General features: G+C 38.8%; 2 protein-coding genes and 1 pseudogene across 3 annotated transcripts in view; 1 reads left to right on the top strand and 2 right to left on the bottom strand.

Moving 5' to 3' along the window:
• LOC136400112 (cytochrome P450 4A11-like) overlaps window positions 1-317 on the top strand; it is a 14,960-nt gene extending 14,643 nt beyond the window's left edge. The window contains exon 12 of the mRNA XM_066376206.1: window positions 26-317. Coding sequence (XP_066232303.1) covers window positions 26-194 — 169 coding nt within the window. The 3' untranslated portion in view covers window positions 195-317. The remainder of the gene's footprint in view (window positions 1-25) is intronic.
• A 12,134-nt stretch (window positions 318-12,451) lies between these two features.
• Window positions 12,452-85,183, bottom strand: LOC136400107 (cytochrome P450 4X1-like). Of its 2 annotated transcripts, XM_066376203.1 has the most exons (12): window positions 84,996-85,183; window positions 61,909-62,050; window positions 51,516-51,560; window positions 49,433-49,560; window positions 47,311-47,438; window positions 47,073-47,227; window positions 22,447-22,553; window positions 21,707-21,897; window positions 17,729-17,862; window positions 15,156-15,220; window positions 13,408-13,490; window positions 12,452-12,641 (listed from the first exon to the last, which is right to left on the bottom strand). In XM_066376203.1, exons 1-12 carry the CDS (start codon window positions 85,170-85,172, stop codon window positions 12,473-12,475), a joined length of 1,524 nt encoding a protein of 507 aa, XP_066232300.1. In that variant the 5' UTR covers window positions 85,173-85,183; the 3' UTR covers window positions 12,452-12,472. The 2 variants fall into 2 exon arrangements, with proteins under 2 accessions (XP_066232300.1, XP_066232301.1); XM_066376204.1 differs by lacking the exon at window positions 51,516-51,560.
• On the bottom strand, window positions 30,015-30,383 carry LOC136400110 (GTP-binding nuclear protein Ran-like; annotated as a pseudogene).
• Window positions 85,184-134,093: the final 48,910 nt, after the last annotated feature.

Below are 134,093 nucleotides of genomic sequence, written 5' to 3'. Positions count from 1 at the left end.
TTATGTCATTTCCTCCCTGGCCCAGGAACTGCATCGGGAAGCAATTTGCCATGAACGAGCTGAAGGTGGCCGTGGCCTTGACCCTGCTTCGCTTTGAGCTGGTAGCGGATCCTTTCAGAGTCCCCATCCCTATACCAGAAATTGTGTTGAAGTCTAAGAATGGAATCCACCTGCAGCTCAGGAAGCTCCTCTAACCCTTGATGACACAAGGACAAGCTCTGAGGAACTCCTTCCTGCCTTCCTGTTACCCACTCCCATCCCCTGTCTCTCTTATCAATTCCTGCCTTCCATCTGTGCGCCTGCCAATCTCCCTGATCTTTTCTTCTGGTCCTCCATCTGTATGCCCCTCTCTCTGTTTTTTTTTCCACTTTCTGCCTGCCTTTCTGTCCTTGTATTAGTTTCCTTTAGCTGCTATAATAATTTACCACAGCCTCAGTGACTTAAAACACCACAAATGTTTTTTCTTAGAGACTGTAGTCAGAAGTCTGTAATGTGTTAAACTAGATTGGCAGAGCCCTCACATCCTGGGCTCTGGGAGAGAATCCCTGTCATTGTCTCTCTAGCATCTAGAGCTGCATTGCTACTTTCCTTGCCTCCTGCAGCTTTCCTCCATCTTCAAATCCAGCAGCACCTTTAAATGTTTCTATGCCTCTCTTTACATTTCTTTCTCTTTTATGAGGACATTGTGATTGCATGGGCCCACTCAGCTCTGACAAGACATAGTCATACCTTGCAGGGATTAACCAGGGGCATCCTGGGAGACACTATTCAGCCTAATAGGTCCTTATGTGACGACCATCTGTCTCTGTTCTTGGATACTTTCTGTGTGTTATATCTACACATTTGTCATTCCCACATCTTCTTTCTTCCTCCCTGAAATAAAGTTCACAATGTTAAATGTCTGTCTTCTCTTGGGATGTGATGGATGAAGATAAAAGACAGAGAAGTGGAAGGAAGACAGAGAAGAAAAGGAAGGAAGATAATACCTGCTCTGTAGTGCCAGGGTCCATCACCTCAGAGGCTAAGGGCTGTGCAGCTGTCCAGGAAGGACTTGGAGGAGTCCAAGTGAGGAAACAGATGTGGCCAGTGAGAGAGGATGTCAGGAAAGGCTGGTGGTTTCTACCCCACAGGACCAGTTCTTGGCAGTCCCATGCATCTCTCGCCAGCTACCCTAAGGGCAAAAAGGCTTCTTCAACCCTGCTACATGTGACGACTATGTGGGGTGGGGGCTGTGCTGTTTGTCCTCCTATACTAGTCTCTCTCAACCCAGGTCTGTACTCTTGACAGTTCTGGACACAGGTCCTTCTGCTGTCCATCACCTTCCATTCTTAGGCCAGGTTCTGTGGTACCATAGACAGACTTCCTAACACTCCTCTGCCTGTGGTGGAATGCCTCAGTCTGCTCCATGAAAAGCTTCTCCCCAAACCAGTACTGGCATCCAGGTTCTACCTCCTAGTCCCCTGGCCTTCTCGGACACTAGTCCTGTTCAAGCCTGCTCTAAGAAGGGGCAGGGTGGACACTCAGTGCTTGACTGAGACATAGAACAGGAAAGTGATCTGGGAGCATCTTGATCAGGAAGTTTAGCATGTCCCTTGATATCAGGTGGTGCAGAAGGTATCAATAACCATGTTCAGTAAGCACAGAATAATGGGAACTTGGAATTCTGGGTGGTCAGCTATGCTCACATGTTCTAACCACCTGATTCCATGTAGGTGAGGAGAAGGACAAAGAAGTGACCCTGCTGGCTTCAGGCAATGGGGAAAACCCAGACAGAGTTCATGCTCACACGCTCACCTGCATGACACATACACAGAGTCATTTGTGTGCAGCCACACCTGTATGTACCCCTCGTACACCACACTCTAGCCACACATGCATGTACACATGTGTACACCAGTGCCTGGGATCAGATGAGGCAGCAGGTAGTATGTTAGAGCTGTAAAGAGGAAGTAAAATTCATCTCTGGTATTCTCAGCCTCTGTCCTCCCCTCCCACATGGAGCCTCCCCTTTCCCTCTGGCTCCAGAGTGCTCACTCTATATGTCACCAACATGTGTCCTCAGAGAAGTCAATGCTGCCTATGGAATCTTCTTGGTCATAGGAGCCCAGAATCAGAAGGCTTGGCTCAAGTTCCTCCCTGATGAGCATCTTGGCAGATTCCTCCCCTTAACAGTGAAGTGGTCCTGGTAGTCCAAAGACAAGAAAAGGAGACACGTTTAAACTTGCTCAATATCCATGGGCCATAGGAGGTATGACCACTGGGCTTGGTTCCTAGGTGACAGCTATTGAAATCACAATTTCACTTGTGCAGTCTGTCCAGGACCAGGAGAGTGGGCAATGTTGGTGGTACGGTTAACATTCTGGGTAAGTTTTTGGTATCCAGTCTTAGGTGCACAAAAAGGTCTACATCTTAACAGGGTCTTATAAAATTGAGAAGGTACCCATGGTCAAACTTCCAAGGCTGTGGCTTTCTTCTGAGAGGGAGAACATTGATATCAAGAAGGATGTTTCTAGATGGTCCATCCCCTGGGCAACACAGAAATATCCCTATGTGCCAGGAACAGAATTCATCTCCCTTCCTTCTGCCCAATGTTAGGTGCCCTCTCTTCTATACCTGTCTAATTTTTGGATTGCAACTCACTAATGGCTTTAGATCTTGAAACCTAGAGGTATATGTAGCCATCAGGCAGTTGCTGCAAGGACAACTGGGGGAAGATTCACCATGCAGTAGCAGCCTGATGTTCTCCCCAAAAGTCCTTCTTTGCACCTCATACCTCACCCTGCTTCAAGGCCTGGTTAAAGCATTGTCTCTTCAAAATATCTTTTCTCTTATATTATTCTATCATCTTTCCTTGCCAAAGCTCAAACACCCAGATCACCAGGTAACTGTGACACAGATGTTGACTATGGCAGAGCTGTTACAGAGAGCTATCTGAGGAAGGCAGAAGACATACCTGTGAAATCATATTCCATATTCCTTGACCTTGGCTGTGGGTACCTGGGTATTTGCATTAGAAATTTATTTTTCTGTACATTTTTGCTTTAGGTAAAATTTTCTTATGCTATTTTCCAAATGCACACACAAAGTTAAACAAAGACACCCATCTCAGTGAAGTGGCAGCTCTGTAACTATCCCCATACCATGTGGAGTGGGTTGAGTTCAGGATCATAATCATGAATCCTAAGCACAGCTTCCATTGTATTCACTGTATCAATCAGGTTGGAATGTAAGTTTCTGCTACGATAGAAAGATTGCCTCTAATCGGAGAAAAAGGAAGATTCTAGAAGCAAGTAGGTGCTTATCATGTTTCTTGGATGAATGAGTCAGCTCTAGAACACATGCACAGTAAGCATTTATACACAGCATGTTTCCATGGCACCACCCTCAAGGTGGCTATGTGCTACCTACTCCCCTTCTCTAGTACAAACCTCCCAAAGACAGGGAGCCATGGTTGCTTGACAATCCAGCCTGGAAGGGGTGGTGTTCTGGGAGCTAATTCCCAGAACGTGGGCCCCGTGGTTTCAGGTGGAAGTATATGTCATCCATGGAGCACAGAACCAGCTGGAGCAACTGGATGGGTGGTCACAAGGGGTCTAGAGAGAACTCAAAATAGAGCAAGCTGAGGGCTTGTTTCACCCAAGAAAAATGATGACTTCAGTATTGGAGAATGATTTAGTACAGGGGTCTTGATCAGTGGTCCCCAACCCCCGGGCCGCAGACCGGTACCGGTCCGTGGGCCATTTGGTACCAGTCCGCAGAGAAAGAATAAATAACTTACATTATTTCCGTTTTATTTATATTTAAGTCTGAACGATGTTTTATTTTTAAAAAATGACCAGATTCCCTCTGTTACATCCATCTAAGACTCACTCTTGACGCTTGTCTCAGTCACGTGATACATTTATCCGTCCCACCCTAAAGGCCGGTCCATGAAAATATTTTCTGATATTAAACAGGTCCGTGGCCCAAAAAATGTTGGGGACCACTGGTCTTGATGGCTGCTCTACCACCGTGTCTCTCCCCAATCCACCAATTTCAGATCTCCTCATGTGAATCTAATCCTCTCAGCCCTCCCTCCGCTGAATTCCAGGGTAAGTGCTGTGAGTGAATAAGATTTTCTGTGTTTGTCTTTTAAGAGGGTGACTTGTAAGCATATTTTTAAAACCTCAAAATGTAAATTTAAAAAAAATTGCTAAACTACAAAGACATATCAAAATCCATAATTTTGGTGAGACCTCTCAATGCACTTGCTCAAATATTAATCAACTTATGATATTAATTTTTTAATAAATTTATATAAGATTCAATCTAACATAAATAACAGTTTCAAGTTAATGAATATATAGAACTCAGCATCCAAAAATTAGAAAGAATTTGTATTGATGAATATACAATAAACATTTACAAAAATTTAGCACATACAACACTATATAGCAATTCTTTTATTTCAATAATTTAATTATATGTAAATCATTTTCTCAGACAACAATGCAATTTAGTCATAAATCAATAGTAAAAGGTAAAACATGTCTAGCCTCTATTTTTCAGTGCAGCTGCAGTGCTAAATAAAGTACAATGAACAAGCCTAACAACCAGGCTTGTTAGCAGCATTCTTGGATTAGGACTCTCTATATGGTAACCCCCACTAGACCTTCATTTATCTCCAAAGGACAGATATTTTCAATTAATATTTCACAGAGCTTCACTGAGGATCAAAAGAGAAAATGAAAAAAAAGGAAAATGTAAATCTACCTTTGACACATACAAAATGTACATTTAGTAATTATCCTAAGAGTACCTCACACCCATTGATATGACTACTATAAATTAATCAAACAGAAAGAAACAAGTGTTGATGAGGATACGGGAAAGCTGGAACCTTGTGCACTAGTGGTGAGAATGTAAGACTGTGCAGCTACTATGGAAAAAAGCATGGTGTGTCCTCAAAAAAATTAAAATATAATTACCATACTATGCAGCAATCCCACTTATGAGTAAATATCCAAAAGAATTGAAAGTAGAGTCTTGGGGAGATATTTGCAGATCAATATTCATACTAGCACTAGTCACAATGGCTAAAAGGTGCAAGCAACCCCAATGTCCACTGATAGATGAATGGATAAATGAAATGTAGTATACACATATACCAGGTATATTACATGGAATGACTTGTGCAATAATGGGGTAGAGTTGGAGACATCGGTATGAACTCATGTTTAGTCTAATATAGACACAGATGGTTACATGTAAACATATTTATAGATATATGTCTATATTCAGCTTAACTTACAGACATATATATCTTTGCTCTGTTAGCTAAGAGGGCCTAGAAGAAATGATACCCCAGTAAAAATGACCACACTTATAACTCACATCTTGGTTTTCAAAACCCTTCCACAATAAAAGGAACCAGGGATCCCTGGAGAAATAGTTGACTCTAGAACTGGGTCAGAAAACGTTCAAGATGAGCCTGGAATATCTTGTAATGACAGAAAGTCAGTTAAACCAAACAGAACAAAACACTGATGCGTTCATGTCAAAGAAGCACAGGAGCCAGCCGAAAGAGCTCTCAATAGCTGAAGCCAGAACAATCTGAACAAGATGAACAAGGTAGGATTGCATTATAATCCAAAGTACAAAATAAATTTTCATGAGTCCATACTGATACAGATTCAATAATAAGTAATTGAATAAATTAATACATAAGGGAAAGAGACAGATCTCCCATGAAGACAAATACAATACATTTAAGTCTTTTATCCATTTTGAGTGTATTCTTGTTTATGGTGTAATTTGGTGGTTTACTTTAATTTTTTTTTTTTTTTTTTACATATACCTGCCTAGTTTTCCCAATACCGTTTATTGAGGAGATTGTCTTTATTATATTGTATGCTTTTGCCTCCGTTGTCAAATATTAATTGACCATAAAAGGGTGGGTTTATTTCTGGGTTTTCTGTTCTGTTCTATTGATCTGTATGCCTGTTCTTATGGCAATACCATGCTGTTTTGATTACAATATTCTTGTAGTATAACTTGAAATCAGGTAGTGTGATACCTCCCACTTTGTTCTTTACACTTCAAATTGCTGAGCATATTTGTGTTCTTTTTTGGTTCCATATTTTTTGGAATATTTGTTCTAGATCTGTGAAGTATGCCATTGTTATCTTGATAGAAATTGAATTGAATATGTAGATTGTTTGGGGTAGTATGGACATTTTAGTGATGTTAATTATTCTAATCTATGAACATGGTATGTGCTTCCATTTGTTTGTATCTTTCTAATTTTTTTATTGCCTTATAATTTTCCAACTTCAACTCTTTACCTCCTTAGTTAAATTTATTCCCATGTACTTCATTTTTGTCACAATAGTACGTGAGATTGTTTGTTAATTTCTCTTTCTGATTGTTTATTATTGTATATTAAAATGTCATTGGTTTCTGAATATGAATTTTGTACCATTACTTTGCTGAATTAATTTACTAAATCTAGTATTTTTCTGGTGTATTCTTTAGGGTTTTCTATGTACAATATGTTATCAGCAAATAATGACAATTTTACTTCCTCCTTTTAAATTTGGATGCCTTTTATTTCTTCTTTTTGTCTGATTGTTGTGGTTAGAACTTCTAATACTATGTTGAATAAAAGTAATGAAAATGAACATCCTTGTCTTATTCCTGATTTTATGGGAAATGCTTGTAGTTTTTCCCCATTGAGTGTGATGGTGGCTGTAGGTTTGTCATGTATGGCCTTTATTATGGTGAGTTACGGTTTTTCTATTCTCACTTTGCTGAGAGTTTTTACCTAAATGAGTGCTAGATTGTGTCAAATACTTTTTCTGGATCTATTTTTCTGGATTTATTGATTTTCCTGGATTTATTGTTCATTTTCTTTATGTTGACATATCACATTTATTGATTTGCAAATATTGTACAAACTGATATCCCCAAAATAAATCCCACTTGATCATGGTATATAATCTTTTTAATGTATTGTTGGATCTGGTTTGCTAATATTTTGTTGAGAATTTTATCATCCATGTTCATCAGAGGTATTGGCCTTTAGTTTTTCTTTGGAGTATATTAACCTGGTTTTGGAAGTAGGATAATTCTTGACTCGTAAAATGAGCTTGGAAGTCTTCCTTTCTGCTGAAATTTTTGGAATAGTTTGAGAAGGATAGGTGTTAGTTCTTCTTTGAATGTTTGATAAAATTTGCCTGTTAATCCATCTGGTCCAGGATTTTTGTTTACTGGGAGTTTTATTGATGACTGCTTCAATTTCATTGATTGTAACTTGTCTGTTCAGGTTTTCTGATTCTTTCAGACTCAGTTTTGGAAGATTGTATGTTTCTGCAGAAAGACTATAGAGTGGGCCCAGAGTGGTCTCACCCCAAAAACCTTTCCACAGGTCAGGAGTGCAGTACTATCAGGGTCAGGACAGGGCTAATGGGCTCCCAACTTGGGGGTTACAAGTGGTCAGTACTCCGGAGCCAAATCCCTTATTCACTGTTGGAGACTACAACTCTATTTCCCCCAGGAGGGGGTGAGCTTCAGGTTCGGGTTGGGTAGGGTTGGTAGTCTTTTCTGCAGGAGTACTTTCAGCTGAGGAGCCACTGGTCTCAGGGAGGCAAACTGAAAATGTCTCTTACTGGAATTGATTATGGCCCAGCACACATAAGGGCATTATGCTCTTCATCAGAGTTTCTGAGCTTCAAGGGACTCACATTTTGAATGATTAAACTCTAAGCCTCTCTCCCTTCTCTCCACCAAACTAACCCAGGTAGTGCAGGTAATCTGACCTGGCAGGGCTAATCCAAATAGCCTCCTCTTAGGGGTGGTTCCTTCAATCCTTTAGAAAGGAGTTAGGCACTTCTTCCCCTTACCGGGGTAACTCAGCTGAGCTTGCAAGAAAGGTATGAGGTCCCCCTCATCACTGCAAAATATTCTCACACTCCAACACATGTCCACCTGGCTTACCTGGGATGACAGGCTCAGAAAGTCCTGGCTCTCTGCACAGCACTCTACTCTCTCAGCACTCTGTGCACTCTCATGGGAAAGCCTGGACCTAAAGTCCTGACTATCTATGCAGCACTCAGCTCTCCCAGTGCACCATGTTTTTTCCAAGGTCCCACCAACATTCCCCTTTTGGGGATGGTGCAGCAAACCTGTAGAAGAGGAAGGGGGAACTCTTCCCCTTCCTGGGGGCAAGGGCTGCACTCACTGGGGATATAGTTGTTGCCCCCCACCCATCCACAATGCCTCCACACACTCCATCTCCTTCCCAACTAGTTCTCAGACAAAAGCTTCTCTGGAGATAGCTGTGCCCTGAAGGTAGGGGTGGCTGGCCCTCCTTTCAAGGTCAGTTTAGTCACTGTCTGGGTCTCCTCCAAAAGCCTCCCGGGAAAAAGGATGCCACAAAAAACACTGCTACAACTGAGAACAGCAGAGTGGCTCCACTGGTAGTCGAAAACAGGCTGTGCACTCTCCTGGCTTGTTCTGTGATACTTGGGAGTCCTGGTACTTGAGAAGGTGATGTCTGGGTCTCTGATTTTCACCACAAGATGCTATGTGGGCTTCTCTTCCTGTCCCTGTTGTTCTGGGTTGGAGATACTTGTGTGGATTTGAAACCCCACTCCCTGTGGGAGCTCCATGTCTGAGATATCCCTCTGGCTTTTCAGCTTCTGCACTTGAGTGCATAGGCTAGCCCAGTGGTAGTCAACCTGGTCCCTACTGCCCACTACTGGGCGTTCCAGCTTTCATGGTGGGCAGAAGCAGAGCAACCAAAGTATAAATAAGAAGATAGATTTAACTATAGTAAGTTGTTTTATAAAGATTATTCTGCCAAACTTAGCGAAAATCTGACATAAAGTACTTGGTAAGTAATTATTATTATATGCTTTAACTTGCTGTAAATCTGCTTTACAAATTTTATAAAGTAAAGTTGCTTTCCTACTTTATAAATCACCAACCATTATTGTGGAATTGGTGGGTGGATAGAAAATTTTACGACTAACAGAGATACAAAAGTGGGCGGTAGGTATAAAAAGGCTGACTACCCCTGGCTAGCCCTTTCCATACCTTTGCCCTTCTTACCAGTCTCTGTGTGGCTGCTTCTCTAAATCCTTGGTTAGAATATTTCAATTCAGCTACCCTTCACTGGGTTATTTAGGTTGATTTCTCTACATTTTACCTATATATCTAGTTTGGGGCTGGGAGCAAATAAGAGTAGCATTCACCGATTCTGTAGCCACCATTAAAGAAAGATAAATATTTGGGGACACTTGATTAAATGACAATATAAACACAATATTGCTGATTCCTTGTCTTAAGTTATTTTTTGTGTTGAGAGGAGGGAAGTATGCTTGGTCTGCCATGGGAGTATAGCGGAGACCAATCTGTATAACTTTCATTTCATATTCTTGTATTGAAGATTTAGGGGAGGGCCCTCATAAACTTGAATTTAGAATTTCTACTTCTAACATTTATCTTACAGAACATCCAAACAAGTTTACAAAGATATTTGTTGAAAATATTCATAGCAGCATTGAGTGTGACATTATTAGTGACTTGGTTACACTTTTACCACCTCAGGTCTTTCTCTTGGGTTTTCATTGCCTTCTAAACATCTGTTCTGTTGAGACCAGCCAGGCAGCTGCCATGCAATATGTGCAAAATGGAATCACCGACCCCCTGCTTCCTAGTTCATTTCTCCCTCTTAGATAGGTAGCAGTGACACATGGCTTCACCCCTGCTCTTTCAAAGTATCATAATTTTGCTTCTTCAAGGCCCATGAGAAATAGCTGGGGTAGCTTCCATTAGCATTTTTCAGGTCTCATCTTATACAGTGTGTCCATAAAGTCATGGTCACAGAAATTTAACAAAAGACGACAGAAATGTGAAATCTGCACCAAATAAAAGAAAAATGCTCCCAGTTTCTGTAGGATGATGTGGCAGCATGTGCGCATGCGCAGATGATGATGTAACACTGCGTATACAGCAGAGCAGCCCACAGCCATGCCAGTCGAGATGTGGACGGTACAGAGGAAAGTTCAGTGTGTTTCGTGGCTTGCTAAATTCAAATCCGTGACCAAAGTGCAACATGAATATCAGCGCATTTATAATGAAGCGCCACCACATAGGAATAACATTACTCGGTGGGATAAGCAGTTGAAGGAAACCGGCAGTTTGGTGGAGAAACCCCATTCTGGTAGGCCATCAGTCAGTGACGAGTCTGTAGAAGCTATACGGGATAGCTACTTAAGGAGCCCTAAAAAATCTGTACATGAGCCCACATTGAACTGCACTGAATAGGTATGAAACTGGGAGAGAGTTTTCCTTTTATTTGGTGTAGATTTCACATTTTTATCGTCTTTTGTTGCTTTCCTATGACTGGTCAAAAGTGCACCATGACTTTACGGACACAATGTATATCACCTTCTTGTAAAGAGTTTTCTAGATAACTGAATTCAAAGTAGGTCCCTTGATTACTGTCCAGCTCACCCCACTCATTTCATTTGTAGCATTTCCATAATTTGTAACTATTATTACCCATCTTCCACTTCACAATAACTCTTCCATGAGGACAGGGATCATGTCTATTAATCTACTGAATCTCTAATGCTTATCAAGATATCTGATATGTAGTAATCATTTAACTATCGAATGAGTGATGAATCTGAAAATCATTAAGAAATTCCCATGCAGGCTTCACAAGACTTGTTAGCACCAGGAAAGTATGTAAAATTATCTTTTTTTTTAAATTTTTTTTAAATTCATTTTAGAGAGGAGAGAGAAAGGGAGAGAGAGAGAGAGAGGAGAGAGAGAGACAGAGAGAGAAGGTGGGGAGGAGCTGGAAGCATCAACTCCCATATGTGCTTTGACCAGGCAAGCCCAGGGTTTCGAACCAGTGGCCTCAGCAATTCCAGGTTGATGCTTTATCCACTGCGCCACCACAGGTCAGGCTGTAAAATTATCTTGATAACATTCCACAAATATGAAGGCTTTGTTAGCCAAGACTCATAGTAGTTGCTTCTCATATGTGTCTTGACTGGGCAAGCCCAGGGTTTTGTACCAGCGACCTCAGTGTTCCAGGTCAACGCTTTATCCACTGCGCCATCACAGGTCAGGCCTGTTAGCCAAGACCCAAAGCCCAAAACCACAAAAAAAGTTTATATATCTGCTTCATAAAAATTTAGAAGTTCTATATTCTATATGGTAACTGACATCATAAGTACTGTTTTGAAAAGGAAAAAAATGGGAAAATTACAAAAATGGTTAGAATAAAAAATTATAATCTACAGTATATAAAAATTCATATGAACCAATAAGAGAAAGACAAGCAACTTTATAGAAAAAGAAACATAGATAATGTAGAAAGCATACAGAACAAAACAAAAATAAACACAAATGGTCCATAAGCATGCTTTTTAAAAACACAAATAAGTTCCAATCATAAGAATAAGTTAATTGAATTGTGGTACACCCATATTAGAAAATATGAGCCAGAATTAGGAATGAGATGTAGTTTTATTAAGTGAAAAAAGAGCAAGAACAATAAGGACATGATGTGATCTATAAAAATACATACATACATACATACAGGCCCTGGCCGGTTGGCTTAGTGGTAGAGCATCGGCCTGGCATGCAGAAGTCCCAGGTTTGATTCCCGGCCAGGGCACACAGGAGAAGCGCCCATCTGCTTCTCCCCCTCCTTCCTCGCTGTCTCTCTCTTCCCATCCCGCAGCCGAGGCTCCATTGGAGCAAAGATGGCCCGGGCGTTGGGGATGGCTCCTCGGCCTCTGCCCCAGGCGCTAGAGTGGCTCTGGTCGCAATAGAGCGACGCCCCGGAGGGGCAGAGCATCACCCCCTGGTGGGCGTGCCGGGTGGATCCCGGTCGGGCGCATGCGGGAGTCTGTCTGACTGTCTCTCCCCGTTTCTAGCTTCAGAAAAATACAAAAAAAAAATACATACATACATAAAAACATATGAAATGTTTGAAAAAAGTCTGAAAGAATGACCACCAAACTTTTGTTTTTAGGAAAAGCACTAGGATTGGTCAGAACAGGGAGGGGTGTGTTATGTAAAATGAAATTTATACTTTTAACTCTACTTGCTTTTTCTAGTGTTAAATATCTTTTATACTGAGAATACATTCACCCATTACTGTATAAGTCTGAAAATTATTTAAAAAAAACAGCAAAACATATATGGAAGTCATCTAGCACACTTCATTATATATAGCATTAATAGTAGCCAAAATCAAACAGAAAAGATCTAAAAATCTCCCAAGTCATGCAAAAACAGATCTAGGTGATACCTGGTGTCACCTAGAAATGTTTCTGGATAACATGCAGCTCCACAAAGACACCCACCCCACTTGTCCATACTTTGATTCCTCTCTATGTTCGTGGACCATTAGTAGTAATTTAACTTTGAAACAAAAAAATCTGTAATCATTGTACCCTGGGCTCTAACATTAGTAAATTTTTTTCAGGTATAAATTGATCCCATTCTTGGATGTGAGGATAATCTGGTTTGAAAGAGAAGGAGGCCTGGCAGGGTCTGGAGTCACCTTGAAGCGGAGCAGAATCAAGGCAATGGCCACCTTTAGCTCAAGCATGGCGAAGTGCTGCCCGATGCAGTTCCTGTCGACACAAGAGAAAATCAGATACTTGAAGAAATGGTGTTTCTCCTGACTCCTCAATAAGATACTAGAATAACAAGTCTGATTAACCAAAGTAAAGAAACATTTTCATTGTTAATGCCATGCAAACTTTTGTGCTTTGGGTTTACATTGTCTCCTGCAAGAAGGTGAGCTGGGAGGTCCCACTATTCCCCCCCCCCCCGCCCACCAAAACAAGGTGGCACTTGGAGTTGCTCATAGAATTCTTTCTCCTGGGAGAATCTGAAGTAAAACACGGTGACTATAGTTGATAAAATTATATTATATATATATTTGTAATTTTCTAAGAAGGTAAATTGCAACTTTACAATAGTATATATTTCACACACAACATACACGAAAGATAAATATGTGAAGTGAAGGATGTGTCAATTAACTAGATAGGGAGGAATCTTTTCTCAATGTATATGTATATGAAATAATCATGATGTATGCTTCAAAGATCTTACCATTTTATATGTCAGTTGTACCTCAGCACAACTATAATTTTTAGAAAATTTTTTTCCATTTTTAGAAAAAATAAATGCAGCCCATGTGCATTGAGGGCAAACTGCACTGAGCCTATGAGTCAACAGCTTATCACTAGGCAGCTCTGAGGCACGGCTACATAGGACGTGATAGAGAAGGGCATTGTCCTTCTTGAAACTAACAGGCCCGCTCAGAAGCTCAACTAGGTTTACACTGAGATCTCCTCCTGTATATTTTCAAGAGCATCAAGTTGTCCTCACCTTGGTCCAGCTGAGAATGGCAGGAAGGAGTGGGAGTGTCTCTTATCAGAATCCTCCTGAGAGAACCTCAAGGGGTCAAAGACCTGAAATGAGAGGGCACCCCAACAGCATTAACACATTTCTTACATATATATAAGAATAAAATTATAACACATATAATTTCAAATGTTCTAGCAGTCACATTTTTAAAGGGTAACATAAATTTTAATAATAGAATTTATTTAACAGAAATTATTATCATTCCAACATCTACCCAGCATAAATAATTATTAAGAAAACATTTCACATTTTGGGGGCACAGGTTCAAGATCCAGTGTGAATTTTTTCCAGCACATCTCAGCTTCGACTCATCACATTTCAAGGGCTCAGTAGCCACATGCACTAATGGCTACACCCTACAGGGGTCCCCAAACTTTTTACACAGAGGGCCAGTTCACTGTCCCTCAGACCGTTGGAGGGCCGCCACATACAGTGCTCCTCTCACTGACCACCAATGAAAGAGGTGGCCCTTCCAGAAGTGCGGTGGGGGGCCGGATAAATGGCCTCAGGGGGTTGCATGCGGCCCGCGGGCCATAGTTTGGGGACGCCTGCTTACAACTCCAGACCTATGTGACCTTGTCTGGCTTCCTAATTGATGGGTCTGTTACCCAGACTAAGTAAGGCAAGGCAGAACCACTATGGCAAGTATATTATTTTCAGTTAGAAGTCAAGTCAAAATGATTATATAATTAGTTGTTAATGAGATCTGTAGCCCAACTTCTCATTACCTGTAACCAACCCTTAACCCCACCAGCTTTTGTAAAAAGAAGCATTCATACATGTTGTGTTTAAAGTTTTGAGAACACTGAATCAGGAACTCGTGTAGGCTACACATCTTTTTGCTTCTCCAACTCCTCTGTCCTCCCTGCTCTGGGCTCTAAGAAGCTGGCCCACATGTTGTCCTGTTGGGTTTCACCAAAATAATCATTGATAGGGGCAGAGTTGGATTTAACGGCGGGGGCATGGAGCCCTGCAAAACTCCAACTTTACATTTTTTTCTAATGTAAGGGGCCCAATATTTTCTTCTGCACCTGGGGCCTCAACCAACCTTAATCCGCCTCTGGATAGGAGATCTGGAGGGTGGGAGGAGAGCACTCGGGGTATTTATTCCCTGGCCCCTCCCTACAGGCTGTCTCGGGTTGGCTGCATGCTCTCCTGACACATGCCTGGATGATGGCCTTTCCCAGGAGCCCTCTTTCTCCAGGTGTGTAACCCTCGCTCCCGTAGCTCATCAGGCCTACAGGTGGTAAGCAGTTTGGTAGTTATTGGCTCCTTTTTGCTTTTCCTAAACCCTGACCCCATACCTTTATCAATAGTTCCTTCATAAAACTCTCCTCAAATATCTCAACTTGAGGGAATCATTGCTTTCTTTCCATAATCCTGATTGTTACATCCAGCAAAAGGGGTTTGAGTTACCTGAATTACTACTGACCACTGATCTCTCAACAAGTGCCTGGTAGAGCCTGTTAAGTAATGGCTGTGGCAATTTAGAGCAGCCCATGTGACATTGTGCCAATTTGTTCATTCAAGCCAAGATAAAGTAGGAACAGAGGGAAAAGACAAGTTTCTTTTAGTGGAAAAGATTTACGTTTTTTATTTTTCTCTGTATTGGTGTTTGTTGTATTGTTTGCCACTTCTATGCACATCTAACAAAAAGTGAATCGCATAGCATTAGTTCTTTGAAGTATTTATGTGTAAAACAGGCACACCTTCGGGTTTTCCCAGATGGCAGGGTTGCGGTGAAGGCCCCAAATACTGAGAACCACGGTTATTCCTGAGAAAGGAGGGAGATAATAGAGATTGTAAGAGAAAGAGTAAGCAGTGCGCTACTGTCATACCACTCCTCAGTAAGACTTTTCTTCTAGATGAGAAGAACTTGCTCCTGGCAGAGCTCTGTGTGCTGTAGCTAATGCCAGCAGTGATGGAACCATGGGAAGATGAGGCTTGGTGGCACCTTAGTTTTTACTATTTATTTTATTTTATTTTTTCTGAAGTGAGAAGCGGGGAGGTAGTCAGACAGACTCCCTCATGTGCCCAACTGGGATCCACCTGGCATGCCCACTGGGGGCAATGCTCTGCCCATCTAGGGCATTGCTCCATTGCAACTGGAGCCATTCTAGTGCCTGAGGCAGAGGCCATGCAGCCACCCTCAGTGCCTGGGCCAGCTTTGCTCCAATGGAGCCTTGGTTGTGAGAGGGGAAGAGAGAGACAGAGAGGAAGGGGAGGGAGAAGGATGGAGAAGCAGATGGGCACTCTTTCTGTGTGTCCTGGCTGGGATTTGAACCTGAGACTTCCACATGCCAGGCCAATGCTCTACCACTGAGCCAGCCAGCCAGGGCTGCACCTTAGTTTTTAGAGCAATGACCTACTTAATACATGATTCTGTCTTTAAGAGCTGTTGGTATCGTGTCAAAACATGCTTATGTTTTCTGCACCTCTGGAAATCACTTGTATTATAGTCTCTCTGATCCATAATGACATGTATTCCAAGACCTCCAGTAAAACCTTGAAACTGTAAATAGTACCAAACCCTATATATACTATGTTCTTACCTATACATACATACCTATGATGGTTTTATTTATAAATTAAGCAGAGTAAGAGATTAACAACTAATAATGAAGACAATTATAGCAATATATTAAAATAAAAGTTATATGAATGTGATTTCTCTCACATAAAATATCCACAAAAAGTACTCTCATTTTTTGTGATGATGTGAGATAATAAAAGGCCAAACTTAGTCTTCAATTTCTTAATCACTTGCAGGAAAGGTTTGGGTGTCACTCATTTCATAGCACACCTGGCTGAAGTCTTCATATAGGCTTAGTGCTTTCTGGCACAACATGCTGTCCATCAGAACATATTTTCTGTTCATGTCTTTCAGCCAAAAATTTAATGCCCTATTTATCTTAACTAGACACTGATCATACACTGTGGCTAAAACTTTTGCAGTTTGAGGTGCAACAGAACAACTAGCACAAATTTATTTTTCCTTCTTAACAATTTCATAAATAGAATATTCATTTTTACCCTAGATCACAGCAAACACAGTGCATAAGAACACTCGACTTTTCTCTTTAAAGAGAACACTTTATAGCTTCTTTTTGGTATATTCGTATTGCCAGCATCACCACTCTTGTGCTTTGAGACCATTATTAAGGAAAATAAGGGTTTCAGACCCCAGGTGACTGCAGGTAACAGAACCAGGGTAAATGAAACCATGGATAAGGAGGGACTACCATATGTCCATTAATGAACTCACTATAAAGCACCTACTGGAGACAGTTTGGGGACATAAGAACAGAACCGTAATTCCATCATGCAAATCCAATAACAAATTTCTGTTGATGCTGTTCCTATACAGATGGTGAGAAATTTTGTCAAATATCTGCATAGTTTGGGGATTTAAAAAAAAGACAGAGGGGAGAGTATTTGGAATTATTTGCTAACCAGAAATAATTCTGATAAGTTCATTCTTGATCTTTCAAAAATGTCACAGTGAGTGACAAGTTGTTGGTATTTCCCACAAACAATTCTGTTGGCTTGTTTCCAAGGGCAAGAATAAATAGATCACTGAAGCAGCTACATGAAGGGTGTCTCTTGTGATCCCTCTGCCTCCTACTCACTCTGCTAAGAAACCTGTGCTGTTCTGAAGAGCTCTGGGCTCTGGGCATGAGGCCTCTATGTGAGTTCTAGCTCTGCTCATTGCATGCTGGGGCCCCCCAGTGGGTTTTGGCTACACCAAAAGTATTTGAAAATGCCTTTAAACTGCAAAGCACCATAGAAGTGTTCGTTAAGATCATGTTCCAAGGCAAAATATGAGATAAAATGCTTGACGATTCTATGTAGAATATTCAGTGTTGCTCACTTATTAGGGTGATATTATGATGATGAAGCTGAGAACTTTCCTTGAGTCTTCGAGGTAAAGATAATGGTGTTCATCTCCCATAAAGTCTCACCTGGGTCTCAAACTCATCCAAACAAGGATTATCTAAAAACAATGTCTTACAGTGAATAACCCCTTGAGTTAAAATTCTGGACACAGGTTCGGAGCATAGCTTTGCTGCAAATTGTTATAAGCTTTGGGGAAGCCTCTAAAACCAACATCTGATTAAGGCAATGCCCACTGAGCTGTTACTTAATAGGTGCCTGACCTTAAGCTGGGTGTCTTTAGGACTGTCTTTTGACTTCTCCAAAAGTTGAGAAACCACTGGTCTGTTACTGTGGTCCCTGATATCCCACAGACTCTAGGAACTGCCTAGGAAAAGAATGCAAAGACCTGCAGGCAAGGAGCGTCCATCTGGGAAGGTAATGGGCTTGCTGAGTTCTCTGGAGATGGATACGATTGTAGGGGTCAATCGAAGAGACTCCTTGATACACATTGTTGTGTATGACATCTCACCCAGCTGGTCCCTGTGAATACAATGGAAGGAGGAAAAAGGACTCAGACACCATGTCCAGTTTGTAAATACTGATTTTTTTCTACTTGATGTTTGTTCCTGGTAAATATCATCCTCAGGTTAATGCTATTTTTTAATTGGTTATGTAACACCATGTTAAAATGGGACTCCTCTCATAAGGTCAGCTGAGGTCCCAGATGAAGAAGAACCAAACAGGTGCCAAATATTCTTATTATAAAGTGAGGTGCTAAGACTGGCAAAGGATTTGCTAAGGAGATTTCTGAAAACATGTAGTGCTACTCTTAGCTCATCATAAGAACCAAGAGTATATGAAACAGCTAAGGACTGAAGCAAGGAGGCTTAAGAGTTTTGATAGAAAAAGTTTTTGAAAGAAAAAGAAAAGAAACATTCTTTAAAGAAAATATTAATTGGGATGCTGGAGAGCTGAGAAAAATGGAGGAGGGTGTTCCCCCCCCCCCACCTCATGTTAACCAAAGGGGGTTTCTAGAAGGTCAGTTAAGAGATCTGATATGTGTTCCCTGGAGTTTGTGGAGCATAAGACTGATAGGAAAAGCCATGATTCAGAACAGACAGAGAAGCAGGGGAGAGTATCAGGAAAAGCGAGGATGCTAGTGAGTGTCCTATGGAACAACAAACTGGCCAGAGGGAGAGCTCTGGAGCCAGCGTGAAGGGAACTTTAAAGATAAGAATTCCCTTGCCCCCTGAATCGCTATTGCAAAGTCCCAGTAAGAGAATCTCCAAGAAACCCACAGATGCACCCATCTAGAACAAAAGGAAGCATTTGAATATCCACCGAGATCAGATGGCAAGATCACAATAGTAGCAACTGCTTTCTCCTTATCCTCTTTCCTTCTTGGGACCATTTCTGAAAGGGTCAGTAACAGCAGACTAGGTGAGGAGCTGGTCAGTAAGAAGCCAACCATAAGCTTCTTATCCACTGTAGGCTACCAGCCAAAGATGTACTGAGCTGGGATAAAGAGATGCTCCAAGCGGATAAGAATTTGGTTTTTGATATTACAGTGGATCAGACACCTTAATCAGTGAAATGAGACTCCTCTTTTTCTTTTAATTTTATTTAGAAAATTAAATTTCCTAGCGTGCAGAGGACCCGGGTTCGATTCCTGGCCAGGGCACACAGGAGAAGCGCCCATTTGCTTCTCCACACCTCCGCCGTGCTTTCCTCTCTGTCTCTCTCTTCCCCTCCCGCAGCCAAGGCTCCACTGGAGCAAAGATGGCCCGGGCGCTGGGGATGGCTCTGTGGCCTCTGCCTCAGGCGCTAGAGTGGCTCTGGTTGCAACATGGCAACGCCCAGGATGGGCAGAGCATCGCCCCCTGGTGGGCAGAGTGTCGCCCCATGGTGGGCGTGCCGGGTGGATCCCGGTCGGGCGCATGCGGGAGTCTGTCTGACTGTCTCTCCCTGTTTCCAGCTTCAGAAAAAAAAAAATTAAATTTCAAGGGGTGACATTCATCAATAAGAGTTTATCATTTTCAGGTAAACATTTCTATAGCATTTGAACTGTTGATTATGTTGTGTACCCATCACCCAAAATCAAATCATTTTCCATCACCGCACATTTGTCCCTGTTTACTCCCCTGTTCTTTGATTTATTATTTATTATTTTTTCTTTTTTGAAAGAGGCAGGGAGAAAGAAAGAGACAGAAACATCAAGCTGCTCTTGTATGTGACCTGACTGGGGAATCAAACTGGCATCCTCTGCGCTCCAGGATGACGATCCAACCAAACGAGCCATCCAGCCAGGGCTCCCTGCTCTTTGATTTAAATAAATTGGAATATGTGAGATTTACTCCAGACTACACACCAGAAAAATCTGCTTCAAACAGCAAGTTTAAGTGTTGGCAGAAGAAGAATAGTTTTTAAAATGCACCCTAGCTAGTCAGATTGATTCAACAAAATAATTGCACATAGTATTTAAGTCTACTTGCTGTTCTAATTATTTGTTTTGAATGAAGGGAATAGCCTTCAGTGATGTAAAATTTTAATTTTGACCACTTTCAACCTTGAGCCCAGAATAAAAAGTCATATTCTTAGTCTGGAACTTTGCATATTTAAGAAAAAACAACCGTGTCTACCTCAGCCATAGTGCAGAAAGAAGAGAGGAATTTTAGCCCAAAAAAGAAATGGGCTGACTGACATGGAGCCAAAGAGAGATACTGATCAACTTTTCAGCTTTCCCAAAAACTGCTTTTTGTAGTGTGGTTTTTTTTTTTTTAAGTTTATTCATTTTAGAGAGGAGAGAGAGAGGAGAGACAGAGAGAGAGAAGGGGGGAGAGGAGCTGGAAGCATCAACTCCCATATGTGCCTTGACCAGGCAAGCCCAGGGTTTCGAACTGGCGACCTCAGCATTTCCAGGTCGACGCTTTACCCACTGCGCCACCACAGGTCAGGCCGTAGTGTGGTTTTGTTATCTGTCTAAAAGAATTATCAATTCACATAATGCTATGTACAAATTTCATTAAATGTAACTATAGGGCCATATTATAGAATAAGACATTTTATTTCCCCTGGCCTTTATTTTCTGACCTGGCTAAGATTTTTTTTTTTTTGCCTTCACATTTTACATAAGGTAAACAAGAATGAGAAAGATTACTATTTGAGTTATTCAAGGTTAAAATATCTAATTAATGTTGGGAGATAGTATACAGTGTTTCTAAATTCAGTGAAGGAATAAGAAGTGACTAATCAACAATGCATTTTGTGCTATACAGATTAGACCTTTAATTTACATTATGACATGTCTATTTTTTAAAACAAAAAGTGATATCTCTACTATACCCACACAAATTCAAATTTTCCTTTATAAATATTCTTATTAAGCTGATCTTTGCATTGGAAATAAGGTGCTTTCTGTTTAACCATGGGTTGCCCTTAGCATTTTTATTTTTCTGCCCTTTTGACTTAGAAAACAATGATGTGTGAAATATCTAGCTAGGTTGAACAGTATGGTCTATATCAGGAATATATGTGCTCTTTGCAAACAGCATGTTCAAGGGGAAAATTCATAACTTGGACATAATTAACAGCAAGATATGCTCAAAGTTGAGTAAATGGAGTTGAAGTTTTGTACCTGCTTACTCCTATCCAACTTATAAAAGGCACCTTAAGAATCAGATCTCCCAGAAAGTCTCCTTCAGAACCCCACACCAGCTTGGGAAACTGTCTTCTAAATCTCTGTGACAGCCAGGACATACTTCTCACCATTACCATGCTATTTTGAAATGATTTATATAGGGGTGCCTGTCTCCTGTATTAGGGTGTGAGCTCATTGAGGGTAAGACCTATACCAAATCTTGCCAGTAGTTTTAGTGCCTCAGTACATAAAATGTCCTCAGTCCATATTTGCTAAAGTCAACTTTAGTGTGTATCATTTAGTACTATGTTCAAATTCCAAAGCTAATCCTGAAGCATAAACAAGGAGATGGAAGACAATGTCTACAATATGCTTAGATGACACAGATGTTTACTAAGGTCTCTCAGAAGAAGAGCCCCACTGAGTCCTACCATTCAAGCTCTAAATGCAAGTCTAGGGATCAAGTCCACATTTCAAATGAAACAGAGACTGGGAGAAATAAAGAAATAATACATTTTATACATCACTAATTAGAAAAACAATGAAATAGATAACATATACATGCATAAACCTCTTTTGCAAAGGCAAAAGGATAACTTTGGAACCTCTAGAAAATGAGCATGGCAACCTGCCTCTTCTACTTCCACATATTTTGAAGCACTACAGCCACCAAGTTGCCAGAGGAAAGAATAAAGCAAAATCCCAGGAGGAAAACTAGGATAAAATGTATAGGGATGCAGATCTTACCAGGTGATAGAAGACCCATCTCCCAGGATGCCCCTGATCTCCTCCCGGCACCTCTCCTGATGCTCAGGGTTCTGAGCCAAGTGGTAGAGGAGCCAGGCAAGTCCCCCTCCTACGGTGTCTTGCCCTGCCACCATGAATGTGTTCACCTCAGACTGCAGGTCAGCATCTGAGAAGCTGTCACCATTTGCAGCCTAGAAAGCACAATAGAAATATTTTTATGCAATTTCAGTTTATAGATGTTTGGATCACCAATCAAAATAATGGATTTAAGGAAAAAATAGTCTTTCCAATGTGTTTCAATTTTAATTCAGTTCAACAAAAATATAGTATGAGCCACACATTATCCAGAGCATAAAGAAGAACCAAACTTAGAGGAGGAAAACAGGCCTTTCAAAAAGCTCCTTCAATCATCCTGCCAAATTTTCTAGCACCTCATTTCCAACCTTATCTCACTTTAAACTGTGACCCACTATCTTGTTTTCCTAAACTATAATGTAACTTTATGTTAAGACACCCAATTCTATCAATTCAGCAAAAAATTTAGCTTTATTTGACTTTTTCTAATGACAAAGTTGCAGAATTATATCTTTACTTCAAATTGTATGAAGCCAACCCATCTATTCAAAAGTATTTTTAAATTTAGTTGTCAGCTTTGCTTTTGTCTCGTCTACTTCGACTCATTCACCTATCCTCACAATTATCTACATATACGAGCAGGCTCAGAAATTTAAAAGATTTACCTGAGCAGAAAGGACAACATCCAGAAAATCGTGATACTTCCTCTTCGGAGTGTTTTCCAGATTCTTCTCATCCTTGAGAGATTTCCTTCTTTCTTGGATTACCTGCTCTGTGGTAGATTAATAATCCCCATTACTAAAGTGAGAGCAAAGTAAATCAAAGTAATATAAATTATAAAGCAAACCATGGCCTATAAATAGCTTCAGATCTTGCCTAATAACTTGAGGTCAGAATGGGTACAACCTTTTAAAAAGATTTAATTTTTGCAGATGTTTATTTTCCCATCAAATGACAATTATTGATCAAAGCTCAAAGACATAGGCTTCAAGTCAATATGGGAGAGTAAGTAAATGTTATGCTCACCTCTTCCCATGACCACCTCAAAAGTACAACTAGCCTGACCAGGCAGTGGTGCAGTGGATAGAGCATTGGACTGGGATGGAAAAGACCCAGGTTTGGGACCCCGAGGTTGCCAGCTTGAGTGAAGGCTCATCTGGTTTGAGCAAAAACTCACCAGCTTGGACCCAAGGTCACTGGCTTGAGCAAGGGGTTACTAGGTCTGCTAAAGGCCCATGGTCAAGGCACATATGAGAAAGCAATCAATGAACAACTAAGGTGTCGCAACAAAAAACTGATGATTGATGCTTCTCATCTCTCTCCATTCCTGTTTGTCTGTCCCTGTCTATCCCTGTCTCTGACACTCTCTCAGTCTCTGTTAATAAAAAAAAGTACAACTAAATTGTAGAAGAAGGTCCCTTCAGGACCACCTGAACACTAGCTGAACAGAACTATAACCAAGGATATGAAAAAGAAGCCACATTGAGACTGGTTGTAGTGGTGGAGAAGCAAAATGAGCTGGTCCTACACCCAGAGCATCAGGAGGGACACAGATGGGCCAACAGTAACCAAGACTCAATGACAACATGAGGGCTCACATAACCCACACAAGAGATAGTGGTGGAGCACCTAGCTCACATAATCATGATGAGTGTGCCACTGGGCTCCACAAGATAACCACTACATAAAACCATGATAACAACATTGAAGGACATAGCAGATCTACATAATACACACAGACAAACACAAAATGGAAAAGTAGGAGACAGAGAAACATGCCCTAAATTAAAGAACAAGAGATTCCCTCAAATGAAATGAAATTGAGGCAAACAAGCTAGGGAATGTTTCAAAATGAATATGAAGCAATAAAAAAAAAACACTTTTTTTTTTTATTAAACAAGAACATCACACAATAAAAGAGAAGAAAACAAATAAATCAAGACTCCAAAGTGGCTTTTCTAGAAAAGCCAAATCTCACAGTAGATTACAAATAACAGCTGATGCCAACCCAAGAAGACCTAGAAATAACACAACTGAAAAAGGAAGCAGACAAACCAAGCCCAGACTCAAACACACAGACATAATGAGAAGACAGAGAAGTGCAATCCAAATGAAACCACAAGAGAAACCTCCAGGAAATAAACTGAGTGATATGGAAATAACCAAACTTCCAGATGAAGAGTTTAAAATAATGATTGTTAGGATGCTTAGGGATCTTAGAACAACAATGGATGGTAATTACGAACACCTAAATAATGAAATAGCAAGTATTAAAAAAAAACATTAAAATATTAAAAAAGAATCAATCGGAGATGACAAATATTATTCAATATCAGAAATGAAGACCACAATGGAAGGAATTAAAAACAGAATAAATACAGCTGAGGATCAAATCAGCGAGTTGGAGGGCAACTGGAATGAAGGCATGAAAGCAGAGAAGAAAAAAGAAAAGAGACTCAAAAAGTCTGAGGAAACTCTTAGAGAGCTCTGTGACAACATGAAGAGAAATAACATCCGCATCATAGGGGTTCCTGAAGAAGAAGAAAAAGAACAAGGGATAGAGACTTTGTTCAATCATATCATAGCTGAAAACTTCCCTAAATGAATGCAGGAGAAACTCTCACAAGCTCAAGAAGCACAGAGGACTCCACTAAAGAGAAACTCAAAGAAACCTACAACAAGACACATTATAATTAAAATACCAAAGCTAAGCGATAAAGAGAAAATATTAAAAGCTGCAAGAGAAAAAAAAAGCTATCACCTACAAAGGAGTCTCCATAAGGATGACATCTGACTTCTCAACAGAAACACTTGAGGCAAGAAGGGAATGGCAAGAAATATTCAAAGTAATGCAGAACAAGAACCTACAACCAAGACTACTTTGTCCAGCAAGGCTATCGTTTAAAATTGAAGAAGAAATAAAAAGCTTCCTAGACAAAAAACAACTCAAGGAATTTATTACAACCAAACCAATGCTGCAGGAAATGTTGAGGGGCCCATTGTAAACAGATCAAAGTGGGAAAGGAATATAGCAAAAGAGCAATACAGCTTTAAAGAATAAAATGGCAATAAACAGCTACATATCAATAATAACCTTAAATGTAAATGGATTAAATGATCCAATCAAAAGACATACAGTAGCTGCGTGGATAAGAAAACAGGACCCGTACATATGCTGTCTACAAGAGACACACCTTAGAACAAAAGATACACATAGAATGAAGGTAAAAGGATGGAAAAAAACATTTCATGCAAATGGAAATGAAAAAAAAAAGCTGGGGTAGCAATACTTATATCAGACAAATTGGACTTTAAAACAAAGGATATAGTAAGAGATAAAGAAGGCCATACCATAATGATAAAGGGATTAATCCAACAGGAAGATATAACTATTATAAATATCTATGCACCTAATATAGGAGCACCTAAATATATAAAGCAGACTTTGGTGGATATAAAGGGCGAGATCAACAGCATACTATAATAGTATACTAACATCACTAGATAGATCCTCAAGAAAGAAAATTAACAAAGAAACAGCAGAATTAAAGGACACACTAGATCAACTCGATTTAATAGATATCTTCAGAACCTTTCACCCTAAAGCAGCAGAATATACATTCTTTTCAAGTGCTCATAGTACATTCTCTAGGATAGACCACATGTTACGGCACAAAAGTGGTCTCAACAAATTTAAGAAGATTGAAATCATATCAAGCACTTTTTCCGATCACAATGGCATGAAACTAGAAATGAACCACAACAGAAAAGCTCCAAAATTCTCAAACACATGGAAACTAAATAGCAGGTTGTTAAATAATGAATGGATTAAGAATGAGATCAAAGAAGAAATTTAAAAATTCCTAGAAACAAATGACAATGAGCATACAACAACTCAAAACTTTTGGGACACAGTAAAAGCAGTACTGAGAGGGAAGTTCATAGCACGACAGGCACACTTTCAGAGCTAGAAAAAGCTCAAATAAACAACTTAACCCTGCATCTAAAAGTACTAGAAAAAGAACAGCAAGTAAAGCCCAAATGTAGTAGAAGGAAGGAAATAATAAAGATCAGAGCAGAAATAAATGACATAGAGGCTAAAGAAACAATACAGAGGATCAAGGAAACTAGGAGCTGATTTCTTGAAAAGGTTAACAAGATTGATGAACCTTGGACTAGACTCACCAAGAAAAAGAGAGAGAGGACTCAAATAAATAAAATTAGAAATGAGAGTGGAGAAATAACAACTGACACAACAGAAATACAAAGGATTGTAAGAAAATACTATGAAGAACTGTATGCCAAAAAACTAGACAACCTAGATGAAATGGACAAATTCCTTGAAACATAAAATCTTCCAAAAATCAATCTGGAAGAATCAGAAAACCTAAACAGACCGATTACAATGAATGAGATCGAAACAGTTATAAAAAAACTCCCAACAAAGAAAAGTCCTGGGCCAGATGGCTTCACAACGGAATTCTACCAAATATTCAAAGAAGAACTAACTCCTATCCTTCTCAAACTATTTTAAAAAATTCAAGAGGAAGGAAGACTTCCAAACTGCTTTTATGAGGCGAGCATAATTCTGATTCCAAAACCAGGCAAAGACAACACAAAGAAAGAAAATTATAGGCCAATATCTCGGATGAATATAGATGCTAAAATCCTCAACAAAATATTAGCAAACCGGATCCAACAATATATGGAAAAAATTATACAACATGATCAAGTGGGATTTATTCTGGGGAGGCAAGACTGGTACGATATTTGCAAATCTATCAATGTTATTCATCACATTAACAAAAGGAAGGAGAAAAACCACATGATAATTTCAATAGATGCAGAAAAAGCATTTGATAAAATCCAGCACCCATTCATGATCAAAACTCTCAACAAAGTGGGAATACAGGGAACATACCTCAACATGATAAAAGCCATCTGTGACAAACCCACAGCCTACATCATACTCAATGGGAAAAAATTAAAAACAATCCCCTTAAGATCAGGAACAAGGCAGGGGTGCTCCCTTTCACCACTCTTATTCAACATAGTCCTGGAAGTCCTAGTCACAGCAATCAGACAAGAAGAAGGAATAAAAGGCATTCAAGTTGGAAAAGAAGAAGTAAAGCTATCATTATTTGCAGATGATATGATATTGTCTATAGAAAATCCTAAAGTCTCAGTCATAAAACTACTGGACCTGATAAGAGAATTCAGCAAGGTGGCAGGATATAAAATTAATACTCAGTAATCAGAGGCATTTTTATACACCAACAATGAACAGTCAGAAAGAGAAATTAAGGAAACAATCCCCTTCACTATTAAAACCAAAAAAATAGAGTACCTAGGAGTACATTTAACCAAGGAGACTAAACACTTGTACTCGGAAAATTATAAAACATTGATAAAAGAAATCAAGGAAGATACAAACAAGTGGAAGTATATACTATGCTCATGGTTAGGAAGAATAAACATCATTAAAATGTCTATAATACCCAAAGTAATTTATAAATTCAATGCAATACCAATTAAAATACCAATGACATACTTCAAAGATATAGAACACATATTCCAAAAATTTATATGGAACCAGAAAAGAACATGAATAGCCTCAGCAATCTTGAAAAGGAAGAATAAAGCAGGAGGTATCACACTTCCCGTTATCAAGTTATACTACAAGGCCATTGTACTCAAAACAGCCTGGTACTAGCATAAGAACAGGCATATAGATCAGTGGAACAGAACAGAGAACCCAGAAATAAACTCACACCTTGATGAACAATTGATATTTGACAGAGGCAGTAAGAGCACACAATGGAGTAAAGACAGCCTCTTTAATAAATGGTGTTGGGAAAATTGGACAGCTACCTGCAAAAAAATGAAACTAGACCATCAACTTACACCATTGACAAAAATAAACTCAAAATGGATAAAAGACTTAAATGGAAGCCATGAAACCATAAGCACCTTAAAAGAAAACATAGGCAGTAAGCTCTCCAACATCTCTCGCAGCACTATTATATTATATTTGCTGATTTATCTCCACTGGCAAGTGAAATAAAAGACAGGATAAACAAATGGGACTATATCAAACTCAAAAGCTTTTGCACAGCCAAAGACAACAAGAACAGAATAAAAAGACAAATTACACAATGGGAGAACATATTTGACAATACGTCTGATAAGGGGTTAATAACCAAAATTTATAAAGAACTTGTAAATCTCAACACCAGGAAGACAAATAATCCAATCAACAAGTGGGCAAAATAAATGAATAGATACTTCTCCAAAGAGGACATACAGATGGCCAATAGGCATATGAAAAAATGCTCAATATCACTAATCATTAGAAAAATGCAAATTAAAACCACAATGAGTTATTATCTCATACCAATCAGAATAACACTCATCAACAAAACAACACAGAGTAAGTGCTGGTGAGGATGTGAAGAAAAGGGAACCCTCCTATACTGCTGGTGGGAATGCAGACTGGTGCAGCCACTGTGGAAAACAGTATGAAGATTCTTCAAAAAATTAAAAACCAAACTGCCCTTTGATCCAGCTATCCCACTTTTAGAAATATACCCCAAGAACACCATAGCACCGTTCCAAAAGGAGCAATGCACTCTCATATTTATAGCAGCATTGTTCACAATAGTGAAGATCTGGAAACAGTTCAAGTGTCCATTAGTGGATGAGTGGATTAAAAAGCTTTGGTACATATATACAATGGAATACTACTCAGCCATAAGAAATGATGACATCGGATCATTTACAATAACATGGATGGACCTTGATAACATTATACTGAGTGTAAATAAGTAAATCAGAAAAAACTAAGAATTATATGATTCCATACATAGATTTGACATAAAAACAAGACTCAGAGACATGCACAAGAGTGTGATGGTTACCAGGGGATGGGGGGAGAACGAGAAGGAGGGGGTGGGTGGAGAGGAAGGGCACAAAGAAAATCAGATAGAAGGTGATGGAAGACAATTTGACTTTGGGTTAGATGTATGCAACATAGTCAAATGTCAAAATAATATGGAGATGTTTTCTCTGAACATATGTACCCTTATTTATCAATGTCACCCCATTAAAATTTAAATACAAAGAATATATTATAAAAGCAAATGATAAGTCAAAGAAAGTTGTTTGATTATGCAAAACCAACTTTTATTTCATTGGTGAAAATGCACTATACAAAAGGCTGAAAGTACTGGAGTATCTGCATGTTCCCAGATCCCCTAATTTTTGTGAGCAGTGTAGAGGCAGAGTTAAAAACAATTGTTATAAGGATGCTCAAGAAATTTAGGAGAAGAATGGAGGACCTTAGTGAGAAATGAAATGTAGAGAGAGTAAGCCAGAAAAAGGACATAGAAAATACAACAAGAACTAGACAGAAATGAAAAATACAGTATCTGAAAGGAAGAATACACTAGGAAGAATCAATAGCAGGTTAGATGAAGCAGAGGACTGCATATGCAAATTAGAAGACAAGGTAACAGAAAACACTGAGGCAGAGCAACAAAAAGGAAAAAATAATTCTTAAATGAGAAAATCCTAAGGGAACTCTGTGACAACATCAAGCATAACAACATTCACATCATGGGGGTATTAGATGGATAAGAGAGAGCAATGAATCCAGAACCTATTTGAAGAAATAATTGCTGAAAACTCCTTTAACCTAGTTAAGGGAAAAGACACATCTGTCTATGAAGCAGAGTTCCAATTAAGGTGAACCCAAAATGGCCCACTCCAAGACACATCACAATTAAAATGGCAAAAGTTAAAGACAAAGAATCTCAAGAGCAGCAAGAGAAAGTCTGTTAGTAAGGGAGCCTCCATAAGGCTGTCAGCTGATTTCTTTTCTTCTTCTTTCTTTTTACAATATTTTAAATAAAAATTTTCTGATTCTAAACAAAAAGTAATGGGAATGACAGAACAAACAAGTTTTCACCACTGAATATTGTTATGCAACTGCAGCAGTCTTATATATGAAATTCATTAAGTAAACAACTGCATTCCAAAACAGCCCAAATATAAAGATTTTTTTTTTAACTTCCATATTCTTTCTGAGGCCTATTTACCTTTCTAAGCTTCCCAAAGATCAAGCACTGGGTCTTCTTAGCTATATAATAAAGTGGTAAACAGCCTGACCTTCTGATATCACAGAACAGTTGCCTATAAAACTAGACTTCTGATGATGGGCCACAGCTTCCTTTTCTCAGAGGCCATCATTCTCATCTGGAAAAGTGGTGGCCTGAGCATCCTTTATATTCTGCTCATACTGTGATTCCAAAGCTGGGTCCATGACAACTTCTCATTGGGCAAGAGCAGGCATGGAGACAAACTCCAAGTTAGGGTCTCCAATTAGTTTTCTAGCAAGTCAGAGGAAGGCTTTACAAGGTTGTAGTTACTTTGGTCTGTTAGTAATGTCATAATACTGAAGATTCCTTTTTCAGTGGGAGACAATTAATTTTGCCTCAATGTTCCTGTCCTTCATACCCACACAACATGATGAGGAAGTTTTTACACACTCGTACCAGATCTTTATGCCAATTTTGTATGTAACTCTTGAAGTTACACTGAACATATAACGGCAAACTGCACATGGATGTAATGCTGTCTCTCAGTTTGCCAAACTTCTCCTGGCCTGCTGTACCTCACATATTGAACTTAATAGGTCCTCTGTTGGAGTGGAACATGAGGGGATAAACCCCAACATGTAGGGCGGTTATGTTCTTTTTCTCAAATTCACCAGGCAGCCTGACCAGGCTGTGGCGCAGTGGATAGAGCATCGGACTGGGATGCGGAGGACCCAGGTTTGAGACCCTGAGGTCACCAGCTAGAGTGCGGGCTTATCTAGTTTGATCAAGGCTCACCAGCTTGAGCCCAAGGTCCCTGGCTCGAGCAAGGGGTCACTCAGTCTGCTGTAGCCCCCTGGTCAAGGCACATATGAGAAAGCAATTAGTGAGCAACTAAGGTACTGCAACGAAGAATTGATGTTTCTCATCTCTCTCCCTTTCTGTCTGTCTGTCCCTATCTGTCCCTCTCTCTGACTTAAAACAAAAAGAAAAAAAATTCACCAGGCAGATGATGTTTCACAAACATAGTTTTCCCAGTTCTACCACCACCACCCAATACAAGTTTGAAGTGAACTTGGGGTTCTCCTCAGTGGCCATGATGATGTTATTTCCAGAGGCATCTCTGCATTTTTCTAAATGAACAGCTGTCATAAAAACACTTCAGGGCAGAAGGGACTGGCATGAAATATTCAAAATGATGAAAACCAAGGATCTAAAACCAAGACTACTCTACTCAGTAAAGCTATCATTTAAAATTGAAGGAAAAGAACTTCCCAGACAAGAATAATCTAAAGTGGTTTATTACCACTAAACCAGTATTACAAGAAATGTTAAAGTGTCTTCATTATGATGGAAGAAAGAAAGAAATGAAAACATAATTATAAAGAATAACATGGCAATAACTATATACTTATCAATAATTACTCTAAATATAGATGGATTAAATGCTCCAATCAAAATACATAGCGTAACTGACTGAATAAGCAACAAAACCCATATATATGCCACCTACAAATGATGCACTTCAGATAAAAAAACACACACAGTCTGAAAGTAAAGGGATGGAAAAAGATATTTCATGAAAAAAAAAAAAGCTGAGATAGCAATACTTATACCAGACAAAATAAAATTTAAAACAAAGGCTATAACAATAGATAAAGAAGAATGTTTCACAATGATGAAGGATCAATCCAACAAGAAGATATAGCCCTAGTAAATATTTATGTACTTTACTCAGGAGCAAGTAAATGTAAAGCAAATAGTGACAGCTCTAAAGGGAGGAATCAACAGTAATACAATTATATAAATAGTAAGGGATTTGAACACCCCATTGACATAAATGGATAGGTCATCTGGACAGAAATTCAAGAGAAAACAGTAGCCTTAAATAACACATTAGACCAGATGGATTTAACTGATATATTCAGAACATTTTATACAAAGCAGCAGAATATACATTCTTTTTAAGCACACATAGTATATTTTCCAGGATAAACCATATGTGACACCTCAAAACAAATCCCAATAAATTTAAGGAGGCTGAAGTCAAATTAATCATTTTCTCTGATCACAATGGTATGAAACTAGAAATCAATTACAAGCAGAAAATTAAAACATACAAAGATGTGAAGGCTAAATAACACGCTACTAAACAATGAATGTATTAAAAACAAGAATAAGGGTGAAATCAAAAGATACCTTGAAACAAATGATAATGAAATCACAATGAACCCAAACCTATGTGACACAGTAAAAGCAATTCTAAGAGGGATATTCATAGCAATAAAAGCTTTCCTCAAGAAATTTTTTAAAAAATCTCAAATAAACAATCTAACCTTACACTTAAGGAAACTAGAAAGAAAAATACAAAAAATGCCCAAAATGAGCAGAAGGAAGGAAATAAGGGAAGTCAGAGTGGAAACAGACTAGAGTCTAGAAAAACAATACAAAGATAAATAAAATCAAGAGCTGATTTATTGACAAGATAAACAAAATTTATAAATGTTTAACCAGACTCATCAAGAAAAGAAAAGAACCCAAACAAATAAAATTAAAAATGAAAGATGAGAAGTGAAAACTGACACCACAGAAACACAAAGGGTTATAAAAATATTATGAAGAATTATAAACTAACAGATTGGACAGCTTGGAAGAAATGAATAAATTCTTAACACATATAATCCTTTAAGACTGAAGCAAGAAGATAATCTGATTAGACAAATTACAACTAATCAAATTAAAGCAGTAATCATAAAACTCCCCCCCAAAAAGACATTGATCAAAATTCTACCAAACATTCAAAGAACTAACACCTATCCTTCCTGAAATATTCCAAAAAACTGAGGAGGAGGGAAGGACCTTATGCTCCTTTTACAAGGCCAGCATTACCCTGATTCCAAAACCAAGTGAAGACCTTACAAAAGAGAAAACTATAGGCCACTAGGCCACTAACCCCTATGAACAAAGATGCAAAAATCTTCAACATAATATTAGCAAACAATTCAGCAACACATTAAAAAGATCATATACATCATATACCATGATCAAGTGGGATTTACAAGGTCAGTTTGATATTCACAAACAATTATTGTGATATGCCACATAAACAAAATAATTGATAAAAATGATATGATTGTATCAATAGATGCAGCAAAAGCATTTGACCAAATTCAGCATCTACTTATGACAAAAACTTGCAGCAAAGGTGGGAATAGAGGAAACATATCTTAACACAGTAAAGGCTGTCTATGACAAACTCAGAGTTAACATCAGTGAAAAACTATAAGTGTTTCCCTTAAGATTAGCAACAAGACAAGTATGTCTGCTTTCACCACTCTTATTCAACATAGTACTGGAGATCCTAGCCACAGAAATCAAAGCAGAGGAAGAAATAAAAGTCATAAAAATTGGAAAGGAAAAAGTAAAACTGTCATTATTTGAAGATGACATAATATATAAAAATCCTAAATAGTCCATGAAAAATCTATTAGAACTGATAAATAAATTCTGCAAAGTAACAGGATAAAAATTGGTTGCATTTTTATATACCAATAATGAACAATTAGAAAGATAAATTAAGAAGATAATTCCATTTCAAATTGCATCAAAAAATAAAATAACTAAGAATAAATTTAAGCAAGAAGATAAAATACCTATACTACAAAAATGATAAAATATGGAAGAAAGAAATTGAAGAAAATATAAATTAATGGAAGTATATACCATCCTCAGGGATAGGAAGGATTAATATCATTAAAATGTCCATACTACCCAAAGCATTCTACAGATTCAATACAATCCTTATCAAAACACCAATAGTATTTTTATTTTACAAAAGTAGAACAAATAATCCAAAAATTTATATAGAACCACAAAGACACAAAATAGTCATGGCAATTTTAAGAAAGAACAAAGTTGGAAGTATCATACTACTTGATGCCAAGCTATAATGCAAGGATATGGTGATCAAAACAGCATGATTCTGGCATAAAAACAGACACATAGATCAATGGAACAAAATAGAAAGCCCCCAAATAAACCAATGCCTATATCATCAATTAATCAATGACAAAGAAGTCAAGAATATACAATGGGGTAAAGACAGTCTATTCAAGAAATGGTTTTGGAAAAATTAGAGAGATCAAAACAAAAAAATGAAACTAGATCACCTTTTTGAAATGAATTAAAGACTTAAATGAAAGACCTGAAATTATAAAACTCTTGGAAGAAAACACTCTCTGACATTGCTCTTACTAATATTTTTTCTGATCTATCTTTTTGGGCAAAAGAAACAAAAGAAAAATGTAACAAATGGAACTATATCAAACTAAAAGTTTGCGCACAACAAATAAAACCATCAATAAAATGAAAAGATGATCTAATGAATGGAAGAAGATATTCACCAATGATACATTCAAGAAAGGGTTATAATTCAAAATTTATAATGAACTCATAGAACTCAACATCAAAAAAATAAATAATCCAATCAAAATGAGCAAGGACTTGAACAGAAATTTCTGCAAAGAGGACATACAGAAGACCATAGACATATGAAAAGATGCTCAATGTCATCAATTATAAGAAAAATGCAAATTAAAATCACAATATCATCTCATGCCTGTCAAAATGGCTATCCTCAATAAATAAACAAACAACAAGTACTGGTGAGGTTGTGGAGAAAAGAGGACACTTGTGCACTGTTAGTGAGATTGCAAATTGGTGCAGTCACTATGGATAATAGTATGGAGGTTCCTCAAAAAACTAAAAATAGAAACACCATCTGTGTTGCCACTCCAAAATCTGTGTTACCTCCCCAAAATTCAAAACATTAATTTGAAAAGATATATGCATCCCTATTATCACTGCAGCATTATTTACAATAGCCAAGACATGGAAGCTACCTAAGTGTCCATCAATAGACATTTGAATAAAGAGGAGGTGGTACACACATAAAATGAAATATTACTTGGTCATAAAAAATTAAATCTCTCCATTTGTGACAATATGGATAGACCTAGAGGATATAATGCTAAGTGGTGTAAGTCAGATAGGGAAAGAAAAATTTTATTGATTTTACATATATGGAGTATAAAAAAACAAAGAAAATAAAGCAGTAACGGACTCATAGATGCATACAGCACTGCTGGTTGCCAGATTGGAGGGGGTTTGGGAGGCTTGGTAAAAAAGATGAAGGGATTAAGAATTACAAATTAGAAGTTACAAAATAGTCACAGGATGTTAAATTCAGCATAAGGAAGACAGTCAATAATAATGTAATAACTATGTATGGTGTTATGTAGTTACTAGACATATAAGGGGGATTACTATGTAAATTATATAAATGTGTAACCACTATGTTGTACACCTGAAACTAACATAATAGTAAATGTTAACTATAATTGAAAATACATTTTAATTCAAAATTTAATATTTTCTTAATACTTTGTACTTTATCATAATTATTTAATATAAAGAAAATGTAAAGAATTTTTTCACCAAGTCCTATGAAGATGCCAAAAAATCCACTCCTGTTTACTCCAGTGAGGCATACAAATAGTACATTTTCTGTGTGTGCAATGCTGGGAATAGGTTGGAGAGCTACAGCTAAGTATAATGCCTATTTGTGTCTTATATTGTTTCTAATCTGTTTATTTGTGTCCTAATAATATCTATGTTCATGTGTGTATGTATGTTTGTGAGTGTGCATATGTAGGAGTATCTTGAAAATTTCCTAGGGGAAAATATATTTTATATTTAACATTTATTCAATTCTAGGAACTGTCCAAAGTGTTATACATATATTAACATATTTAATCATCACCACAAACCTATGAGTTAGGTGCTTTTTTCCCTCATTTTACAGATAAAAGTGAGACAAAACAGTAAGCAACTTGCTGTATATTACACCACTAGCTAGTAAGTGGTGGAGCTAAAAAAGGATTAATTACCTGGTTGATAAATATTCTGTATTATGGTGTTCATTAAAAGTAGTGTTGAAGGTGCTTAGAAACTTTAATCTATTTCAACTTTCATATTTATGTTTTGTTAGAACTATTTATTTTTGAATCAAGTTTTATATATATATTTTTTTTATTCAGGTAAGAACACTTAGCCTGAGATTTACCCACTTAACACTTAACACAATTTTTTTTGCTTTTTAAAAAATCCTTGATAACATTATATGAGTGAAATAAGTATAATAAATCAGAAAAAACTAAGAACTATATGATTCCATACATAGGTGGGACATAAAAATGACTCAGGGACATGGACAAGAGTGTGGTGGTTATGGGTGGGGAGGGGAGGAAAGAGAGAGATGGGGTGAGGGGAAAGGAGGGGCACAAAGAAAACCAGATAGAAGGTGACGAAAGACAATTTGACTTTGGGTGATGGGTATGCAACATAATCACATGTGAAAATAACCTGGAAATGTTTTCTCTAAACTTATGTACCCTGATTGATCAATTTCACCCCATTAAAATTAATTAAAAAAATTTATTTAAAAAATTAAATTTGGTCAGAGTAATGGCAGGGTAGGAAGCGATACCGATAAATCTCCCCCAAAACTCAACAAGATCTTCAACCAGAAACAGAAAAACCTATCCTTGGAGCCTCCAGATGTTTCGCAATACACCCAAAGGTATGGTTGAGCGAAAAATTGGCTAAATATATAACAAAACCCCAAAGGAAATAGGGAGTAAGAAATGCTCCGCCTTCCTCACTAACCTAAACAGGGCGGCTTTCTCTGGGATCTGTGAATATAGAAACTGAGGTGGGCAAAGGGGGTGAATAGATCCAGGCCGTGGCACAAACGGCCGAACCAGGCTGTGGCATGGAGATCCAAGCCGAGGAAAAACTGTTCCTGTGGCAAACCGGGCAATACAAGCTAACACTCGCGCCAAACCCAGACAAAGAAAGACAAGTGGGGCAGCCATTTTACCCGATCTCCTGGTCGGCGCGTGCAGATAGTGGGCAAGAGATTTCTTCCAAAGCCCCGGGAGTAGGTGCCCGTGTTACCCCACAGAGAGGCAGAGTCAGAGGCCTTTGTGTGGGCTGAAAGCGGAATCTCTGGGCAGCCACAGCACCCTGGGAAAGCCGCACAAGGGAGGGAGCGAGAACTAATTCCAATGGTGGAACTTTTCCATGCTGGTAGGGGATTTACTCAGAGGGAAACGCGGCCGGCCTGATATCCTGGTCTGCGCGTGCAGATAGCGAGAGATTCTTCCGAGTGCCTCGGCAGTACGCGCCCATGTTATCGCACAGAGGGGCAGAGTCAGGGGCCTTTGTGTGGACCAAAGCGGAATCTCAGGCCGCCACAGCGCCTTGCAAAAGCCGCGCATGGGGACGGAGCGAGAGCCAATTCCAATGCTGGAACTTTTCCATGCGGTTGGGGGTTTCCAGAGCGTGAGACTGCTGGCCAGATATCCTGGTCTGCGCACACAGATAGTGAGCGAGAGTTTCCTCCAAAGGCCCCGGAAGTGGGCGCCCACCTGTGTTACTGGACAGAGTGGCAAAGCCAGAGGTCTTTGAGTGGGTAGAAACCCCACCTGATTATGCTAGCAGCTCTGACTGACTGAGCCTTACCCAGAGCCCTGTGCTGAGTGGGAATAGAGTGGGGAGTGGCCAGCTCTTTGAGCCTCTTACTATCCAGGCAGAGGCAGCAGCAACCCCATAGCTGGATTATCAGGCTACTAATTGAGGAAGGAAAGACTAGGAGAAAGGCTCCAGGAACACGGATTCTCTCACTGTCGGAGCCTATAAATGCTAATGAGCCTCGACTGCCAACGAGACTAAAGCACAATACATGACATCGCCATAGAGACTTATCAACTGCAAACCTCTACCTGAGCGTGCCAAAGGGGCAGAAGTCACCGACCAGGAAGAGGGAGAGAAAAGAAAAAGCAAGAAGATAACCTCTCAAAATCAAGAATAATCTGCAGACTTTATAACCTATCCCATTTTATTATATTTGTTCGTTTGTTTCTCTTATCTTCATTCTTGATTTTTTTTTTTCCTCCTCCAATTTGGCCGATTAACTTTCTGCCCGTCTTACTCTCTCCTCTCCTTGAGCTACACTACCCATAAGTGTTACATCTCCCATTATCTTTTCTTTCCTCTTCCTTTCTCTCTATGAGGGTTGCACTCCAAAACCCTTAACTCTCTCTCTCTCTCTCTCCTCTTTTTTCTTTTTTCGTCTTTTAGTGGTTCCCTCTTTTTTCTCTCTCTCTCTCTCTTTCTTTTCTCCCTCTATATTAGTTTCTTCCTTTCTCCTTTACATCTCCTCTCATTCAAACCTCAATAACAAACAAATTATCTTATCTGGGACTCAAACTTATTTTTGTGGCATTTTGGGGGGTTTTTACTTCACCTTTTTAACTCACTAGCAGTGCTCTCATCCCTGGCTCTCCATTTTATCTAGTTCTGCTCCACTAAATACAACAGTAATTTTTTAATTTGTCCCCCCATTTTTCTGTTTCCCTCTTATTCCTCTCATCATAACTCTTAGTCTACCAACACCTAAAAGCAAATCATTTTATTCTTGACCCAAATTTTTTCCTGATTTGCTTTTTGTGGGTCCATACCCCCTCCTTTTTTTTTTCTTCATTTTTTGCTTCGTTATTACTTTTCCCCAATTCAGACCCTCCATTACAGGAATTGTTTGTTATAATTCACAGTTCACCACAAGATTTTTTCAAAAAAGAGGAGAGAGGAGAGGAGAGGAAAAAAGGAGGGGGGGGGAATAATTTCCTTTTTTTTAATTTTTATTTTATTTTATTTTTCTTTATTTCATTATTAATTTTTTTTATAAAAACCAACTCTTTTCGATTTTTTATTTTTTTAACTTTTTATTCTTTATTAAATCTCATTAATACTATCAACAAAACCACCCTCAGATACCATTAAGGAAGAGAAAATCGAATATCATGGATACAAAAGAAAGAGAGGTAACACAGCTAGATGAGGAAAAATCTATGGAGAAAAAATTTAATATATTGGAAACCTTGGAGCTAAATGACAGAGAATTCAAGATAGAAATCCTAAAAATCCTCCGAGATATACAAGAAAACACAAAAAGGCAATTTAGGGAGCTCAGAAAACAACTCAATGAACACAAAGAATATATGTCTAAGGAAATTGAAACTATAAAAACAAATCAAACAGAGATGAAAAACTCAATTCACGAGCTGAAAAACGAAGTAACAAGCTTAGCTAATAGAACAGGTCAGATAGAAGAGAGGATTAGTGAAATAGAAGACAAGCAACTTGAGGCACAACAGAGAGAAGAAGAAAGAGACTCAAAAATTTAAAAAAATGTGATAGCCCTACAAGAATTATCTGACTCCATCAAAAAGAATAACATAAGAATAATAGGTATATCAGAGGGAGAAGAGAGAGAAAATGGAATGGAGAACATACTCAAACAAATAATAGATGAGAACTTCCCAAGCCTGTGGAAAGAACTAAAGCCTCAAGTTCAAGAAGCAAACAGAACTCCGAGTTTACTTAACCCCAACAAACCTACTCCAAGGCATATCATAATGAAATTGGCACAAACCAACAGCAAAGAAAAAATTCTCAAGGCAGCCAGGGAAAAGAAGAATACAACATATAAAGGAAGGCCCATTAGATTATCATCAGATTTCTCAGCAGAAACTCTACAAGCTAGAAGAGAGTGGACCCCAATATTTAAAGTCCTGAAAGAGAGGAACTTTCAGCCATGAATACTATACCCATCAAAGCTATCCTTCAAATATGAAGGAGAAATAAAAACATTCACAGATACAGAAAAGATGAGGGAATTTATTATCAGAAAACCCCCACTTCAGGAATAACTAAAGGGGGTTCTCCAATCAGATACAAAGAAAAAAAAAAAACAGAGCCACAAGTAAAAGCTCCAAGAAGAACACAAAACCAAATTTAAACTGTGACAACAACAAAAAGAAAAGGAGGGGGAGAAGATGGAGATTAACAGTAGCAAAGGACGATGGAGTGCAAAAGTACTCACAAAATAGTTCGCTACAATGAACAGGGTAGGAACCCCTTTTCATTACTCAAAGGTAGCCACCATTGAAAAAACCACCACAGAAGCACATGAGATAAAAAAGATAGCAACAGAGGAAAGATGTATGGAATACAACCAAATAAAAACAGAAGATAGAAAAACGAAAGAGAAAGATCAAACAAGACACAAAACTAACAGAAAGCAAGATATAAAATGGCAATAGGGAACTCACAAGTGTCAATAATTACACTAAATGTAAATGGTTTAAACTCACCAATAAAAAGGCACAGAGAAGCAGAATGGATTAAAAAAGAAAATCCAACTGTATGCTGCCTAAAGGAAACTCATCTAAGCAACAAGGATAAAAACAAATTCAAAGTGAAAGTCTGGAAAACAATATTCCAAGCAAATAACATCCAAAAAAAAGCAGGCGTAGCAATGCTCATATCTGATCATGCTGACTACAAGACAGCAAAAGTACTCAGAGACAAAAATGGCCATTTCATAATGGCTAAGGGGACACTGAATCAAGAAGACATAACAATCCTTAATATATATGCACCAAACCAAGGAGCACCAAAATATATAAGACAGCTACTTATTGACCTTAAAACAAAAACTGACAAAAATACAATCATACTTGGAGACCTCAATACACCGCTGATGGCTCTTGATCAGTCATCCAAACAGAGAATCAACAAAGACATAGTGGCCTTAAACAAAACACTAGAGCAACTGGATATGATAGTCATCTACAGGACATTTCATCCCAAAGTGACTGAGTATACATTTTTCTCCAGTGTACATGGATCATTCTCAAGAATTGACCATATGTTGGGCCACAAAAACAACATCGGCAAATTCAGAAAAATCGAAGTTGTACCAAGCATATTTTCTGATCAGAAAGCCTTGAAACTAGAATTCAACTGCAAAAAAGAGGAAAAAAATCCCACAAAAATGTGGAAACTAAACAACATACTTCTAAAAAATGAATGGGTCAAAGAAGAAATAAGCGCAGAGATCAAAAGATATATACAGACTAATGAAAATGACAATACGACATATCAGAATCTATGGGATGCAGCAAAAGCAGTGATAAAAGGGAAGTTCATATCACTTCAGGCATATATGAACAAACAAGAGAGAGCCCAAGTAAACCACTTAACTTCCCATCTTAAGGAACTAGAAAAAGAAGAACAAAGACAACCCAAAACCAGCTGAAGAAAGGAGATAATAAAAATCAGAGCAGAAATAAATGAATTAGAGAACAGAAAAACTATAGAAAATATTAATAGAACAAGGAGCTGGTTCTTTGAAAAGATCAACAAAATTGACAAACCCTTGGCAAGACTTACCAAGGAAAAAGAGAAAGAACTCATATAAACAAAATCAAAAATGAAAGAGGAGAAATCACCACGGACACCGTAGATATACAAAGAATTATTGTAGAATACTATGAAAAACTTTATGCCACTAAATTCAACAACCTAGAAGAAATGGATAAATTCCTAGAACTAAACAACCTTCCTAGACTGAGACAAGAAGAAGTAGAAAGCCTAAACAGACCAATTAGCAGGGAAGAAATAGAAAAAACTATTAAAAACCTCCTCCAAAATAAAAGTCCAGGCCCAGACTGTTATACTAGTGAATTCTATCAAACATTCAAAGAAGACTTGGTTCCTATTCTACTCAAAGCCTTCCAAAAATTGAAAAAGCAATACTTTCAAATACATTTTATAAGGCCAACATAACCCTCATACTGAAACCTGACAAGGACAGCACAAATAAAACTACAGACCAATATCTCTAATGAATACAGATGCTAAAATACTAAACAAAATAATAGCAAATCAAATACAACAACATATTAAAAAAATAATACATCATGATCAAGTGGGATTCATCCCAGAATCTCAAGGATGGTTCAACATACGTAAAACGGTTAACGTAATACACCATATCAACAAAACAAAGAACAAAAACCACATGATCTTATCAATAGACGCAGAAAAGGCTTTTGATAAAATACAACACAATTTTATGTTTAAGACTCTCAACAAAATGGGTATAGAAGGAAAATATCTCAACATGATAAAGGCCATATATGATAAACCATCAGCTAACATCATATTAAATGGCACTAAACTGAAGGCTTTCCCCCTTAAATCAGGAACAAGACAGGGTTGTCCACTCTCTCCACTCTTATTTAATGTGGTACTAGAGGTTCTAGCCAGAGCAATCAGACAAGACAAAGAAATAAAAGGCATCCATATCGGAAAAGAAGAAGTAAAGGTATCACTTTTTGCAGATGATATGATCCTATACATCGAAAACCCCAAAGAATCCACAAAAAGACTACTAGAAACAATAAGCCAATACAGTAAGGTCGCAGGATACAAAATTAACATATAGAAGTCAATAGCCTTTCTATATGCCAACAATGAAACAATTGAGAACGAACTCAAAAGAATAATCCCCTTCACGATTGCAACAACAAAAAAATACTTAGGAGTAAACATAACAATGAATGTAAAGGACTTATATAATGAAAACTATAAACCATTGTTAAGGGAAATCGAAAAGATATAATGAGATGGAAGAATATACCTTGTTCTTGGCTAGGAAGAATAAATATAATCAAGATGGCTATATTACCCTAAGCAATATACAAATTTAATACAATTCCTATCAAACTTCCAATGACATTTTTTAAAGAAATAGAGCAAAAGATCATCAGATTTATATGGAACTATAAAAAACCCTGAATAGCCAAAGCAATCCTAAAGAAAAAGAATGAAGCTGGGGGCATTACAATACCTGACTTCAAACTCTATTATAGGGCCATGACAATCAAAACACCATGGTATTGGCAGAAAAATAGACACTCAGACCAATGGAACAGAATAGAAAGTCCAGAAATAAAACCACATATATATAGTCAAATAATTTTTGATAAAGGGACCAACAACACACAATGGAGAAAACAAAGCCTCTTCAATAAATGGTGCTGGGAAAACTGGAAAGCCACATGCAAAAGAATGAAACTGGACTACAGTTTGTCCCCCTGTACTAAAATTAACTCAAAATGGATTAAAGATCTAAACATAAGACCTGAAACAATTAAGTACATAGAAGAAGACATAGGTACTCAACTCATGGACCTGGGTTTTAAAGAGCATTTTATGAATTTGACTCCACAGGCAAGAGAAGTGAAGGCAAAAATTAATGAATGGGACTACATCAGACTAAGAAGTTTTTGCTCAGCAAGAGAAACTGATAACAAAATAAACAGAAAGCCAACTAAATGGGAAATGATATTTTCAAACAACAGCTCAGATAAGGGCCTAATATCCAAAATATACAAAGAACTCATAAAACTCAACAACAAACAAACAAACAATCCAATAAAAAAATGGGAAGAGGATATGAACAGACACTTCTCCCAGAAAGAAATACAAATGGCCAACAGATATATGAAAAGATGCTCATCTTCTTTAGCTATTAGAGAAATGCAAATCAAAACTGCAATGAGATACCACCTCACACCTGTTCGATTAGCTATTATTAGCAAGTCAGGTAACAGCAAATGTTGGAGAGGCTGTGGAGAAAAAGGAACCCTCATCCACTGTTGGTGGGAATGTAAAGTAGTACAACCATTATGGAAGAAAGTATGGTGGTTCCTCAAAAAACTGAAAATAGAACTACCTTATGACCCAGCAATCCCTCTACTGGGTATATACCCCAAAACCTCAGAAACATTTATACGTAAAGACACATGCAGCCCCATGTTTATTGCAGCATTGTTCACAGTGGCCAGGACATGGAAACAACCAAAAAGTCCATCAATAGATGCCTGGATAAAGAAGATGTGGCACATATACACTATGGAATACTACTCAGCCATAAGAAATGATGACATCGGAACATTTACAGCAAAATGGTGGGATCTTGATAACATGATACGAAGCGAAATAAGTAAATCAGAAAAAAACAGGAACTGCATTATTCCATACGTAGGTGGGACATAAAAGTGAAACTAAGAGACATTGGTAAGAGTGTGGTGGTTAGGGGGGGAGGGGGAAAGGGTGAGGGAAAGGGGGAGGGGGAGGGGCACAAAGAAAACTAGATAAAAGGTGACAGAGGACAATCTGACTTTGGGTGATGGGTATGCAACATAATTGAACGACAAGATAACCTGGACTTGTTATCTTTGAATATATGTATCCTGATTTATTGATGTCACCCCAATAAAAAAAAATAAAATTATTAAAAAAAAAACAATAAAAAATAAAAAAAATAAAAAATTAAATTCAAGGGGGTGACATTGATCAATAAGAATACATAGGTTTCAGGTACACATTTCTATAGCATTTGAACTATTGATTACATATGTTGTGTACCCATCACCCAAAATCAACTCATTTTGTATCACCTTATATTTGTCCCTCTGTGCTCCCCTCCCCTCACCTTCCTGCCCCACAACCTCCTCCCCCCTAGTAACCACTTCACTGTAATCTATGTCCATGAGTCTCAGTATTTATATCCCACCAATGAGTGAAATCATATAGTTCTTAGCTTTTTCTGATTTACCTATTTGACTCAGTATAATGTTCTCAAGGTCCATCGATGTTGTTGTAAAAGGCAATATATCATCATTTCTTATGGCTGAGTAGTATTCCATTGTATATATATATGCCACATCTTCTTTATCTAATTCTCTATCAAAGGACACTGGTTGTTTCCATGTCTTGGCCACTGAACAATGTTGTGATGAACTTGAGTGTACATGTATCTTTATGTACCAATGTTTTCAAGCTTTTTGGGTAGATACTTAGTAGAGGGATTGCTAGGTCATACAGTAGTACTATTTTTAATTTTTTTGAGGAATCATACTTGCTTCCATAATGATTGTACTAATTTGCCTTCCCACCATTAGTAAATGAGGGTTTCTTTTTCTCCACAGCCTCTCCAACACTTGTTATTACCTGTCTTGGCGATAATAGCCAATCTAACAGGTGTGAAGTGGTATCTCATTGTAGTTTTGGTTTGCATTTCTCTAATAGCAAAGATGAGCATCTTTTCACATATCTGTTGGCCTTTAGTTTTTTTGTTTGTCTGTTTGTTAGTTTTCAAATGAGGAGGGCAGACAGAGAGATAGACTCCCGCATGTGCCCCAACCTGAATCCACCTCGCAAACCCCACCTGAACCCCATCTGAGGCTGATGCTTGAACCAATCAAGCTATTAACTGTAAGAGGATAAGAGAGAGAAAAGGTGGAGAGGGAGGGGAAAAGAAGCAAATGGTCGCTACTCATGTGTGCTTTGACCAGGGATTGAACCAGGGACATCCACATGCTGGGCTGATGCTCTATCCACTAAGCCAGCCAGCAGGGCCTCTGTTGGCCGTTAGTATGTCTTCTTGGGAGAGGTGTCTGTTCAGGTTCTCTCCACTTTTTTTAATTGGATTGTTTGCTTGTTTGTTGCTGAGCTTTGTGAGTTCTTTATATATTTTGGATATTAAACCTCTTATCAGGCCTGACCTGTGGTGGCGCAGTGGATAAAGCGTCGACCTGGAAATGCTGAGGTTGCTGGTTCGAAACCCTGGGCTTGCCTGGTCAAGGCACATATGGGAGTTGATGCTTCCAGCTCCTTCCTCCCTCCTTCTCTCTCTCTGTTTCTCTCTCTTCCTCTCTCTCTCCTCTCTAAAAATGAATAAATAAAATAAAAAAACCAAAAACTTAAAACTTTAAAAAAAAAATCAAAAAAAAAACCTCTTATCAGAGTTGTTTATAAATATCATCTCCCATTTGGTTGGCTGTATATTGTTTTGTTGTTGTTGTTATGCAGAAGCTACTGAGTTTGATATAGTCTCAGTCATTTATTTTTGCCTTTACTTAACCCTTACCTTTGGTGTCAATTTCATAAATTGTTCAATATGGCCAAGGTCTATGAGTTTAGTACTTATGTAGTACTTATGTTTTCTTCTATGTAATTTATTGTTTCTGATCTTATGTTTAGGTTTTTGATCCATTTTAAATTAATTTTTGTGCAGGGGATAAACTATAAATGAGTTTCATTCTTTTGCATGTGGCTTTCCAGTTTTCCCAGCACCATTTATTGAGGAGGCTTTCTTTTCTCCATTGTGTATTTTTGGCTCCTTTGTTGAAAACTATTTGTCCATACATATGTGGTTTTATTTCTGGGCTCGCAATTCTGTTCCATTGTTTCATGATCTATTTTTCTGCCAATAACATACTGGGTTTTTTTTGTTTTTGTTTTGTTTGTTTGTTTTACAGAGACAGAGAGAGAGTCAGAGAGAGGGATAGACAGGGACAGACAGACAGGAACGGAGAGAGATGAGAAACATCAATTAGTTTTTCGCTGCGCGTTGCCACTTCTTAGTTGTTCATTGATTGCTTTCTCATATGTGCCTTGACCACGGGCCTTCAGCAGACTGAGTAACCCCTTGCTGGAGCCAGTGACTCTGGGTCCAAGCTGGTGAGCTTTTTGCTCAAGTCAGATGAGCCTGCGCTCATGCTGGCGACCTCAGGGTCTCGAACCTGGGTCCTTCCACATCCCAGTCCAACGCTCTATCCACTGCGCCACCACCTGGTCAGGTAACACACTGTTTTGATTATCATGCTTCTGTAGTATAATTTGAAATCAGGTAGTATGATACTGTACACGTAACACAACTTTAAATGTATAATACATTATTGGTAATTTCAGGCACTATGTTGTAGAGTAGCTCTCTAGAACTTATTCATCTTCCATAACTAAAACTTTATACCCATTTCCCCCTTCTTTTGAGTGTATGTCCACATTTATTCTGTTCCTCTACTCATTCCTATGCTGCATCAATATTTTTCATTTTTTGTTATTACTGCAATCACACTGTAAAAAGCGAAATGGAATTTATGCTTTGAAATATTAAGTGCTCACTTACGTTATGTTTGTGTTAATAATAATTATGCATAATAAAAATTATATAATATGTTGAAAACTTCTTATAAGACCACTACTACGAATGTAGCAAACTCTTCTAAAGGACTTGTATTTCATCTACCAGCATCCATATAAAAGCTCCATTAAGAACAAGAGTTTGTTCTCTTTTCACACTGAGCCCTACTCCAATATACAGACATAATACGGTTATGACAATGTATGCATTTGGGCAACCCAAACCCAAGAAATACCTGTATACTGATTCAGATTGTTGCTTATCTTCTGGGAGCAGCATCCCGCAGGGCTGAATTTGAAAATTATGTCATGGTGAAATAAGAAACTGCACAAGCGGGAAATGATGATCTTTCGGGCTTCAGATATCGATTTTACATAATGATCATGGGTGCTAGAGAGAAAGTGGGGATAATAGTTCAATAAGTGACTTAGGTAATGGTAAGCAAATGTCCTTATTGCCCTCCTGTCACCGACCTGTTTATCTGGCAGTTGGTCTCCCGACTGAAAGTACATTTCATGAGTGTGTCCAGGCTCATCAAGATGATGTCCTCAAAGACCTCCACAGGTGTATCCTGAGTACCACAAATCTTCTCCCATTTACCCTGCACAGGAAGTCAAGATCAACAACGTCACCATCAACTGCTTTTAATAACGTCTTCTCCCTGACCCTGCCCTTATGATGTTGGGGAGACAACCCTGATTTAGCAGGAGAAAAAAGTCACACAAGCAAATAAGCTTAATGTTTACTTGGCACCCAGCTAGGTGACAAAGAGCATGGAACAAACCAGGTATCCAGTAAATGACTGAATTAAGTATTGTTGACCTTTTAGTTATTACCATAACTCTACTTTAAAACAGGTCAGAGTTCCAGTAAAACAGATAATCTGATACGAGACCCATAATTACTAGGTGTCTTTTCAGGGCTTCCTGCATCTTCAGTCCCTAAACTGTTAGACACCCTACCCCATCACTACCCTCAAACACCACAACCACACTTAAGGTAAACTTGGATTAAAATAAAAATCCAAATAAACCCAAGTATTTAAGTTTGGATCACTGACATTTGTTGAGCACCTCTGCCTATATAGCTAAGTGCTAAGGATTTGGAGGCTGTAAATAAAAAATCAGAAGATATTTTTAAAGTGTCAACCGTTTAGTCAATTGCTTTCGCCCTAAATTATGTAAGTTTTACTGAGTACAAAAGTGAGTTTAGAAGAAATGAGAGCAAAAGGGAAGCTCAAAGCCGCAGGCACATTGGCATAACTCATCAGAAGAAAGAGCTATGAGAGGAATTTCAGGGAAATGTGGGACCGAGAAGTGAGGGAGACAGAAATGGTTTATTGACATGATGATAAACTCAAATACCACCACTGGCTGATAGGCAACCGTCTGTAAAGCTAAACAGCTCCAGAATCAGAAGATCACGCCCCCTTTCACTCTAACCTGCACCGCAAGCTCTCTGCCTCCATGACTCGCACCAGTACTTACTTTCACCGGAGGCCCAGCGGACTTGAGGTTAAATTTACCTCTGTGAGCCTGGCTGAGAACCCAGCCAGTCAGTGGTTTTCTCTTGGGGAACAGGATAGGCTTGCAGATGAAGTTGGAAAAAAACCCTGGCTTCATTTGTTGTGTTAGAAGTGTTTATGATGAACCTGTATTAATGCATTACTTGTCTGATTTTTAAATAAGTGCAATTTAAAATTTTATCATATACAAGTGTATTTTTGGAATAGAACTCATATATAAATCAGGGAGTACCCCTAGGAACATTCCTCTGCAACATCCTGCTGTACCTTTGAAAAGGTGCAGATAAATTCCTAACGATATTTCACTCCTTCATTATCCACAAGAGGAAACACGCATCTGTGACTTTAATGTAGATACTTCTCGGCCTGACCTGTGGTGGCGCAGTGGATAAAGCGTCGACCTGGAAATGCTGAGGTCGCCGGTTCAAAACCCTGGGCTTGCCTGGTCAAGGCACATATGGGAGTTGATGCTTCCAGCTCCTCCCCTCTTCTCTCTCTCTGTCTCTCTCTCCTCTCTCTCTCTCCCTCTCTCTCTCCTCTCTAAAAATGAATAAATAAAATAAAAATTTAAAAAAATAATGTAGATACTTCTCATTTGTCAGATTACTTATGGCCATCAGGCAAAGCCATTTCACTCCCAAACCTTTGTTCATGCTAACTCACTCTGCCTAAATTCCCTCCTCCATATTATCCACATATTCAAGTCCAGCCCAGATTTCATGATAATTTTGAGTCTTCTCTAAATCTGAAGCTATGATAGCTGCTCCAGGTTTCCTTGCCCCACATACAATATTTACGATTTGAATCTTACTACTTTTATTTATTGCCATAGAATCTCACAATATATCTAAGACAGAAACCCGATCTATATATGTATATAATTTTTTTATCATCCCCCAAAACATAGCAAAGGCTTAAATAGACACTTATGCTTAGTGGGTACTTGTACATTGGTCAGTTTCTAGAAATCATCCCCCTTTGACTTTTACTATCCACTAAACATATGTCTAATACATTCCCTGTTGGAAGTATTTTGCAACATATCAGAACACTTTTATCCCTTCACTTACCAGCATTACATTCACAGACTGGGCCATTACATTGATGTAGGATTTCAAGATATTAAAATGGAACACAGGAGTTATTAGGCGTCGGTGCTGGAACCACTTGGGTCCATTTAGACTCAGTAGTCCTTCTCCTTGAAAAATAAGAGGCCCAAAAGCATTTGATTATATGAGATGATGAAAGAGAGGTGAGAAACAGACACCCTGGGGTGACCACGACAGTCATGACATAGGGGAATAACAAAGTAGTGTTCATATATTAAGATCAAGGAGATCTCGTTTTGATGCTTACATCTGGGATAAATGTATTTAGCATTGATAGAAAAATTCTATTTTAGAAAGTATAATAATTGAGTAGGTCTCTTAAACTTCCTGAGGCTTGGTTTTCTTTCTTCTTCCTTTTTTTTTATTGAGAAAAGGGGAGACAAAGACAGAGACAAACTCCCATGTGTGCCCTGACCAGGATCCACCCAGCAAACCCACTAGGGCAGGCATCCCCAAACTACGGCCAGTGGGCCGCATGTGGCCCCGAGGCCATTTATCCGGCCCCGCCGCACTTCCAGAAGGGGTATCTCTTTCATTGGTGGTCAATGAGAGGAGCACTGTATGTGGCGGCCCTCCAACGATCTGAGGGACAGTGAACTGGCCCCCTGTGTAAAAAGTTTGGGGACCTCTGCTAGGGGGTGAATCTGGGGCCCTTGCTCTGTAGCAATCAGGGTCATTTTTTAGCACCTTAGGCAGAGGCGATGGAGCCATCCTCAATGCCTGGAGCCAACTCGCTCAAATAGAGCCCTGGCTGCGGGAGGGGAGAAGGAGAGCTAGAGATAGAGGAGAGAGAAGTAAGAGGGGGAGGGGTGCAGAAGCAGATAGTGATTTCTCCTGTGTGCCCTGGCTGGGAATCGAACCCATAACATTCATACACCGGGTCAATGCTCTACCACGGAGCCAACCAGCCAGGGTCGAGGTTTGGTTTTGTCAATGATTAAGTGTGATAATAAATATCTACTTCACTGTGTTGCTGTGCTGATTAAATGAAGGTGTATGTAAAAGGCTCCTAACTTGGTCTCTAGCTGACAGTAGAAATACAGCAAATATTAATCTTACCTCATTCCAAACCAATCCATGATCTATATTGTGAACACAGAATTCACAAGGAACTGGACAAGAATATCTACTATGTCTCCAGATATCTCCTCCTTGAGCCTTAGTCTGTGCTTCACACCCACAAATGATATAAACTGGAAACACTCATCAAAGCTAATACCGCAAAATCTTCTGTTACTGAGGATGCCATAAAATATTTTGTTTTAAAAGAACCTTAAAGCTTATCAATATATAATTATCATCAATCATGAATGGCTTCCAACACACTGGTCTTGCAACACATGGCTGAACACTGGTACAGTGATAGCCATTGCACTCAGTGCCGAAAATCCATCTTTCATTTAATCTTCATAACAGTCTGTAGATATAACTGTCTTCCTCATTTCAAAGATGAGGAAACAGAAGTTTAGAGAGATTAATTGACTTCCCCAAGACCACATTCAACTAGTCAGGCAGGGGCACAATTTAAATCCAAGTAGCTCTAAATCCAAAACTTATATTGTTTCACTTAATTCCTTTCTTGTCTAACATAAATATCAATTATATGATTAACAGTCTTAATATATCTGCTCATGGAATATTTTCAAACTGTACTTTGGAGCTAAAGTTTACTGGTTTGCATATGAAAATAAAGAAACTCCAAAAAGAAAGGGAAGGAGCAAGAAAACAAGAGAGAAGAAGGATAAAATAAAGGCTATGGATGGTGAGGCTGCAATTTTAAAGACGAAAACAGGATAGATACATACATAAGCTGCTTTGAGAATGAGATGTCAGAAGAGAAATGGACAAGGAAGGTTTCCAGGAAGTTGTGCTGTGCTAATCTTAGCACTCTGTCTTGGCCTTCCCCCTAGATAATGTACAGTGTAGAATGGACCATACTGTTAATGTGTTTGAATTCTGCTTTGAGCTTCTTTGGAAGACCCTATTACAGAAAGGACACCTCTAGCAAGAGAGTGGGATACCCTTCTCATTTGAACATACATACCGATAAATGGAATGATAAATTTGTACAGGTACTTGGACTTGGGATCTGCAGATTTGAGCAGAGAAAACAAAACACAGCATTAGATGAAAATTACCAAAGTTGGTGAAGTTTCTCGTTTGCCTGAATTAACTACAAATAGTCAGCAAAAGGGAACCCAGGGCTCATTCCCTGCAGCCCTTGACAGGTGTGGGGATTGTGGGGAGGATAACAAGTCTTTGTTCAGGAATCAGATAACAGCAAGCCTCATGAAGCAGACAGGTACACAAACCCAGATGTTTTCCTCATTTCCCATTCCTAAATCAGACACAGAGATTACCGACAGGTTACAAAGTTTCCAAAATAGAAGTTGGGATAAGATATCAAATGATTTTGAAAATAAATTACCTATTACACACAAGGGTGAGAGAAACACTGGAAAACAAGGTAAAAATGATTCTTGGAGTTCTCGTGAAAATTTTTAGAAAATTTTTAAAGATTTAGAAAAAGAGAGAGAGGTTGTGGGGAGAAGAAGGAAGCATCAACTCATAGCTGCTTCTCCTGTGTGCCTTGATGGCAAGTCTGAGGCTTTGACCTCAGCATTCCAGGTAGACATTTTATCCACTGTGCCACCATAGGTCTGACAGTTTCATGAATTTTAATGTGGAGGTGTTATACAGCTCTTGTCCTTGAAGAGGTAAACATAACACCAATCCAAGAGAACTGGGGGAATGGGAAACACGAAATAGTCTGTCTTATTTATTTTGCTAAGAGTAATGGAGACAACGGCACAGGGAAGAAAAATTTGACAACTATATGCCAACAAATTGGACAATCTAGGTGAAATGGATAAATTCCTAAAAACATACAATCTTCTAAACTTTTCTAAAATTAAATATATTAAGGTGACACTAGTTATAATTATAGGTTTCAGGTGCCCAATTCTACAACACATCTCTCTACTCCCCACGTTAAGTCTTAGTCCACCACCATTTATCCCCCCTATACTCACCTACACCTCTCTGCACCCCAACATTTACTACACTGTTGTCCATGTTCATATGCATTTTTGTCCCTTTTCCCTCTATTCCTCCCTCCATTTCCCTCTATCCCTCAGTAGCTGCCAGCCTTCTCTCTTTGCATGAGTCTTTCCCTATTGTATGAGGAAGAATCAGAGAATCTAAATAGACAGATTACAACTAGTGAAATTGAAGCAACAATAATAATAATAATAATAACAATAAACTCCTAACAAACAAAAGTCTTGGACTTCATTGCTTCACCAGAGAATTTTACCAAACATTCAAAGGAGAAATAACAGTTATTGTTATCAAACTATTCCATAAAGTTAAGAGGAGGAGAAACTCTTAAACTCATTATACAAGGCCAGAATTATCTTAATTCCAAAACCCGATAAAGACAATACAAAGAAAGGAAATTAAAGGCCAATATCCCTGATAAACATAGATCCTAAAATCCTCAACAAAATATAAGCCAACTGGATCCAGCAATATATATAGTAAAGAGGTCGCACACCATGATCAAGTAGTATTTATTCCGAGGATGCAACATTGGTACAATATCCACAAACCAACCAACGTGACACACCACATAAACAATATGAAGGAGAAAAATCACATGATCATATCAGTATATGCAAAAAAAGGCATTTGATAACATCTAGAACCCATTTATGATAAAAACTCAGCAAAGTAGGAATAAAAGGAACACTTCTCAACATAATAAAGGTCATATATGACAAATCCACAACTAACATCATATTCAATGGGAAAAAACTTTGAGCATTATTTAAGATTGAGACTAAGACAGGGATGTCTGCTTTTGCCATGCTCATTCAAAATAGTATATACTGGATGTCCTAGGCATAGCAATCAGACAAGTAGAAGAAACTAAAGGCATTTATATTGGAAAAGGAGAAGTAAAACTATCAGTAATTGCAGATGACATAATACTGTAGATAGAGAGCTCTTGTCCTTGACTAAAGACTCCACCAAAAACTGCTAGAAGTCATAAATTAATTGAGTGAAGTAGCAGGATACAAAATAAATATCCAGAAATCAACTGCATTTTTTACACCAATAATGAACCATCATCATAAAGGGAAACTAACAAACCAATCCCATTCTCAATTGCTTCAAGAAGAATAAAATACCTAGGAATAAAATTAACCAAAGATGTTAAAGACTTGTACTCAGAAAATTGTAAAGCCTGATCAGGCAGTGGATCAATGGATAGAGCATCAGACTGGGACACAGAGGACCCAGGTTCAAAACCCTGAGGTCCACAGCTTGAGCGCAGACTAACCATTTTGAGTGCGGGGTCACTGGCTTAAGTGTGGGAACATAGACATGACCCCATGGTTGCTGGCTTGAGCCCAAAGGTTACTGGCTATTAAGCCCAAGGTTGCTGGCTTGAGCCCAAGGTTGCTGGCTTGAGCAAGGGCTCTGCTGTAGCCCCCTGGTCAAGGCACATATGAGAAAACAGTCAGTGAGTGAACAACTAAGGAGCTGCAATGAAGAATTGATGCTTCTCATCTCTCCCTTTCTTTTTGTCTGTCCCTATCTGTCCCTCTCTCTGTCTCTCTCTGTTTCTGTCACAAAAAAATAAATAAATAAAATAAAATTGTAAGAGTCCAAAGAAAGAAGTTAAACAAGATATAAATAAGTAAAAGCATCTATCATGTTCATGGATAGGAAGAATTAACTTCATTAAAATGTCTCTGTTACCCATAGCAATCTATAGATTAAATGCAATTCCTATCAAGGTACAATGACCTATTTCACCAAACTAGGACAAATATTTCATAAATTTATATGGAATTACAAAAGATCCTGAATAGCCACAGCTCTTTTGAGAAAGAACAAAGTTGGAGAAATCATGCTACTTAATATCAAACTGTACTAAAAACCATAGTAAAAACAGCATGGTACTGGCATAAGAGTAAACATATAGATCAATGGACAGAATAGAGAACCCAAAAATAAACCCACACCTTTATAGGCATTTCATATTTGAGAAAGGGGAAAAAAATATGCAATAGAGTAAAGATGCTATTCAATTAATGGTGTTGGAATATTGGACAGATATGTACAAAAAAATGGAAACTAGACCACCTTTTTATGCCATTCACAGGAATAAACTCAAAATGGATTAAAGACTGAAATATTAAACTGAAGATCATAACAATCCTAGAAGAAAATAGGCAGTAAAATCTCAGACATTTCTTGTAGTAATATTTTTTATATATATTACCTCAGACAAGGGAAACAAATGAAGAAAAAAACAAATTAGACTACATTAAACTGAAAAGTTTTTGCACAGGGAAGGAAATTATCAACAAAATAAAAAGACAAGCCATTGAATGCAAGAATATATTCACCAATGATGCATCCAATAAAGGCTTACTATCCAAAACTCATAAGGAACTTATAAAACTCAACATCAAAAAATAAAACAAACCAATTAAGAAATGGGCAAAAGATCTGAATAGAAATACTCCAAAGAGGGAATAATGATAAATATTAGCTATAGAGAAGATGCTTAAGGTCATTAATCATCAGTAAATTGCAAATTAAAACCACAATCAGGTATCATTTCACACTTTGCAGAGTGACTATCATCAATAAAACAACAAAGAATAAGTATTGGTAAAGATGAGGAGAAAAGGAAATCCTCATGCACTGTTGGTGACAATGCAGATTGGTGCAGCCATGGTACAAAGCAGTAAAAATGACAAATGATAGAAAAACAAAAGAGAAGAATCACACAAGATACAAAACTAACAGAAAGCAATTTAGAAAATGGCAATAGGGAACCCACAAGTGTCAATAATCACACTAAATGTAAATGGATTAAACTCACCAATAAAAAGACAGTAGCAGAATCGATTAATAAAGAAAATCTAACTGTATGCTGCCTACAAACATATCTAAGCAACAAGGATAAAAACAAATTCAAAGTGAAAGGCTGGAAAACAATACTCCAAGCACATAACATCCCAAAAAAAAAAGCAGGTGTAGCAATACTCATATCTAATAATGCTGACTACAAGACAGCAAAAGTACTCAGAGACAAAAATGGTCATTTCATAATGATTAAGGGGACACTGAATCAAGAAGACATAACTGTCGGGAGCCGATCCACTAATGCTGGCTAACTAGGTCACAGCAGGAGAAGATCCACAACTGCTGGTTGACAAAGTCACAGCAAAAGAAGATAGAGTCACCGCAGTAAGACCAACAGCTGCGGGTTGACAAAGTCACCGCAAAGGAAAGGCACAACGATACTCCCCCCTTTAATCTTTTGAATTAATCTGGCATTATATTCCCCCCTTTTCTGGGTGTGTGCTATTATTTATGGCACAGGGATAATAGTACCGTACTTTCCCTGTAGATTTGTAGTAATTTCTTTGGAAATGAGACAGAAGGTGTAAGTTCCACAGAAAAGCCTGTAAGCCCCTTGAACTGGGCTCATAAACATAAGAGGCTGGCCATGATATCCCTCATAAAGGGTTAAGTTTGTAGGAGAATTTCTTCTTATTAATCATGTTAGAAAGAATAAAGTTAGAACTTAGCTAGTATATGAATATAGTAAATAAATAAAGTTTAACTAGACATTAGAATCTTAGGTAAAGTGTAGTAGAGTGGCCTGTTGCGTGGCCTTGGATAGGAGTGCAGCTGGCTAGTAAAGAATGTTTTGTTAAAAGACTTGTTTTGTCACTGAAGACAGTTGCTGGGCTTTTCTCAGTAAAACATTCTCATGAGATTTTTGCATTTTCCAAGAATAAGGAGAGGAATGTGGTGGGATTCATAGCAGCAATAGCAACTAATGCCTTCTGATATTATGTTGCTACTAGCTATCTTGCAGGTGCACTCTATGTATCTTTAAGTAAAAATTACTCTTTATACTATGTCAGTTTCTTAATAGCAAGCCTTTTGTAGTCTTGTGAGAAAAGAATTAGGACACTACATGAACTCAAGGCTATTTGCCTGAGCAAGCGGTGGTCCTCTGCTAGTCCTTGATGATTTAGTCTGCTATATCTTTCTGTGCCCTTGACTCACAACAAGAGTAAAATAGAGTTATTAATTAGTACTAATCTTTTAGAAGTTTGTACCAATATTATTATTACTATTGTATAACTGTACTTTGAATAACTTACCACCTGACTTGTAGCTTATAGATATGAATTAATTGTTACCTAAAAATATGTAACCATAGTGAAACTAAAACAATGATGTATTCAAAATACCATGTGATTGTAACTTAGTGTGTGTGCATAAAAAGTAATGTTAGACCAGCCATTGAGGGAGATGCCTGGCAGTAAATGCTAACTAGAGAATAAAGAGAAAGAAAAGAATTCGGCTCTCTCACTCGATTTTGCCGACGCCATCTCTTCCTGTGGGACCCCTGGATCCCCCCCCGGGGCTGGACCCCGGCACATAACAATCTTTGATATATATGCACCAAACCAAGGAGCACCAAAATATATAAGACAGCTACTTATTGACCTAAAAAAAAAAACTGACAAAAATACAATCATACTTGGAGACCTCAATACACCGCTGACGGCCCGAGATCGTTCATCAAACAGAAAATCAATAAAGATATATTGGCATTAAACAAGACACTAGAGCAACTGGATATGATACACATCTACAGGACACTTCATCCCAAAGAGGCAGAGTATACATTGTTCTTTAGTGTACATGGAACATTCTCAAGAATTGACCATATGTTGGGCCACAAAAAAAAAATCAGCAAATTCAGAAAAATCGAAATTGTACCAAGCATATTTTCTAATCATAAAGCCTTGAAACTAGAATTCAACTGCAAAAAAGAGGGGGGAAAACCCACAAAAATGTGGAAGCTAACAACATACTTTTTAAAAAATGAATGGGTCAAAGAAGAAATAAGCACAGAGATCAAAAGATATATACAGACAAATGAAAATGACAATACAACATATCAGAATCTCTGGGATGCAGCAGAAGCAGTAATAAGAGGGAAGTTCATATAATTTCAGGCCTATATGAACAAATAAGAGAGAGCCCAAGTAAACCACTTAAGTTCACACCTTAAGGAATTAGAAAAAGAAGAACAAAAAGAACCCAAAACAAGCAGAAGAAAGGAGATAATAAAAATCAGAGCAGAAATAAATGAAATAGAGAACAGAAAAACTATAGAAAAAAGTAATAAAACAAGGAGCTGGTTTTTTTAAAAGATCAACAAAATTGACAAATCCTTGGCAAGACTCACCAAGAAAAAAAGAGAAAGGACTCATATAAATAAAATCCAAAATGAAAGAGGAGAAATCACCACAGATATCTAGATATACAAAGAATTATTGTAGAATACTATGAAAAACTATATGCCACTAAATTCAACAATCTAGAAGAAATGGATAAATTCCTAGAACAAAACAACCTTCCTAGACTGAGACAAGAAGAAGTAGAAAGCCTAAACAGACCAATTAGCAGGGAAGAAATAGAAAAAACTATTAAAAACCTCCTCCAAAATAAAAGTCCAGGCCCAGACGGTTATACTAGTGAATTCTATCAAACATTCAAAGAAGACTTGGTTCCTATTCTACTCAAAGCCTTCCAAAAATTGAAAAAGCAATACTTTCAAACACATTTTATGAGGCCAACATAACCCTCATACTGAAACCTGACAAGGACAGCACAAATAAAACTACAGACCAATATCTCTAATGAATACAGATGCTAAAATACTAAACAAAATAATAGCAAATCAAATACAACAACATATTAAAAAAATAAAACATTATGATCAAGTGGGATTCATCCCAGAATCTCAAGGATGGTTCAACATACGTAAAACTGTTAACATAATACACCATATCAACAAAACAAAGAACAAAAACCACATGATCTTATCAATAGATGCAGAAAAGGCATTTGATAAAATACAACACAACTTTATGTTTAAGACTCTCAACAAAATGGGTATAGAAGGAAAATATCTCAACATGATAAAGGCTATATTTGATAACCCATCAGCCAACATCATATTAAATGGCATAAAAGTGAGGACTTTCCCCCTTAAATCAGGAACAAGACAGGGTTGTCCACTCTCTCCACTCTTATTTAATGTGGTGCTAGAAGTTCTGGCCAGAGCAATCAGACAAGAGAAAGAAATAAAAGGCATCCATATCAGAAAAGAAGAAGTAAAGGTATCACTTTTTGCAGATGCTATAATCCTATACATTGAAAACCCAAAGACTCCACAAAAAGATTACTAGAAACAATAAACCAATACAGTAAGGTCGCAGGATACAAAATTAATATACAAAAGTCCATAGCCTTTCTATATGCCAACAATGAAATATTAGAAAACGAACTAAAAAAAATCCCCTTCACGATTGCAACAAAAAAAATAAAATACCTAGGAATAAACATAACAAAGACTGTAAAGGACCTATATAATGAAAACTACACAGCATTGTTAAGGGAAATCGAAAAAGATACAATGAGATGGAAAAATATTCCTTGTTCTTGGGTAGGAAGAATAAATATAATCAAAATGGCCATATTACCCAAAGCAATTTATAAATTTAATGCAATTCCCATCAAAATACCGATGACATTTTTTAAAGAAATGGAACGAAAAATCATCAGGTTTATATGGAACTCTAAAAAACCCCGAATAGCCAAAGCAATCCTAAGGAAAAAGAATGAAGCTGGGGGGCATTACAATACCTGACTTCAAACTATATTATAGGGCCACGACAATCAAAACAGCATGATATTGGCAGAAAAACAGACACTCAGACCAATGGAACAGAATAGAAAGTCCATAAATAAAACCACATATATATGGTCAAATAATTTTCGATAAAGGGGCCAACAACATACAGTGGAGAAAAGAAAGCCTCTTCAACAAATGGTGCTAGGGAAACTGGAAAACCACATGCAAAAGAATGAAACTCGACTACAGTTTGTCCCCTTGTACTAAAATTATTCAAAATGGATCAAGACCTAAATATAAGACCTGAAACAATAAAGTACATAGAAGAAGACATAGGTACTAAACTCATGGACCTGGGCTTTAAAGAGCATTTTATGAATTTGTCTCCAAAGGCAAGAGAAGTGAAGGCAAAGATAAATGACTACATCAGAATAAAAAGTTTTTGCTCAGCAAGAGAAACTGACAACAAAATAAACAGACAGCCAAAGAAATGGGAAATGATATTTTCAAACAACAGCTCAGATAAGGGCCTAATATCTAAAATATACAAAGAACTCATAAAATTCAACAACAAACAAACAAACACTCCAATAAAAAAATGGGAAGAGGACATAAACAGACACTTCACTCAGGAAGAAATACAAATGGCCAACAGATATATGAAAAGATGCTCATCTTCATTAGTTATTAGAGAAATGCAAATCAAAACTACAATGAGATACCACCTCACACCTGTTAGATTAGCTATTATCAACAAGACAGGTAATAGCAAATGTTGGAGAGGCTGTGGAGAAAAAGGAACCCTCGTCCACTGTTGGTGGGAATGCAAAGTAGTACAACCATTATGGAAGAAAGTATGATGGTTCCTTAAAAAACTGAAAATAGAACTACCTTCTGACCCAGCAATCCCTCTACTGGGTATATACCCCAAAAACTCAGAAACACTGATACGTAAAGACACATTAGCCCCATGTTAATTGCAGCATTGTTCACAGTGGCCAAGACATGGAAACAACCAAAAAACCCTTCAATAGAAGACTGGATAAAGAAGATGTGGCACATATACACTACTCGGCCATAAAAAATGATGACGTCGGATCATTTACAACAAAATGGTGGGATCTTGATAACATTATATGAAGTGAAATAAGTAAATCAGAAAAAAACAAGAACTATACGATTCCATACATTGGTGGGATGTAAAAACAAGACTAAGAGACATTGACAAGAGTGTGGTGGTTGGGGGGGGGGGTCAGGAAGGAGGAAGAGGGGAAGGGGGAGGGGAGGGGCACAAAGAAAACTAGATAGAAGGTGACGGAGGACAATCTGACTTTCAGGGATGGGTATGCAACATAATTGAATGACAAGATATACCCTGGACATGTTTTCTTTGAATATATGTACCCTGATTTATCAATGTCAACCTATTAACATTAATAAAAAATTATTTATAAAAAAATAAAAGTTACTTAGACTTGGAAAAAAAAAAAGCAGTACAGGGTTACCTGAAAATATTAAAATGGAACTGCCTTATGACACAGCAATTCCACTTCTGGGAAAATATCCAAAGAAACCTGAAACACTAATTCAGAAGAATATACATACGTATCACTATGTTCAAGCAGCATTATTTGTATAGTCAAGATTTGAAAGCAGCCTAAGTGTCCATAATGTGTGAGTGGACAAAAAACAAAACAAAAAACTGTCGTACATTTATGCAACAGACTACTTACTTGTCTACAAAAAAGAAGGAAATTTTACTTTTTGCAACAGCATGCATAAAACTGGAGAATATTATGCCAAGTGAATACTCCAGTCAGAGAAAGTACTATATGATTTCACTTATATGTGGAATATAACTAACAAGATAAATTAACAACTGAAATAGAAATAGACGCATAGATATGGAGAACAGACTAACAGCTGTCAGAGGGAAGGGGGTTGAGTGCTGGTTGAAAAAGGTGAGGGGATCAAGCAAAGAAAAAAACTTCATAGACACAGACAACAGTCAGATGATTACAAGCTAGAAAGGAAGGTGGAAAGGTAGAAGAGGGTAAAGCATCGATAAATGGTGACAAAGGAGAGTTGACTTGGGGTGGTGAACACACAATATAATATACAGATAACATACTATAGAATTGTACATCTAAAACCTATGTAATTTTATTTAAAAATGTCACCTCAATGCATTGAATTAAAAAAATTTTGAATATCAAACCTTAATTTACACAGTTGATAAAGCAAAAACTGTGTTGGGTCACAGTGAAGAGGTCAGACTGAGTAATGATCTAGCATTCATGTTACACACTGAACCCACACAGACACAGCTACTTCTGAATCCCTCTGAAGACTCCACTCAGGAAAGGGGCTGGCGTGGGGAGTGTCGCTGACCCTGCACTCACAAAACCAAAAGAGGCAAAGAAAGCCCCTGGTGATCTGGTGGTGCCAATGGGGCTTTAAGAGACAGTGACCTAAAAGGGCCATAGGGGGCTGAACTAGACAGGAACTGGGGCACGGGGGTGGGGTGGGGAATCACTTTAAGGATTGGTGGGAAGCCTCTTCAAACCTCCTCTAGTGCCTCAAAGACCCAGTACTAATCTTTGCTTCAGAATTCCTTTAGAGCCATGCCTGTGGGTTGGGCATATCACGGCTAGGAAATGAGGTTCCTGAGAGTCATTCCTTTCCTTACCTGTTCTATTCAGAAATGTCTTGGCATAGTCTGGGTCATAGATGTAGAAAAATGCTTGAAAGGGCCCAATCCAGACAGGAAAGGCACATGGGTGTTTTTCCATAACGTCCTCAAGTTTCTCCAAACCACCATCCTGAAGTAACTGCAGTGAAAAAGTAAAGAAAATTAGAGATGCCAGCCAGTCAGACTCATCCCTCATACCAACCTGAGCTGAATTCACAGCCTGGATAAGGTCATCAGGCAGAGGAGACTGACATATTTTCTGAAAGTGAGTGAACGTGTATTCCTTGGGATTTCGAAGCTTGGGGTATAATGTTCTACACAAGAATAGTGCATTTCTTTTTTCAGTATAAAATATGTTGAATCCCCAGACTAATCCATGGTCAAATGATATGCACTGTGAGCTTTTTCTCAATTGAGGGAGTGAAGGGAAGCAATTCACAACCAGCCTCATCCGCCAGGGGCACACACTTGGATTAGGAGTGGTGTCTGGAAGTTGAAAAAGAATTTTTTTCCTTTGAAGTAGTTACCAGGGGGAAAGGGAACTTCGGGGAAGGGGAAGGGGATTTGAATGAATTGGGAGGGGGCAGAGGGTGGTGGGAAGGGTGTAAAGAGGGACAAATATAAGGTGACAGAAAATGATTTGATTTTGGGTGATGGGTATACAACATAACCAATAGTTCAAATGCTATAGAAATGTTCACCTGAAACTTATGTACTCTTATTGATCAATGTTGCCCTGTTAAAGTTAATTTTCTAAATGGAATTTTTTTAAAAAAAGAAAAAGTAAGCTAACTATTAGCGGGTTGGACATGACTCACCATCAAGCTCACCATTCTTTCTCTTTTTTTCTCTAATTATTGATGAGTAAATTTTTTTCTAACTTAATATGAAATGTTTCTCTCTAAAGATGCACCAACTTCATCTACAAAATAAAAATCTAGTTCTTTTGCCATATAACCGTATAAGTTTCATTTTTACAGGTGTATGAAACTGTCAGCTACCACCATCTCTTCCCATACGCTGCTCCACCTGCCCCTGTGCAGCCCTTATTCAAGCATCACCTCCTCACGCTAAATAAACTGCCAAACCATGACTGTGCTGCCCTGCTGATCAGTAGAAAGATAGGAAAGCAGAGTGTTTGAAATAACTGCGTCATGGCCAATCTGATCTCTCCCCGATGCTGACAACTGACAACATTCCTTTTAACCAGTGATTCCTATCTACCGTAAGTCAGCCCGGTTGCCACAATCTGATGTGAAAGACTCATGTGTTTGACCAAAGTTCACATTAGTGAAAGGTGTCAAAAAGGAAGAAGTCAATTCTACTGCATAAGGTAAAATACAGGATTTCCTGTGGCTTGATGCATGTAATCTATGTTCTCACTCTAGTTCAGATAACTGTGTCAGCTGTGTGCTGACATGATACAGGGAATATATCTATAATATGGTACCACCTTTCTTGGATATAAGCTCTGGCTTTGAACAAATCTGTTTACTTCTAATGTCTGTTATATTGCCATCTAGGCCTTCCTGATGCCCAAGAATATGGCACTTAGTGTTGTTAAAGATGGAAGCAAATCACTGTTTTTGTATTATAGAAATAAAAACAAACTCATTTGCAAAACTAAACAAAAAAAAACAAACAAAAAAGAAAAACATCACAGCTACCAACATTTATAAATCAGAGTAAAATACTACCATTAGAAATGAAGTTCTTTGCCTGATAAGCAGACTGCTAACCGCTCCTTTAAACAGTACCACTAAATCACTGATAATAAGATTCATTTATATCAGATTCTTGTATACAGTGGGATGGGGGAAGTTGATGTGACCTGTGTTGTGTGTCTGGGTGTGCCTAGATGCACATTTTAGCATAATCATGGAGATTGTGATCCATAATAAACCCTAAGGCTGGCAAGTTCTTCCTGTGTGACCAAGCATGCAGAATTTGTTGTGTGATTATTTGTTCTTACCCTCAGAAAAGGTGGAAAACTTTGGCTCTTAATTTCTTACCCTCAGAAAAGGTGAAAAACTTTGGCTCTTAATTTCCTCTATAATCAGCTAGCACCTCTAATCCATGAAGTACTCCCTGGATAGTTTAAGGCCCCTAAAAGATTGAGACTGTTGAAACTAGTTCCTGCAGACCCTTTTTTTGTTGTCATTCTGACAGACAAGTCAGTGACAAGCACCCACTGATGATAATGTTTTCTAACAATGCTAATATTCATTTGCAAAATAAAAATTGGTGACTATTTATTAAATGCCTATAATATAGACCAAACAATAGAGATGCAGAGAAATATAAGACAGGCAAGGTTTTTGCCCTTATAGAAATTATAGCCTAGTATGAGGATTATCTCTTTAGGTTAGAAATTATATTGGACACCCTCAGCCACAAACATTTGGTTATACTTTTAGTAACTCTTGTCCAGACAAAAAAGACATAAATTTCTTGTGAGTATTGTAATATGTGAATTTATATATTTTTTTCATCCACAGCAGCATTAAATACATTTCAAAGTACATAATACACATATTTAGTATGCATTGCTCAGAAATATTCTGAAATTGCTTAGTCTCTAGAGAAACAATAATAACTAACATTTACCAAGCATTAGTTTGAGCTGGGTGCTTTCAAGTGTTTCCATGTTTTATATTTTTTAATTTTTACATTAAGAACACTATGAAGCCAATATGCTATCTCCATTTTATAGATAAGGAAATTGAGCCTTAGAGAAGTTAAATCTGTTCAAAGTTGTATAGTTGCAACTAGTACTACAGATTCAAACCCAGGTTTAACTCTGGAGCCCAAGTCTCATACTACCTGTACTTAGCCACACAGACTTTCCCTGGATTACGTACAACACACTGGGTCCCACACACTGGCCGAGATTCACTGGTCTACTGAATAAGTGTCAATCTACCTGGTCTATTCTTTGTAGTCAATAGATCTTGGAATAAAAAATTTATTTAGCACCTAATATGTGTGGAATCAACCAAGTAGTTATTAAGCACCTATTATGAGACAATCACTGGGTTGATAGTGGTGAACCTCCTCTCACAGATTTTGTGTTCTAGAGGGGACGAGGGGAGAATATAGTAAAGGAGTATATAATATATTGTCAGAGAATGTTAAGTCCAATGATAATAAAAACAGAGGATAGAGAGCATTGGAGGCCCTATTTTATTTTTAGTGTGAGGGGTCAAGGGCAGGCCTCTCAGAGGAAGTGACATTTGTTCAAAGGCCTGAATAAAGTGCAAGAAGAGCACTCCATCCAAAGAAGAGCATATCCCCAGCCCTGAGGAAGGAATGTGCTGGCACCTTTGAGGAACAGCAAGAAGACCAGCACGGCTGGGACAGAGCAAGGAATGACGTCTCTTGTCTTATAGGAAATTTTCTCTACACACACCTTTTCTTTTTGGAACCTAAACACTTTACAATGTAAATTAGTTCATCTGTTTCTTGTTCTGAGTGGTGAATCATCAAAGGACTATAAAGGGTTAAAAACAAGGTTAATAGGTATGGTTGGTAATAGTAGCCAGCTTGATATATCAGTCGTCTCCAATCTGAAAAACTCTGATATAGACCGCTCTAAAACACAAAAAATAATTTATTGACAGTAAGAGGGATATAAACTTTAAAACATCATGAAGGCAATTAACAATCTGAAAGAAAATAAAAGCACTCCATCCATCACTATCAAGTAGAACACATTCAAAACAAATTTAACAAATTAAGTGTAAAACATATACTCTGAAAACCACAAAAACTATTTGAAAGAAATTTAAAAGATTCAAATAACTGGAAAAGCATCCATTTTCATGTATCAGGGGACTTAATATTGTTTAGAAGGTAATATTTCCCAAATTGGTTTACAGATCAATGCAATCCCTATCAGAATTATACCTAGCTTCTGTGTAGATACTGACAAGCTGATGCTAAAATTTATATGGAAACTGGAAGCATCCAGAGTGGTCTAAATGATCTTGTAAAAGAACAGAGTAGGATAACTCATGCTTCCTGATTTCAGAACTTACCATCAGGTAACAATAATTAAAACAGTGTGGCATTGACATAAGGATAGACCAATTATATAGAATTCAGAATCCAAAAATAAACCATGTTTATAGTCAATTTTGTTTGACAAAGATACTATGACATAGTAGAAATGTATATATATTGGTGAACATAGCTTCTAGCACAAAGCTCCTAGAATGCTGGTAATTTCCTAAGTGACAAGGGTACTAGGGAGCTCCAAGATGGCAGCGGAGTAGGCAAACGCACAGACACCCAGCTCTCAACACCAAACTGGAATACAAATCAATTTAGGAAAAATCAGCATGAAAAACCAACACTGAACTACAAGAACAGCTCTCAAAAATCAAGGAGCAAAGAGGAAACCACAATAATCCTGGTAAGGAGTGCCTGAATCTCCTCTGCTTACAGGAACGGAAGGGGGGGGAGGGTGAGGCTGAGAGCCCAGAGAGGATTTCACAGAGGAAAAAGAAACTACTGCTCACAGCCACTTACCTGGTGACCAGGGAGCAAGGTGGGTTGAAAAGACCAGCTTATCTCCCAAGTGGAAAGGACAGGGAGAGGGACAGACTGTGAGGGGCTAAAGTATTCAAGAAACAAAATAAGAAAGCTGACTCATTCATGCTGGAGGCGGCCATAGCTGGGGGAGGGACTGAACCTTTCACAAAACAGAGCTGAAGTGCTTCCAGATCAGAGATCTCCGGACATCTATCCAGCTCCAATCAGCGCAACAAGACACAGCTGAAAACAAGAAGTAGGGAGGAGGGGCAGTAACTCAGGTCTCCATGGAGATCTGAGATACACCTCCCCCTACTGAAGCTGAGAAAAACCCTGCCCCCAGTGAGATTAGTTGGTGGAAGAGACCTTCAGCGTCTCAGGTTACACCCACAGCATTCCTGATTACAGTTTCAAGGAAGCCCCCTGCTGAGATCAGTTAACAAGACTATCACCTGTTAAGAAAACAAACAAATCAAGACTTCAAAGCTGCCCAAATCCGAAAGTGGATTACAAATAATAGCTGATACCAACCCAAGAAGACCTAGAAATAACACAACTGAAAACTGGAGGCAGACAACACCAAGCCTAGACTCAACCAACTCTACAAATAAAACACCATGATGAAAAGACAAAGGAGTGCAATCCAAATGAAACCACAAGAGACACCTTTGAGAGATGAGCTGAGTGATATGGAAATAATCAAACTTCCAGATGCGGAGTTCAAAATAATGATTGTAAGGATGCTTAGGGATCTTAGAACAACAAAGATGGTCATTATGAAAACCTAAATAAAGAAATAGCAAGTATAAAAAAGAACCAGTCAGAGATAACAAATACAATATCAGAAATAAAGACCACAATGGAAGAACTTAAAAACAGGATAGATAGAGCAGAGGATCGAATCAGCGAGTTAGAGGACAACTGGAATGAGGGCATAAAAGCAGAGAAGAAAAGAGAAAAGACTCAAAAAGTCTGAGGAAACTCTTAGAGAGCTCTGTGACAACATGAAGAGAAATAACATCCGCATCATAGGGGTTCCTGAAGAAGAAGAAAAGGAACAAGGAATAGAAATGTTGTTCAATCATATCATAGCTGAAAATTTCCCTAAATTAATGCAAGAGAAACTCTCACAAGTCCAAGAAGCACAGAGGACTCCATTAAAAAGAAACCCAAAGAAACCTACACCAAGACACATCATAATTAAAATACCAAAGCTAAGCGATAAAGAGAAAATATTAAAAGCTGAAAGAGAAAAAAAAGTTATCACCTACAAAGGAGCCCCCATAAGGATGACATCTGACTTCTCAACAGAAACACTTGAGGCCAGAAGGGAATGGCAAGAAATATTCAAAGTAATGCAGAACAAGAACCTACAACCAAGACTACTTTATCCAGCAAGGCTATCATTTAAAATCGAAGGAGAAATAAAAAGCTTCCCAGACAAAAAACAACTCAAGGAATTCATTACAACCAAACCAATGCTGCAGGAAATGTTAAGGGGCCTGTTGTAAACAGATCAAAGTGGGAAAAGAATATAGCAAAAAAAGGAATACACCTTTAAAGAAGAAAATGGCAATAAACAACTACATATCAATAATAACCTTAAATGTAAATGGATTAAATGATCCAATCAAAAGACATAGGGTAGCTGCGTGGATAAGAAAACAGGACCCATACATACGTTGTCTAAAAGAGACACACCTTAGAACAAAAGACACACATAGATTGAAGGTAAAAGGATGGAAAAAAACATTTCATGCAAACGGAAATGAAAAAAAAGCTGGGGTAGCAATACTTATATCAGACAAATTGGACTTTAAAACAAAGGATATAGTAAGAGATAAAGAAGGCCACTACATACTGATAAAGGGCGTAATCCAACAGAAAGATATAACTATTATAAATATCTATGCACCTAATATAGGAGCACCCAAATATATAAAACAGACTTTGATGGATTTAAAGGGCGAGATCAACAGCAATACTATAATAGTAGGGGATTTCAATACCCCACTAACATCACTAGATAGATCCTCAAGAAAGAAAATTAACAAAGAAACAGCAGACTTATTGGAAACACTAGATCAACTCGATTTAATAGATATCTTCAGAACCTTTCACCCTAAAGCAGCAGAATATACATTCTTTTCAAGTGCTCATAGTACATTCTCTAGGATAGACCACATGTTAGGGCACAAAAGTACTCTCAACAAATTTAAGAAGACTGAAATCATATCAAGCACTTTCTCTGATCACAACAGCATGAAACTAGAAATGAATCACAGCAGAAAAGCTCAAAAATTCTCAAATACATGGAAACTAAATAGCAGGGTGTTAAATAATGAATGGATTAAGAATGAGATCAAAGAAGAAATAAAAAAATTCCTAGAAACGAATGACAATGAGCATACAACAACTCAAAATTTATGGGACACAGCGAAAGCAGTGCTGAGAGGGAAGTTCATAGCACTACAGGCACACTTTCAGAAGCTAGAAAAAGCTCAAATAAACAACTTAACTCTGCAACTAAAAGAATTAGAAAAAGAACAGCAAGTAAAGCCCAAATGTAGTAGAAGGAAGGAAATAATAAAGATCAGAGCAGAAATAAATGACATAGAGGCTAAAGAAACAATACAGAGGATCAATGAAACTAGGAGCTGGTTCTTTGAAAAGGTAAACAAGATTGATGAACCTTTAAGTAGACTCACCAAGAAAAAGAGAGAGAGGACTCACATAAATAAAATTAGAAATGAGAGAGGAGAAATAACAACTGATACAACAGAAATACAAAATATTGTAAGAAAATACTATGAAGAACTGTATGCCAAAAAACTAGACAACCTAGATGAAATGGACAAATTCCTTGAAATATACAATCTTCCAAAAATCAATCTGGAAGAATCAGAAAACCTAAACAGACCGATTACAATGAATGAGATCGAAACAGTTATCAAAAAACTCCCAACAAAGAAAAGTCCGGGGCCCGATGGCTTCACAACGGAATTCTACCAAATATTCAAAGAAGAACTAATTCCTATACTTCTCAAACTATTTCAAAAAATTCAAGAGGAAGGAAGACTTCCAAGCTCCTTTTATGAGGCGAGCATAATTCTGATTCCAAAACCAGGCAAAGACAACACAAAGAAAGAAAATTATAGGCCAATATCTCTGATGAATATAGATGCTAAAATCCTCAACAAAATATTAGCAAACCGGATCCAACAATATATGGAAAAAATCATACACCATGATCAAGTGGGATTTATTCTGGGGAGGCAAGGCTGGTAAAATATTCGTAAATCAATCAATGTGATTCATCACATAAACAAAAAGAAGGAGAAAAACCATATGATAATTTCAATAGATGCAGAAAAAGCATTTGATAAAATCCAGCACCCATTCATGATCAAAACTCTCAGCAAAGTGGGAATACAGGGAACATACCTCAACATGATAAAAGCCATCTATGAGAAACCCACAGCCAACATCATACTCAGTGGGAAAAAATTAAAAGCAATACCCTTAAGATCAGGAATAAGGCTGGGGTGCCCCCTTTCACCACTCTTATTTAACATAGTCCTGGAAGTCCTAGCCACAGCAATCAGACAAGAAGAAGAAATAAAAGGCATTCAAGTTGGAAAAGAAGAAGTAAAACTATCATTATTTGCAGATGATATGATATTTTATATAGAAAACCTAAAGTCTCAGTCAAAAAACTACTGGACCTGATAAATGAATTCAGCAAAGTGGCAGGATATAAAATCAATACTCAGAAATCAGAAGCATTTTTATACACCAACAATGAACAGTCAAAAAGAGAAATTAAGGAAACAATCCCCTTCACAATTACAACCAAAAAATAAAGTACCTAGGAGTAAACTTAACCAAGGAGACTAAAGACTTGTACTCGGAAAATTACAAAGCATTGATAAAAGAAATCAAGGAAGATACAAACAAGTGGAAGCATATACCGTGCTCATGGTTAGGAAGAATAAACATCATTAAAATGTCTATATTACCCAAAGCAATCTATAAATTTAATGCAATATCAATTAAAATACCAATGACATACTTCAAAGATATAGAACACATATTCCAAAAATTTATATGGAACCAAAAGAGGACACGAATAGCCTAGGCAATCTTAAAAAAAGAAGAATAAAGTGGGAGGTATCACACTTCCTGATATCAAGTTATACTACAAGGCCGTTGTACTCAAAACAGCCTGGTACTGGCATAAGAACAGGCATATAGATCAATGGAACAGAACAGAGAACCCAGAAATAAACCCACAGTTCTATGGACAACTGATATTTGACAAAGGAGGTAAGGAAATACAATGGAGTAAAGACAGCCTCTTTAACAAATGGTGTTGGGAAAATTGGACAGCTACCTGCAAAAAAATGAAACTAGATCACCAGCTTACACCACTCACAAAAATAAACTCAAAATGGATAAAAGACTTAAATGTAGGCCGTGAAACCATAAGCATCTTAGAAGAAAACATAGGCAGTAAGCTCTCGGACATCTCTCGGAGCAATATATTTGCTGATTTATCTCCACAGGGAAGTGAAATAAAAGACAGGATAAACAAATGGGACTATATCAAACTAAAAAGCTTTTGCACAGCTAAAGACAACAAGAATAGAATAAAAAGACAAACTACACAATGGGAAAACATATTTGACAATACGTCTGATAAGGGGTTAATAACCAAAATTTATAAAGAACTTGTAAAACTCAACACCAGGAAGACAAACAACCCAATCAAAAAATGGGCAAAAGAGATGAATAGACACTTCTCCAAAGAGGACATACAGATGGCCAATAGGCATATGAAAAAATGCTCAACATCACTAATCATTAGAGAAATGCAAATTAAAACTACAATGAGATATCACCTCACACCAGTCAGAATCACGCTCATCAACAAAACAACACAGAATAAGTGCTGGCGAGGATGTGGAGAAAAGTGAACCCTACTGCACTGTTGGTGGGAATGCAGACTGGTGCAGCCACTGTGGAAAACAGTATGGAGATTCCTCAAAAAACTGAAAATCGAACTGCCTTTTGACCCAGCTATCCCACTTTGAGGAATATACCCCAAGGACACCATAGAACGGCTCCAAAAGGAGAAATGTACCCGCATGATTGTGGCAGCATTGTTCACAATAGCAAAGATCTGGAAACAGCCCAAGTGTCCGTCAGAGAACGAGTGGATTAAAAAGCTTTGGTACATATATACTATGGAATACTAGTCAGCCATAAGAAATGATGACATCGGATCATTTACAATAACATGGATGTACCTTGACAACATTATACGGAGTGAAATAAGTAAATCAGAAAAAAAACTAAGATGAATCCATACATAGAAGGGACATAAAAATGAGACTCAGAGACATGAACAAGAATGTGATGGCAACAGGGGTGGGGACTTGGGGGAGGGGGGATGGGGTGAAGAAGGAGAGAGGGGTTAGAGGAGGGGAGGGGCACAAAGAAAACCAGATAGAAGGTGACAGAAGACAATTTAACTTTGGGGGAGGGGTATACAGCACAATCAAATGTCAAAATAATCTAGAGATATTTTCTCTCAACATATGTACCCTGATTTATCAATGTCACTGCATTAAATTTAATTTAAAAAAAATGATTAGAAAAAAAAAAAAAAAAGAGTACTAGGATCAGGTGGTTCCAAGATGGCCACAAAGTAGGCAGACGCTCCAACTCCCACTTCCCAGAACCAAAATGGATTACAACTTAAATCTGAGCACACTCATCAGGAAAAACAAACTTTGGACTAAACCAAGAGGATTCTACAGCCAAGGACCATCAAAGAACCCACACTGAGTCTTGTAAGAAAGGCAGAGACGGCCCTGGCCGGTTGGCTCAGCGGTAGAGTGTTGGCCTGGCGTGCGGGGGATCCGGGTTCGATTTCCGGCCAGGGCACATAGGAGAAGCACCCATTTGCTTCTCCACCACCCCTCCTTCCTCTCTGTCTCTCTCTTCCCCTCCCGCAGCCAAGGCTCCATTGGAGCAAAGATGGCCCGGGCGCTGGGGATGGCTCCTTGGCCTCTGCCCCAGGTGCTAGAGTGGCTCTGGTCGTGGCAGAGCGACACCCCAGAAGGGCAGAGCATCACCCCCTGGTGGGCAGAGTGTCACCCCTGGTGGGCATGCTGGGTGGATTCCGGTCGGGCACATGTGGGAGTCTGTCTGACTGTCTCTCCCCGTTTCCAGCTTCAGAAAAATACAAAAAAAAAAAGAAAGAAAGAAAAGCAGAGACGCAGAAAAGGCTGCCCCGCTCCCAGGAGCAAGCGGTGGCCGGGAGGGACTTTCATGATGGGGAGGACTGTCCAGCAAGTTATAGGTCCTTATCCCCAAAACCAGAATCCCAGCCTAGAGCCCTGGAGCCTGGAAGGGGCTTACAGACTATATTTTGGCTGAGAAAAAAAGCCTAGACACAGTTTGAGAAAAGGAGGCAGGACTTTCAGATCCAGGCTCCATATTAAAGAAACTGCACAGAGAGCCTTGCTCACAGCCACTTTCCCGGAGCTCCAGGAGGACACCCTAACCCCTGGGCTGAGTCACTCCCCAAATTTAAAGTGAACATTTTTTCTGGAAACAGCATCACCAGCAAAGGAAAGAGAGTGCCCCGTCAACTGGAGGCTCCCCTACCCTAGCTAGAACAAAGGCACTTAGAGCCAGGCACCATGTAAGGGACACAAATAGGGAGTGCAGAGGTCTAAGCTACACCCCCCCACACACACACACACACAATGCTGAGTGCTAGCTCAGGGCAGGCAAGCCAGAGGCAGCAAACGTGGCTGTGGAAATTTGAGCAAGAACACACGAGCAGGCTGCAGAACCGGGAACCGCTGCTGCGGCTGCAGAAGTCCGGGCTCACACACAGCCCTGCTTGCTGAGTGGGCCCGCCGTTGGTGGGGGTAGAGGCCTGAGTGTCAGCTGAGGGGGTACATGCAGGCGCGCATGAGCCATCAGCAAGGATGGAAGTCACGCTGGCTGCTGTGGAGATCCGGCCTGCAGGCAAACCAGCCCACAGTGGGGCATGCCCTCGGCAGTGATCTGAGCAGGGGCAGAGTCCTGAGGGTCAGTGGAGGAGAAAGGGCAGGCACACAAGAGCCCACCAGAGAGGGCAGAAGTTGCACCGGCATGCAAACTTGTTCAAGGTGCAGGCATGCCCTCAGTGGCAGCGAAAGCACAGTAGACCTCAGTGGTGGTCAGAGCAGGCGTGCATGGCACCACTCACAGGGATGAAAGCTAAGGCAGATGCCCAAGCCCGTGAGCAAAAGTGCCCACAGCATACACCGGCTCTCAGAGGCAGTGGAGGCTGGGGCGGCCACAGAAGCAGTCCAAATGGGTATGTGGGCATGTGCAGCCCAACCAGACCAGAAGCAGTTGCAGAGGTGGGCTGGCGCCAGCAGCATCTGAACCCAAAAGCCCCAGACAGCAACAGCGGTGGTGGCCTGGTAGACACACCACACAACGGGAGCACAGGGGTCAAACCTACTGGACCCCTGTGACTACACCCTACTCAGTGCTGAAAAAGAACAAAATAACAAAATAAGAGAAAATAAAATAAGTAAATAAAATGTCTGGATAGAATGACACCTGAAGCTAAGGAGTGGGCCACATCTAATACCGTACCTAATCACTGAATTACAGTACTGAGCCCAAGAAGTAGCCAGCAATAAGAGGCAACAGAAAGAAAATTTTAGGGGAACTTGAACTTTTAAAGGAATTTCTCCCAGGCCAAGAGTAGATAAAAGCAAGCTTAGGAGTGCAGCTGATATTTACAATGGCACCTGGACCCAGCAGAGGCAGCCACAAGATCTGGATAACCTGTAGCTCCCAAAACATGGATAAGAACCAATCATAAGCAGTAATCCCCACTGATCTGCACCAGGCCCCAGCCAGGGAAGTCCAGGGCAACACAGACAAAATGGGAAAACATACAAGTGCAATCCAAATGAATCAACAAGAGGAAAACCCAGAAAATGAACTGAGTGAGATGGAAATAAGCAAACTACCAGATGCAGAGTTTAAATTAATGATTATTAGAATGCTGAAAGATCTTAGAAAAACAATGGATGGACACAGTGAGCACATAAATAAAAAGATAACAAGCATTAAAAAGAACATTAATAAAGAAGAACCAGTCAGAAATGACAAATACAATATCAGAAATGAAGACTACACTAGAAGCAATTAAAAGCAGGCTTGATGAAGCAGAGGATCAAATCAGAGATTTAGAAAACAAGATAAATGAAAACATGAAAGTGGAGCAGCAAAAAGAAAAGAGACTGAAAAAATCAGAAGAAACTCTAAGAGAGCTCTGTGACATCCTAAAGAGAAACAACATCTGCATCACAGGAGTTCCTGAAGAAGAAGAGAAAGAACAAAAGATAGAGACCTTGTTCAATCAAATCATAGCTGAAAACTTCCCTAAATTGATGCAGGAAAAAGCCACACAAGTTCAAGAAGCACAGAGAACTCCATTAAAGAGAAACTCAAAGAAATCCACGCCAAGACCCATCATAATTAAAATACCAAAGCTAAGAAATAAAGAGAAAATATTAAGGGCTGCTAGAGAAAAAAAAGGCTATCACCTACAAAAGAGCTCCCATACGAATGACATCTGACTTCTCAACAGAAACACTTGAAGCCAGTAGGGAATGGCAAGAAAAATTCAAAGTAATGCAGAACAAGAGCTTACAACAAAGATTACTTTATCCAGCAAGGTTATCATTTAAAATTTAAGGAGAAATAATAAACTTCCCACACCAAAAAAAAAACAAAAACCAAAACCAAAACTCAAGGAATTCATTACAACCAAACCAATGCTGCAAAAAATGTTAAGGGGCCTGTTGTAAAGAGAATAAAGGAGGAAAAGAAATAGTAAAAGAGAAATATAGCTTTAAATAATAAAATGGCAATAAACAACACAAATCAATAATAACCTTAAATGTAAATGGATTAAATGATCCGATCAAAAGACATAGTGTAGCTGTGTGAATAGGAAAACAGGACTCATACATATGCTGTCTACAAGAGACGCACTTTAAAACAAAAGATGCACATAGACTGAAGGTAAAAGAATGGAAAAAAAATATTTTATGCAAATGGAAATGAAAAAAAAAAGCTGAGGTAGCAATACTTATATCAGACAAAATGGACTTTAAAACAAAGGCTACAGTAAGAGATAAAGAAGGTCACTACATAATGATAAAGGGAGCAATCCAACAGGAAGATATAACCATCATAATCATCTACGCACTTAATATAGGAGCACCTAAATATATAAAGCAGATTTTGATGGATATAAAGAATGAGATCAACAGCAATAGTATAATAGTAGGAGATTTCAATATGCCACTAACATCACTAGATAGATCTTCAAGAAAGAAAATTAACAAAAAAACAGCAGACTTAAAGGACACACTAGATCAACTTGATTTAATAGATATCTTTAGAACTTTTCACCCTAAGGCAGCAGAATATACATACTTTTCAAGTGCTCATGGTACATGCTCTGAGATAGACCACATGTTAGGGCACAAAAGCAGTCTCAACAATTTTAGAAGATTGAAATAATATCAAGCATTTTCTCTGATCACAATGGCATAAAACTAGAAATCAACCACAACAAAAAAACTGAAAAATACTCAAACACATGGAAACTAAATAGCATGTTATTAAATAACAAATGGGTTAACAATGAAATCAAAGAAGAAATAAAAAAAGTTCCTAGAAATGAATGATAACTCATTCATTGCATACAACAACTCAAAATTTATGGGATACAGCAAAAGCAGTCTGAGAGGGAAGTTCACAGCACTACAGGTTTACCTTAAGAAGCTAATAAAAGCTCAAATAAACAACCTAACCCTGCCTGACCTGTGGTGGCACAGTGGTTAAAGCGTCGACCTGGAAATGCTGAGGTCGCCGGTTCGAATCCCTGGCCTTGCCTGGTCAAGGCACATATGGGAGTTGATGCTTCCAGCTCCTCCACCCTTCTCTCTCTCTGTCTCTCCTCTCTCTCTGTCTCTCGCTCTCCTCTCTAAAATGAATAAATAAATAAATAAATTTTAAAAAGAATAAAAAGTTAATAAAATAAAAATTAAAAATACAAAAGAATTAAAAAAACAACTAACCCTGCATTTAAAAGAACTAGGAAAAAAACAGCAAGTAAAGCCCAGAGGTGGTAGAAGGAAGGAAATAATAAAGATCAGAGTGGAAATAAATGACATAGAGGCTAAAGAAACAATACAGAGGATCAATGAAACCAAGAGCTGGTTCTTTGAAAGGGTAAACAAGATCGATGAACCTTTAACCAGACTCACCAAGAAAAAAAGAGAAAAAACCCAAATAAATAAAATTAGAAATGAGAGTGGAGAAATAATAACTGACACAACAGAAATACAATATACTGTAAGAAAATACTATGAAGATTTGTATGCCAAAAAATTAAACAACCTGGGTAAAATGGACAAATTTCTTGAACATATAATCTTTCAAAAGTCAATCTGGAAGAATCAAAAAACCTAAACAAACTGATTACAACAAATAAGATAGAAACAGTTATCAAATAACTCCCAACAAACTAAAGCCCTGGGCCAGATGGCTTAACTGGTGAATTCTACCAAGGATTTAAAGAGGAACTAACTCCCATCCTTCTCAAGCTATTTTGAAAAGTTCAAGAGGAAGGAAGACTTTCAAGCTCCTTTTATGAGGTGAGCATAATTCTGATTCCAAAACCAGGCAAAGACAACACAAAGAAAGAAAATTATAGGCCTATATCCCTGATGAATTTAGATGCTAAAGTTCTCAACAAAATATTAGCAAACTGGATTCAGCAATACATGAAAAAAATCACATATCATAATCAAGTGAGATTTAGTCTGGGGAGACAAGGATGGTACAATATTCATAAATCAATCAATGTGATTCATCACATAAACAAAAGGAAGGAGAAAAACCACATGATAATTTCAATAGATGCAGAAAAAGCATTTGATAAAATCCAGCACCCATTCATGATCAAAACTTTCAGCAAAGTGGGAATACAGGGAACATATCTCCACATGATAAAGGCTATCTATGACAAAACCACAGCCAACATCATAATTAATGGGTAAAAATTAAAAGCAATACCGTAAGATCAGGAATAAAGCAACGGTGCCCCCTTTCACTACTCTTATTCAATATAGTACTGGAAGTCCTAGCTACAGCAATAAGACAAGAAGAAGAAATAAGAGGCATCCAAATTGCAACAGAAGAAGTAAAACTATCATTATTTGCAGATGATATGATACTGTATATAGAAAACCCTAAAGTCTCAGTCAAAATAATTACTGGACTTAATAAATGAATTCAGCAATGTGGCAGGATATAAAATTAATACTCAGAAATCAGAGGCATTTTTATACACAAACAATGAACTGTCAGAAATAGAAATTAAAAATAATCCCCTTCACTATTGCAACAAAAAAAAATAATAAAGTACCTACGAGTAAATTTAACCAAGGAGGTTAAAGACTTGTACTCGGAAAATTATAAAACATTAATAAAAGAAATCAAGGAAGATACAAACAAGTGGAAGCATATACCGTGTTCATGGTTAGGAAGGATAAACATAATTAAAATGTCTATATTACCCAAAGCAATTTATAAATTCAATGCAATACCAATGACATACTTCAAAGATATAGAACACATATTCCAAAAACGTATATGGATCAACAACAAAAGAACACGAATATCCTCAGCAATCTTGAAAAAGAAGAATAAAGTGGGAGGTATCACACTTCCTGATATCAAGTTATACTACAAGTCCATTGTACTCAAAACAGCCTGGTACTGGCATATGAACAGGCATATAGAACAATGGAACAGAACAGACAACCCAGAAATAAACCCACACCTTTATGGACAATTGATATTTGACAAAGGAGGTAAGAGCATACAATGAAGTAAAGATAGTCTCTTTAACAAATGGTGTTGGGAAAATTAGACAGCTACCTGCAAAAAAAATGAAACTAGACCACCAACTTACACCATTCACAAAAATAAACTCAAAATGGATAAAACACTTAAATGTAAGTCGTGAAACCATAAGCACCTTAGAAGAAAACATAAGCAGTAAGCTCACTGACATCTCTTGCAGCAATATATTTGCTGATTTATCTCCACGTTTAAGGGAAATAAAGGACAGGATAAACAAATGGGACTATATCAAATTTAAAAGCTTTTGCACAGCTAAAGACAATAAGAACAGAAAAGCCAAACTACACAATGGTAGAACATATTCGACAATGCATCTGAAAAGGGGTTAGTAACCAAAAATTATAAAGAACTTGTAAAACTCAACACCAGGAAGATAAACAATCCAATCAAAAATTGGGCAAAAGAAATGAATAGACACTTCTCCAAAGAGGACATACAGATGGCCAATAGACAGATGTAAAAATGTCTAACTAATCATTAGAGAAATGCAAATTAAAACCACAATGAGATATTACCTCACACCAGTCAGAATGGTGCTCATCAACAAAACAACACAGAATAAGTGCTGCCCAGGATGTGGAGAAAGGGGACCCTCCTGCACTGCTGGTGGGAATGCAGACTGGTGCAGCCACTGTGGAAAACAGTATGGCGATTTCTCAAAAAATTAAAAATGGAACTGCCTTTTGACCCAGCCATCCCACTTTTAGGAATATATCCCAAGAACACCATATCACTGACTCAAAAAAGGAAATGCACCCCCATGTTTATGGCAGCATTGTTCACAATAGCGAAGATCTGGAAACAGCCCAGTGTCTGTCAGTGGACGAGTGGATTAAAAAGCAGTGGTACGTATATACAATGGAATACTATAGGGCCATGAAAAAGAAGGAAAAGTTACCTTTTGCAACAACATGGATGGACCTGGAAACTATTATGTTAAGTGAAATAAGAAAGGCAGAGAAAGAGAAATATCATATGACCTCACTCATTTGAGCAATCCAAGTAACAATGTGAACTGAGGAATAGAATTAAACCTAAAGGGAAGGGGGGAGGGAGCTGTTGAGAAGGAGGCAAGGGAGATGTTGAAGGGAATATGGGGGAGAGGAGATGCATTCGGGGAGACACTAGAATCTATGTAAAAACAATAAATTTAAAAAAGAAAGAGTACTAGGAGTATGTTCGTCCTTATATTTGGTCTTTGAGACTGGTTTCTGACATGGGGGTCTTAATCCCTTGGACTTTTCTAAGTGATGGCAGTGTCTTTGTTCTAATGAATTGATTCTTGTGGACTCCTGAATGAAGGCAGGTCATTAGAAAGACTAAGCCATGATTAGAAGCTTAGACTTTTCAGCCCATCTTCCATTCTTCCAAGAGGGCAGAGGGTCTGAAGGAGGAGTTAGTAACTGATCATTCTGATATGATGAAGCCTCCATAAGAACCTGAAAAGTACAGTTTGGAGACGTTCCTGGCTGGGGAACACGCGGAGGAGCTAGGAGGGTGACACACCTGGAAAGGACATGGAAGCTCTGCATCCCGCCCCACATATCTTGTCCTATGCATCTTTTCTGTCTGGATGTTCACTGTATCCTTTATCATATCCTTTGTAATAAACCAGCATTCAGTAAGTAAATGTTTTTTGTTTTGTTTTTTTAGTTCTATGAGCCTTTCTAGCATATTACTCCCACCTGAGGAGGGGGTCATGGGAGGCTTCATTTAAAACTGATTGATCAGAAGCACAGGTAACAACCTGGACTTTCAACTGGCATCGGAAATTGGGGTAGGGATTGAGCCCTTAATCTGTGAGGTCTGATACTATCTTCAGATAGATCGTATTAGAATTGAGTTAATTTGTAAAACATGTAATTGGTGTCACAGAATTGTTTGGTGTGGGAAAAACTGTAGGACATCTAGTGTCAGAAATGTTGTGGGCGTGGTGGTGGTGTGCAAGTAAAGTAGATACATAGAATGATACACTAGGTGTTTCCTGCTCAGGTCCTTAAACAATTCAATGGGGGAAAGAACAGTCTTTTCAACAAACGGTGTTGAGATAACTGGATATTCACATGCAAAATAATGAAGTTGAAACCCTAGCTCACACATTCTACAAAACTCAAAATGGATCTGAGATCTAAATAAAAGAGCTAAAACTATAAAACTTCTTAGAAGAAAACATAATAATCTAATCTTGAATTTGGCAATTGTTTCATGGATATAACAAAAACACAAATAACAAAAGAAAAAATAGAGTAAATTGAACTTTCTTTTTGTCTTAAAACACTAAGTTTCAGGGGTTTTACAATGCATTATAAGATATTGATACAAGAATAAATAAAAAATAAGATAGAATTCTTGGAAATGAAAATTATGATAATGAAATCTTAAAAAATAGTACAAAGATAAAATCAAAAAGAAAAAAATTTTAAGTAGAGGCTTAATCCAGAGGGGTCCATATTCAACCAATAGGAGTTCCAGAAAGAGAGAAGAGAAAAATTGAGGTGATGAGGGGAAGGTATCAAAGAAACTGTACTATTGGTGTCCTGTCCCTAATTCTTCATCCTTATCACTTTAATGCATGTCATTATTAATCTTTATTTATTAATCTAAAAGTTGTCCCTGGCCACTGGAGCCTGCTTTGCAGCTTGCATTACAGTCTAGAAGTGCTCGAAATTTAACACCCCTTAAGAACAGTTTTCCACCAATGACAGTCAGGAGCTAGTCTAAAAAGGTTCTAGTTCCCTTACACTTTAGGCAGGATACTCTGGATTACCTCCACTGGCTACCAGAGTTCACCTGTGGGATTAAACTATAGTTATCCATAGTGGAACCTTGTTTGAGCACCAACCCTATGATCATTGCCTTTTCATCTGTATCTCACCTGCCTAAGCCTCTATCAGAGTTTTCTGGCATCATCTCCAAAATAAAATACTTGCTTTTAAATCCTTGTCCCAGCATCTTTTTCTGGGAAACCCTAAACTAAGACAAATACTATACATAAAAATTACCCAGAACTGATGTATATGAGTTTCCAGATTGAAAATATTGCCAACCTAAGTATCAGGAAAAATAACTGAAAAGAAAAACAAAAACCTAAATGCCGGCCCTGGCCGGTTGGTTCAGTGCTAGAGCGTCGGCCTGGCATGCAGAAGTCCCGGGTTCGATTCCAGGCCGGGGCACACAGGAGAGGCGCCCATCTGCTTCTCCACCCCTCCCCCTCTCCTTCCTCTCTATCTCTCTCTTCCCCTCCTGCAGCCGAGGCTCCATTGGAGCAAAGATGGCCCGGGCGCTGGGGATGGCTCCTTGGCCTCTGCCCCAGGCGCTAGAGTGGCTCTGGTTACAACAGAGCGTCGCCCCCTGGTGGGCATGCCGGGTGGATCCCGGTCGGGCGCATGCGGGACTCTGTCTGACTGTCTCCCCGTTTCCAGCTTCAGAAAAAATCCAAAAAATAAAAAAATTTAAAAAAACCAACCTAAATGCCATATCTAAGTATATCATAATTGAATTTCAGAACACCAAAGGCAAAGTGAAGATCTTACAGCTGTCAGGGAGAGGGAGAGAAAATGCCTAGAAGGATTAATAATCAGAAAGGTGGGAGAATTCTGGAAAAATGGTAGACTAGGAAGCACCAGTAATATGACTGCTCTCCAAGTCAATCATTGCAACTCATACAATTTTCCTGCTGTACCTATTTTGGAACTTGGGAGTCAACTGAAGGCTTGCAACTTCCAAGGGGAAGGCTTGGACTTTATATTTCAGTTAATTTTTGTCAATTTCAGCTCTTCACACAGTAGTAGTTATTCATTCTCCATCCCCAGCCCCATGGCAATCAGGTGCAGGTGCTCCTGAAGTATATACTTTGGGCACAGTGCAGAGGGGAGAAGTACCCTGCCTACAGATATTGGGGATTAGTGGTATGATCACTGATTACTTCTTTTGATCACAAAGAGGCACACAAAGAGGCTACTGGCCTTGTTTGTTCCACCTCTCTCCATTGTTGCAAGCCCTCTTATTCTAACCAGCTGAAGTGACTTCTAAGTGAATTTAAAAGCCAGTGCCTTTTTTCCCTAGTCATATTTCTGTTTTTCTTGTTTGAGAACCAGAGAGTAAAGACTGGGACATTCAAAAGCAATTGTATATATGAGGAAAAGTGACCTCACATGTCCTAGCAAAGACACAGTCTCAGAAAAAACCTGAGAAGACTTAGGCCTGACCTGTGGTAGCGCAGTGGATAAAGCGTCGACCTGGAAATCCCGAGGTCGCCGGTTCGAAACCCTGGGCTTGCCTGGTCAAGGCACATATGGGAGTTGATGCTTCCTGCTCCTCCCCCCTTCTCTCTCTCTCCTCTCTCTCCCCCCCCTCTTCTCTCTCCTTTCTAAAATGAATAAATAAAAAAATAAAATAAAAACCTGAGAAGACCTTAAGTTTACACCTCATGATGACCCTTGTCACAGAGAAAGCATACAAAAATTAAAAAAAAACAACAAAAACATCAAAAAAAAAACCCCAAAAAACTCCCAGCAAAACTTAGGGAAAGAAGAGAATATGATTACTTGAGTTACCATATTATTAGATTGAAAGGTCTAGCTTTTCTAAGGTAGAGGAAGGCTATTACCTTTTGGTCCCTCCTGTGCTCTAAATCCAAATCCATCCTTGATTCCTTGTTTTATTAAAAATATAAACCACTAGTTATTTTAAATACATTACTTTCTAAAATCATGTAAAAAACAAAAAGTGAGTTACAAAACACTATTGCAATAGTACTTGCTTTTATAATTACCCACACATATACATTTACTGAGATCTTTATTTCTCAATAAAGAATCAAAAGGCAAGTAAAAAAAAAACTAAAAAAATATAGGCCATTCAAAGAAAAAAATTAAATCAAAAGAAACTTCCCATGAAAATTACCCAAGGCTGGTACTATTAGACAAAACTTTAAGACAACTGTCTTACAGATGTTAAAAGAACGTAAGAAAGATGTAGAAAAATATTTTTTAAAGTATTATATGAACAAGACACAAATATCAATAAAAAGATAATAGGCCTAAAAATGCTGGAGATTAAGAGTATAGTAATGGGAATAAAAACTCACGAGAGGGATTCAAAAGCAGATATATCCAGACAGAAAAATAAAAAACAACTTGAAGGTACAACAATGAAATTATTGAGTCTAAAGAACAAAAAGAAAAGTGATTGAAGGAAATTGAAAAGAGTTTAAGGGAAGTATGGAGCACCATCAACTTAAACAATATACACTCTAGAAGGAGAAGAGAGAAAGAAAGGGATAGAGAGAATATTTAAAGAAATAATGGCTGAAAACTTCCTAAATTTGATGAAATACATGAAATAAACATTTAAGAAGCTCAGTGACCTCCAAGTAAGAGGAACTCAAAGAGACTCACTCTGAAACACATTATACTCAAACTTTTGAAAGACAAAGGTGAAAAGAGAACAATGTAAGCAATGACAGGTGACCCTTTACATACAAGAAATTTTGCATTAAGTTTTGATCAAATTTCCCATTAGAAACTTTGAAGGACAGAATACAGTGGGCTAACATAGTCAAAGTGCATGCACCTGCACACACACACACACACACAACAACAACAACAACAACAACAAAAACTATTAACAAAGAGTCCTATATCCAGCAAAACTGTCCTTCAAAACAGGAAAAAAATAAGACATCCTTAGATGGACCAGAGCTGAGGGAGCTTATTTCCACTAGACCTGCCCTGTAAGAAATGCTCAGAGGAGAAATTAAAAGACACTGGTAAGTAACCCAAACTCACATGAAGATAAAGATCTCAATAAAGGTAAATGTGTGGACAGTTATAAAAGCTAGTATTATTGTCATAGTAGTGTCTAACTCACTTTTTGTTTTCTAATGATTTTAAAATAATGTATTTAAAGTATCTTATATTTTTCATAAACCAAGGAACCAGGGGTGGGAGTGGATTTAGAGAACAGGAGAGATGAAAAAATAACGGTCCTCCTCTACCTTACAACTTGAAATCGGTCAATATTTTTTTGAGCTGGAGCTGCTCCCTGCTTCACAAGAATCTTAGGAAAAGAAAGTTAATTGTTTCTAGTTGGAATAGATTAAGGTTGTCAACTATTGTGTCCAGTATCTCACATTTTTGGACATTATTACATACTTTTTAGGATAATACTTAAAAAAAAGTTTTTACCAATGCATATGGAAGGATTTTTAAAATGCAGTACAAAAATGCAAGAAATTGGTGAAGCAGACACAGACCTGAGTTACACCACTCTCTTTTTCCGGATTCACTCTTTTGAAATAGGGCCCTCCCAGCCAGCAAAGCTGGTACGGGGTGTTTTCTTTTCCCTGTGGGGCTGTAAGGGAGCAAGTCTAGAATTATGAAAAGATGCGGAGAGCCACAGGCTGGCCCAGAGAGGTCTGTGCAGGATGGGAGGATGGGAGGATGGGAGGAAGGAAGGCAAGGAAGTAGCAGCCTCTCTGCCCGCTCGGTTTCCAGCATCCTCCTTCGCCCCTCCCTTCCGTCTACCTGCTGGTTCCCTTTAAACCAGTGCGGGGATGGCCCGGGGAAGGCGCGCAGGTCTCGCAGCAGCTGCTGCCTCCGCAGATACAGCTTGATGGCTTGCAGCAGCCCCAGGGTCAGGAAGGACACGAATGCCAGATAAAAGGGCCTCGCCCAGCGCGTCTCAAGCCAGGAGGACTCCATCACTCTGCGCTGCCGACTCCTGACAGTCTCCGGGGGCCCAGGGAGAGGGTGAGCTCTCGGAAGCACGGGGCTTGGGGAGGATCACCCAGCCCACTGCGTCTTTGTGCCCTCCGGGAAGCTCCCTCCTTCCACGGGTGGAGGTGGGAGTGGCAACAATAAACCCAATCTCAGGCTTGGCCAGAGGAGGCAGGAGCAAGTTCCGGATTTCTAACCCTTTATCAACTGATGCAAACCTGCCTTCAGGACGACTGCTTGTACTCTCCTGCAGTATCATATTTCAAATGTGGCAGTTTTCAATCAAGGGAGGTAATTATTAAATTTAGGTTTTGAAAGAATGCCAAGGCTGAGGTCATCATTTTTCTTCATTGCCACAAATAACTGGTAAACTGCTATACAAAAAGACCTTCTTTCCCACTCTGAAATTCTACCAAAACCCACAGTGGTCTGTAGGCAGGTGGTGGGCGTGTATGATCATAGTATTTGTACAGTGTGGCCTGTCCAGCCATATGCTGGTAAATATTTTAAACTGGTGCTCATGCTGATTTCTAGTGTTTGCAGACCTCCACCATGTCCGATTTCAAGCTGCCAACAGAGGGCCTTGAGGACAAATAAATATTGAGAAGAGATGCTAAGAAGCATAGCATTGTATAGTAGTTTCACCACCCAGATACAGTCAGGACCCACAGTGTAATTTGTAGATTAAGATGCAAAATGAAAATATTGCCCCCTGTTTTAAAATATATTAACAAGATGATAACAGCAGAGCACTAAACCAAGCATGCACTCTTCTGAGTGCAAGGTCCTGAGTGACTGCTCAGGATCCATGCCCATGACGCCAGCCCTTGACACAAGAGACATAAATGCCAATAGTAAAGATGATAAAGTTAGTAATGTAGTTAGGAAGTAATGAGGTGTTTTTTTATTATTACTTACGAGGTGATGAAGTAGGATGCAACAGACCCAGCTTTCCAAGCTACTATGCTACACTCCCATCTTTCTTTATAGGCATTGTCCACAATTCATTTATTCATTCATTATTTATGTTAAGATAGGCACATGTTAGGTGTTGTATTTACAGCCATGAACAATAAATCTGATCTCGTTACAACTTCCTATTCTCCTCCTGTCACTGCCTCCAAACTCCTCATTGCCTACCCCAACTCTGGAGCTAGGTTATATTTGGCAGGGTAATGGATAAGAGAATCCAGTGGTGATAACATCATCTGGACCAAGTACTGGCCCTTCAAATGTTCCATTTTGTGCCACAAGTTATTTTGCTTCCCTCTTTCCTAGAACTTCCTACCTCTTGCCTACCTCCCTCTCTCAACTAGAAATTATTTGACAGTGTCTCTGAATCTTGAGGTTCATACAATTTCTTCTGGAAAACTCGTGGCATTTTAGTTTTTAAGATTTTTTTCTCTGTAACCTGCTCCTTCTCCAAATTGTGATAGGTGAATAGTGGCTCTCATATGACTGCATCATGGTAACTGGGCTGAAGACCTCAGATCCATTCTTTGTCCTTATATTACAGCCAGTCTCAACTTTGTGAGATCTAATTTGGTCTCGTCCCTGGTGCCTTTGTGCTGAGTGACAAATAGCATGGTGTAGTTGGTGAACTTCTATATAGTTAGCTCTTTCAGCAGGGTCAGGACCTGGAGACTTCTTAGCTGACCCAGTCCCACCGAAACTATTACTGGAGGAGTTAATTTCTCTGAGACCTGGCCAGACCATCAGCTGCATTCTATGCCGTTTTTTGGAAAATGATAGAACTTTATGACGTTTTGTACCATTCTTCAGAGCATAAGAGATGCTCAGGCTTTCTTTCTGCTTTACTTCTATTTTCTTTGTTTCTCCCAAAAAGAAAGCAAGGCAAAATCCCCTTTCCTCTCAGCTTTTTCCTCAGTATGTTCAAACGCACAGTCAGTCCCCTACTTTTAGCTGAGAGGGGGAAAAAGTCAGATACTCCCCTGAGCACTGGCTTTCTGACCTCTGCCAATTTTGCCCTAGTCCCCCAGGCTGAATGAGGTGGGCTTTTACACAACCTCTTTTTCATGTGGTAAAAACTTTCCTTATCATATTGTCTGTGTTCCTTCTACTCCTGATTGAGAGTGAAAGTCTACAATCTACTTCAATAGGACATGCTAATGGGAGATATAGGAATTCAGAAAATTATATATTCTGGCTCAAAACTGACTTTCAATACTTATTGAAACTCAAAAATTCCATTTAGGAGGTCAGTTATCCCTTTTCTTGGCATTCCTGTGCAATGTCCACTCAGTTGAAATTTTTTGGCTGTGGTAGAGGGGTTAGGGGGCACTGAAGTCCCAGCAACATCAATGATGGTAGGCCCAGGAAAGAAGTTTAAACTTTACTTAAGGCCATGAAAATCCACTGGAGGAATTTAAGATGGAATGTGACATGGTGGAGAGTAAATCACTCGGACAGCTATTTGAAAGATAATAATAGCAAGTCAATTTTTATTATATGCTTGCTAAGTGCCAAGTACTATTCTAAAGTGATTTATATGTAGTAAATCAATTCTCATAATACACATTTGAGGTATGGAAACTAAGACATGGAGAGATTACACAATTTGCCCATCAGACGATAAGAAGTGGGATCAAGATTTATATCCCGACAGTCTGGGGAATCCAGGTCCCCAGATCTTAACATTCCTGGGAACATTTATGTAAAGCAGGTGTAAGAATGGAACTAGGAAACTAGTTCTAATGCTATTGCAATATTCAGATAATATCTTATAAAGGACTAGACTGGGTAGTGTCATTGGACAGAGAAGCTGAGTAGTGATCACTTCATTCTCTTTTTAATTAACACACCAGTTGTAATTATGAAGCGGGTCAAGTGAAAGGACCAAATTGTTAGGAGCATAAAAAGCAGAATGGCGATGGCGCAATGGATAGAACGTCGGACTGGGATGCGAAGAGCCAGTTTCGATATCCCAAAGTCGCCAGCTTGAGCACAGGCTCATCTGGTTTGAGCAAGGCTCATCAGCTTGAACCCAAGGTTGCTGGCTTGAACAAGGGGTCACTCAGTCCACTGTAGCCCCCTGGGTCAAGGCATATATGAGAAAGCAATCAATGAACAACTAAGGTGCCACAACGAAGAACTGATGCTTCTCATCTCTCTCCCTTCCTGTCTGTCCTTCTTTCTGTCTCAGTCACCAAAAATAAATAAATAAATAAATAAATAAATAAATAAATAAATAAATAAATAAATAAATGAAGCAGGATAAAGGGAGAGCACTCTCTCTGATGAGATAGACCGGATTCTGAGGATAATTTTGCCCTGGCAGAGGTTTAAGTGCCTAAGCAGAGTGGGAATGTGGAACAGCTGCTACAATTAATGCTGAGGGCTTTGGAAAGCAAGATTGTTAAGATATTGAGGAAGCAGTGAAATTTACATAGCAGGTTCCATGCAGAGGTCCAATAATACATGGTTTCTTCATTTTCTTCAACACCTGGAGGCAAGAGAATGGAAATGCACAGGAAAGAGGCACAGAGGTAGGCTCTACTCTCACTGCTGCCTCCTGCACACAGGCCAGTGCTGGGCGATGCCAGGAAACAAAGAAGGATCGAGCGTAAGCCCTGCCTTGGGAAAGTTCATAATCTGGTGGAGTGGACAGATGGATAAACAAAGAAATACAATAAAATGAATAAATGCTACAATTAAAAGAATCCCTATGTATTATATAGAACTCATTTCATCTTATGAATAAGTAAATAAAACTAAATAACTAACTAAATAAATAAAACAATTTAACTTTAGCCCCTTTTCTTCAGACTAAGAATTCCAAGGTCCTTTCTCCTCTCCTTGTCGTCTGTGAGCCACACCAGTTGTATTGACCTCTCTAATCCTAATGCATGACACAACCAGAATCAGGGAAACCTCTAAATATGTCTCACTTCTCATTGTGTTGTTCTGTTACCTTGAGTAATTCCCATATTTTAAAAAACTGGGTAGAGAGATGTGAGCCTACAAAAGAGGAAAAGAAGCAAGCAGAGATGAGTGAGAGAGACCAGGTGCACTAAGTATTTTGAAATAGAAGCAGAGAACACTGAGACACTTGAAGTAAAAAATAAATGTTCACTGTTCTTGAGACAAAGATCAAGTTTACAATGTGCTGACTGGAATCAGTCTCATGGAAGTCAGTTGTAATCATAGGAAGTGCTTTAATGTCAACAAAAACCATAATAAAGTGGTTAATACGTAAATATGATGGCTATTATTTAGTCTATGGAGAAAGCATTAACCACTCTGAAAAGTTTGGTTATGAAAAAGTGGATAGTGGATTTGAGGTAGAAGAAAATTAAGATCTTGAGATGATGTCAGAATAATGGCAGCCTGAGAGGTACTCCTGATCTCTCCCCTTGAAATTTTAACAAATTGAACAACTATAACACAGCAAAGGAACCCCAGCGGGGCTCTCAGGTGTCCCTGAAAGATCCATGCACTAATTGGACTAAAGGTTGGACAGGGTTTAAAGCGGTGGCAGAAGATAAAATGCATTGTGGTGGACTTTGGAGAGGAAAAAAGACAAACCTGGAGTAACTGGGGTTTTTCTTTTCTCTGCTGAACTATGGGGAGGAGGGAAGCTCAGTCTCTCTGGATTTTGTCTGAGGCTAACAGAGAAGGAAACTTGGAGTGACTGGGTCTCCTTCTGCCAGAAGGAGCAGTGAGATAGAGGGGCAGAGAGGGTGGTAAACCAAAGCAGCCAGAACAGGGGTCATAGCCAGTGTTCCTGCAGTCTGCCTGCAGCCTGCACTCAGCAGATACAAAGAAAGTTAAAATGCAGCCCCCCAGCCTCCAAGATCCAAGCTCTCTCACCTCATGGTACTGAGAGTAGCAGAGATAGACACCACAGCCAGCACTGCAGAAGCCACTCTCTATCCTGAAGAACAGAGGTGCTCCACGTCCAGTACCCATGTCAATTGAAATGTGGGAAGGAGAGCCAGGAAGTCTGATATCATCATTGCTAGAGCTATAAAGCCAGAGAGCTGAAGGCCAAATCCATAAAGCCCTCACAATACACTCCACCCACCAATGCAACTGAGGACCTACATCATTGCAACATCAACATCTCAGCAGTGGACAGCCCAGGAACTTCATAGAACTAAAAGTTGTTATACTGCAACACCTACTGGAAGAAAACTCTCAAATCCCAAATTTATCTCTCTTTTTTCATCCCTTTCTTCTTTTTATTCTTTTTTTCTTTTTCTTTTGAAATTATATTTTTTAAATTTATATTCTTATTTTTATCTTTCATGGAGTTTTCTTTTTAATTTTTTGTTTGCTTTTGATTTTATTCTGTGTTTTTTCTTGTCATAATTTTTGAAATCTTTATATTTTTATTGTATTTTGTATTATTTTTTAAATTTTTTTAGATATTTAAGGTAGGATTCTTTTTTTTTTTTATAAATTTTTATTAACGTTAATGGGATGACATTAATAATTCAGGGTACATATATTCAAAGAAAACATGTCTAGGTTATCTTGTCATTAAATTATGTTGCATACCCCTCGCCCAGAGTCAGATTGTCCTATCTAGTTTTCTCTGTGCCCCTCCCCCTCCCCCTAAATCTCTCCCTCCCTCCCTCCTGCGTCCTCCCTCCCCCCACCCCTGGTAACCACCACATTCTTGTCCATGTCTCTTAGTCTCGTTTTTATGTTCCACCAATGTATGGAATCATGTAGTTCTTGTTTTTTTCTGATTTACTTATTTCACTCCGTATAATGTTATCAAGATCCCACCATTTTGCTATAAATGATCTAATGTCATCATTTCTTATGGCTGAGTAGTATTCCATAGTGTATATGTGCCACATCTTCTTTATCCAATCCTCTATTGAAGGGCTTTTTGGTTGTTTCCATGTCTTGGCCACTGTGAACAGTGCTGCTATGAACATGGGGCTACATGTGTCTTTACGTATCAATGATTCTGAGGTTTTGGGGTATATACCCAGTAGAGAGATTGCTGGGTCATAAGGTAGTTCTATTTGCAGTTTTTTGAGGAACCACCATACTTTCCTCCATAGTGGTTGTACTACTTTACATTCCCACCAACAGTGTATGAGGGTTCCTTTTTCTCCACAGCCTCTCCAACATTTGTTATTACCCGACTTGTTGATAATAGCTAATCTAACAGGTGTGAGGTGGTATCTCATTGTAGTTTTGATTTGCATTTCTCTAATAACTAATGAAGCTGAGCATCTTTTCATATATCTGTTGGCCATTTGTATTTCTTCCTGGGAGAAGTGTCTGTTCATGTCCTCTTCCCATTTTTTTATTGGATTGTGTGTTTGTTTGTTGTTGAGTTTTATGAGTTCTTTGTAAATTTTGGATATTAGGCCCTTATCTGAGCTGTCGTTTGAAAATATCAGTTCCCATTTAGTTGGCTGTCTGTTTATTTTGATATCAGTTTCTCTTGCTGAGCAAAAAATTAAGGTAGGATTCTTAATGATACAACTCTCAAATGACATAAAGAAAGAAAAAATTGTTATTTAACAACATGCTATTTAGTTTCCAAGTGTTTGAATATTTTTCAGTTTTTCGGTTGTGGCTGATTTCTAGTTTCATGCCATTGTGATCAGAGAAAATGCTTGATATGATTTCAATCTTCTTAAATTTGTTGAGACCACTTTTGTGCTCTAACATGTGGTCTATCCTAGAGAATGTACCATGAGCACTTGAAAAGAATGTATATTCTTCTGCTTTAGGGTGAAAGGTTCTAAAGATATCTATTAAATTGAGTTCATCTAGTGTGTCCTTTAAGTCTGCTGTTTCTTTGTTAATTTTCTTTCTTGAGGATCTATCTAGTGATGTTAGTGGGGTATTGAAATCCCCTACTATTATAGTATTGCTGTTGATCTCGCCCTTTATATCCATCAAAGTCTGCTTTATATATTTAGGTGCTCCTATATTAGGTGCGTAGATATTTATAAAGGTTATATGTTCCTGTTGGATTGCTCCCTTTATCATTATGTAGTGACCTTCTTTATCTCTTACTATAGCCTTTGTTTTAAAGTCCATTTTGTCTGATATAAGTATTGCTACCCCAGCTTTTTTTCCATTTCCATTTGCATGAAATATATTTTTTTAATCCCTTTACCTTCAGTCTATGTGCATCTTTTGTTTTAAGGTGTGTCTCTTGTAGACAGCATATGTATGGGTCCTGTTTTCTTATCCACGCAGCTACCTTATGTCTTTTGATCAGATCATTTAATATATTTATATTTAACATTATTGATATGTAGTTGTTTATTGCCATTTTATTCTTTAAAGCTGTATCCCTCTTTTGCTATATTCTTTTCCCCCTTTGATCTGTTTACAACAAGCCCCTTAGCATTTCTTGCAGCATTGGTTTCGTTGTAGTGAACTCTTTGAGGTTTTTTTTTTTGTTTTTTTTGTTTTTTTTTTTTGTCTAGGAAGCTTTTTATTTCTCCTTCAATTTTAAATGATAGCCTTGCTGGTTAAAGTAGTCTTGGTTGTAGGCTTTTGTTCTGCATTACTTTGAATATTTCTTGCCATTCCCTTCTGGCCTCAAATGTTTCTGTTGAGAAGTCAGATGTCATCCTTATGGGGGCTCCTTTGTAGGTGATAGCCTTCTTTTCTCTAGCAGCTTTTAATACTTTCTCTTCATCGCTTAGATTTGGTATTTTCATTATGATGTGTCTTGGTGTAGATTTCTTTGGGTTTCTCTAATGGAGTTCTCTGTGCTTCTTGAACTTGTGAGAGTTTTTCCTACATTAATTTAGGGAAGTTTTGAGTTATGATATGATTGAACAAAGTCTCTATTCCTTGTTGTTTCTCTTCTTCTTCAGGAACCTCTATGATGCGGATGTTATTTCTCTTCATGTTGTCACAGAGCTCTCTTAGAGTTTCCTCAGACTTTTTGAGTCTCTTTTCTTTTTTCTGCTCTGCTTCCATGCCTTCATTTATCTTGTCCTCTAACTCAGTGGTCCCCAACCTTTTTTGCTCCATGGACTGGTTTAATGCCAGAAAATATTTTCACGGACCAGCCTTTAGGGTGGGACAGATAAATGTATCACATGACCGAGACAAGCATCAAGAGTGAGTCTTAGATGGATGTAACAGAGGGAATGTGGTCATTTTTTAAAAATAAAACATTGTTTAGACTTAAATATAAATAAAACGGAAATAATGTAAGTTATTTATTCTTTCTCTGCGGACCGGTACCAAATGGCCCACGGACCGGTACCGGTCTGTGGCCTGGGGGTTGGGGACCACTGCTCTAACTCACTGATTTGATCCTCAGCTTCATCCATCCTGCTTTTAATTCCTTCCATTGTGGTCTTCATTTCTGATATTGTATTTGTCATTTCAGACTGATTCTTTTTTATTATTTCAATGTCCTTTTTTATATTTGCTATGTCTTTATTTAGGTGTTTGTAATGACCATCTATTGTTGTTCTAAGATCTTTGAGCATCCTAACAATCATTTTAAACTCTGCATCTGGTAATTTGGTTATATCTGATTCATTCAGGTCCTTTTCTGGGGATTTCTCTTGATTCATTTGTGTTGCATTTCTCTGCCTTCCCTCTTTGTCTGTGTATAAGAACATATTGGCCACTGGAGTCCAATGGATGTGGCCTCTGTGTTTCCTAGGTGTGGTCTGTCTGCAAGCCTGCCCCCCCCCTGCCACCGCTGCCTGGGGCATTCAGGTATGGGCGTTGCCGGTAACAGCCCACTGGGGCTGTTTCTGCCTCTCCTCCAAAGGTGGGGCTGTGATCAGGTGCTCAGTCTACAAGCCTCAGCAGCCTCAGCCTTTGCTCCACCCCCATGGGTGGGGTTATGTGCCGTGCCCAGGCAGCAAGCCTCGGCACCACAGGCAGAGGTGAGCACCTTTGCTCAGCTGCAGGTCTCTGCCTGATTCTGGGCTTTCACCCCGCCCCTGCTGGAGTAGCTCACTCGCAGTTCAGCTGCAAGATTGGGCTCTGCTGGCCGGTGGGGCTGCTTGTCCATGCTCAGTCCCGGGACTCCACCTGTTCTTGGCTTTCACCCTACCCCATGGGAGGAGCTGGCTCGCGTATCAGGCTGCAAGCCTTGGTTTTGCAGGCCAGGTGAGACTGCGCGCCTGCATGCCCTTGGTCAGTGGCAGGTCTCTGCCCCTTCTGGGGCTCCCGCCCTTTCTCTGCAGGCAGGATTGCAGGCAACCCCACAGCTGGGCCTGACCACTTTCACGTGTCCCTTTTGCCCCCACTGGGCAATAATGAGCTCACACCTGAGCCTCAGTCGTGGCTGGCTGGCTTCTGCCCTTGCCAACAGAACCACGCTTCTGCATTCCACCACTGCTCGCCCTCTGGTGAGCCCTCGGCCATGTGGGTGGGGCGCTGCAGCTGAGACCTTAACACTCCATCCATACTGTAGTCCTGAAAGCTCCCTTATTCTAAGCGACTCTGCTCTGAGTGCCACAGGAGAGCTTGTTTGGCTGGTGTCCTGCTTTCCTTTGGTGGTATTTCTGTTTCCAGGGGAAATACTTGCTTCAGATTTGGGGAGTGACTCAGCCCAGGGGTTAGGGTGACTGTCCTTCAAAGTGTTTCTCCCTGTGCCTCCTAGAATACATTCTCTTCCCGCTGCTCCAGTCCTCTCGTCTTGCCCCATCCCCTGGAGCCCCGGGTGAGTGGTTGTGAAAGAGGTTTACTGCGTGGTCCCTTTAAAAAGAATCCTGGGTCTGAGAAATCTGTCTCTTTCTCACAAACAGTATCCTGACTTGTTTCACAGCTAAATACTGTCCATACACCTCTTCTAGGCTTTGGGGCTACAGGCTGGGGCTTCGTTCCTGGGGCTTTTTTCCTGGGGCTCAGGAACCTCCCATATCTGCTAAACTCAGTTCCCACCACACAAGTCTCCGGGCTGCTGTTTGCTCTGGGGAGCTGGGCAGCCCTCTCTGCATTTCTGCTTTTCCTACCAGTCTCAGTGTGGCTTCTTCACTGTTCCTTGATTGAAGAGTCCTCTTAGTTTAGTCCAAAGTTGGTCCTTCCAAATGATGGTTCTTAAAATTAAGTTGTAATCCACTTTGGTTCTGGGAGGTGGAAGTTAGTACATCCACCTACTCCATCGCTATCTTGCTGCTCCCAAAGTCACTTATCTGAAGCATAATAGGATTCCTCATGAGAGTACACCACCCCACATCATGCAACAGTCAGAGGTGTGGGGAGAAACTTAGTATTGAGAAGATCTTAGTATTAAAAGGGTAGGACTTAGTCTTAAATCTAAGCCTTAGGCTATAATGACCTTGCCTGCTTACAGCCTATCCCACACACCCAATGCAAACTATAAGTGAGCAAATATATATATATATATAATATTTCAAACTTATTTGACCCACATCAGGCATCAAAAATTGTGGTTGGTGTGGTTCCCACTTTATGGTCCTAGGTGCCAGTGTATCCCTTTTTTTTTTACAGACCTCAGTAGAGTGTGACCACTAGGAGGAATATGGAGGTTATAGCCTCTGAAACCCAAAGATTTGGTCTGTACACATTCCAGACAGTAGTAACTGAATCTCCCATGAGGTGGAAGCACCAGCCATATTCTTAGGAAAGTGAAAAGCTCTGGCTTCGATACCAGATAACTGAGTCACTGTCACCCCCTGAGTCCTTTCATCCCCCTGCATCCTGGCCAAGGCTGCTTACTTATAAGAAGGGCTCAACCTCCGTAAGGTGGGGCAGTTGCTTTGCCTCAGGTTGATGCTCCAAGGAGAGGACTGCTCCACCCAAGAAAGATAATGACTGTGGTATTGGAGAATAATTCAGCACAAGGGCTCTAGTAGCTGTCCCCAACCATGTCTCTCTCTGAGCCATTAATTTCACACTCTCTTCATGTGATTCTAGTCCTCTCAACCTTCCTTCTGCCAGAGCCTAGGATAAGTGGCTGTTGTTAGAATAAAATTGGCTCCCTTGGCCCTGGCTGGTTGGCTCAGCGGTAGAGTGTTGGCCTGGTGTGTGGGGGACCCGGGTTCGATTCCCAGCCAGGGCACATAGGATTAGCGCCCATTTGCTTCTCCACCCCCCCCTCCTTCCTCTCTGTCTCTCTCTTCCCCTCCCGCAGCCGAGGCTCCATTGGAGCAAAGATGGCCCAGGTGCTGGGGATGGCTCCTTGGCCCCTGCCCCAGGCACTAGAGTGGCTCTGGTCGCGGCAGAGCGACGCCCTGGAGGGGCAGAGCATCACCCCCTGGTGAGCAGAGCGTCACCCCTGGTGGGCATGCTGGGTGGATCCCGGTCGGGCGCATGAGGGAGTCTGTCTGACTGTCTCTCCCCATTTCCAGCTTCAGAAAAATACAAAAAAAAAAATTGGCTCCCTTAAAACTCAAATTCCCCTCATACAACTTCTACTAAGGCAACTTCTTCAGTAAACATTTCCCTCACCCAACCTCCCCCTGCCCTTAATCAACTCCCCCTGTCCTGGGAAGGTTCTAAAAATGTCCTTAAGACAAGGCCATCATGAGGGGCCTGAAGGTTGGGAAAGGGAGACAGTCTGTAATCAAGGAAACCAACCCCAATATGCTAACCTAAGTATGTCCAGGCGCAGGCAAATCCATGCCAACAAATGCTTGCCTGAACCCCTATATCAACCTGCTTCCTCCCGCAACTTGGGTTGACACCCTTTAGCTAGTCTCAGCCTGCTTGCACCCAAGCACTTTTAAAATAAACTTTCCTTTAGAACACACTAGCCTTGTGTTTTCAGTCCATCCTGTGGTTTCTTCTTTTAATTCTGGTGCCAAAATCTGAGAGGTATGTGCTGGAGACAAGTTGAGGGTCTAACCTCAACCCTGGGAGGGGTAAGGTTTGCTATCCAGGGAGCAGTGGGCAGCAGCAGCCCATCCCAGGCTAACCCCCGTATCCTGCCTCCCTTGCCCATGGAGTTAAGGGACTTGTTCCCCCAGACACTCTAGCCATGCCTCCTGAACCCACCAAGAAGGGAAACCCCCTTTCCCTGTGTAAGGCCAGTAGCCACAGCCACCATCACAGCCACATGGTCCATGCAGGTTTGCATTTGATTCTGGCAGGCAGTGATAAAACAACAGAGCCAATAACTGGTGGGCCATTAGCTTTAATCCTAGCTTGCACCCAGCGGGCAAGAAATACACACAGTGGGAAACACTTCCCTTCCCATTCAGGGCTCCCAAAGCCACTGACTTATCTGAGTTTTTCTAGAATCAAAGGTTTCTAGCTCACCAACCTTATTCACCTCTGTTCTCCATCTCCTTCTCTCTGCACAAACTGGCTTCTCCTTCAGCATTCCACCATCTTGACTGCTTCTCCTCTCCTCCACATAGCCTTTCTCTGCTCTCCTCTCTAATGCTAATCTCAGAAATCTAGAGAGAGCAAGCTCCCGGTCTGCCCCATTTTATAGTGTAGAAATCAAAACCTTTAATCCAATATACAAACAAGGAAGTCTCTGATACAAAGTCACTTAGGGTGGGAAAGGCTTACAACTAACCTTAGGGTATAACAACCCTGCCTGCTTACAGCCTGTCTCCCACACCCAATGCAAACTATAAGCGAGCAAACCTATATATCACATTTACAAACTTATTTGGCCAACACCCTGTATGGAAGCAAACTGAAAACTGAACACCAGGATGGTGTACTACCCTCTTGTTTCACCCTGCCACATTCACACTGAGCAACAATCACATTTGGGTGAGTGAGTCTGGCGGCTCTATAGGTGGGAACTTTCCAACCCTTTCAGCTCTCATTCCATCACCCAAGATGATCCATTCCAAAAATCCAATGTTGGGCAGGAGGGGTTCCAGGCATTTGCCAGGCATTTGTCTTGGCTAGACTTCCATATGGGGATCCCTGGAAAGCAGCCAACCTCCATTTCCAGTGGGCCTAAGACAGCAGGGACACCTGCCTTGTCTGAACGCTCATTTTGTTCCCTCTTTATAGACTGCTAGACACTCACCCACCACATCATGGGGCCCAAAGTCCTCCAAATGCTCTTACACCAGATCTCAGGCTGTCAGTAAAATGAGAAGTGGTCCAAAGTCTCTTATGTCCAGGCCTTTTTGCATGCATATCACAACCCATTCTGTAATTCTTTTTTTTTTTTTTGTCTTTGAATTTGTTTTTAATCTTTTTTATTTAATCTTTAGTTATTATTAATTTAATTTATTTATTTTTATTAATTTTAATGCAGTGACATTGAAAAATCATGGTACATATGTTGAGAGAAAACATCTCCAGATTATTTTGACATTTGATTATGTTGCATACCCCTTACCCAAAGTCAAATTGTCTTCTGTCACCTTCTAGCTGGTTTTCTTCGTGCCCCTCACCTCTCCCCACCCCCTTGCTCTCCTTCCTCTCCCCCCACCCCGGGTTACCATCACACTCTTGTCCATGACTCTGAGTCTCATCTTTATGTCCCATCTATGTATGGAATCATATAGTTCTTAGATTTTTCTGATTTACTTATTTCACTCCATATAATGTTATCAAGGTCCATCCATGTTATTGTAAATGATCCGATGTCATCATTCCATTCTGTGATTCTTGCTCTTCCTCTCAAATATTCCTTTTTCCTTCAATCCTGCTGACCACAGACCACCCACCCCCACCTTCTCCTTCTGCTCAGCTTCCTGATTCCCAGGACGCACCCGCACCCCTTTTGTAACCAAAAAGGGTTACTGAATAGCCCTCTCCCTATTCAGTGCTGCCACTCTCCCCCACCTTCCCTCAGGTTTTCTGACATCAGGCAAAAGCTGCAAAAGCTGAAAAACAGCCCTCAAACTCACCAATGAGACCTTTTAAACCTGGCCTTAGAGGTTTTTAACAATAGGGACAAAGAGGCCCCAAAGCAAAAACCAGCTCACTTTCAAATGCTAGCCTCCGCCATAAAGGGCCCACAGATCCAATCCCGGAACACTAAAAGCAGTCCAAAAGGCAAAAATCATTCTATTAACACCCCACCAGGTGCTTGTTTTAAGTGCTGTAATAAAGGTCACTGGGCCAGCAAGTGCCCTAATCCAGGCCAGCCTCCAAACCTTGCTCCCTTTTCAGTGGGCCCCAATGGAAGTTGGACTGTGATCGGACCTTTCTAGGTAAGACTACATCCCTTTCTAGGCTGGCTGGCCTCTCCTCTCCAGAACTGATAGGCCTGGTTGATAAAAACTGACAGTACCTGGGGAAAGACACCCACATATTCTAAGACTAGGGCAAAACTTGATGACAGGTAGGGCAATTTCATTCCTTATAAATACCAGGACAATTTCTGCCAGTCTGAATCTCTGTTGTGTGGATTGATGGCCAAATTTCCCAACCCATGTCGACCACACTCCTGCAATGCACGCTAAGATCCCTCACTTTCACACATGCTTTTTTACTTCCTCCCTTCTGTCCCACTCTGTTACTGGGCCGAGATACTCTCTCAAAATTAAATAGCACCCTTATTTTATTTATTTATTTATTTATTTATTTATTTATTTATTTATTTATTTATTTGTATTTTTCTGAAGCCGGAAACGGGGAGAGACAGACAGACTCTCGCATGCGCCCGACCAGGATCTACCCAGCACGCCCACCAGGGGCGATGCTCTGCCCACCAGGGGGCGATGCTCTGCCCCTCCAGGGTGTCGCTCTGCCACGACCAGAGCCACTCCAGCGCCTGGGGCAGAGGCCAAGGAGCCATCCCCAGCGCCCGGGCCATCCTTGCTCCAATGGAGCCTTGGCTGCTGGAGGGGAAGAGAGAGACAGAGAGGAAGGAGGGGGGGGGTGGAGAAGCAAATGGGCGCCTCTCCTGTGTGCCCTGGCTGGGAATCGAACCCGGGTCCCCCGCACGCCAGGCCGACGCTCTACAGCTGAGCCAACTGTTCAGGGCCCCACCCTTATTTTACATAACCTCTATAATCCTCCTTACCCCCACCTCTGATTCGGCTTAGGCTTCCCCCCTGCTTCTCCTCTAAAGCTCAAAGAAAATAAAATTTCATTTCTCTTTCCAGACAGTAAAACTCAGTGTAAAGGGGGAAGAAAATGAGCACTTTTAAAATCTAGGCAGCTGCTGAGCAGTGCCCCCTCCCCCTGCTTCAGTCATCCCAGAAGGCTGCCAAGGACAAATTCTAAATTTAAAAGACCACTGTGCAGGACTCATCTGAACTTGTTAGGTCTAGTTTGTGACCCCATCTTTTATTTTTCATCCACAGTTTATAACAGTATCAATCTAAGATTGCTAATTACTGACTTAGTCTTCACTAAAAGTTAAGGTTTCTAAAAATCAGAATTCTAATTAATTAGAAAATATTGTATGGTTTTAATAATAAAAGGTATAAGGTACGGAGGTACTTAAAAAAAAAAAAGAAAAAGTGCCTGACCAGGCGGTGGTGCAGTGGATAGAGCATCGGACTGGGATGCAGAAGGACCCAGGTTCGAGACCCCGAGATTGCCAGCTTGAGTGCAGGCTCATCTGGTTTGAGCAAGGCTCACCAGCTTGAGCCCAAGATCGCTGGCTCAAGCAAGGGGTTACTCGGTCTGTTGAAGGCCCGCGGTCAAGGCACATATGAGAAAGCAATCAATGAACAACTAAGGTATCGCAACACACAACAAAAAACTAATGATTGATGCTTCTCATCTCTCTGTTCCTGTCTGTCTGTCTCTATCTATCCCTCTCTCTGACTCTCTCTTTCTCTGTGTCTCTGTAAAATAAAAGAAAAGAAAAAGTAAGTTCTTAAAGCTGGTTATTTCTAAGTGGTACAAAAAGGTTTGTAGAAGTTGCCAAAAGCTTGTGTAAGTTGTAGGTTTGTGCAGAGGGAATAGTATTTACAAGGCAGTTTTATAGACTACAATTAAAAACATATCGTATATAATTTTATTCCACTTCTTTAAAACCACACATAGTCGCAACCTGTTTTTTCCTTATTTCTATACCAAATCCATGATGCATTTCTTATTTTGTCTAAGTTTTATCCATTCTATAACTTCTATAAATTCCTGGTCCCCTTTTTTCCATCTCCCTCCATGGAAAAATAATTCCCTATTTCTCACCACAACAACTGCCCACAAGACCCTCAAAGCATGAGAGCCATCACTTCTTGTCCAGGCCTCTCCCTGACACTGACCTAAATGTAACAGCACCTTTTAGCATCCTAGGGGAAAGAAAAAGACTAATAGGGCCCGTACTCACCACAGGCATCTACGTCCACTCTCTGAGTGGCAGAGCCTCAGATTACTCTACAGGTAACAAGTAAGGCCGTTTCTTTCCTATTAGATATGATGACCACTCATTTGACACTCTTTAAATTTTCAGGACTACTGTTTTCTTCCTCCATCTCAATTATTAGGATCCACAGCATTTCCTTTAAACCAATGATTACTCCCTTTCTCTTCTGTTGTCTAGGAAATCAATGCATGGCTACCCCCTTTCATCGGTCCCATATTCTTTCTCATACTTACTCTAATTTTTGGACACTGTCTTGTATGCCTTTCTTCTTTTGTCCAGTACTGCCTAGAAGCATTTGCAAACCAGTCCATTGGAGAGATTGTGTTGCTTCAAGCCACCACTTCATACCACCTAGCCCAAACCCCAGAAGATCACTATCAATAACCAGCTGACTCCCATTCCTCTCCTTCCCTCAAAATACTTCACCAATCCTAACAAGCTATAGAAGACAGACCTTTGGCCCTTTTTCATAAATAACAAAAGGCTGGAATATTAGGATTAAATTGGCTCCTTTAAAACTCAAATTTCCTTCACCCAACTTTCACTAAGGCAACTTCTTCAGTAAACATTTCCTTCACCAAACCTTCCCCTGCCCTTAACCAAAACCCTATATAAGCAACTCCCTCTGCCCTGGGAAGGTTCTAAGAATGTTCTTAAGACAAGGCCATCGTGAGGGGCCGGAAGGTTGGGAAAGGGAGATAGTCTGTAACCATGGCAATCAACCTTGATATGCTAATAATAATCTATGTATGTCCAGGTGCAGACAATCCCATGCCAGCAAATGCTTGCCTGAACCCCTATATCAGCCTGCTCTCTCCCACAGCTCGGGGCTGACACCCTTTTTCTGGTCTCAGTTTGCTGGCACCCAAGCCCTTTTAAAATAAACTTTCCTTTTGGAACACACTAGCCTTGTGTTTTTGGTTCGTCCCATGGTTTCTGTCTTTCAGCTGTGAATGAGATTTTCTGCATTGGTTCTTTAAGAGGGTGCCTGCATCTCTGAGATTTTCTATCTTTTTCTTACAGACAGAAACCTCACCTCTTTTTACTGCCAAATGCTATATGAGCACTTCTTTAAGGCTTTGGTGCTCCAGATGGGGTGTCAGATCTGGGGCTTAAGACCCACACCTCTCAGAGAAAACCTCCCTGCTATCCCTCTGGACCCTCAGTCACCAGTCACTTCTGGGAGTAAGGGCAGACCTTTTCGTTTCTGTGCCCTGCCTACCAATCTCAACATCAATTCTTCTATGAATCCTTGGTTATAGACTCCTTTTCATTTAGTCCTGAGTTAGTTTTTCAGGATGATTGTTTTTAAATTTAGTTATAACTCCAGTTTGGTTCTGAGAGAAAGCAAGTGGAATGTCCATCTGCCTACTCTGTCACCATCTTCCTTACTCTCTTAGAAAATCTATTTCTAAGTAGTTTTACACAAAACCATTATTCATATTTCCTTAAATTCCTTAAATTCCTGAAGCTTAGAGCAGAGAACCTGACTCCAACAAAAATGAATTCTGGACTTTACTTAAAATTAGAGAAATATACTAAGTCCTTACATTTCTGTAAATCAAGGCCCAAACTTTCCTATGGACAACAAAAGAGCTTATTTTTATATGTGAATACCACATAACTTTAATAATAAAATGGGATACATTTTGATAAACCAAAATCCTATATAAGCAAATATAGAACCGTAAAACTTTTTGCATATTTATTATCATAAGTGGCTTTATTCATTTTAAATTTTATTTACAAAGTTAAATTTAACAGGGTGACATTGATCAGTGAGAGTACATAAGTTTCAGGTAAACATTTCTATAGCATTTGAACTGTTGATTATGTTGTATACTCATCACCCAAAGTCAAATCATTTTCTGTCACCATATATTTGTCCCTATTTACTCCCTTCCCCTCAATCTCCCTCCCTCTAATAACCACTTCACTTTTATATATATCCATGAGTCTTAGTTTTATATCCCACCTAAGTGTAAAATCATATAGTTCTTAGCTTTTTCTGATTTACTTATTTCACTCAGTATAATGTCCTCAAGGTCCATTCATGTTGTCATAAATGGCAATATGTCATTGTTTCTTATGGCTGGGTAGTACTCCATTGTATATATGTACCATATCTTCTTTATCCAGTGCTCTATTGTAGGACACTTTGATTGTTTTCATGTCTTGGCCACTGTGAACAATGCTGCAATGAACATAAGGGTACATGTGTCTTTACATACCAATGTTTCTGAGCTTTGGAGGTAGATACCCAGTACAAAGATTGCTGGGCCATATGGTAATTCTATTCTTAATTTTTATGGAACCACCATACTTTCTTCCATAATGGTTGTACTAGTTTGCATTCTCACCAGCAGTAAATGATGGTTCCTTTTTCTCTGCAACATCGCCAACATTTATTATTACCTATCTTGTTGATAATAGCCAATCTAACAGGTATGAGGTAGTATCTCATTGTAGTTTGATTTTTATTTTTTTAATAGCTAGTGAAAATTAGCATCTTTTCATATATCTGTTGGTTATTTGTATGTCTTCTTGGGAGAAGTGTCTGTCCAGGTCCTCTCCCCATTTTTTAATTAGGTTGTTTGCTTGTTTGTTGCACTGCAACATTATTGACAGTGGCCAGGGCATGAAAACAACCAAAATATCCTTTGGTAGAGGATTGGATAAAGAAGATGTGGTACATATATACAACAGAATACTACTCAACCATAAGAAACGATGACATACTGCCATTTACAACAATGTGGATAGACCTTGAGAACATTATACTGAGTAAAATAAGTAAATCAGAAGAAGCTAATAGATATATGATTTCACACATAGATGAGATATAAAACTGAGACTCATGGACATAGATAAAAGTGAAGTGGTTATTAAGGGAGGGTGATGTGGGGAAGAGAATGAGGGGAAGGGAGTAAAGAGGGAAAATATATGGTGACAGAAAATGACTTGACTGGGTATAAAACATAATCAACAGTTCATATGCTATAGAAATGTTTACCTGAAACCTACGTACTCTTATTGATCAATGTCACCCTGTTAAATTTAACTTTTAAATAGAATTGAAAAATAAAAATAAAATAAGTTGTAAAAAATCCCCAACACCTGGGGGCTTCTGGTCAACATAACAGGGTAGATCAACGTGGTACTCACACTTTTTTCACAACCACATCAAAATTACAACTAAACTACAGAGCAGCAGTCTTTCAAAACCATCTGAAGTGTAGCTTAACAGATATAATATAATTTAAAAATATGCAGAAGAAGCCACAATAAGACTGGTAAGAGTAGCAAAAAAGCAGAACAAGCTGGTCCCACACCCACCTGTGATGTTTAAAAACTGAAGGTGTGTGTGTTTCAGCTGTGGAAGGAGGGGCAGGCCCCCTCTTGGCTTAGAAGGAAGAAATAAAAAGAATAGAAAGAAGGGAAAGGAGCCAGCTGGGGTAACTGAGTCAGCCAGTGATAAATTATCTATATCACATAGTTACAATACAAAACAAGAATAACAAGATCTGTATGTAACTAGAGCCAGTGATCTGGAAACCTGTTCCCCCTTGTTTACCCCACCGAAAATTTTCCTCCCCTCTCCTTGAGTCCTGGGAAACCTTAATCAAAGAAATCACATGTTCATTGCTTAGATACTATAAAGGTATATAACCTGTAAGAAAATCAACTTTGGAAAGCCTGTGTTTTGGAGCTACAAGTTCCATATGCTCCACCGGCTTTAATAAATCCTACTTCCTTCATCAAGTTGTCTGGGCATTTTTGTCCTCCTGTGATTCCTGCAATAAGCTTTAGTAGCCTCCCTTTAGGAGTGAACAGTCCCAGCCCTACACTAGGCTCCCTAGCCCTGGCAGCCAGTGCTAGGAAGATAATCCCCCATGACTTCTGACTATGAAAACCAGTAAGGATTATGGCTGAGTATGACAGAGAATAGCTAGAGTCTCAGGTATTCCTCTTAAAGGGCCCTCAGACAGACTTACTTGGACTCATTTGCTCTGAGCTCCAGAGCTGATGAGGTAGTTTGAAATGCTGAGGGATATATGGAAAGGAACTGAATTGTTTGGCTTCAGCCCCTGGGCTGGAGGGGCAGTTTGCTCACAGGCAGAAGTGCTGGCAGAGGCCATTATTCCTTTATTGGGTCCTCCCCTCACAGAGCCAGCAAGAAATTGCCTTCTCTGAGTCTCCATCAACTTGGCTAATACTCTTTACCCTATCACACTGTTTACCATGAGACCTGGACACACCCAAATTGTAGGCCCACTGGTAAATTTTTTATATAAACAACCTGTCTTAATTCATGCTGTGGGTTTTCCTGAAATATCTCAAAGATTCAGAAACCCCAAACAAAGAGCATGTGGCCTCAACGAGTCCTGTAAATCTTGATATGTGGTGCCAGGCTTTATACTTTTGGCAGCTGGCCTTGGTTGAAAGCTTTGCCTCTCCTGAGCTCTTCTAAGCCCAGCACAAGTAGCAGTCGTTTTCATATCTCTTTGTAGTTTAATCTGGGTGGCCTTAGGGAGAGCACAGGTGGTGACCAATCTTGGTATGCACCCTCCAGTAGGCCCCCCATGCCAGTCCACCCAGTGGAAATCTTCAGACCACACTCAAGTACCACCAACACCTCCACAAGCAGCATGGTCATTGGGCACCACAGCCCTGCTGAAGAAAGCCCTGCTCTGTGAGGTTGGCCCAGCACAACAGATCCTCCAATGTGGCCATGGCCAGTGCTTATAGCTAATTGGCCTGAGCATACATCCTTCTCATTGATGTGATGACAATATTCAAGGTTCAACCATAAGATGGTACAAAAAGTTTGTAAAAAGGCATATCTGAAGTGTCCAGCTTGGGTGACCAAAGAAACTGTGCCACTGGGCCCTACAGAACACCTACGTAAGGCCACCATAACAAAACAGAAAGATGTAGCAGCTCTACCTAATACCTATAAATAAACACAGGGTGGGAGCCAAAATGAGTAAAGAAACATGTCTCAAATAAAAGAACAGAATAAATTTCATAAAAAAAGAACAGAATGAACAAAAGCAATCTATCAGATGCAGAGCTCAAGACACTGGTTTTAAGATTGCTCAAAAAAGTTAAGGAAAGAGTAGATGAACTTAATGAGAACTTTAACAAGGAGATAGAAAACATAAAATGAAGATAGAACACATAAAAAAGAGACAGGCCTAATCAGGCAGTGGCACACAGGATAGTGCATCGGACTAGGGCAGAGAGGATCCAGGTTTGAAACCCTGAGGTCACCAACTTGAGCACGGGCTCATCTAGCTTGAGCATAGGCTCACTAGCTTGAGCACAGGATCACTGGCTTGAGTGTAGTATCATAGACATGACCCCACAGTTGCTGGCTTGAGCCTAAAGGTTGCTGGCTTGAAGCCCAAGGTCACTGGCTTGAGCAAGGGGTCACTCACTCTGCTATAGCTCCCTGGTCAAGGCACATATGGGAAAACAATCAATGAACAACTAAGGTACCGCAACAAAGAATTGTTATTTCTTATCTCTTTCCTTCCTGGCTGGCTGGCCCTATCTGTCCCTCTTTCTGCCTCTCCCTCTTTCTCTCTGACTCTGTCACAAAATAAAAAAAAAAAGATCCAGTTAGAAATGAACAATACACTAATGAAATGAAGAATACATTACAGGGAATCAATACTAGAGTCAACAAAGCAGAGATTAAATCAGTGATTTGGAAGATAAGGAAGCAGAAAGCACCCAATCTAAACAACAAAAATGAAAAAAAATTTTAAAAGAGGATAGTTTGATAAGCCTGTGGGACAACTTCAAGCATACCAATATTCACATCACAGGGGTGCCAGCAGAAGAAGAGAGAGAGCAAGGCATTGAAAATCTATTTGAAAACATATTGATGAAAAACTTTCTTAACCTGGTAAAGAAAATAGGCATAGATGTACATGAAATGGAGAGGGTCCCTAACAAGGTAAACCTGGGAAACACACACCATGACACATCATAAATAATTAAAATGTCAAAGATTAAAGACAAAGAGAGAATCTTAAAGGCAGCAAGAGAAATGTAGCTAGTTACCTATAAAGGAACTCTCTTACGACTTTTAGCTGATTTCTCAATAGACTTTGCAGGCCAAGAGCAATTGGTCTGGAATATTCAAAGTAATGAAAAGCAGGAACATACAACCAAGATTACCCAGCAAGGCTAACATTTAGAATGAAAGAACAGACAAAGACTTTCTCAGACAAGAAAAAACCAAAGAAGCTCATCACCACTAAATTAATATTATACCATATGTTAAAAGGTCTTCTTTAAGAAAAATAAATAAATAATATGAATAATAAAAGGGCCATAAATACATATCTGTCAACAATTACTTTAAATAAAAATGGATTAAATGCTCTAATCAAAAGACAGACAGCATTTGAAGGGATAACAGGATAACAAAACAAGACCTTCACATATGTCATCTACACATTTCAGATCAACTCATACATGCAGACTGGAAAAATATATTTCATATAAATAGAAACAAAAAATAAAGCTGGGGTAGCAATACTTAAACCAGATAAAATTAACTTTAAAACGGAGGTTATAATAAAGACAAAGGACCCAGAAATTTCACTTCTGAGTATTTATCTGAAGAAAGCCAAAACACTAAATCAAAAAGATATGTATACCCATGTGTTCATTGCAGTATTATTTACAACAGCTAAGATATGGAAGCAACATGGCTGTCCATCAATGGATAAATAGATAAAGAAGTGGTGCTTATCTATAGTAGAATATGACTCAGCCATAAAAAAGAATGAAATCTTGACATCTGCAAAAACATGGATGAACCTAGAGGGTATTTTGCTGAACAAAGTCATTCAGACAGAGAAAGACAAATGCCACATGATTTCACTTCTATACGGAATCTCAAAAACAAAATAAATGAACAAGTAGAAGAGAAATAAACTTATAGATTCAGAGAACATTTTGATGGTTGCCAGCTAGATAGGGGATGAGGACTAGGTGAAAAAGTGAAGACATTGAGAAGTATAAATTGGCAGCTGAAGAATGGTCATGAGATGTAAAGTACAGCATAGGGAATAGTCAACAATATTATAACTATGTATGGTGTCATATGGGTACTAGATTTATTAGAGTAATAACTTCATGAGTTGCATGAATATCTAAATCACTGGGTTGTTAACCTGAAACTGACATAATAATCTACATCAACTGAAATAGAAAAATAAAAATATATATATTGAAAAAATACAAATAACGACACCTGGAACACAAGGAAGTAAAAATCATAAAAGCTGGCAGAAATATATCACTTTCAAAAATTAGTTTCTCACCTGATCCTCCCAAACATCCTGAAACATCGGGCAAGATAAGATTAATTTCACAGTATATACAGAGAGACACAGAGAGCTCCCAGGGTGAAACAAATGAGAGTGTGAGACTAAATCTGTTTCTGGTCCCAGCTTGACCTCTTGAAAGTCATTGCAAAAGGACTGGCATGTGTACTGTAAAAATTAATAAAGAGAAACTTTATTTAATATGAAGTGAGGAGGCCAGAGGGAAAGTTTTATGCAGTGCTTCAATAACCCAACAGGAACTTTTGTTTATAATGGCTCTCTCAACTTCCTGTTCTCCTCTTTAATAGAGTTCTTTTTCTTTTTCTTAAGATTGAGAATGGTTCACTACTAGAATGCATGTTCAAATTTTCAATTCTTTATTGTTCTCTAATAAACCCATCTTGTCGGAAAAATATCTGGCTTGCTATTTGTTTAAGGTCAATACCATTGTTTCATATTTGAACCAACCTCTATCTGGGCAGAATTTTCTCAGAACTGGTTGGAGAGCATGCAAGATCTTCCAAGGAAGGATGATGTAGGGAAGGAGAGAGTACAAATGACATTACCAGCCATTCTTGAATATACTGAGCTTAGAAAACAGAAGAATTTCAATGTCTTTCATAGGGGCTAAGTTACATAAGTCAGAAATATACCTGAGGAAGTACCATGTATAGTAATATCTGGGCCCAGATGAGGGAGTCATAGTCAAGGTGTGGATCATGACCCAGTTCAGAAAGTTATGCTGTAATGATAAGGATAGATCCAAACCTCCCAGATTTCGGGGTGGAACAGACACCCTACTCCCATGTTCCAAAGGCCTATCATTAACTTGTATTATAAAATTTAGGGTGCAATCCTCAAAGTCAATTCTCTTCATTTTGGGGGCTCAGAAAGCAATTGCACTTCCCCACCCCCAAATTAATATGAATAATTCGTATATGTGTTTGATATTTTTAAAGAAATTTAGGCTCTAGGACCTAAAGATGACAGCAGAGTAGGGAGATGCACAGACTCCCAGCTCACACCACCAAACTGGATTACAAATTAATTTAGGAACAATCAGCATGAAAAACCAACTCTGGACTACAAAACCAGATCTCTCTTTTATTTCATTGGCATTGGATTTTTTTAATGCAGTGACATTGATAAATCAGGGTACATATGTTCAGAGAAAACATCTCCAGATTATTTTGACATTTGATTATGTTGCATACCCCTCACCCAAAGTCAAATTGCCTTCTGTCACCTTCTATCTGGTTTTCTTTGTGCCCCTCCCTACCCCCAGGCCCCTCTCTCTCCTTCCTTGCCCCCTCCCCACACCCCACTCTCGCCCCTTACATCACATTCTTGTTCATGTCTCTGAGTCTCATTTTTATGTCCCATCTATGTATGGATTTATATAGTTTTTAGTTTTTTCTGATTTACTTATTTCAAGACCAGCTCTCAAAAACTAAGAAGCAAAGAAGAAGCCACACTGAGCCTGGTAAGGAGCGTCAAGGAGTGGTGAGTCTTCTCTGCTTACAGGAACAAAGGGGGTGTGAGGCTGAGAGCCCAGAAGGGCTCTAATTCCAAGGAAAAGGGTACTAAATATCACTCAAAGCCACTTGTCTGGGGACCTGAGAATGAGGTGTGTTGAAAGGACTGGCTTATTTTCCAAAAGGAAAAGGGGGAGACAGAGAGACAGAAAGTGACTGGAAGAGGAATGCATGGGAGGACCTGAGAAGCTGATTCATCCAGTGCTAGAGGCGCCCTTGGCTGGGGGAGGCATTGATCCTTCCACATAACACAAGACTAAAGTGCTTCCAGATCATACATCTCCAGACATTTCACCAGCTCCAATCAGTGCAACAAGACACAGCTGAAAACAAGAAGTAAGGAGGAGGGGCAGTAACTCAAGTCTCCATGGAGATCTGAGATACACCTTGCCCTACTGAAGCAAAGAAAGCACCTCGCCCCCAGAGAGAGTAACTGGCAGATCAAGCCTTCAGAGTCTCAGGTTACACCCACAACATTTCTGGATACAGTTTCAAATAAGCCCCCTGCTAAAATCAGTAAACAAGACTACAACTGAGAAGAAAACAACAAATCAAGACTTCAAAGAAGTCCAAATCCAAAAGTGGATTACATATAACAGCTGATGCCAACCCAAGAAGACCTAGAAATAACACAACTGAAAATTAGAGACAGACAACACAAAACTTAGACTCAACCAGCCCTACAAACAACACACCCAAACACACACACATAATGAGAAGACAGAGAAGTGCAATCCAAATGAAACCAAAAGAGAAATCTCCAGAAAAGGAACTGAGTGATATGGAAATAACCAAACTGCCGAATGCAGAGTTTAGAATAATGATTGTTAGGATGCTTAGGGGTCTTAGAACAACAATGGGTGGTCATTACGAACACCTAAATAAAGAGATAGCAAGTATAAAAAAGGACATTGAAATATTTTTTTAAAAAGGCCCTGGCTGGTTAGCTCAGTGGTAGAGCATCGGCCTGGCATGCATGAGTCCCGGGTTCGATTCCCAGCCAGGGCACACAGGAGAAGCGCCCATCTGCTTCTCCACCCTTCCCACTCTCCTTCCTCGCTGTCTCTCTCTTCCCCTCCTGCAGCCAGGTCTCCATTGGAGTGAAGTTGGCCCGGACGCTGAGGATGGCTCTGTGGCCTCTGCCTCAAGTGCTAGAATGACTCTGGTTGCAACAGAGTGATGCCCCAGATGAGCAGACCATTGCCCCCTGGTGGGCGTGCCGGGTGGATCCCGGTAGGGCACATGCGGGAGTCTGTCTGACTGCATCCCCGTTTTCAGCTTCAGAAAGATACAAAAAAAAGTAAAAAAAACAACAACAAAGAAATATTAAAAAAGAATCAGTCGGAGGTGAAAAATACAATATCAGAAATGAAGACCACAATGGAACGAATTAAAAGCAGGAAGAATGAAGCTGAGGATTGAATCAGCGACTTGGAGGACAAGATGAACAAAGGCATGAAAGCAGAGCAGAAAAAAGAAAAGAGACTCAAAAAGTCTGAGGAAACTCTGAGAGAGCTCTGTAACAACATGAAGAGAAATAACATCCGCATCATAGGTGTTCTTGAAGAAGAAGAGAAAGAACAAGGGATAGAAACTTTATTCAATCAAATCATAGCTAAAAACTTCCTCAAATTGATGCAAGGAAGGGTCTCACAAGTTCAAGCACAGAAAACTCCATTAAAGAAAAACCCAAAAAAACCTACACCAAAATACATAATAATTAAAATACAAAAGCTAAGCGATAAAGATAAAATATTAAAAGCTGCTAGAGAAAAGAAGGCTATCACCTACAAAGAAGCCCCCATAAAGATTACATCGGACTTCTCAACAGAAATACTGGAGGCCAGAAGGGAATGGCAAGAAATATTCAAAATAATGCAGAACAAGAGCCTACAACCAAGACTACTTTAGCCAGCAAGGCTATCATTTAAAATTGAAGGAGAAATAAAAAGCTTCCCAGACAAAAATAAAAAAAGCAAACTCAAGGAATTCATTACAACCAAACCAATGCTGCAGGAAACGTTAAGGGTCCTGTTATAAACAGATCAAAGTGGGAAAAGAATATAGCAAAAGTGGAATACAGCTTTAAAGAATAAAATGGCAATAAACAATTACATATCAATAATAACCTTAACTGTAAATGGATTAAATGATCCAATCAAAAGACATAGAGTAACTGCTTAGATAGGAAAATAGGACCCATACATATGCTGTTTCAAAAGACACACCTTAAAACAAAAGATGCACATAGACTGAAGGTAAAGGATGGAAAAAAATATTTCATGCAAATGGAAATGAAAAAAAAGTTGGGGTAGCAATACTTATATCAGACAAAATGGACTTTAAAACAAAGGCTATAGTAAGAGATAAAGAAGGTCACTACATAATGATAAAGGGAGCAATCCAACAGGAAGATATAACCATCATAAATATCTATACACTTAATATAAGAGCACCTAAATAAATAAAGAAGACTTTGATGGATATAAAGAGCAAGATCAACAGCAATATTATAATAGTAGGACATTTCAATACCCCACTAACATCACTAGATAGATCCTCAAGAAAGAAAATTAACAAATAAACAGCAGACTTAAAGGACACACTAGATCGACTTGATTTAATAGATATCTTTAGAACCTTTCACTCTAAGGCAGCAGAATATAAATACTTTTCAAGTGCTTTGATACATTCTCTAAGATAGACCACATGTTAGGACACAAAAGCAGTCTCAACAAATTTTAAAAGATTAAAATCAAATCAAGCATTTTCTCTGATCACAGTGGCATGAAACTAGAAATCAACCACACACAAAAAAAACCCCTGAAAAATACCCAAACACATGGAAACTAAATAGCATGTTTTTAAATAACGAATAGGTTAACAATGAAATCAAAGAAGAAATAAAAAAATTCCGGAACACGAAGATGGCAGTGGAGTAGGTGGATGCACAGATGCCCAGCTCTCAACACCAAACTGGAATACAAATTAATTTAGGAAAAATCAGAATGAAAAACCAACACTGAACTGCAAGAAGAGCTCTCAAAAACCAAGGAGCAAAGAGGAAGCCAAAATAATCCTGGTAAGGAGTGCCTGAATCTCCTCTGCTTACAGGAACAGAGGGGTAGGGGTGAGGCTGAGAACCCAGAGAGGATTTCACAGAGGAAAAAGAGCAGGAACTACTGCTCACACCCTCTTACCTGGCGACCAGGGAGCAAGGTGGGTTGAAAAGACCAGCTTATCTCCCAAGTGGAAAGGACAGGGAGAGGGACAGACTGTGAGGGGCTAAGAAATGCAAGAAACGAAATAAAAAAGCTGACTCATTCGTGCTGGAGGCGGCCATAGCTGGGGAAGGGACTGAACCTTTCACAAAACAGAGCTGAAGTGCTTCCGGATCAGAGATCTCCGGACATCTATCCAGCTCCAATCAGCGCAACAAGACACAGCTGAAAACAAGAAGAGGGAAGGAGGGGCAGTAACTCAGGTCTCCATGGAGATCTGAGATACACCTCCCCCTACTGAAGCTGAGAAAAAACCCTGCCCCCAGTGAGATTAGTTGGTGGAAGAGACCTTCAGTGTCTCAGGTTACACCCACAGCATTCCTGGTTACAGTTTCAAGGAAGCCCCCTGCTGAGATCAGTTAACAAGACTATCACCTGTTAAGAAAACAAACAAATCAAGACTTCAAAGCTGCCCAAATCTGAAAGTGTATTACAAATAATAGCTGATACCAACCCAAGAAGACCTAGAAATAACACAACTGAAAACTGGAGGCAGACAACACCAAGCCTAGACTCAACCAACTCTACAAATAAAACACCATGATGAAAAGACAAAGGAGTGCAACCCAAATGAAACCACAAAAGACACCTTTGAGAGATGAACTGAGTGATATGGAAATAAACAAACTTCCAGATGCAGAGTTCAAAATAATGATTGTAAGGATGCTTAGGGATCTTAGAAGAACAATAGATGGTCATTATGAAAACCTAAATAAAGAAATAGCAAGTATAAAAAAGAACCAGTCGGAGATGACAAATACAATATCAGAAATAAAGACCGCAATGGAAGGAATTAAAAACAGGATAGATAGAGCAGAGGATCGAATCAGCGAGTTAGAGGACAACTGGAATGAAGGCATGAAAGCAGAGAAGAAAAAAGAAAAGAGACTTAAAAAGTCAGAGGAAACTCTTAGAGAGCTCTGTGACAACATGAAGAGAAATAACATCCGTATCATAGGGGTTCCTGAAGAAGAAGCAAAGGAACAAGGAATAGAGATGATCAATCATATCATAGCTGAAAATTTCCCTAAATTAATGCAAGAGAAACTCTCACAAGTCCAAGAAGCACAGAGGACTCCATTAAAGAGAAACCCAAAGAAACCTACACCAAGACACATCATAATTAAAATACCAAAGCTAAGCGATAAAGAGAAAATATTAAAAGCTGCAAGAGAAAAAAAAGTTATCACCTACAAAGGAGCCCCCATAAGGATGACATCCGACTTCTCAACAGAAACACTTGAGGCCAGAAGGGAATGGCAAGAAATGTTCAAAGTAATGCAGAACAAGAACCTACAACCAAGACTACTTTATCCAGCAAGGCTATCGTTTAAAATTGAAGGAGAAATAAAAAGCTTCCCAGACAAAAAACAACTCAAGGAATTCATTACAACCAAACCAATGCTGCAGGAAATGTTAAGGGGCCTGTTGTAAACAGATCAAAGTGGGAAAAGAATATAGCAAAAAAAGGATTACACCTTTAAAGAAGAAAATGGCAATAAACAACTACATATCAATAATAACCTTAAATGTAAATGGATTAAATGATCCAATCAAAAGACATAGGGTAGCTGTGTGGATGAGAAAACAGGACCCATACATATGTTGTCTACAAGAGACACACCTTAGAACAAAAGGCACACATAGATTGAAGGTAAAAGGATGGAAAAAAACATTTCATGCAAACAGGAATGAAAAAAAAAGCGGGGGTAGCCACACTTATATCAGACAAATTGGACTTTAAACAAAGGATATAGTAAGAGATAAAGAAGGCCACTACATAATGATAAAGGGAGTAATCCAACAGGAAGATATAACTATTATAAATATTTATGCACCTAATATAGGAGCACCCAAATATATAAAACAGACTTTGATAGATTAAAAGGGCGAGATCAACAGCAATACTATAATAGTAGGGGATTTCAATACCCCATTAACATCACTAGATAGATCCTCAAGAAAGAAAATTAACAAAGAAACAGCAGACTTATTGGAAACACTAGATCAACTCGATTTAATAGATATCTTCAGAACCTTTCACCCTAAAGCAGCAGAATATACATTCTTTTCAAGTGCTCATGGTACATTCTCTAGGATAGACCACATGTTAGGGCACAAAAGTGCTCTCAACAAACTTAAGAAGACTGAAATCATATCAAGCACTTTCTCCGATCACAACGGCATGAAACTAGAAATGAATCACAACAGAAAAGCTCAAAAATTCTCAAACACATGGAAACTAAATAGCAGGGTGTTAAATAATGAATGGATAAAGAATGAGATCAAAGAAGAAATAAAGAAATTCCTAGAAACGAATGACAATGAGCATACAACAACTCAAAATTTATGGGACACAGCGAAGGCAGTGCTGAGAGGGAAGTTCATAGCACTACAGGCTAGAAAAAGCTCAAATAAACAACTTAACCCTGCATCTAAAAGAATTAGAAAAAGAACAGCAAGTAAAGCCCAAATGTAGTAGAAGGAAGGAAATAATAAAGATCAGAGCAGAAATAAATGACATAGAGGCTAAAGAAACAATACACAGGATCAATGAAACTAGGAGCTGGTTCTTTGAAAAGGTAAACAAGATTGATAAACCTTTAAGTAGACTCATCAAGAAAAAGAGAGAGAGGAATCAAATAAATAAAATTAGATTTAGAAAGGAGAAATAACAACTGACACAACAGAAATACAAAATATTGTAAGAAAATACTATGAAGAACTGTATGCCAAAACCTAGACAACCTAGATGAAATGGACAAATTCCTTGAAACATACAATCTTCCAAAAATCAATCTGGAAGAATCAGAAAACCTAGGCAGACCGATAACACCAAATGAGATCGAAACAGTTATCAAAAAACTCCCAACAAAGAAAAGTTTGGGGCCTGATGGCTTCACAACGGAATTCTACCAAATATTCAAAGAAGAACTAACTCTTATCCTTCTCAAACTATTTCAAAAAATTCAAGAGGAATGAAAACTTCCAAGCTCCTTTTATGAGGCGAGCATAATTCTGATTCCAAAACCAGGCAAAGACAACACAAAGAAAGAAAATTATAGGCCAATATCTCTGATGAATATAGATGCTAAAATCCTCAACAAAATATTAGCAAACCGGATCCAACAATATATGGAAAAAATCATACATCATGATCAAGTGGGATTTATATTTGGGGAGGGAGGCTGGTACAATATTCGTAAATCAATCAATGTGATTCATCACATAAACAAAGAAGGAGAAAAACCATATGATAATTTCAATAGATGCAGAAAAAGCATTTGATAAAGTCCAGCACCCATTCATGATCAAAACTCTCAGCAAAGTGGGAATACAGGGAACATACCTCAACATGATAAAAGCCATCTCTGAGAAAACCACAGCCAACATCATACTCAATGGGAAAAATTAAAAGCAATACCCTTAAGATCAGGAACAAGGCAGGGGTGTCCCCTTTCACCACTCTTATTTAACATAGTCCTGGAAGTCCTAGCCACAGCAATCAGACAAGAAGAAGAAATAAAAGGCATTCAAGTTGGAAAAGAAGAAGTAAAACTATCATTATTTGCAGATGATATGATATTGTATATAGAAAACCCTAAAGTCTCAGTCAAAAAACTACTGGACCTGATAAATAAATTCAGCAAAGTGGCAGGATATAAAATCAATACTCAGAAATCAGAGGCATTTTTATACACCAACAATGAACAGTCAGAAAGAGAAATTAAGGAAACAATCCCCTTCACAATTACAACCAAAAAAATAAAGTACCTAGGAATAAACTTAACCAAGGAGACTAAAGACTTGTACTCGGAAAATTACAAAGCATTGATAAAAGAAATCAAGGAAGATACAAACAAGTGGAAGCATGTACCGTGCTCATGGTTAGGAAGAATAAACATCATTAAAATGTCTATATTACACAAAGCAATCTATAAATTCAATGCAATACCAATTAAAATACCACTGACATACTTCAAAGATATAGAACACATATTCAAAAATTTATATGGAACCAAAAGAGGACACGAATAGCCTCAGCAATATTAAAAAAGAAGAATAAAGTGGGAGGTATCACACTTCCTGATACCAAGTTATACTACAAGGCCATTGTACTCAAAACAGCCTGGTACTGGCATAAGAACAGGCATAGAGATCAATGGAACAGAACAGAGAACCCAGAAATAAACCCACAGTTCTATGGACAACTGATATTTGACAAAGGAGGTAAGGAAATACAATGGAGTAAAGACAGCCTCTTTAACAAATGGTGTTGGGAAAATTGGACAGCTACCTGCAAAAAAATGATACTAGATCACCAGCTTACACCACTCACAAAAATAAACTCAAAATGGATAAAAGACTTGAATGTAGGCCGTGAAACTATAAGCATCTTAAAAGAAAACATAGGCAGTAAGCTCTCGGACATCTCTCGGAGCAATATATTTGCTGATTTATCTCCACGGGGAAGTGAAATAAAAGACAGGATAAACAAATGGGACTATATCAAACTAAAAAGCTTTTGCACAGCTAAAGACAACAAGAACAGAATAAAAAGACAAACTACACAATGGGAGAACATATTTGACAATACGTCTGATAAGGGGTTAATAACCAAAATTTATAAAGAATTTGTAAAACTCAACACCAGGAAGACAAACAACCCATTCCAAAAATGGGCAAAAGAGATGAATAGACACTACTCCAAAGAGTACATACAGATGGCCAATAGGCATATGAAAAAAATGCTCAACATCACTAATCATTAGAGAAATGCAAATTAAAACCACAATGAGATATCACCTCACACCAGTCAGAATGTGCTCATCAACTAAACAACACAGAATAAGTGCTGGCAAGGATGTGGAGAAAAGGGAACCCTCCTGCACTGCTGGTGGGAATGCAGACTGGTGCAGCCACTGTGGAAAACAGTATGGAGATTCCTCAAAAAACTGAAAATCAAACTGCCTTTTGACCCAGCTATTCCACTTTTAGGAATATACCCCAAGGACACCATAGAACGGCTCGAAAATGAGAAATGCACCTGCATGTTTGTGGCAGCATTGTTCACAATAGCGAAGATCTGGAAACAGCCCAAGTGTCCATTAGAGGACGAGTGGATTAAAAAGCTTTGGTACATACATACTATGGAATACTACTCAGCCATAAGAAATGATGACATCAGATTATTTACAATAACATGGATGGATCTTGACAACATTATACGGACTGAAATAAGTAAATCAGAAAAAAACTAAGATGAATCCATACATAGAAGGGACATAAAAATGAGACTCAGAGACATGAACAAGAATGTGATGGCAACAGGGGTGGGGGATGGGGGGAGGGGGGATGGGGTGAAGAAGGAGAGAGGGGTTAGGGGAGGTGAGGGGCACAAAGAAAACCAGATAGAAGGTGACAGAAGACAATTTAACTTTGGGGGAGGGGTATACAGCACAATCAAATGTCAAAATAATCTAGAGATATTTTCTCTCAACATATGTACCCTGATTTATCAATGTCACTGCATTAAATTTAATAAAAAAAATAAAAATAAAAATAAAAATAAATAAAAAAAAAGAAATAAAAAATTCCTAGAAACAAATGATAATGAGAAAACAACAACTCAAAATTTATGGGACAGAGCCAAAGCAGTCCTGAAAGGGAAGTTCATCGCACTACAGGCATTTCTTAAAAAGCTAGAAAAAGCTGAAATAAACTACCTAACCCTACGTCTAAAAGAGCTGAAAAAAAGAAGAGTAAGTGAGGCCCAGAGGTAGTAGAAGGAAGGAAATAATAAAGATCAGAGAGGAAATAAATAACATAGAAGCTAAAATAAACTATACGGAGTATCAATGAAACCAAGAGCTGTTTCTTTAAAAGAGTAAACAAGATCAATGAACCTTTAACAAGACTCACCAAGAAAAGAAGAGAGAGGACTCAAATAAATAAAATTAGAAATGAGAGTGCAGGAATAACAACCGACACAACAAAAATACAAAATATTGTAAGAAAATACTATGAAGAATGGTATGCCAAAAATTAAACAAACTAGGTGAAATGGACAAATTCCGTGAAACATATAATCTTCCAAAAATCAATCTGGAAGAATCAGAAAACCAAAACAGACTGATTACAACAAAAGAAATCGAAACAGTTATCAAAAAGCTTCCAAAACACAACACTCCTGAGCCCGATGGCTTCACTGGTGAATTCTACCAAACATTCAAAGAAGAACTAACTCCTATCCTTCTGAAGCTATTTCAAAAAATTCACTTCCAAGTTATTTTTATGAGATGATCATAATTCTGATTCCAAAACCATGCAAAGACAACACAAAGAAAGAAAATTATAGTCCAATATCCCTGATGAATTTATTCAAAAGATGCTAAAATCCTCAACAAAATATTAGCAAACCAGATCCAGCAATACCTGAAAAAAATCATATATCATGTTCAAGTGGGATTTATTCTGGGGAGTCAAGGATGGTACAACATTCGTAAATCAATTAATGTGATTCACCACATAAACATAAAGAAGAAAAATTACATGATAATTTCAATAGATGCAGAAAAAGCATTTGATAAAGTCCAGCACCCATTTATGATCAAAACTCTTAGCAAAGTGTGAATACAGGACACATACCTCAACATGACAAAGGCCATCTATGACAAACCCACAGCCAACATTATAATTAATGGACAAAACTTCAAAGCAATTCCTCTAATATCAGGAACAAAGCAGGGGTGCCCCCTTTCACCACTCTTATTCAACATAGTCCTGTAAGTCCTAGCTTACAGGACTAATCAGAAAAGAAAAAGAAATAAAAGGCATCCAAATTGGAAAAGAAGAAGTAAAACTATCATTATTTGCAGATGATATGATACTGTATATAGAAAACCCTAAAGTCTCAGTCAAAAAACTACTGGACCTAATAAACGAATTCAGCAAGCTGGCAGGATACAAAATTAATAAACAGAAATCTGAAGTATTTTTATACACAAACAATGAACTATCAGAAATAGAAATTAAGGAAACAATCCCCTTCACTATTGCAACAACAACAACAAAAGTACCTAGGAGTAAATTTAAACAAGGAGACTAAAGACTTGTGCTCAGAAAATTATAAAACATTGATAAAAGAAATCAAGGAAGACACAAACAAGAGGAAGCATATATCGTGTTCATGGTTAGGAAGAATAAACATAATTAAAATGTCTATATTACCCAAAGCAATTTACAAATTCAATGCAATACCAATTAAAATACCAATGACATACTTCAAAGATATAGACCACATATTCCAAAAATTTATATGGAACCAAAAAAGAACACAAATAAGCTCAGCAATCTTGAAAAGGAAGAATAAAGTGGGAGGTATCACACTTCCTGATATCAAGTTATACTACAAGGCCATTGTATGCAAAACAGCCTGATACTGTCATAAGAACAGGCATATAGATCAATGGAACAGAACAGAGAACCCAGAAATAAACCCACACCTTTATGGACAATTGATATTTGAAAAGGAAGTAAGAGCATACAGTGGAGTAAAGACAGCCTCTTTAACAAATGGTGTTGGGAAAATTGGACAGCTACCTGCAAAAAAATGAAACTAGACCACCAACTTACACCATTCACAAAAATAAACTCAAAATAGATAAAGGACTTAAATGTAAGCCATGAAACCATAAGCATTTTAGAAGAAAACATAGGCAGTAAGCTCTCCAACATCTCTTGCAGTAATATATTTGTTGATTTATCTCCACAGGCAAGTAAAATCAAAGACAGGATAAACAAATGGGACTATATCAAACTAAAAAGCTTTTGCACAGCTAAGGACAATAAGAACAGAATAAAAAGACAAACTACACAATGGGAAAACATATTTGACAATACGTCTGATAAGGGGTTAGTAACCAAAATTTATAAAAAACTTGTAAAACTCAACACCAGGAAGATAAACAATCCAATCAAAAATTGGGGAAAAGAAATGAATAGACATTTCTCCAAAGAGGACATACAGATGGCCAATAGGCATATGAAAAAATGCTCAACATCACTAATCATTAGAGAAATGCAAATTAAAACTACAATGAGATATCACCTCACACCAGTCAGAATCACGCTCATCAACAAAACAAAACAGAATAAGTGCCGGTGAGGATGTGGAGAAAAGGGAACCCTCCTGCACTGCTGATGGGAATGCACACTGGTGCAGCCACTGTGGAAAACATTATGGAGATTCCTCAAAAAATTAAAAATGGAACTGCCTTTTGACCCAGCTATTCCACTTTTAGGAATACACCCCAAGAACACCGTAGCACTGTTTCAAAAGGAGAAACACACCCTTATGTTTCTGGCAGCATTGTTCACAATAGTGAAGATCTGGAAACAGCCCAAGGGTCCGTCAATGGACAAGTGGACTTAAAAGCTTTGGTACATATATACTATGGAATACTGCTGAGCCATAAGAAATGATAACATCGGATCATTTACAACAACATGAATGGACCTTGATAACATTATACTGAGTGAAATAAGTAAATCAGAAAAAACTAAGAACTATATGATTCCATACATATATGGGAAATAAAAATGAGACTCAAAGACATGGACACGAGGGTGGTGGTTATGGGGGGGGGGGAAGGGGGGCACAAAGAAAACCAGATAGAAGGTGACGGAAGACAATTTGACTTTGGGTGATGGGTATGCAACATAATCAAATGTCAAAATAACCTGGAGATGTGTTCTCTAAAATATGTACCCCGATTTATCAAAGTCACCCCATTAAAATTAATAATAATAAAAAAGAAAAGAGTGTAAGAAAAGCCTACTCTCCTTCTGTGTATCTACTTTACTTTCAAACCACCACCATGCCCACAACATTTCTGACACCAGATGTCTTACAGTTTTCCCCACACTAAGCAATTCTATGACACCAACTGCATGTCTTACAATTTAATTCAATTCTGATACTACTTATGTGATGATACATCACATCACACAGATTAAGGGATCAGTTCCCACCCCATTTCAGATGCCAATTGCAAGTGCAGGTTGTTACCTGTTCTTCTGACCAATTGGTTATAAGTTTAAAATTCCCATTACTGCCCTTCTCAGGTTGCATTTGTCTGCAAGGAAGGGTGACAAAACTCAGAAAAACAGTTTACTTACTGATTACTGGTTTATTATAAAAAGGTATGGTAAAGGATACAGATGAACATCCAGACCAGTGCTAGTCAACCTGGTCCCTACCGCCTACTAGTGGGCATTCCAGCTTTCATGGTGGGTGGTAGCGGAGCAACTAAAGTATAAATAAAAAGATAGATTTATCTATAGTAAGTTGTTTTATAAAGATTTATTCTGCCAAACTTAGTGAAAATCCAACATAAAGTACTTGGTAAGTATTATTATATGCTTTAACTTGCTGTAACTCTGCTTTATAAATTTTATAAAGTAAAGTTATTTCCCTACCTTATAAATCACCATTACCATGGAACCAGTGGGCAGTTAGAAAATTTTACTACTAAAAGAGATACAAAAGTGGGCAGTAGGTATAAAAGGTTGACTCCCCCTAATCCAGACAGAAGAGATGCATAGAACAAGATATGTGGGGCGGGATGCAGAGCTTCCATGTCCCCTTCAGGTGTGCCACCATCCTCGCACCTTCATGTGTTCATCAACCAGAAAGGTCCTCAAAATCTGTAATTTTCATATTTTTATGAAGGCATCATTATGTGAGTATTATTATTAACTCTACATTCAGCCCCTATGTACTCTCAGAAGAATGAGAGGTAGGGCCAAAGATTCTAAGCTACCTGTTATGGTTTAGTCTTTCTTAAGGTCTGCCTCAATTCAGGAGTCCACCAAGAATTACCTCACTAGAATAAAGACACTGTTATCACCTAGGAAGCCCAAGGGACTAAGAAGCCTGTGTCAGGAACCAGGCTCAAAGACCAAATGTTAAAACAAAAGATGCTACCAGTACTTTTCGCACTTAGGAAATTACAAGGGTTCTAGGAGCTCTGTGCAAGGAACTGGTGAAAGATGTATATATTTCTATCATCTCACAGCACATTTATAAAAAATAAATTGACTGTAAATGTGACAGATTATTTCTTAATTCCCCATTCCATATAATTGGTCTATATGACTGTTCTTATGACAATACCACACTGTTTAATTACTGTTGCCTTTTGTTAAGTTATCAAATCAGGAAACATGGATTCTCCTACTTTGTTCTTTTTCAAGATTATTTAGGATACTCTGGGTGCTTCTTGTTTCCATATAAATTTTTGCATCAGCTTATCAATATCTACATAGAAGCCAGCTATAATTCTGATAAAGATTTCATTGATCTGTAAATCCATTTGGGAAATACCTCTTTTTTAACAATATTTAGTCTTCTGAGTATTGTTAAAAATGTCTCTCCTCTTATTTAAGTCTTTTAAAATTTTTTCAACAATGTTTTGTAGTTGTCAAAGTATGTTTTACACTACTTTTGTTAATTTCATTTCTGACTGTTTTTCTTCTATTTGATAGTCATGAAAGAAATGGTATTATTTATTTATTATTATCAATTTTTTTAGTAAGAGGAGGTGAGACTGAGACAGACTCTCATATGTGCCCCAACCGTGGATCCACCTGGCAAGGTCACTAGGGGGCGATGCTCTGCCCATTTGGGGCATTGCTCTGTTGCAGCTGGAGCCATTATTTGCACATGAGGTGGAGAAGTAGATATGTGCTTCTCCTGTGTGCCCTCACCAGGAATAGACCCCAGGACATCCACATGCCTGGCCAAGGCTCTACCACTGAGCCAATTGGCCAGGGCTGGAATGGTGTTATTTTCATTCAGATTGTTCATTGCTTTCCAGGTATTTTTAAGTCCATATACTTCTTACTATGAATAAGTTATTTTTTGTTTTAGGGAAGCCAATATCAGAGTTTTGCAGATTCGAGATGACTGATATATCAAACTGGCTAATATTACCAACCCTACATATTTACCTTTTTAAATCCATTTAAATTCCTGTTGATGATTCCTCACTCAGACAGTTATAAGAAAAGGATGAAACTATTTGCATTATAATACACTTTAGGTTCCAAAAGGGAAAGGTGTCTGTAGGGAGAATTCTCTCCAAGACAAGAGACTTCATTCCTTGCTCTGTCCCAGTCATGCTGGTCTTCTTGCTGTTCTTCAAAGGTGCCAGCACATTACTCCCTCAGGGCTGGGGATATGCTCTTCTTTGGTTAGAATGCTCTCCCTGAACTTTATTCATTGAACAAATGTCATTTCTTCTGAGAGACCTGCCCTTGACCTCTCAAACTAAAATGGAGCCTCTAATGCTCTCTATCCTCTGTTTTTATTATTATAGCACTTATCACTCCCTGACAACATATTATATACTCTTTTATCTAATCTCCCCTTCTCCTCTCTAGAACAAAAAATCTGTGAGAAGAAGTTCACCATAATCAACCCAATGCTTGCCTCATAGTACGTGCTTAATACTACTTTGTTAAATGTACACAAATTAGGTGCTAAATAAATTCATCCACTCAAAGGTCTATTGACTACAAAGAATAGACCAGGTAGACTGACACTTATTCAGTAGATCAATGAATTCCAGCCAGTGTGTGCGACCCAGTGTGTTGTACATAATTCAGAGAACTACTGTGTAGCTAAGTAGTAAGGTACTTGAGCTCCAGGTTCAGCCTGGGGTTGAATTCTTACTACTAGTTGCTGCTGTGCAACCTTGGACAGATTATATAACTTCTCTAGGCCTCAAGTTCATAATCTGTAAATGGAGGTTGCTATTGTATCTGCTACCTAAGGTTCCTGATGTAAAAATTAAAACATATACAACATGGAAAGCACTTGGAAGCATCCAACTTATAACTGTGCTTGGTAAATAGTAGTTATTACTATTTCCCTGGAGACTAAGCAATTTCCAAATATTTCCGAATAATATCTCCTAAATATTTATAATACGTATTTTCAAATCTATTTAATGCTACTGTGGATTAAAAAAATATAAGTTCATATATTACAAGATTCACAATAATTTTGTGTCCTTTTTGTCAGAACAAGAGTTATTAAAAGTATAACCAGGTGTGCGCGGCCGCTCCATTTGGCCCTGAAGGGGGGCTGTAGGGGAAAGTGCCAAAATCGCAGAGTTTCAGAGAGAAAAAGATGGCAGCGGAGTAGGCGGACGCACAGACGCCCAACTCTCACCACCAAACTGGAATACAAATCAATTTAGGAAAAATCAGCATGAAAAACCAACTCTGAACTGCAAGAACAGCTCTCAAAAACCAAGGAGCAAAGAGGAAGCCACAACAATCCTGGTATGGAGTGACTTAATCTCCTCTGCTTACAGGAACAAAGGGGGGGTGAGTCTGAGAGTCCACAGGGGATGTCACACAGGGAAAAGAGCAGAAACTACTGCTCACAGCCACTTGCCTGGTGACCAGGGAGCAAGGTGTGTTGAAAAGACCAGTTTATCTCCCAAGTGGAAAGGACAGGGAGAGGGACAGACTGTGAGGGGCTAAGGAATGCAGGAAACGAACTAAAAAAGCTGACTCATCCATGCTGGAGGTGGCCATAGCTAGGGGAGGGACTGAACCTTTCACAAAACAGAACTGAAGTGCTTCTGGATCAGAGATCTCTGGAAATCTATCCAGCTCCAATCAGCACAACAAGACACAGCTGAAAACAAGAAGTGGGGAGGAGGGGCAGTAACTCAGGTCTCCATGGAGATCTGAGATACACCTCCCTCTACTGAAGCTGAGAAAAAACCCTGCCACCAGTGAGATTAGTTGGTGGAAGAGACCTTCAGAGTCTCAGGTTACACCCACAGCATTCCTGGATACAGTTTCAAGGAAGCCCCCTGCTGAGATCAGTAAAGAAGACTATCACCTGTTAAGAAAACAAACAAATCAAGACTTCAAAGCTGCCCAAATCCGAAAGTGGATGACAAATAATAGCTGATACCAACCCAAGAAGACCTAGAAATAACACAACTGAAAACTGGAGGCAGAAAACACAAAGCCTAGACTCAACCAACTCTACAAACAAAACACCGAAAATGAGAAGACAAAAAAGTGCAATCCAAACGAAACCTTCAGGAAATGAACTGAGTGATATGGAAATAATCAAACTTCAAGATGTGGAGTTAAAAATAATGATTGTGAGGATGCTTAAGGATCTTAGAAAAACAATGGATGGTCATTATGAACACCTAAATAAAGAAATAGCAAGTATAAAAAAGAATCAGTCGGAAATGACAAATTCAATATCAGAAATAAAGACCACAATGGAATGAATTAAAAACAGGATAGATAGAGCTGAGGATTGAATCAGCGAGTTAGAGGACAACTGGAATGAAGGCATGAAAGCAGAGAAGAAAAGAGAAAAGAGACTCAAAAAGTCTGAGGAAACTCTTAGAGAGCTCTGTGACAACATGAAGAAAAATAACATCTGCATCATAGGGGTTCCTGAATAAGAAGAAAAAGAACAAGGGATAGAGACTTTTTTCAATCATATGATAGCTGAAAACTTCCCTAAATTAATGCAGGAGAAACTCTCACAAGTCCAAGAAGCACAGAGGACTCCATTAAAGAGAAACCCAAAGAAACCTACACCAAGACACATCATAATTAAAATACCAAAGCTAAGCAATAAAGATAAAATATTAAAAGCTACAAGAGAAAAAAAAAGTTATCACCTACAAAGGAGCCCCTATAAGGATGACATCCAACTTCTCAACAGAAACACTTGAGGCCAGAAGGGAATGGCAAGAAATGTTCAAAGTAATGCAGAACAAGAACCTACAACCAAGACTACTTTATCCAGCAAGGCTATCGTTTAAAATTGAAGGAGAAATAAAAAGCTTCCCAGACAAAAAAAACTCAAGGAATTCATTACAGCCAAACCAATGCTGCAGGAAATGTTAAGGGGCCTGTTGTAAACAGATCAAAGTGGGAAAAGAATATAGCAAAAAGGAATACACCTTTAAAGAAGAAAATGGCAATAAACAACTACATATCAATAATAACCTTAAATGTAAATGGATTAAATGATCCAATCAAAAGACATAGGGTAGCTGTGTGGATGAGAAAACAGGACCCATACATATGTTGTCTACAAGAGACACACCTTAGAACAAAAGAAACACATAGATTGAAGGTAAAAGGATGGAAAAAAACATTTCATACAAACAGGAATGAAAAAAAAAGCGGGGGTAGCCATACTTATATCAGACAAATTGGACTTTAAACAAAGGATATAGTAAGAGATAAAGAAGGCCACTACATAATGATAAAGGGAGTAATCCAACAGGAAGATATAACTATTATAAATATCTATGCATCTAATATAGGAGCACCCAAATATATAAAGCAGAATTTGATGGATTTAAAGGGCGAGATCAACAGCAATACTATAATAGTAGGGGATTTCAATACCCCACTAACATCACTAGATAGATCCTCAAGAAAGAAAATTAACAAAGAAACAGCAGACTTATTGGAAACACTAGATCAACTCGATTTAATAGATATCTTCAGAACTTTTCACCCTAAAGCAGCAGAATATACATTCTTTTCAAGTGCTCATGGTACATTCTCTAGGATAGACCACATGTTAGGGCACAAAAGTGCTCTCAACAAATTTAAGAGGACTGAAATCATATCAAGCACTTTCTCCGATCACAACGGCATGAAACTAGAAATGAATCACAACAGAAAAGCTCAAAAATTCTCAAACACATGGAAACTAAATAGCGTGTTGTTAAATAACGAATGGATTAAGAATGAGATCAAAGAAGAAATAAAGAAATTCCTAGAAACGAATGACAATGAGCATACATCAACTCAAAATTTATGGGACACAGCGAAGGCAGTGCTGAGAGGGAAGTTCATAGCACTACAAGCTAGAAAAAGCTCAAATAAACAACTTAACCCTGCATCTAAAAGAATTAGAAAAAGAACAGCAAGTAAAGCCCAAATGTAGTAGAAGGAAGGAAATAATAAAGATCAGAGCAGAAATAAATGACATAGAGGCTAAAGAAACAATACAGAGGATCAATGAAACTAGGAGCTGGTTATTTGACAAGGTAAACAAAATTGATGAACCTTTAACTAGAGTCACCAAGAAAAAGAGAGAGAGGACTCAAATAAATAAAATTAGAAATGAGAGAGGAGAAATAACAACTGACACAACAGAAATACAAAATATTGTAAGAAAATACTATGAAGAACTGTATGCCAAAAAACTAGACAACCTAGATGAAATGGACAAATTCCTTGAAACATACAATCTTCCAAAAATCAATCTGGAAGAATCAGAAAACCTAAACAGACCAATTACAACAAATGAGATCGAAACAGTTATAAAAAAACTCCCAAAAAAGAAAAGTCCGGGGCCCAATGGCTTCACAATGGAATTCTACCAAATATTCAAAGAAGAACTAACTCCTATCCTTCTCAAACTATTTCAAAAAATTCAAGAGGAAGGAAGACTTCCAAGCTCCTTTCATGAGGCGAGCATAATTCTGATTCCAAAACCAGGCAAAGACAACACAAAGAAAGAAAATTATAGGCCAATATCTCTGATGAATATAGATGCTAAAATCCTCAACAAAATATTAGCAAACCGGATCCAACAATATATGGAAAAAATCATACACCTTGGTCAAGTGGGATTTATTCTGGGGAGGCAAGGCTGGTACAATATTCATAAATCAAACAATGTGATTCATCACATAAACAAAAAGAAGGAGAAAAACCATATGATAATTTCAATAGATGCAGAAAAAGCATTTGATAAAGTCCAGCACCCATTCATGATCAAAACTCTCAGCAAAGTGGGAATACAGGGAACATACCTCAACATAATAAAAGCCATCTATGAGAACCCACAGCCAACATCATACTCAATGGGAAAAAATTAAAAGCAATACCCTTAAGATTAAGAACAAGGCAGGGGTGCCCCCTTTCACCACTCTTATTTAACATGGTCCTGGAAGTCCTGGCCACAGCAATCAGACAAGAAGAAGAAATAAAAGGCATTCAAGTTGGAAAAGAAGAAGTAAAACTATCATTATTTGCAGATGATATGATATTGTATATAGAAAACCCTAAAGTCTCAGTCAAAAAGCTACTGGACCTGATAAATGAATTCAGCAAAGTGGCAGGATATAAAATCAATACTCAGAAATCAGAGGCATTTTTATACACCAACAATGAACAGTCAGAAAGAGAAATTAAGGAAACAATCCCCTTCACAATTACAACCAAAAAAATAAAGTACCTAGGAATAAACTTAACCAAGGAGACTAAAGACTTGTACTCGGAAAATTACAAAGCATTGATAAAAGAAATCAAGAAGATACAAACAAGTGGAAGTATATACCGTGCTCATGGTTAGGAAGAATAAACATCATTAAAATGTCTATATTACCCAAAGCAATCTATAAATTCAATGCAATACCAATTAAAATACAAATGACATACTTCAAAGATATAGAACACATATTCCAAAAATTTATATGGAACCAAAAGAGAACATGAATAGCCTCAGCAATCTTAAAAAAGAAGAATAAAGTGGGAGGTATCACACTTCCTGATACCAAGTTATACTACAAGGCCGTTGTACTCAAAACAGCCTGGTACTGGCATAAGAACAGGCATAGAGATCAATGGAACAGAACAGAGAACCCAGAAATAAAGCCACAGTTCTATGGACAACTGATATTTGACAAAGGAGGTAAGGAAATACAATGGAGTAAAGACCGCCTCTTTAACAAATGATGTTGGGAAAATTGGACAGCTACCTGCAAAAAAATGAAACTAGATCACCAGCTTACACCACTCACAAAAATAAACTCAAAATGGATAAAAGACTTAAATGTAGGCCGTGAAACCATAAGCATCTTAGAAGAAAACATAGGCAGTAAGCTCTCGGACATCTCTCGGAGCAATATATTTGCTGATTTATCTTCACGGGCAATTGAAATAAAAGACAGGATAAACAAATGGGACTATATCAAACTAAAAAGCTTTTGCACAGCTAAAGATAGCAAGAACAGAATAAAAAGACAAACTACACAATGAGAGAACATATTTGACAATACGTCTGATAAGGGGTTAATAACCAAGATTTATAAAGAACTTGTAAATCTCAACACCAGGAAGACAAACAATCCAATCCAAAAATGGGCAAAAGAGATGAATAGACACTTCTTCAAAGAGGACATACAGATGACCAATAGGCATATGAAAAAATGCTCAACATCACTAATCATTAGAGAAATGCAAATTAAAACCACAATGAGATATGACCTCACACAAGTCAGAATGGCGCTCATCAACTAAACAACACAGAATAAGTGCTGGCGAGGATGTGGAGAAAAGGGAACCCTCCTGCACTGCTGGTGGGAATGCAGACTGGTGCAGCCCCTGTGGAAAACAGTATGGAGATTCCTCAAAAAACTGAAAATCGAACTGCCTTTTGACCCAGCTATTCCACTTTTAGGAATATACCCCAAGGACACCATAGAACGGCTCCAAAAGGAGAAATGCACCCCCATGTTTGTGGCAGCATTGTTCACAATAGCGAAGATCTGGAAACAGCCCAAGTGTCCGTCAGAGGACGAGTGGATTAAAAAGTTTTGGTACATACATACTATGAAGTACTACTCAGCCATAAGAAATGATGACATCGGATCATTTACAATAACATGGATGGACCTTGATAACATTATACGGAGTGAAATAAGTAAATCAGAAAAAAAAAAAACTAAGAACTATATGAATCCATACATAGAAGGGACATAAAAATGAGACTCAGAGACATGAACAAGAATGTGATGGCAACAGGGGTGGGGGGAGGGGGGATGGGGTGAAGAAGGAGACAGGGGTTGGGGGAGGGGAGGGGCACAAAGAAAACCAGATAGAAGGTGACAGAAGACAATTTAACTTTGGGGGAGGGGTACACAGCACAATCAAATGTCAAAATAATCTAGAGATGTTTTCTCTCAACATATGTACCCTGATTTATCAATGTCACTGCACTAAATTTAATAAATAAATTTAAAAAAAGGATAACCAAATACTTGTGACTGTGGTGTCTAATATAATTCCTAAAAAAAAAAAAGAGAATCCTCATACTAGACTGTAATTTCAATTAGGGTAAAGACCTTGCCTGTCTTGGATTTCTCTACATCTCTATTTTTTGGTGTATATATTAGGAACTTTATAAATAGTTATCTGCATATTTTTGACAAATGAATAAATATTAGCATTGTTGGAAAGCATTGTTTATGTAATCAGTGGTGCTCATCCCTGGCTTGTCAGAATGAGAACAAAACAGAGTCTGCAGGAACTATATAGTTTCAACAGTCTCAATCTTATGGGGTGCTGAACTGTCCAGGGAGCATTTCATGGATTAGAGATGCTAGCTGATATCAGAGGAAATTAGGAGTCAAAGTTTTCCACCTGTTCTGAGGGTAAGAACAAACAATCACATGGCAAATTCTGTGATTGGTAACACAAGGAAGAACTTGCCAACCTTAGGATTTAGGATGGGTCAGAATTTCCATAACTATGCTCAAATGTGCAACTACGTACACCAAGACACACAGACACACAGACACACACACACACACACGTTGCACCAACTTCCCCACTCTACTTTATACATGAATCTTATTGTCAATGCTTTAGTAATATTATTTAAATGAGTCATTAGTCTGCTTATCAGTTTAAAATTTTCATTTCTGATGTTAGTATTTTACTTTGATATATAAATATTGGTAGCTACGAGTTTTTGTTTTTATTTTAGTTTAGTTTAGTTTTGCATATGAGTTTGTTTTTATTGCTATGATACAAACATTGTTTATTTCTTGATTATATAGCATTAAGTGCCATATTCTTAGGCATCAGGATGGCCTAGATGGCAATTTTAGCAGACACTGGAAATATATCAATTCTTTTTTTTTTTTTTTTTTTTGTATTTTTCTGAAGCTGGAAATGGGGAGAGACAGTCAGACAGACTCACGCATGCGCCCGACGGGGATCCACCCGGTACGCCCACCAGGGGGGCGACGCTCTGCCCACCAGGGGGCGATGCTCTGCCCCTCCGGGGGTCGCTCTGTTGCGACCAGAGCCACTCTAGTGCCTGGGGCAGAGGCCAAGGAGCCATCCCCAGCGCCCCGGCCATCTTTGCTCCAATGGAGCCTCTGCTGCGGGAGGGGAAGAGAGAGACAGAGAGGAAGGAGAAGGGGAGGGGTGGAGAAACAGATGGGCGCTTCTCCTGTGTGCCCTGGCCAGGAATCAAACCTGGGACTTCTGCACGCCAGGCCGACGCTCTACCACTGAGCCAAACGGCCAGGGCCAGATCGATTCTTTTAAAAGTGGATCTTGTGTTCAGGAAAGGTTGTGTTATTATGACACAGTTTTATATGAGCTAAAGTGAGAACATAGATTACACACATCAAACCACAGGAAATCCTGTATTTTATCTTAGGCAGTAGATTTGTCTTCTTCCTTTTTGAAACTTTTCACTAGTCCCAACTCAGGTCAAACATTTGATGAATCTTTCACACCAAACTGTGGCATCTGGACTGACTTATGGTAAGTAGGAATCACTGGCTAAATGAAATGTCAGTTTTCAGTATGGGGAGAGATCAAATTGGTCGTGATGCATTTCCTTCAAACACCTTACTTTCCTATCTTTCTGCTGGCTGGCAGGGCAGGTTAGTCCTGTTTTGGCAGTTTATACCAAACTGCCTGAGGAGGTGATGCTTGAATAAGGGCTGCACAGGGGCAGGTGGAGCAGCATATGGGAAGAAATGGTAGTAGCCGAGTTTTGCATTTGAATTTGCTTCAAGCCTCACACACCTGTATAAATGAAACTTCTGTTATAAGTCAAAAGAATTGGAATTTTTTGTAGATGAATTTGGAGGGTCTTTAGAGAGAAACATTTACTATCAAGTTATTAGAAAAAAAATTGCTCATTAATAATTAGAGGAAAGGAGAGAAGGAATAATGAGCTTGATGGTGGGTCATTTTCAACCTGCTAAGTAGTTTTCGACACAGGAAAAAACTCACTTTCCAGACCCCACTCCTAATGCAAGTGTGTGACCCTGGCAGGTGAGGCTGGTTGTGAATTGCCTCCCTTCACTCCCTCAGTTGGGAAAAAGTTCATAGTATGAATCATTTAACAATGACTTGGTCTGGGGATTCAACAAATATTTATATTGAGAAGATAAATACACTCTCTGTTTAGAATAGTATACCTCAAGCTTAGAAATCCCAAGGAAAACATGTTCACCTACTTCTAAAAAAGAATCAGTCTCCTCTGCCTGGTGACCTTATCCAGGCCCTGAATTCAGCTCAGGTTGGTAAGAGGGGATGAGTCTAGACTGGCTGACATCTCTAATTTTCTTCACCTTTTCACTGGAGTTCCTTCAGGATAGTAAATTGGAGAAACTTGAGGAGCTTGTTGAGCAAAACCCATGTGCCTTTCCTGTCTGGATTGGGCCCTTTCAAGTATT

This window comes from Saccopteryx leptura, chromosome 3, assembly GCF_036850995.1.
Source record: "Saccopteryx leptura isolate mSacLep1 chromosome 3, mSacLep1_pri_phased_curated, whole genome shotgun sequence".
Taxonomy (NCBI): Eukaryota; Metazoa; Chordata; class Mammalia; order Chiroptera; family Emballonuridae; genus Saccopteryx; species Saccopteryx leptura.
Note: the sequence above shows the minus strand (reverse complement) of the source record. Positions and strands in the feature narration are given on the sequence as shown.

Excerpts from the sequence above, each read along its gene's own strand:
- LOC136400107 (XM_066376203.1), bottom strand. The coding sequence starts at position 85,172 with ATGGAGTCCTCCTGGCTTGAGACGCGCTGGGCGAGGCCCTTTTATCTG. Across the intron at positions 51,561-61,908 it reads GACATTTCTGAATAGAACAG|ATCCCAAGTCCAAGTACCTG; the intron begins GTAAGGAAAGGA and ends TCAAATCTGCAG. Across the intron at positions 47,228-47,310 it reads ACCAACTGCCAGATAAACAG|CACCCATGATCATTATGTAA; the intron begins GTCGGTGACAGG and ends CTTTCTCTCTAG.